At 43.4% G+C, this 119,762-nt stretch overlaps 4 protein-coding genes across 15 annotated transcripts; all 4 read left to right on the forward strand.

Moving 5' to 3' along the window:
- The first annotated feature begins 1,865 nt into the window (after window positions 1–1,865).
- C9H5orf24 (chromosome 9 C5orf24 homolog) lies at window positions 1,866–18,362 on the forward strand. Of its 4 annotated transcripts, XM_059712868.1 has the most exons (4): window positions 1,866–1,976; window positions 13,545–13,974; window positions 15,912–15,991; window positions 18,143–18,362. In XM_059712868.1, exons 2-3 carry the CDS (start codon window positions 13,548–13,550, stop codon window positions 15,950–15,952), a joined length of 468 nt encoding a protein of 155 aa, XP_059568851.1. In that variant the 5' UTR covers window positions 1,866–1,976; window positions 13,545–13,547; the 3' UTR covers window positions 15,953–15,991; window positions 18,143–18,362. The 4 variants fall into 4 exon arrangements, with proteins under 4 accessions (XP_059568851.1, XP_059568852.1, XP_059568849.1 ...); XM_059712869.1 differs by lacking the exon at window positions 15,912–15,991; XM_059712866.1 differs by having other exon boundaries at window positions 13,545–18,362.
- Window positions 18,363–27,028: 8,666 nt separating this feature from the next.
- TXNDC15 (thioredoxin domain containing 15) lies at window positions 27,029–31,812 on the forward strand. Its single transcript, XM_006262179.4, has 4 exons — window positions 27,029–27,440; window positions 29,642–29,805; window positions 29,901–30,031; window positions 30,985–31,812. The coding sequence occupies exons 1-4, from the start codon at window positions 27,063–27,065 to the stop codon at window positions 31,179–31,181; spliced, it is 870 nt and encodes a 289-aa protein (XP_006262241.3). The 5' UTR covers window positions 27,029–27,062; the 3' UTR covers window positions 31,182–31,812.
- A 1,592-nt stretch (window positions 31,813–33,404) lies between these two features.
- Window positions 33,405–63,629, forward strand: PCBD2 (pterin-4 alpha-carbinolamine dehydratase 2). Of its 5 annotated transcripts, XM_019478480.2 has the most exons (5): window positions 34,126–34,227; window positions 38,199–38,330; window positions 38,801–38,847; window positions 59,846–59,926; window positions 61,772–63,629. In XM_019478480.2, exons 4-5 carry the CDS (start codon window positions 59,858–59,860, stop codon window positions 61,865–61,867), a joined length of 165 nt encoding a protein of 54 aa, XP_019334025.1. In that variant the 5' UTR covers window positions 34,126–34,227; window positions 38,199–38,330; window positions 38,801–38,847; window positions 59,846–59,857; the 3' UTR covers window positions 61,868–63,629. The 5 variants fall into 5 exon arrangements, with proteins under 5 accessions (XP_019334023.2, XP_019334022.1, XP_014453032.2 ...); XM_019478478.2 differs by lacking the exons at window positions 34,126–34,227; window positions 59,846–59,926; window positions 61,772–63,629 and adding exons at window positions 33,405–33,595; window positions 40,989–41,889 and having other exon boundaries at window positions 38,199–38,344; XM_019478477.2 differs by lacking the exons at window positions 34,126–34,227; window positions 59,846–59,926; window positions 61,772–63,629 and adding exons at window positions 33,405–33,595; window positions 40,989–41,889.
- A 102-nt stretch (window positions 63,630–63,731) lies between these two features.
- CATSPER3 (cation channel sperm associated 3) lies at window positions 63,732–107,195 on the forward strand. Of its 5 annotated transcripts, XR_009454808.1 has the most exons (10): window positions 63,732–71,473; window positions 72,835–73,028; window positions 74,868–75,021; window positions 76,051–76,290; window positions 81,902–82,084; window positions 82,473–82,613; window positions 84,032–84,151; window positions 86,605–86,762; window positions 105,174–105,446; window positions 106,059–107,191. XR_009454808.1 is itself a non-coding variant. In XM_019478473.2 (9 exons), exons 2-9 carry the CDS (start codon window positions 72,916–72,918, stop codon window positions 105,235–105,237), a joined length of 1,173 nt encoding a protein of 390 aa, XP_019334018.1. In that variant the 5' UTR covers window positions 63,732–71,473; window positions 72,835–72,915; the 3' UTR covers window positions 105,238–107,195. The 5 variants fall into 5 exon arrangements, 4 of the variants coding, with proteins under 4 accessions (XP_019334018.1, XP_006262243.1, XP_059568853.1 ...); XM_019478473.2 differs by having other exon boundaries at window positions 105,174–107,195; XM_006262181.4 differs by lacking the exons at window positions 105,174–105,446; window positions 106,059–107,191 and adding an exon at window positions 90,071–90,247.
- The last annotated feature ends 12,567 nt before the right edge of the window (window positions 107,196–119,762 follow it).

A 119,762-nucleotide genomic window follows, 5' to 3' on the forward strand; every position in this document is an offset into this window, starting at 1 on the left:
TTTTCCTGTGAATTTAGTGGACAACATGGATCATAATGCTGCAAAGGTAGGCTTGCAGCCCTGTGCAAAGTGTATTAGTGATGATTCATGGCGTGATCCTAGGAGGTGCTGAGAAACTTCCGCTCCTCTTGACGTTAGGCCCTAAATTTGCCTTTTAAAACTCCTTCAAAATATCATGTGGAATTCACAGTACCTACTCTAAAGAGGCTGAGATTAATGTGCTGAATCCTGTTTATAGACAGAGTAGCTGCAGGGAAGAGATGCTGCTGGAACGGCGCTCTCAGGCTATACACGATGCAAACACCGATAGAAGAAATATGGTAAATTAAAATTTATCAACTGGCAGTGCTGCAAAACTCTGCTGCCTTTCCTGCGCATGGACCCAGCCATGTATGGAGATAAATGGCAGCCCTGTTGCAAGGGCAGCAGTAATAGAGAAATAGCAGTCCCCTTGCAATGACTTATTTTAACACAGTCTTAAAGCTTGATTCTGCCGTAAGGGACTGCAATACCTTTTGAAGAAGATATTACCAAGCTTCTCAATACTCCATTCCCCCTCCTCCCCATGGCTGCTCTTTTTATTGTCCTTCATTGTAGAGACCTGCTGCATGGACTGTGTGGGAACCGAAGTGGTGGGACAGGAAGGATAACAACACGCGTTTCCCAGAGGATGGGAACTGGAAGAAATGTGTTAAAAAGGCTCGTAGATGCTATGATAATCCAATGACAACATCTGATGAAGTGAGCTCTATTTAAGTTCTAGGTATATTTTCTTAGTCTATAAGGTGCATAACTTAACGTGCCTTCTGCCTGGCTTCACGTGAACGCGGCTAACTACTTCCCTGTGACAATGGGGTTGTGTACAGCCAAAGACAGATGTGGTAGAAAGGCTGGGTGCAAGCATAGTATCAGGGCAGGTGTTTTGGGGGGGACCCACCATGCGCTGGGCTTGGGCCCTCCCTGTTTACTATCTAAAAGGTGGTGCTGGAGGGAGCAAGCCTCTCCCCTTGCTTGATCTGGAGGCTCCAGCCTTGCTCGCACCCCACGTGCTTGGCCTGGCCCGGCCTGGCTCGTGTGTGCCTCAGCCTGCCCAGGAGGCAGCGGCAGGGCCAGGATGGGCACAGGCCCAAACCCGCCGTGGCTTCTAGTCCCCTCTGTCATGAGAATGGGAAATAATATAATGAATATAATGAATATAATAGTAATGCTGCCTCTTTTCTCCTCCCCTTCAGTATAACCATAGTAATAGTGTAACAGCAGCAGCAACAATATAACAAGAACAATTATAATTATTATAATCATTGTATAATGATTATAATAATAATAGTTATTGTAATCATATCATCATTATAAAATGATGCTATCACTTTATGATTGTAATCATAATATCATTTTATAATTTATAATTATTATAGAAACATAATGATATTATGATTACAATCATAAAGTGATATTATTATAATATAATATAACAATTATATAATTTGCATAACAATTATGATTATGATGATAAACTTGTATAATTATAATCTCGTTTTTATTATAATTATATTATACTCATTTTATGATTATACTAATTATAATAATATTACACTTATTTGGATAATAATATCACGATTATTGCTGCTGATCTGTGCACGAAGAGGAGGCAGCTGAGCCGAGAAGCGTCCAGGAGCCCCACCCTCCCTCTGCCCCGCCCCTACCTCTCTGGCCCCGCCTCCTCTGCTCCGCGCATGCCCACGCTGACCCCTCCCCTCTCCGGCCCCACCCCTTCCCTACTCCGCGCATGCCCACTCCGGCCGCGCCCCGCCCCGCGCGCCGCCGCATGCGCAGTACCGCTCCCCGCCGCCCTGCAGCCGCCGCCGGGCCGCTCCGCGCCTAGCGGGAGGAGGCGCCGCCCGCCCCGGCCCCGCCTCGCCCGCCGCCGCCGCCCCCGGCCCCGCATCGGCGACGCCGCGTCCCGGGCAGCCGCGCAGGTGGGTCCCGGCCGGGCCAGGTGCAGCCGAGCCGGGGTCCCTGGCCGCGCCACCTCAGTCCCTGCTCTGCCTCCCTTCCCTCGGGCCCGGCCCGGCCCGGCCGCGGTGGCTGCCCGTTTGCGTGCGGCGGGGCAGCGGGAAGCCGGGGCTGGTCGTGGGGGGCCGCGGGCGAGGCGAGGGGCGCAGCGCTTCTCTTCTCAGCCGGGGTCGCCACACGACAGCGGGTGGCGGGGATGTGCGAGCACACTTGAAACGTGGGTTTCTCCTTCGAAAGGTGGGAAGCGGGGCTTTCCCCGGGCAGGCCCCTGCCCCTCGCGCGCGTGTGGGAGGCGCTGAGCCGGTTTCTGCTCAAACTATGGACCAACAAAGGTTGAGCGCCGCCGCACTGGACCGCCCAGCGTCCCCCGTTGTCCACGATTATTTTGCTTCGCGTCGTTCCTCGGCAAGGGAAGGAGAAGGGCTGGGCGTTCGTCCACGAGGCGTTCAGAAAAACTAGCGCCCGTTAGCGTTGCGCTGCGGGTCACGAAGGTCGGGTGTTTTGCTGTTGCCGGTCTCTTTTTTTTTTTTTTTTGTTGCATTTCAGTTCTGGGCTGTGGTTTTAACACGGGTGGTTTTTGCGTAAGGATCCAAAGCGGTAATCGGACGTGTCTGACGAGTGTGCTCTGAGCTGCTCGACGTCTGACACGCGCTGTTGTAGGTGGACTGCGGTATCCTACAATCGGAGGGACCTGCAAGTCCGGTGCCTTGCCGTGGGTAGGGAGTTGTTGGGCTCAGACGAGCTCGACACGGTGCTTGTCCAGCCTCGTCTCGAACTCCTCCAAGGATGGCGACCGCACCACCTCTGCTGGGAACGCGATCCCCGTTCTGGTGACCCTTACAGAGAAGAAGTTTTTTCCTGTGTTCAGCCTGAATTTACCCTCCATTAGCTTGTTTGGCTCAGTGATGAGTCTCTTTTAGCTTGTGCAGTATCTGTGTTGGGTTCAGTGATCCTACTCTGCAAATTCAGAGACAACAATTTTGTGGAAGTGTGTTTGAAGAGCATAGTGCTCAACTTGGGGTAAGGGCTGAGAATGGGAGGGATGAGTAAGAGTCTCTGGGGAGGGGTGGCTGGGAAATCCCACCCTCTGAGATGAATGGGATGGCTCATACCTCTCCAGCTGTTGTTTCTTCAGCAGAAGGCATCCATCCTCAGGGCAGGCTCTCACTTCAAGAAGCACCTTGACACCCAACTTGCTGGGGTCATCTGACCCTAGCAGTCTTTCCTACCCAGATGTAGGGGCTGGACTCAGTGATCTTGTAAGGTCCCTTCCAGCCCCTAACGACTATGAAACTTAGCTGTGAATTGTGGTGAAGGGTCTTTTTTGCACCTCGCTAAACCTTGACTCTTCTGTGGGAAGTCCCTCTCTGAAAGTTGACTCTTGCATGGGAAGCGCTCTAAAATCTCACATACATGTCACATGCTGGTACAAGATGGCAAGGAGCAACTTTGTGTGCTGGTAGTGTATTGAAGTGGGGGAGTGCATGGGAAGTGGTGGCAGGGTAGGGCTGCCTGTTTTGGGACCAGTGGAAGGAGTGACACACCAGTTTTCTTCCCTTGTGTGTTTAAAACCATTATAACCTATTGTGTAGGAACACTGTCAAGATTTGGGGACATAAACCATATCTGTGATTTCTTTCACTGGCCACGTTTCCAGCTACACAGTCTTAGTTTCTCAAAGCACTACAAGGAAGTGCATAGGAGTCAGGGAAGAGCGGGTGAGATTTGCATAGCTACCTTTACGAAATCATGGTAGTGTCTCAACTGAAACCTACATGACAACTGCTAGTAACTGATCACTGACTCTTACAAGTACACTTCTCTTTCTGTTAGAAAAAAAGGGTGGAGGGGAGGCATAGCATTTAATAACTAGAAGCTTTTATGCTATAGTATACAGGCAAGCTTGACTGGTTCTGTCTTGTGCCATTGCAATCTGGTTAGGTCCCCAAAACAAACTCCCAGAAACTGGGAAATTAAGAATGGGTGTACTATATTTAGATGAGTTGCAAAGGGACAGCAGCTGTTAGGTTCTAACTGTTTTATCTATGAACAAGCTAGGAATGATGCATATGTAATTAAACTGCTTCAGCTTTAACAGTGCTTCACCCAGGGTTAAATTTAGAGTAGTTTTGCTATTCCCAGCATATCCACAAGTAACAATTAGAGGTAATAGTTGCTGCACTTTTGAAACGGCTCCAAATGTACGTGTGTCCATATCCCTCAACTCTGCCCTCTTTGTGTGATGCTCCAAGATGTCTGTAAGATGTGAACTCTCTCTGTACTGTACTGCGCAGGTTCTCCGTACACCTGTCCTGCAGTCAAGCACTTAGTTGGTCCCACAGAAAGAGCACATCTTCTGAATTTTACAACATCTTCAGCCTCTTGCACACTGCCATCGATTATCCATTATTAAATTCACAGTCCATGCTTAGCTTCCACTTGACTGCTGACAGTCTCAACATGGCAAGGAAACCTCTTTGCTTTGCTCTTGATACAGTCTGTATAGTGCTTTGGTGAAATAACGCCTGATGGACCTCTCAAGGCACGTACCCATTTTCTATACACCAGAAGAGCAGGGCTACCTTGTATGCTTGCTCGTATGGACGGCAGCAATGTGGGGGGAGTCCCACAGACCAAAAATGTGTACTGGGGAGGGAGAGAAGGCCTCAGTCTTCCCTTCACCCAAAATAACTAACCTCCCTCCTTGACTTCATAGCCCCCATTATAGCTCCCAGATTAGAGGGGAGAGGCAGAGTTGACATTCATCTACGTAAAGAGGGGACTTATGGGTCATCTGGAGGAGCAAAAGAGGACTCCAGGGACTCTCAGTAAGTAGAGTACCCCTGATGCTAGCACAGAAAAGGGGATGTGGGCCTGATTGTCCTTACTCCCAGCCTCCAGCTCTTCCAGCCACAGCCCCAGAGCTTTCTTATCTCTTCTGCTCCATCCCTTAATACCTCCTGTGTGCACTGCATGTGCAGTTTTTCTTTTTGAAAATAATTTGGGCATCTTCTAACCTTCCTGCTGTATTCAGATAATGCCTTGCCTGCAAAAGCAAAACAACCAACCCTCAACAGAAACAGATTATAATGAGATTTCTTTCCTGTTCTTTATTTTTTTTTAAAGATGTCTATCATGGATCAGATTCAATGTAAATCTTATGTGGGTTAAATTCTGGTTACTGCAAGTCCCACTCAGTTTATTTGAAAGCTTGTAGGACAGAAAGCCTTTTGGCTGTGTTTCTCTGCAGGCACAGTGTAATCTGTTTGGTTTGTGTGAGTTAGGTTTATTGCAGTTTAGAGAGCTCAACTCTTTTCATATAGGTTTTAATATTGCTTCCCCACAGAAGTGGTGCACAGCTTCACCATGGAAGGAAAGAAAGAAATTGGTAGAATGTGTCAACCTTCAGGGAAGTTGTTTTTTGGACATGGTGCCAGCTATCAGAAACACCTGGCTCAAATCTGTTTGATTCTTCTTAGTGCCTCTAAGGTGCACGCCAAATTGCACGGTGATCACATAAGCATGTGGATTTTGGAGCACTTTGTTGATCTTTTAAACTCAAGAACCTTTTCACTTAAACTATAGCAGAGCTGCTACTTTGTTATATTGCGTAGTTCTTCCATTAACTGCAAAGTCAGTGAAAGGACTTGCGTGAAGGTGTTATTCATTCTTGCAGAAGCAGATCTTGTGTCGTTGAACCAGGGACTGCAGTTGTAATTTTGGTGGCACTGTTGACTAGGAGTTCCTGAATTATTTCATAGTGTTTCTTAGCATTCAGCACTGCACATGCTATCCTTTCTTCCCCTGTAAGGGCATCCCTATGGCAGCTACAGCAGTTCCTTACATGGAAAGATAAAATTGAAATTTAATATTTGTTGCTGTTTTTAAGGTAAGTTAGCAGTTTAGATTAAGGAGTAGTGACCATGTGGTGTAACTGTGGGTCCTTTGGAACTGCTTCGTGATCACAGTTTGGAAACTTTTACTTGTCTTCATAAGTAGACCATGTTTAGTGTGTAGGCTTAGATATTCTGGTTTATGTTGTAACAGGCCCATATATACATTTTGCTGAAGGTGGCGGTTGAGATTAGCAGGTAGCTCACGCATAGTATAAATAGAAAATCCTAGGGAGAGAAAGTCCCACTTAATTTATATGAGCACTTAGGATAGGTGATTGTTTCTTTGCATCAAGATGTCCTAGTCAGGGGTTTATTTGTATGTTGCAGATGAAGCAGAAGAGTTCAGAAAACATGGTTAATGTAGACACAGATTTGTACTTAAACAGCTTTTCTAGCAGGGTCCCAGAAAATTCACTGTCTATTCCAAGACCACATTATAAAAATCTCAAATGTTTGTCAGCATGGGTGAAGTTCTGTTTCTGTTTACAGTCTGGAAAGCCATAGGGTAGATGGTCTGCCAGGTATTGTTTTAACTTTTAACTCCTGTTTAGAATGGGTCTTATCAACATTTAAAAACATTGGCTGCAAATCAGCAAAAAGACTTCAAATATTGCTACCGGTAGTAGAAGTGAATTGGCAGTTTCCCAAACCTTGTTATAGTGTGGACAGGACTTAGGGCAGTTCCCTTTCTTGCTTCCTGTATTAATGATTGTCCCGTTGAGCCACATGCATTGTCTAAGAAATGATTAACTACTTATTTTCAGTGAGAAGCAAGAAGAATTTCTTTGGGTGAGTTTGAGATTTCAGATAAGCTTTAGGACACAAGGTGGACCCTTCCTCAGGTTTGGGAAAGAAGCAGATCTGGATTGAGCTAAGTCTTTTCAGTGGTCATTTACAGTTTTCTGTCTCTGGTGTTGAATGTATTTTGGTCTTGCTCCAGCAGCAGTGAAACCTGACTAAGGAAGAAGAGGGCACGGTGTTTTATTACTGTTATCAAACATTTTCCTATGGACCGAGCAGTTTGCCTGTGTTACATGGTCTAGATGGCATTATTCTTAAAACCCCTGTCTGTGCTGAATAGAGGAACTGATTTCAGCATGATTTTTTCAACGTATTTTCAGTCAGTGTGTGGGCTGGGCCATAGTGGTGAAAGGGAGTCCTGAAGTATATTAGTACCTTTAAAGCAATCTTATGCACACAGGTATTTGGGAAGTTAATCTGTTTTACCATTGCTGAGGTTTTTGTTAAGCTTTTACTTTGCCTTGGTAGTTCATATTTTGCCACCTCTAGTTCATAGGTTGGGAACTATTACTATGCCTGCCATTCATAGCTGTCTCTCCCTGTCAGGGAAAGTACACAAGTCTAGGGAAGATGGTCCAGTTCCCTACCTCCCTCATTGACCTTCCCTTTGCCACCAGGGAGGAGGCTTTAGGGCCACCCATTCTCTTTTCCAAACTCCCTACCAAGAAAATCACTTACACTTGATAAACAGGCACATACAACACTTGGTAGTCTTGTAATCTCTAGTGTAAAGTCAGCTGCTGACTCTGACCTTAGTAGAAGTATGATGGAGATTGTTATGACAGAATAATTAAGGTTGAATTAAAGGACTTCAGTAGGAGTTGCAAACTAAAATATAGAATGTAAACTTTGCATACAGCATGCAGTTTTCATAGTGTGATTAAAAAATTGATTGATGCTGTGAGAATAACAAGCATTCAAAAAACATTCCTGTTGGCAGTTTCTCAGTTGATTGTCTAATCTTTTTTGGATCCCCCTTCTGCAAGAAATCTGAAACACTCCGTGAGCTGTGCTTTGCTTCTCACGTACCAGTTGGAACAATATCAGCCGGTGTCAGGTGCAGGCTATACAAATATCAGCCAGGCTTTGTTGTACAGACAGCATTCTCTACAGAACATCTTATCACTTTGCAGTAACGAAGGCAAATATGTAGGAGAAGAAGGAACTGCAGCATTTAGTATATGGTCGTGAGTGAGAACTACCTGTAGTTGTTCCAGAAAGGAGGTGGATGTTGGGATCCATGACAAGACTGACTCTTGTAGACATCCTAGAGGAGGGATGCATGGCAGAGAAGAAAGTGATGCTGGGAATTTGTCATCGACATTTCCCAGGAGATGACCCCCATGAATGACTCCTCAGGCCATCATTCTCCCTGACTGGTTTAATTTCCTGTATGATGTTCCTCAGTGGAGCTGAGCTTTTTGTGTGACCAGAAGCAGGGCCTTTGAGACAGGCAGGAGATCTCTGGGCTCATGCTGCGGGCTGGAGCCTGTACTCTTCAGTGTTTAAATCAAAAATTGAAAGAAATGTTGTTACTCTAAATCTCAGATATCTCCACATATACAAATACATATGCATGTACTACGTTAAACAAGGAAGGAAGGGTTGATGTAGGTATTAGGAAGTAGGAAGTGCCCCAGCTGGAGCTGATTACAGGTACTGTGAATGGATGAAGGACTGCTGGGGAGAGATGGTCCTTGGAGAGAAGACTGTCTGTACTTTTCTGAACTTGCTTGCTGCCAAGGTGGAGAGGCATTCCTGGCCAGCCAAATAGACCCAGTAATCGATTGTATGATTGAAGTTTGGCTGCACTAAGCTGCTTATATTTCTCTTTTGCCTAGGTTTAACATGAAGGAGGACTGGCTTAGTCTGCTGTGCCTTTTCTATACTACAGAAATGTGCTGTATTTAAGATCTATGCCCTTCTTGGCCACATAAAAAGCCAAGTGGGGGGGTGTGTGTGTGGGTGTGTGTGTGTGAGAGACATAAATATCTGACTATATACCTTTATTTTAGCTTTGCCTTTTGTAGGGTGAAATAGTGCCTTGATCTGAGCTGTTTCAGCCTATACAAGCTTAGTGCCGGAGTGGATGGTGCTCAAACAGATGTAGTCACATTGTCTTCCTGCTGCTGTCGTACACTGCACAAATGGCCCTTTCAGATCACTCAAGAATCACTGTACCTGCCAGTGTCTGTGTAGTAGATACCTAGGGGTTATTAAAGCTGAAAAGATTTAGAAAACTGTTAAAGTAGAACTGAGGAAAAATTGCAATAATTCAAAATAGTGTTATGTGGGTAAGGTAAGCAGAGTGGACAGTTTGTGCTGAAATCAGGTATGTCCAGTTAAATTAGAAATAGTTAATTTTTAAACTGTAAACATGGCCTTTAGTAGCTAAGAAACAGATGCTCCATTTGGAACATGAGAGACCAATGCACTGTTTTATGGACATGAATTAGCGTGAACTTCAGTGGCATGCAGACAAAAGTGCTAGTGCATCTTTGGGGATTTTTACCCTTTGCATCTCCCCTAGACTTTGTTTCTACTTTATTACCTTTAATAAACAAGAAAAGAAAAGCTTTGAAAATGTAAGGGCCTTTTTCTTTTAATATGTGAATTATTAATATGAAATCTGAAATTGTTACAGTTCATCATAGAAATACAGGCTATTAGAAGATTATTGACACAAACTACAGTTGTTCTGCAGTATTGATGGGGATTTGTGGTAATATGTACAAATCTGTCAAATTTGTTTTTCTTTGGTTTCATATATTTAAAAACCAATAAAACCAATTTTAAAGGTTAGGCATCAGTTGTCACTCTTTGGTTGCAGTCTTGCATGCCATGTTTGTAGCTGATTTATAAACTGCTGAAAAATGGGTTTTATAATGGAAACAATGAATAATTTATTAAGCAAATATTTTTGCAGCATTCAGCTAGCTGTATAACTGGTTAAATAGTGCACTGCTTAGAATATTTTTAGACTAGCTCTAATGTTATACTTTAATTTTCAAACTACATTCAAAATAAAGTTGATTGTTGTTAGAGTTAAATGCTGTACGGTGTGCACGTTATGTAGAGACAAGGCTGTGGGTTTTGTGATCCAGTAACAGCATAGATATTTTTTACTCTAACTTTTAGACTCATACTTGAGCGTGATAGGTACTGGATAAATTTTTCAAGACCGGTCTACACAACTTGCCATCACAGATTATGCCTTTGAATCTACAAGCATACTGAAATTATTTTTCAGGTGATGATCTCTCCAGGTCAAGGATAAAGTAGTGAAAGGGAAATATGCATTGTGGGAACACATACTGTACCTGCCTTGTTTTCAAAGAGATGGTTTTCAGTGCTGTCAGATGCAGTACTGGAACATAATACGGATATTAAGTAGATGCATGTCTCTGGTAGTTGTGGGTAGGTTAAAAAAAAAAAAAAAAAGCAGTCCATTCCATTATTGTACTCCCAAGTTGAGGCCCAGAGTGTTTACTTTGGGGCATCGGGTTATTAGAAAAATGAGTCCAATTGAATTAAGATGAGATGAAAGCAGTACACATAACAACTGCCTTCAGAAATGAAAACTATGAGATGTGTTCAGTCTAGAGGATGAGGAAACAAGATGGATAACTGTCTACATATACCCAAAGGGATGTCTTAAAGACAGCAGGGGTTAGTTATTCTCATTAGGTAGAACAAGAAGGGATGGGATGCAGCAGGGAATATTTTTAAAAGGATAAATTACCATATACAGCTTTCGGCAGTGGAAGGCTGCCAAAGCAGCATTTGGATTTGGCACCACTAGAGATGGTCAAAGCTAGACCTGGCATTCGTTTAAAAGAAACATCACTCTCTGCTCCTCTACAAAGGAAATGTAAAAGTTCTGTTAAAATCGGTGCTGTTCTCCAAGACTTCTGGGTTCCGTTTGGGTCTTTCGCAGGACCTGGACCTCTGGTAGTACATATTTTCAAAACAATTTATTGGGATCTTATAAAGAAATGATCTTGGACCAGGCCTATGGTTGTAGCTGAAAAAAAATAGTACTGTACAACCTGTATGCAGACATGACCTTTGCAGTTCATCCTTGTCTCCTGATCATGAGACTACTGTGCATTGGTCTGGTCCTTAGTAGAGGTGCACTGATACATCGGTCCTATATCAGATTGGCACCAATATAAGGAAAATTGACAGTATTGGTGAATGGCTTTTTTTGGCTGATGTGGCTGATAAATTCCCCGTGCATGCATCCAGCTGCAGCCCAGCAGCTGGGTCCGGCTGGTAAGTCTGTGAGGGGAAGGTGTGGGGGGAGGGAAGGGGCGTGGGGAGGCAGATCGAAGGGAGGGAGGGAGGGAGCAGGGCTGGGGCAAGGACAGCTGGAGCGGGGCATGGGACAAAGCTGCAAGCAGCTTGTCTAGTGGGAGGGCGGCTCCCACCACTGCACACACCCTGGGAATGAATGGGGCCATGTGCCGCTGGATGAATCTGTGCAAAGGGTGAGGGTGGGCTGCCACTGTGGGCTGGGGCGGCGCCGGGCTCTTCCTCGTTGGGGGCTGGGCCGGGCTGCACTCAGGATGGGCAGCAGTGCTTGGAGGGGAGGCTACAGGGGGACTACAGCAAATTTTGGGGTGGCTGCAGGACCTTCCCATAGCCCCTCCAAGCGCTGCTGCCAGCCCCAAGCACAGCTCAGCTTGGCCTGGCCCAGGCCTGACCGGAAAGAGCCTAGCACTGCCCCAGCCCCAGTTTGCAGAGGCAGCCTGCCCTCGCCTCGTGTGCACATCTGGGGGTACAGGCCTCCCCCCCTCCAGTGCCCTCCTAGGGTGCGCGTAGTGGTGGGAGCCACTCCGCACCCCTCAGATGGCTCCATCCTGTGCCTCACTCCAATTTAGCTGGGCAGCACCTGCCCCAGCCCCACTCCCTACCTCACCGTATGGGCTCCCCCATGCACCTTCCCTTCTCCCATCCCTTCCCCCACAACAGACTTATCTTCCCTTCGCTGCTCTCCTCGCTGCAGGGCTGCATATCGGCAGTTGGATCGATATCGGCTGATATGGCTCGTTAAAAATCAGCCGTATTGGCTCAAAAAATCTCTATCAGTGTACCCCTAGTCCTTAGGCATAATTTTAAAGCCAATGAAGGTTTGCTCACAACAAGTCAAAGTTACAACTGATAATCAGTGAAGAGTAAAGGTGTCCAAGCCGACTCCTGTCAGATTTCAGAGGCGGGTTGGTTGGTGCAGGACCTGCTATTCCTTCTGCACTGTAGTGATGTGATCCTTCTGTGCTAGTTATACTAGCTTTATTTTCACATTTGCTCTTGGTGTGATGCTGGCAGTTCTGATCCTGTGTCTTCAGGTAAAGTACAAAACGTTATTTCACACAAGTGTAATAAGGTATGTGGAAGGATGACACACAAAATAGGATATATCAGTAGGTTCCCTGAGCCATGGACACTTTTTAATTATTATGAAGAATCTTCTCCCTTTGCTGCATACAAATGTTTTAATGTCAGTGCAAGTCCATGCACCTCACACAAATGTGCCTGAGGTGCAATAAGAAAATTACACATTTTAACTCACCACTTTACAGGGCTAAAATGATCATATCTATACCTTTTTCTTAGAAAAAAATCGGTCGGTTTGTTTCTGGGAGTTTTCTGAATCTCCACGTGTTTTGTGTTTCATTTGTTGTGATTCTGAATTTGGGCATGAGAATTTGATGTCTGGTAGTGCATATTTTCCCTCTGCTTAGCTCTGAAAGTGCAAGTTTCATTGATTTCTCATGTGCTGACATTTTTCTTGGTGGTGTGATAAGTAACTTAAGATGTGCTTGTAGGTGGAAAATTTACTGATAGAAACTGATGTGATTCTTTTTGTAAAAGTGCTGAGCACCCATTGCTTTCGCTGCCTTATTGCAAAGAATATCCTAAGAGCATGATCAAAATCTTTTCAAGTAGACTAACATAAACCACAGCTATAAAAAAGCTGTGAGCTCTCCTGATTCAGCAAAAGGTTGTTAGCTTCAGCTAGTGGGTATCTGATAATTTTGAAGTTGAGTCCTGTCACTGAACTGAGAGAAAGCTAGCTTTTTCTTGCTTTGTTTCTTCTTTTCAGTCCTAGTCTGCAACCAGCTTAGGTTTGGGGGAGAGTGTGGGGTGGGGAAGAAATGAAGTAAAATCACTGCTTAATCTTCAGTCTTTGTATTGGGGAAGTCATTCCAGCGAATAGCTTCGGTATCTGCTTGTGCTGAGGTTTCAAAGCTTTGGAGTGGAACTTTGTGGGCTGGCTCTTGACTATTTTCAGCATTGCTCACAAAGCTCTAGGCAGTAGCAATAAACCTGATCAGCTTGTTGATTTTCCTCTGCTGCTGTAGAGAGCTCTCAGCTGAATGGCTCTGCTCTTTCTATCTGCTGAATCAGGAAGATACTACTATGGTGGTTTTTGCTTGGTTTGTGTTGGGTAGCTTACTGTTGTGACCATAATAGCTAGAATTTAGATGAGTTTCCCCCTGGAGAAATATCACAATTACTGTCAGCGTGATATTTCAAGCCCTGATCATTGAACTTCTGCTGTTGAATGCAAAAAAACACATTAAAGAAATGTTTGTTTAAATAAAAGGATTTTTTTCTGGTTTTATTTGAAGTCTGTGCACAGAGGCTGAAATGCAAACTTGTTTGGCACCTTTTGCTTTTTGGAATTTGACAGATGTCTTGTTGTGACTAAATGTTTGGCATTCAAGCCAATTCAGACTAATTTTGGGGAGCCTGCATAGCTGTTGGAAATGGGATTGCTTTCCTGTTGAATGTTATATTTATACATGTTTGTCTCCTTTATTTTGGTAGAAAATGATGCATCCTGTTGCCAGCAGTAATACAGCTTTCTGTGGGACTGGCAAGAGTTCTTGCCTTAATGAAGACAACGTGAGAGCCACTGACCAGTTTGATTTATATTCCACACAGCAAAGCAAATACAGCCATGCAGTCAGCCACAAACCAATTGCATGCCAGAGACAAGACACGTTAAATGAATCGCACTTGCAGACCACAAGTGGCAGGAATATAGAGACAAAAGATGAACTAAAGAAAAAGAAAAACCTCAACCGGTCTGGCAAACGTGGAAGGCCTTCGGGGACCACAAAATCAGCAGGGTACCGAACCAGCACAGGTCGACCCCTTGGGACCACCAAAGCAGCTGGATTTAAGACAAGTCCAGGCAGACCCTTGGGTACAACTAAAGCTGCAGGATACAAAGTCAGCCCAGGGAGACCTCCAGGTAGCATTAAAGCTCTATCACGGCTTGCAAATCTAAGTTATACTTGTGGCAGTGCAGCTTTTCCCTATCCTATGGTGCGTAACATAGGAATGCATGTTGCTGGTGATGAAACTAGCAGCAAAATCAAACAACCCAATGAGTGAAAGAAAGGAGTTAGGTAGCAGTTCCTCATTAACCCATTTCTAAAATGAGTCTTGACATGTTTTTCAATTTTTTTTTTAATGTAATATTTCCATGTCTTTGGCTTTCCAAATTTTATTTTATTTCTGTTCAGTGTCCACAGATGCAAACCAGTAATTTTAAAGGTAACATTGAAAGGGCATTGGTATAATTTTGTGGGGTTTTTTTACATAGGTTTTTAAGAAAACTCCTAAATGATGCCCTTGTGTGTTTATTTAAAGTAATGCTTATGTCCTGAATTTCACCTTTTACTCTCAGACAAATATAATTGTGTGGTTATGCATAAGCAATTGAAATGAGGAGGAAAGCATTATCTGACCCTTGGCTCATGAAGTAAGCCTCGGCCACAGTAAAGAACTTATCCAGAAGAGTTTATAACTGATGAAGCAAAAGAACTTGATTCAGGACTACTTTACCAGTAATGACTGTGGAAGTTTTGCAGTTCCCGCGTGTTTTTTATAGGAAGGAATAGAGAGCAAACTAAATTTTCCACTTTTGCTGGATCTTACACAGACCTCAAATGTTTATAGATATTTCGAAACTTTTAAAAACTATTTTTTTTAAAAGTGCTGATTTCAGGCAGTTTTTATTTGCTGAGTTGTAGCAGTAAGTCCGTTTTCACTAATTTTCCAAAAATGTATTTTGAAAGTACTAAATAACAACACGGAGCATTTATACAGCGCTTTACATCTTTGCAGCGCCTTATGAACATGAAGTAACTTGCCTTTAGGCAATGGCTGATCTTTTAGTTATACTCCTTACAGGATTCCACTGTATAATTTTAAAATGCCTAAGAGTGCATATACCAAAATTCAAATGCTTCAATATAAATCTGTAATATTTTATAAGAAACTACAAAATAAGTACTGTTCATCCTGATAATATACTTAATTACACATTATGTTCTGACATCTGTAAATACCTATTTAATCTGCTTTTTTGCCTTTACAGTATGTCTTAGGTGGCAGCAGTTGATAGATTTTGAAGTATTAATTTAGGATGTTTACAAATTACACTTTTTAAGTAGACGCTGTTGCCAAGTTATCAGATTTAGTGTTGGCAGATATTCCAGGAATATAGCTATCCCATTATTTAACATTTATACTCTATTTAAATTATGGGAGCTTATAATTCTACCAAAGGACACCATTTTCATGATTCATAATAGCCAACTTTATGGTTGGTACAAACAGTACGTAGTTTACTGCATTGCTAGCCCTCAGATGCAAAGCGGTCTGTAGGAATTCATCTATGCATGCAAGCTGAAAAAGTATGTCGTTGGTTAACTATAAATACCTTTCCTGGCACAAGCTGAGACCTTTCCTGCTTCCAAAAGAAATGTTCCATTTTCAGCTGAGTGTCTTTGATTTAAAAAGTGTGCGTGTATGTGTGCACGCGGGTGTGTATTTTTTTATATATATATAATATATATATGCACATACCTGCCTATACTTGGAAAATAACATTCCTCAATATTGCATATTGTCTGGAAGGAAGTTTACATAACATTTCAAATATAGTTTAAATTATAATACATTTTTGGCTTCAAATGCCCGTGGGGGGGAATATGTTATGTTTGCTGATTTGGGGGAACAGAGAGATTTCAGGTTAATTAAAACTTGTGCTGAAATTCTCTACTATTTTAATTTCCTGTTAAGTTAAATGCTATTCTGGCCTGCTGTCATTTTGTTGAAAACTCTGATTTCAGTAATGACAACTTAAGAAACAGATGTCATGTTTCATACCTTTTTCATCAGGAAAAAAGCAGCAAGCCTTCAGGTGTTCCAGTGATGCCTAACACATAATGAGCTGGACTTTATGCTGTACTTTACAATAGGTGTGTTGCATTTTTTGGGGGACTGTGTATGCACTGGCAACTAAGACAATGAACCTCAACAGTACTGGATGGCTCCTTAGTCAATGTGTAAATTAATGGCAGCTAAACTGCTACTAAAATATAGTTTCTCCACGCTGAAGCTATGAAATCAGTTGTACATTCTGTTTCTCAACAAACTCAAAAGTATGAAACTCTTAGTAATTTTTCTGAAAATGGTTTAACTTCTGACACACACAATGCTAACATGAGCTAATCACCCTCAGGATATGTGTTGTATTGGCTGTTTATCAGACGATTTTCTTTTCAACAAAAGGCTGCTTTAAGCCCTTTCCTGAACTCTTCTTGGAAAGCAGTCCTCTTCAGCTGAATGTAATAACTACAGAAGTGTCATGCCACGCTGGCAAGAAACATGTTGCATGTCACTAATGTATCTTCAAGTAACTCCACTACTTACCTTCTGTTTATCCTGTTCACCTGTTTCATTTTGCACTTGTGCATCTACTCAATGGTGCTGTGCTGTGTGTCAGGAGGTAATGCAGATGTATTATTGTTCTCCTAGTATAATGAATTTTGTATTCAAGTATGCTGATGAAATAATGAAATCGTCTAAGCAATTTATGTTCATTACAGTGTTTATTAATTATATCAGATGAAATATAATCCCAGTAAAAATGATGAACGTTGTCAGTTTTCGTGAAAGGATGAACGTAAGCTAGAAAACTGTGTTCACAGAGTCTGGAAAGGGCCTCTTGGCACCCTGGATTTTGAGACCAGAAGTAACACTGCTGGGCATTTCCTGATTCTGGTTTATTTTATATTTGACTATAATTTTTGTGCCATGCTGTGAGGGGAAAAAGAAGTCAAGAAGTCAAAGTGAAATATGAATGGAATCTTCAGATATTTTTGCTTTGCCTATCTATAACTTGTGCTTTTTATTTTTCCTTTTTCCTTTCTTTTAACACTGTCTCTTGTCACGACAAACACTGAAACAGCATGTTTAATGCCTAAATTTTGCTGTTATCAATGGGAAAACTGGCCTTTTTCCCCATACTATGAAAACATTATTTGCAAAGTAAATGGCTAATTTTATACTATGTACCATAATTCTGTTCTTCATAAATTAGAATTACTGTTATGTATTAACACTGTTCAGAAAATGATCTGTACGTCATGTTTGTGTGTTAATGATTTCTTTAAGTATCAAATTTCTATTATGTCTTATTTATACATATGTGAAACCGTTACCATCATTAAGGAGTAGCAGCAAGCTAATACAAAAGCCACTGTTTAAAGTGCATACAGTAACTTCTATTCAATTTCTGATTGCATTTAAACTTTAGAACCAAATAATTTTGCTACTGTTTTTAAGTCTTGCACTGGACATTTTCAGAATACTAGCAGCACGGTTTGGCAGGAAAAAGAAAGATGGCTGCTATCAGAAGGTAGCTAACTTTTAATCCTATGGTGGTATTTTTCAATATCAGCAGTTGGCTTGGTCATTTAAGCAACAGTCTTTACATGTTACATTTACTTCAAATTAATCACAGAAAACATCAAAACCCATTGAACAGCTCTTTTCTGAAGTGTGCTTTCGTTTTGCCAGAAAGATTTTTCTTAAGCGTTCAGTCAAGACCCTACCAAACCAAGTCATTAAGAAGTGATGTGTCTGAGAAAAGAATCACTTTGCTCTAAAATACATAAAGTAATTCTGATCAGAACTTCACTTCTTTCCATTTCGAAGAGCTTTAAAAGGCAGAGCAGTTTAAGGTTATTTGTCTATTGGTTTCATTAGTTTTGACTCTGCTTTTTTGTTACTATATGTACAGTAATGTTTCATACTATCCCTATAGACGATTGCAAATAAAACAATCGCAATTGTAAAGACTTTGAACTGCAAACATTGTTTCTGACCACAAGATTAGTTTGTTCCTCTTTTTTATTATAATGCATATATTTTAACATTGCTTAAATATATTTATGAACTCTAGTTAGAGACTAGAGCTTTTTCTTTGCAATTTTTTCCAAGTAGGTAAATCTTTTTTATGAAAAATATGATGATGGTATGATCATTTTTTAGGAATGTTATGCTCATTGCTTGGTAATTTGGACTACTTTATGATTCTTTATCTTTTACAATTTGCTTTTCCACAGGTTCATTTTGGAGGAAACAATTATCCATTAAGTAACTAATATCAGCACCCTGCCCTCTGCTGTAAAAAGCCTGATTAGATACTGTGTATGTTATTATGTCCATGAACTTGAGCTACTCGTGTGCAATTATGTGTATGGGAATGGAGTAGTGTTCATGATCTGTATTTACATCATCATATGGATGTATATTTATTAATAAAGTCAGTACTTTAAAACCAAACATTTTATTATCTGAACTTGTTTTCCTTTTCAAGATGGAGCAAAAAGATTGTGAATCACTTTTCAACAAGACTTTGCTCTAACTCTCCTGTGAATACAGTGATTTTGCTTGCGTGCCTGCTGCATGACAAAGCATAAATGGATTTATGTATCTGAAATTAAAAACAAAACCAAAAAACCCTCTTAATGACATCTGTTTCTCACCCTCCTTTCCATGTGTGTGGCTGAGGTAGCACCATAGGACTTTTTTTTTTCTCAGTAGAGAATAAGTTAAATGGATTCTTACACTTGTAATTGGTAAATCTCCAGGTATGGGGAATGTTTAGCTTGTTTCATGAGTGCCAGAAGATCCTCAATCTAAAACCCCCCCACTTTTATTGCAAGTCTTCAGCAAATAGAAATATGGTGTAACTCTTTTATCACTGACTTGAAAATATGGCCAGTGGAATTTTCTTGAGGTGTTCTTATGTTGATGGTGAAATTTGCCAACAGTGGATGTCTTATAAATACACTGATGTACCAGAAGCTCCGTTTGTACGGGATGTAAAATCATCTAGTGAACTCCTGGTATCCTTTTTTAATTCCCTTTCCTCCACTGCTGATGGACACTGGCTTGTTTTTGTGGGGTTTGTCATCGGAATGAGGCTGGACGTTTTAGCTTTTTGTGTGTTTGGGGCTTCTGAAACAACTGAAAAAATAACAGCTAAAACCAGAGCACTGAAATGTTTGCCTGCTACTTTAAATAAACAATACATTACATGGTCTTCAAAGATACAAAGGAAGGGGAAGGAATAGCATGTGAAGGGTGAAGCAACCTACCTAGCTTCTCTTTCAGAGTACTGAAAATTTCATTTGAAAGTCAAATGTAAGGAGAAAGACTTGGATTATCTGTAGGCAGGCGATAACTTTCAGTCTGAAGAATAGCTATAGAATTAGATAGGTAAAGGCATCTTCTCTGTGTGAGATGCAACACTTGCATCCTGGGCTTGCCTTCATAAAATCTTATACATGTGTTTCTAGAAGTGCCATGTGCATACCTGTAGCCTGGCTATGTTCCCATCTAATTTCATTGATAGGAAACCTCTAAAAGTATCCTATACCAAATCCCCTTTGTGTTGCCCCTATGATTTTTGTTCATTATGGGGCAAGAGGGTCTGCACTTTGTCATGAAACTGCTGTTTGGACTTCCAAGACCAGAACAGATCTTTTCAGATGCTATAGCCCAAGTTTCTGCGTGAAGAACTGTAACAGCTTTCACTCCATTCCCCCCACCCTCCAAAAAAATAAAAAAAGCCCTTATGCAATGCCAGGTTTTATTGACTTAAACTGGTCTGATCTAGGTGCTCTGGCTTTCAAGGCATTTGGATATATTTAGAACAGGTGAATTAGACTATAGGCTGTCCACCACATATTCTATGGATCTGTTCTCAGATACACTTCTTAGGGGAAAATAGGTTACTCTTCATTTTCCATGAAACCTTTAAGTACTCAATAAGAAGTCATTCATAAATTATATCATATCACAATACTGGCTTTTAAGCTGCACTGGGAGCTACTTTGCTATTTGTGTGGCTATTGTGTTGTCTGTGCCACATAATGAATTGAACAATAAGAATTGCAAAGCAATCTACTCCTTCAGTATGCAGGCAGTGTACAATGCCAGGTGCAGAGCTGCTGATGACAGAATCACACTATGATTTATTCATGGTGAGAGACTCCAGTATTGTCAGCTTTTTGCCACTGCTCAGAGCAATAATGGAATATCTGCGAAGCGATCAGGACATCTTGGGGGAGTTATCTAGGTGGTGATTGTCCCTTTTTCTTTAAGAATGTATTTCGGTGTGTGATGAGCTATCGAAGTTCTCTTTGGGTCAGAGCTTTTTGTTATGCTTCTGGTCAGTACCTAACCCCGATCCCTGTCTGGGGCCACAGCAGTACAAAAATTACAGTGAGTCCATGGAAATCATAAATGTTATCAATGCTTTGATGGCTGGGCAGAGCAGCCATATACACAGACAAACAAATTAAGAATGTTTCGATGGTCAGGATTAAAATTATATTGTTAGAAACAGAGGCATGACTTGGAGGGCTTTCATTGCTTTGTTTGGCATTTCCACTAGGATAGTTGCCTGTGGTTCCATGTATTTGTTTTTTTTCCTATTTGAGAGGGGTGTGTGATTTGACAGGAAACTCCTGACTTCTGGACCTGACTCGCATCTCTTCTGTGGCCTTGAGATAATTCTGCCTCAGTTTTTCCTTCCATAAGTGAGGTAAAAATGTATGTCTGCCTTGCAGGAGTATTGAAAGAACTTTGAAGACTTTTTTAAAAGTTTAACGAGTTTACAGTTTAGAAAATTGTACAAGGTTATGCTGAAATTGTTAAAATGCAGATCTTATGATGCACTCTAAGTTGGTGGTCTCTGCTTCAAGTGTTTTTATTAAGTGTGCGTAGTTCACCTATCCTAAATGAACATGAAGTTTGTGAAGTCAAGCATTCAGGCTGGAGGCCATGCAGACACAGTTGAGTGCCCCTGTGCATGTAAGTCTTTAGTTTCATGATCGTACATTTTTCCCCCCACAGGGGCCCTGGCATCACTTATCATATAGGACTGCCCTGCATTAGAATAAATCTAGGTTCGATAGTATGGAAAGCTGTTGTCTATAGGGGGCCTGCCTCATTTGTGCAGAAGTTGGAGTGTACCTAGTGAAGACTGCAGGAAGGGGTAGGTTAAGGCAATCGAATGCTATCCAGAATAATTGGATTCTGTCCTTCCTCCTGCCACAGTTTTGTTTTGATGCTAGGCAAGTCACTTAGACCACATGCCTCCCTCTCAACCTGTCTCTCTCTTATCTATTTCCCAGTACTGGCTCCTTATCCTAGTCCCATTGTTTTACCTGTCCAGTCCTATTCTTTACCTCTTGACAAATCTGTTGGATGCAGGAAGAGTAAAGATGGGAAGACAGTTGGCCCCTAGTTTCTCATCTCAATCTCCTTCCCTAGCAAGTCCAAGTTTCAGCCCTTTAGAGTCCATGCTAGTGCTAGTTCCTGATTCCTGTCTCCCAGCTTGTCCTCCAATCTCTCTCCTTGCACATGGTCTCCTGTCAACACCACAGGTTCCCATTCCCCACTGCTTTCCAGTCCCCTCCTGAACTCTGTCCAGCCCAGTGACTTCTTCCTGCTGGATTTCCTTGTCCAGTCTGCCTAGGCAATGCCAGGGCACCTAGACTCTTCACTAAACCTGTTTTCTCCACCTCATTTTTCCTCCCTTCTGAGTCCAAGTCCCCGTCTCCTTGCCTAGCTAGCTTCAGTTCCTCCGCTACCTCTGGTCCTTGTCCTATCTCTGTTCCCGTCTCCTTAGTCTACTGGTTCCCCATCTCACTTCCCTTACCCAGACAGTCCCAGACCTACTTTCCTTCCTCTGCTTGCCAAACTCCAGTCCCAGTCTCCTCTTACCAAGGCTCCTTGTCTCTATCTATTCTCCCTTCTGTTCCCTTCTCCATTGCTTGTCCCGTCTATATTTTACTTTCTCCTTTATTTTGGGAAGAGGCACCAAGGCAATGAGACAGCTTGGATCCTGGAACCTGGCATGGCCCACAAGAGCCCAGAGCTGTCATTGCTGGATGAATTCTGCTCGGCCCATGCCAGGAACACGCACACAATCAGCAGAGCCTTGAGGGAGTTTAGCTCTTAAAATGTCAGTAGCATATACATGTGCCAACCGCAATTTTTCCGACTTGCAACTGAGCTACATTTTCACACACATTCAGGGGTGTGGCAAAAGGTTCACCCTTATTTTTCACTTCCTTGTCCTTGTCAGATTTTAAACCCCTTCTCTTAACTACAGGGAAGTAAATACTTCTAAAAGAGAAAGGTCTTTGAGATTTTTACTATGGGCTAAACAAGTTATTTTAGGAAATGGACATGTCTTTTTTTTTTTTTGGCTGAAATGTTCCAAAAATTTCAGCCTCCAACTGACACCACAGATGGAAAATTTCAGGCCAGGTGGCTAAAGTTTGGTAAAGCTATAAACAGCATGAAACAATGGAATGTGAGACAGTCTTTATAATATGCAGTGCTACAAGACTTGCCTATAATATGCCAGCACAGGGACAGTAGATCTCTTCTGACTTGTTTAGATATGCTCTGAGTACCGACAACTTTTGGAATGTGTTGTTTGGTTTCTTAAAGCAGATTCCCTTATGTAATATGAATACATTTAAATTCACATATATGCGTAACCTCTGAGCCTTCCCTTGGGATGGAGGAATATTCAGCTAGGTTAAAGCCCACTAAAATGCCTTTTTGGCAACATGTCAAGGCATCTGTTGTGTTGAGGGATTGAAATATCAGTTCAACACTATGCAGTGCAGCAGTTACTGAAAGAATCTGGTCTCTGGTGGCAAGGCAGCCAGGTACAGGAGGGAAGGAAGTAGCTCTGAGGATGAACACTGTATTCACCTTGTCCAAATTTGCAAAGGTACTAAGGGAAAAAGGATGGCTTCCTGAATAAACCAGGTTCAGGCTGGATTGTTACTTGTGCATCTCTTTCAGCATTGGGGCAAGGAGAGGAAAATTTTCCAAACCCAAGGAGTCTCTCTGGGAGTTGCAAGCTAGGCAAGAGGTTATTTACATTCTTTGCATATATATCCAATGTCTTGCCTGCTTTTCTAGGCTTTACATTGCTTATTTTCTTCTAACTGTATCATGTATGGTCTTTAAAATTACCAAACCTCGTTTATGTGCCTTGTGTATGCTGGTAATGATTTCAAGGAATAATGACAGTGATGATACAAAAGGGAGGTGACCGTAGTCAAAAATGCTTCTCTGCTGTGCAAGAAGTCTGGCATATTTGACCTTTATGCTTTGGTTTCACATTCAAAGGGTTTTTTCTAGGGCAGAAGGAATGCTAACTTATTGGCTAAGAAGAGCAACAAGGTGGTTAGCTTTGTTAGTCTGAAGTCAGTCTGAAGCCAGGTTTACATATGCACCTTTACAGACTACATAAGACGTATCGAGAGAGCACGTGCACACCTGAGGGGGTGGACTGGGGTTCATGAAAGCTTGTCCTCTCTATATATCATATTTAGTATATGAAGGTGCATATCTACCCTGCCTTCTAAGAAAAGCTAAGCCACTAGATTTCTCTTTACTGTCAGGTTGAGGGTCTGCAGCATAGTGGATATGGATTGCCTTGCTGAATTTGGAGAGTGCTTGTCTGTGTCCTTTCATAGAAGTTTAAAAAAATAGGACTCTATATAGTTGGCGCAATGCTTTTAAGCTATTGTTTAGAGATCAGGATGAGACATGAATCTGTGCAGCTGTTCTACTGAAATCAGCATATACCAGAGTTTGAAGACCAGAACCCACAAAGGTTTGAGTCTTTTTAGTTGAAGGGTTTATAACGGGCTGGAAAATTAATAAATGTTTTCCCTAGTATTTAAATACATCACATCTGGAGTCTAGTACTGTGATACTGAGCTGTAATGAAACAGGCTTTTGGAATACATTACATATTACTTGTATTAATTACCACACAATCATGACATCCTGTCATTCTCAGAATGACCTTTCTCTTGGTGCAGGAATTTGGGCCGTATCTAATTAAAGTCAATAGTAAGATGCCTTTTGGCCTCAGAGCAGCAGCAAAGCCACATACAGCAAGTGCTTATACTTCTCATTAGTGTAGCATGTGCTCTGGTACATGCTGTATTCTATGATTGTTGGTGGTTCTGGCCCTTAATTGTGTGTAAACATAATGCAAATAAACTAATGCAACTTCTATTTTTGCATGCTGACATGGAAATTAGGGGATTTTCAAGCTGGATTCAAAGCTACCTCACAGAAAGCTTCAGAACCATGGAACAGATTTTCTGTTATATTTTTGTTCACTTTGCAATGTCTGGGAGCTAAGAACTGAATGCTAGGGGTTGACCTGCTATGCTCTGTGTCGTTAGGCAAGTTGTTATACTTGCCAGGAGGGATTTTATGATACTTTAATATTTGAAAACTAAAATTACAATGGGTGATACAATCTGAGCTAATCAACACATTAATGAAGTTGTTACCTTCCTCTTTCTGCTGTGAAATTATAATCCTGCATCTTGCTGTCGAAATGAAAATTACAAATATAGGGAAGCAGGGCCAGAAGGGATCTCCCAAGGTCACCTATACAACATTCATTTAACATCGTGTATGGATGTGACAAAGATGACTTTGCTTCAAAGAGGGCGCATGTACATGAGATGCTAACTGCAGTAGCTGAATAATATTGTTCAGTAGCGTGTCACAATACTAACATTGCTAATATGCTACTGCGCAGTATTATTAGGCTACTGTGCAGTAGTGTCACTTAAAAGGCATTTGCCGGCACTACTGCGCAGTAACTCCAGTTACTGCATGTTTATTTAGTACTTGATTATGCAAGTACTCAATACAAGCACAGTAACCACTGCGCAGTAGTGTCTTGTGTAGACGCTCCCAGAAAGTGATTCACGTCTAGTCCCTGTTTAGAAACAATACTCCTAGCATGCCTGTGCCCAGTTATCTTAAGGCAATAATACTTAGACCTACAGATTATAGACCAGTATGCTTCTCTGTGCAGCATGTGTTTATAAGAGTTTAAGGCCATCATGTGTTTAAATTAAAATAACATTAGTTTACAAAAGAATTCTGTACGTTCTGAAATGGCCCCTTGCACTTAATTTACAACAGGTGAGATCTTAGTGAAAGTTCAACTAAAATAACGAGGTGTGTGCATGTTATTTAAGTAGTCTTCTGATTTGGTTTATGAGAGAATGCTTGCAGGAATCAAAAGTTCCCCTTAGCCACAGCCTGAGCCCAAGACCACCTCAGTTGTACAGCCCCAAGGTAAGTAATTTGCCTTGCTTTTTCCCCCATCTGTAAAATGGGGTTAATGTGACCTGTTTCTCCGATGCCCGAGAGGATTAATCGGAGAAGTCTCCAAAGTATTGTGATAATAAAAACACTATATTCGAGTAAGAAGATTGACTCCTAGTTCTATGTGGAGTCTGCCACCTGCTGGCTGGAATGGTGTATACGAGCATGGTAAGTGGAGCTGCTGTGGTCTGCAGGCCAAGCCCAGGCCGGGGGTCTTTAAAAGGGACACTTTTTGGAGATGTCACAGCACTCCCTTAGAAAACCTTCTAGTTTATACCGAAGTCTTCAAGACTGTGACAACGACTAGCACAGCTCAGTTGTATCTGACAGCTCTGAGACAGTGGTTTTCAACCTGTGGTCCATGGACCCCTGGGGGCATGCAGACTGTCTAAGGGGTCTGGAAAAGTTGACCATGATCAATCAAAAGTATGTGAATACCCACGCTTGCAAGTCAAAGGGGCCTGCGCCTCCAGTCGAAATTTTTTAGGGGTCCACAAATGAAAAGAAGATTGAAAACCACTGCTCTAAGGAATAGGGTTTACTTTTCTTCCCCGCCCTCAGCCTTCGTGGCCTGCTATTTCATGGGACCCAATCGTAAAACTCCTGCATTGCAAATCTTGTGGTGTATAATGCTTTGACTATAGGGTCACAATGTAATCTGTAGCTGGAAACATTTTTCCTTATTAGACCTTGAAGTTATTTAGGCATTTTTTTTTCTCTTAGCATTGCTGTGTCTGACCTCTACGTGGCCTGGTGCCTAGTGGGAGGCTTGGCCCCGAGTGGTATGCAGGCTTCCTACAATGGGGGTGGAGAATCGGTAGCGGATGGCAGTGATCCTGAGACGCCGGAAAGCCGAGCGGGAAGTCACTTAAGTCAAGGAGGAGCGAAATGCTGGAGCACTTGAGTGTCCATTCAGTTCAGAGACCGGTGCCCTGCCTGGGCTTGGGCTCGTCGGTTGTGACTCTCCTTCCAGAGCTAGGGGACGAAGCTTGGCCATCCGTCTCGGCTGGCGTGTCGGGAGGACCCACCGAGCGCTACGAGAAACTTGTCTATGGCAGTTAAATCTCTTATCCCTGAGGCCAGATCTGTCGGCCTACACGCAATTCATAGCAACATAACGGTGACGGGCCGTCGGGTAAACACTTCGCTCAAGATTCAGCGTTGCCGAGACGGTGCGTCTCGTAAGGTTCGCTACGTCGTTCCAGTGCCACGAAGGTCTCCAGCGAGCTGTGCAAAACGGCGGCTGAAGGGGCTCTGGTCCGGTCCTCCAGGGCGGCAGCTGAGGCCTCCGTGACGGTCTGCGAGAGAAGAAACCAGATGGATGAAAGCTTCAGATGCTGGAACAGGCAACGATGCGTCGACCATGACGTGAAGATGACTGACAATAATGATGACAAAAGGTTGTAAAAAAAATAATCAAATTAATGTTCGGCAGCAGGTTGAAGTAGTCGGTCACGGTTCCCGCACGGTGGAGCAGGTTGCGCTGGGGCCCAGGTGCTCGTCCTGCCCCACGGACGTGTCCTTGGGCTGGATGGCCTTGCTGGCCCAGGTGGTCCATGGCACTGGGCTGCGGCTGCTCCTCCCTTTTGGCCCCATAGCCCGGGGGGGGGGAAGGGTGGGGGGGTGTGCTTCAAGGGGGCGAGTGCGGCTGCGCGGCCCACTCGGGGGCCTACACTCTTCCGCCCGGACCCAAGATGGCGGCAAGAACCGTTGACCGCAGCCCGTGCGGGGTCGCGCCCCGGAAGCGGAAGCGAGCGCGCTGCCCCGGAAGCGGCGGTTGTCCGTGGAGACCAGGCCGCGACGATGCTGCTGTGGGCGGCCTGGCTGAGCTCGGCGCTGCGGCTGCTGCTGGCGGCGGCGGCGGCGGCGGAGGAGCCGCCGCGCTACAAGACGGCGGAGATGGCGGACGCGATGCTGGGCGGCGCCGCGGCCCCCGCGCTGCTCTCGCTGCTCCCCGCCGACACCTGCGACGCGGAGGCGCCGTGCGAGGCCGGAGAGCGCCCGCCGCTGCCCGAGCCCGAGCCCGAGCCCGTCGTGGTGCTGGAGACCGTGCTGCCGCCGCCCGCCGCCGCCGACGACGCCAATGGCACGGACGGCGGCCGGGCGCCCAAGGTGGCCTGCGAGGAGCGCAGCGGCCCCGGCCCGCGGGGCTCCGCGCTGCACGTCCTCAACGTCTCCCAGGTGGGCCGCGGGGCTCCCGCCCCGCCCCTCTTGGGGGGGCACCCGTGAGAGGGTCTCCAGGCCCCGGTTGAGACTGGCCCCGCGGGCTGCGTGTAGCGCTCCACCCCAGTGTGTTGGGGATGCGGGCGGTAGCCGTGTTGGGCTACAGGAAAAAGCAGTGGGGACTCGTAGTAGAGGTGATCTCTTGTATTAGAGCAACAAGATTTTGACAAAAAAAGTCTCTAACTGCAAGCGTTTGGGCACGGACACCCTTCATCAGGCATTGGAGAAAAGGTTGTAGGAGTCGTCGTGAGTAGAAATTTATTCATTCATTCACGTGGACGACTGGTCCCCCCCCAGGTCTGGGTGGGGGGTCCTCCAGCGGCGAAACCAGAAGTGCGTTTCCACTGGCACTTCCGGTCTCGCGGGTGGCGCACCCCCTGCGCGTCGCCAGTGTCCGTTCGCTCGTTCAGGGGTGTAGATTGTAGCAAGGTTGGTCTAAGGACGTGAGCAGACAAGGCTCTTTGGGTGAATCCGATCTCTTTTATTAGAACAATTTCAATAGTTGGAAAAACGTTTTCTTAGCCGAAAGCTTGCTAAGAAACTATTTAACTTGCCAGGTTAAGAAACTTGCTAAGAAATTCTTTAAAAAAAACCCCAAAAGCTTGCTAAGAATTTTTTTTCCCCCAACTATTTAAGTTGGTCTAATAAAAGAGATCGGATTCACCCAGAGCACCTCGTCTGTCATTCATTCGTTCCTTCATTTCTACTCAGGAGAACTTTTACAGTCTTTTCTCTGATGCCTGACAAAGGGTGTTCATGCCTGAAAGCCAAGTTAAAGGCATCTTTTTTGCAAATATCTTGTTGGTCTAATAAAAGATATCACCTCTGTCCACAAGCTCTGATTGCTTGACCCAAATGTGTGACGTTTCCATTCCTTCCAGCTTTTCTGCCCCCCCCCCCCCCCCCCCCCCCCCCGGCTTCCTTAAAACTTTAAAGTTAAAAGAGATTTGTAATGTTAAAGTGTTAGCTGTGGCAGTGGTTGAAATACGAATGATGGATTTGTTTCTGAAAAGCTCTACTAAAATATCAGTGGAATTTGAAACACTAAGCATGAGTGTAGGACATCTCTGAAGCAACCCGGCAAAAAGCTTTTCATCATGGGAGTATCTCCTTAAGCTGTTCCTGTTCCCAGGAGGTTACAGGAGGAATTGTTCCCTTTTTATCACAAGGATGAGTGCTAACAAACTTGTTAAATATTTGGGATGTTAAACCCTCAGCCCACCCCAAAAGTGGTAGAACTCGTTAGGGTTTGTTTCATTCACATTTTATTACCCCAAATGCGAGGGCATGGGATGGACTTGGAAGAGAACATGAACCAGTTCATTTGAATGCCTTTGGTTTACCAAGGTAGACAAGGTTCTTTGGGTGAATTTGATCTCTTTTATTAACACAACTTAAATAGTTGGAATGTTTTTTCTTAGCAAGTTCCGTTTTAAAAACCCTTTGTCAGTCTGAGGAAGCATCCGCAGTTGGTGTGTGCTCTTCCTGGGTGGAAGGTTTACTTTGGTTTACCAAGTACCTCCTTCTTTACTCCCAGCCTGCTTGCCTTCTGCATTGCTCTGTGATTCTCCAGTGAACACCTCCCTGTTCTGCTCTGTCCTCAAACTTCCCCTTTATCTTCTGGCTCTTTTACTTGCCCTGCATTGCACAGGCTTTTGTCATCTTGGAGCTTTTCCTTTTGGTTGTTTCTTCTCCCATTTGTCTATAATACCAACAACTCCACTTCCTTTTCCTCTCCAACATTAGCTCCCTGTCCATGCCAGGGCCTGGATTTCCCCTTCTGGAGAAGGCAAGAGGTAGCTGAGCCCCACTTTGATGAACAAAATTTGGTTTGTTATCAAAAGCCAGCAAGCACAGCCCTTTAGGGAAGAGAGCAAGGAAAATAACTATTGCATTTGTTTTATAATGATAACCCCAAAGTATTACTTGGTTTCCAAGGAGATTCCTAACTGAGAAATAGGGTTAAAAGAAAGGGGACCACATTCTGTTAATTGGAATCATTAAAATGCTACTGAAAAGCCTGTTCAAACTTGCTCCTGGTGGTATTGCCTCATCCTCCTGAATGTTACTAGATTATGCACTGATGGAGAATAAAGTCCTGTTTCACATTTAACTGGCCCTTCTTTTTTCTAATCTGCTTTCTTCTTCTCCTCTCGTAGGACCTGATGGAGTTTTTAAATCCAAACAGCAGTGACTGTACAATGGTCCTGTTCTACACTCCTTGGTGTCGTTTCTCCGCCAACCTGGCTCCTCATTTTAATTCTTTGCCTCGAGCATTTCCAACTCTTCGTTTTGTGGCACTGGATGCATCTCAGCATAGCAGGTAGCTTCATCTAGAGTCTGAATCAAAAGAGGATGAAAACTCTGGTTTTCTCAGGAAGTAAATACTACCTATTGTTACCTATTTCTTTCCTTCAGTTTATCAACCCGATTTGGAACTGTGGCGGTTCCTAATATCCTTCTTTTCCAAGGAGCTAAACCTATGGCCAGATTTAATCATACGGATCGGACCCTGGAAACATTGAAGGCATTTATTTTTAATCAAACAGGTATGTAGAGCTGTGAGGGTGAGGGTCAGCTGTAGCCCCAGACTGAAATTGTATTAGGGGATCCATGAAAATGTCTTAGGAAATTTCTTCTTACCGTGAGGGTGATTTCAGGGAGGGGCAGAAGCTAGGAGCCTGTCTGTCAAAAGCAGTTCTGGTCGGGGCTATTGTGGGTGGGAGTCAGCTGGAGAATTTGAGTAGAGAGTAAGCACCTTTATCCATCAAAGCCCTGAATTTATTGGGAATAAAAGTGGACACACATTAGGAGTATCCTTATTTTAGTTACTATGCCCAGGAGGGGAGAGAGACAGATGTCTTAGGGTCCTTTCCCTGATAGGCAGGAGGTTAGGCACACATTGGTCTCAGTTCTTGTGTTGGGGGCAGTAGGAGGATGAGAACAATGGGCCTTTGGCCCTTTTCCCATTTCATAGTTTCATAGTAGCTAGGGTCAGGAGGGACCTGAACAGATCATCTAGCCTGACCCCCTGACACAGGCAGGAATGAATGCTGGGTTCACAAGACCCCAGACAGGTGATCATCCAACCTCCTCTTGAATTTGCCCAAGGTAGGGGCAAGGACCACTTCCCTGGGAAGTTGGTTCCAGATTTTGGCCACTCTAACTGTAAAATATTGCCTTCTGATCTGTTGTTGGGAAGTGCCTGCCTGGGCTCTGATCTCACTGGGATAAGGCTTCTCTTTTTCTAAGACACGTTGCCCTTCTGAATGTGGAGGATGATGCACTAGTATGACAGACCGATAGTTACTTATTAAAGGAGGGTGGAGGATCTTTGACCCTTGCTAAGGGTCCCGTGGCTATATCGACTAGAACTGTGTTAAATCCAGCAGCATATTTGGGAATCTGAATACAGTCCACCTCCAGCTAACTCATCATAAGATTTAAACTTGGCTAATACTATTGATATTAATCAGTGGATCCTTTTTTCTTGTTCTTTCAGGAATAGAAGCTAAACCTGATGTGGTGGTGACTGAGGAAGACCGAGAGGGCCCCCTACCGAGCATTCTGACAAAAGGAGTAGATTGGCTACTTTTATTTTCCTTACTGTTTCTGGCTAGTTTTATTATGTATGCCACCATTCGGACTGAGAGCATTCGGTGGTTGATACCAGGACAAGAACAGGAGCATCAGGATTAAGTTCTTGAGTTCTCAGAATGAAATGAGGGCACTACTTTGTGCCTGTGGATAAAGCAAGAAATCAGTTGAAATATATTGACACTGTGAATTTGTTCATTATAATTTCATTGATTAACAGAACAGATGTTTTAGCCAATTACTGGGTGTGCAGATGTCAGAAACGGGTGGTAATTATTGGTGCAATAAATAAACAAATGGAGGTTCAGGAGAAGAGTGTATTTGTTAAGCTTGTGTAGTTCCTTTCTTGCTACCTACAAGGAAAAAATGATAAATTTAATATGTTTAAAGCTGGATGAATAATATAACATTTAAGAGTAATTATTCCTCCATTTGATACTGTCATAGTACCTTTAGGAAGGACTGTTTGAGAGAGGTAGAGAGAGAGAGAGTGTGTTGGGGTGTGGGTGTGTGTGTGATGGGGTGTGGGTGGGGAGGACCAGTTGGTGAAGCTTAGCAGCAGTAAACACCTTAAACTTCATTGTGCAGCCAGGGAGAGCAGGTGGTCATGTGTTATATTTGGCCCTGAAGCTAGGTATTATTTACTATTGTGGGCTTACTATTGTCTGTAAGGATCTGCCATTTTGCTCTAAGGATTATATTATATTTACCTGTATTAAATGTCCTAACTGCTTGTTTTTGTAGAAAAGAATTTACACGCGACTAAAATCATTCGTTCTGGCTGGCATGCAATCTTTGAAATATAGCTTCTCACCTAAACTTAGCAGGACTAATCATGAGATGTATTTACATTTCCACAAGCGTTTGTTTTTTATCTTAGTTGGAAAGCCTCAGGTAAATAGGGGATTAGTTTATTGTTGCTATGACCTACCATATTAAATGAGGATCTAGAGTAAGATATGGTTTGTTGCATGTTCTCTACTTGTCTGCCTGAGAATAGCTATTATGTACAGCAGACGTTTATGATAAAAGGCTGAAATGAAGCTAGGAGAGAAGATGGATAACCATAACTTGTGTTGCCTCTCATGAAGCTTGATATTGCCAGTATGAATTTCCTTATAGTTATGGAGAGTTCAATTAATACTCCTTCTGTACGGGTTTTAAAGAGAGCTGAAATGGGATGTGTCTGAGCTAAAATAACTGAATCTATGACAGAATTGGCAGTTTTGCACAGAAGCTTCTACAGAGCCATTTTTTCCTACGTGAATGATGATACTTGGTTAGTTTTCCAACTGAAGTAGATCTGTGTAGCTATATTGACTTCGGAGCAATGCTGTTTTACATCAGGTAAGGATTTAATAATAAAAGCATAAGAATTGTGATCTACCAGGTCAGACCATAGGTCTACCTTGCCTCAGTATTTAGTCTGTTTACATCTCTGGGCAGAGTTTCACTGGGTAGTGTCTACCTGTTGGAGGGCCAGTGGGCACTGCCCAGCGGGCTTCACCCAGTGATCCCTCTCAGTGCACTTGTTCTGAACCTCTGACCTTTACTCCTGTCTCTGTCTTGTCATTTATTTGTCCTAAGCAATCAGCAATGTGTCCTTAGTCACCCCCCTCATCAAGGTGGGCTGGAATGGCACAAAGGACCTGCAGTGTGCAGGGGGCAGGCTTAACACATTTTCAGTTGCCTTTGCACTATTCCTTTATAAGGGGTGGCAAACCTCCAGCCTGCAGAGCCTGCAACTTTGGTGGGGGACTCTGGCCCGGTGAGACCTGTGGCGTTGGAGCCCCAGCAGCACCACGGGAAGATGCTGGCATTGCTGGTACTTGGCTGTGGTGGTGGGAACAAGCTGGGGTGCAGGTGTTGGCTGCAGCCGACGGTGGGGGGAGGGGGGGGAAGGGTTCCGTCAGCCCAGTGTGCTGTGCGTCACTCGTCTGGGCGGGTTAGGCACCCCTGGAATAAAGCCTGCGTGGGACTCTGCTTGCAGCCCCTGTGCTTCTCGGTGCTCCTGAGCGAGGGAGGGTGGTTCCGTGCTGCACCAGCTGGGATAAAGCCTGGGTTGGGCTCTGCTTGCAGGTCCTGAGCGGCGGCAGGTGGTTCCGCGCTGCACCCGCCCGGACAGCTGTCAGGCCGCAGCATCAGACCGGCAGCCGCGGTGCCCCTCCCACGTGGCGGCCCCTAGCGCACGCCCTTTCCGACTTCCGGCTTCCCCGGCACCCGCGCGCATCCTATTGGCCGAGCCGGGGGGGCGGGCCGCTACCACTCCCAGGCAGGGGGGCGGGGCCGTACCACTCCTTCACAGGCTGTGGGCGTGGTTCGGCCAGTACCATTCCACCCCCGTGGCGCGGCGGGGGGGGGAACGCGGCTCCCACTCCCGGCAGCGCAGGCCCTAGCTGGGCCCGTTCCCCCCCGCGCTGTCCGCGCGTGGTCGCGCCGGGATGCCGGGCGTGGGGTTCGCGCTGCGCCGGGCGCTGCTGGCGGCGGGACGGGGCCGCGGGAGCCGGGCTGCCATGGTGAGCGCGGGCGGGACCGGGCCGGGGCGGTCGAGGCGCATGTGAGGGGAGATGTCCGCCCCAGGGCCCATGTCACAGATTTCCAGGCGGGTCTCGAGCACCGGGGGCTGCCAGAGGAAGCCGCGCGGGCTCTGCATGGGCCGAGTCGCCCTCACGCGACGGCCCTTTCTATCCCCCACAGTGGCTGCGCGCGCCGTCACGCGGCGGTGCGGTGCGGTGCGGTGGCAGCGTGCCGTCAGGTGCCCGGCGCGGTGCATTGTGGGAGCGGGGCGCCCCGCACCTCGCTCGGTGTCCTGTGGTCGCCTCCCCGTGAGGGCGGGCGGTGTCTGCGCGTGCGCGCTGGTGCTCTCGGTGAGCCCAAAACGGTCCTGTCCATGGGGCCGTGCAGTCGAGGCCTTGCCCTGTCCTTGACATTGTAAAGCGGGTTCCCTTCGCACAAGTTCAAGTGACGCCCGCTTTCCAGGCACGCGCGTGCAGCATAAAGCGAGGGAAACCGGTGGTGTCAAAACCATCCTGACCTGTTCGGGTCTTTCACATCTCTGCAACTGAAGAATGGCGCTATTATTTTTCACGGTCAAGAAACGACTGAACGCTAAGCGCTGGCGTTTTCCGAGGGATCGAAGGAGGCGTAGGTGCGTGATGGGGAAGCCCCTCTCTCTCTCAGACACCCCCAACCCCTCCTCGCAGCCTTGAAACGCGGAGAGCTCCCAGGCTGAATCGCTTACACCTACGGTCCGGTTAGGTGCAGAAGAGAGGAAGGGTTGCCGTGCACGTGTGCGATAGGTGCAGGTCGCTCGTGTTTGCACAAGGCAGTCCGTTGGGACTGTTATCTCATTATGCAGCTTTACACTTACCCGCTATAAAAGCACACATGGAGTCGCTTCTCCCTTGCTTCACTTTGCGTTGGGGTTCCTGTCCGTCGGGACCGGCCTCCCCGGGGCATGGGCAGTTTCAGTTGTATTGGCAGCCTTGCACTGGATGGCTCTAAAGAAGTAAGCATCGGCCTCTTGGGCGAGTTGCCCGAGCTTGCTTTTCATGAGCCAGCCTCATTCTGAGCAAACCATGCCTGAGTTTGATTTTCATGAGGAAACTTCACAAGAGGAAGTGTTCTGGCTGCGCCCAGCTTTGGTTGCGTGGGGAACTTCCCGGATAGGCCGTCTCCTCGCCTGGAAGCAGGGAGATGCCCGAGGCTGCACGTGGAGCTGGCCACGTTGCTTCTGGTTGAGGAGCTGGTGTCGCTTGCAAGAGCACACACCATCTACAGATGCTTCCTCAGCCTGGCGAAGGGTTTCTAAACCTAAAAGCTTGCTAAGAAAAACTTTTCCAACTATTTCAGTTGGTCTAATAAAAGAGATTGGATTCACTCAAAGAAACCTTGTCAACCAGGAAAGTAAGTTTACTGAACAGACTTAGCCTTTTCCCTGTTATCCTTTGCACAGGTGCCCTTCACACCCAAGCCGGCTGTTCCATCCCCTCGATCCCAAAATGCTTATTTGAATGCAGAGTCCTCTTCAAGATGCTGCCTTGAAAAATACATTGGGAGTGTATTTGGCAGAGTAGTAAACCCCAAGTGGATATCAGTGCGGGTATCACGTGGGCCCTGAACAGGCATCTCAAGCGATCAGTCTTTGAGTTGGCTGTTTAACTTGTACGTCTCAGCTTGGGTCCCTGTTCTGTTCTCCCAGGAGGCAAAAGTACCTGGCAGTTCAGGTTTTGTAGAGCATAGCAATTCTGATTTTTATATCAAGGAGTAGATAATCATATATGCAAGATGAGACCTTAACTCTCTCCACACCCACAAAAAATTTTTTTGTAATATATGAGTCTGTTACAGGAGGTGAATGCTTTTAACTCGGATCCCTCTCTACCTTCCTTAGACTGCTTTCAAATAAATCTGCTGCTATTTATTAATAGCTTCAGGGCCCATCTTACGTAATCAGTAAATCATGGGTCACTTGTCATCATTTTGTAGGCCAAGTCTTATATTTACAGTTTAGTGTCCATGCTGTGTTTGTTTTTGGTGAACTTTTCCACATTTTCAGTGAGGTTGAGCTGTGCTCCATTGATATGACAGGTGTGTGTGCCTGGAGCCTTGTGCTTCTCTCTTTTGCTTTAAAAATAGGTTAATGTATGCTGCATATGCTTTTTCTGCTGAACTTCTTCAGTCAGTGGCAGTTTTGTGTTGGCATGCACATCTACAGAACGTGGCCTTTACAACTATTATTTATAAACAAACTTTATTCAGTGTCAAATGTGGTATTGCTCAGTGAGGACCAAGTTTGTGGCTAACAAAAATCTAGGGCTTTTTTTTTAAACCTGAATACCAAGGGGCTAATCTGAAGTCATTGGATAGACTCTTTGACTTCAGTGGGGTTTAGATCAGGCCGCAAGAAAGCAACTGACATGTCTTAACTGGTTTAAGAATGACAATTTCCTCAACAACAACAGAGGGCGAACTCCATTGTACCCCCAGATCCCCGTTTTGTGGTTTGTTGCTTTGAAAACCACTGAACAGAACTTTCTCAAGCTCCTCTTGGGGGAGGACATGCATGGCTAATTTCAGGCCAAAGACTAACTTTTGAGTACATTTATGTGTGTTTTAAAATCAGGTATAAAATACATTCTAATCCAGAAAAGTTGCTATGGCAGCACTAATACGATACTGGGACATTTAATTTTTATATTAAAGCAGAGGAAACAGATTGGAGAGACAAAATTAAATTGAAACATTATTTTTTTGGTATTTAAAACTGCTCTGTTTAAAAAAAGGACAAATCTAACCAAATCAAAATAGTTCTACATATAGATCTAGTTAGTACAACTGATTAAACTGCTCTTGTTCCCTTGCTGTCAGTTAAAATGTTTTTCTGCGTGGAGTTAAATAGCAGGTGCTGCGTTGATGCCTATACCTATATCTGTGTCTTTTTTAAGTGATGCACATATTTATTGTAGTTTTCTGTCATAAGATCATTTAGTAATAAAGAGCAGGCTTTAAACCTCTTTTGTTTCTTAACCAGAATTAATTGAATTACTTTTTGTTCTGATTTAATATATAGCACCATCTAGTGGTGAAGAGCTAACTTTTTATACCTGAACCAACATACGGCATACACATGTATGTATTGGACTGAATTTGCAAAACATTGTTTATTGGTTTTACCTATCAGCTTTGCCAAATGAGTCGCAAATTCAGTGCGAGATCAGAGCAACTGAAGTCTACGTAGGCTGGCATTGCCAGAGTGTTATTACTGCACATTTTAAAATTGTCAAAATAAATAGTTGTGCAAATGCACACACACGCGCACACACACACACATACACACATATTTGTGTGGCTCTCCCAACATAAATGTTCTCTTGCAATGTATGATCAAAAATATTTCATCTAATGTTAGTAATTTTTCACAAAATTATGTTGTTTTAATAATATGACAGCATAAAGGCCACTTGAAGTTTATAACTGGGAGTTTCTCCCCGATCTACCATTATGTTTCTAATATGAGTTTAGGACGAACCAGGGGTCAGAAACAGAGGCTTGGGTGTCTTTGGATCAAGTATAGTATCACATTAATAGCTCAGACCTTCTGGAAGGCAGGGTATTTTATATTTTTATGAAGAAAGTTAGGAAACATTTAAAACAGTCAGCTATCCTTCAGGTCTGATTCTAACCTCATGGTAACTTAGGATTTGTATTAGCAAGAAACTCAGGTTTCTAATATGAATGCATTAAGCATCTGGGTAGTCTCATTGGCTTCAATAGGACTTCTCATTAGCTCAAAGTTAAATGTGCTCAAGTACATTTCCAAATATGAGACTTTTTCTGAAAACAGGTAACCCTGTTTAATTTAGCTACTCTAGATTTATAGTGGTGTGAGAGCACTTACCCTAATGCAGAACTTGTCAGTACTATCAGTGGAGTTTTTAGTGCAGATTTGAGATACAATGGGGTATATTTTATTTGGGAGAAATCTTTTTAAAAACAATTAGTTTAAATTCTTTTCTTCCTAATTTTTTAATTCTTTTTGGGCTTCTTAGGAACTGTAAGATACAATGCTGATAATACATGGCAGGTTCTGGTTGCCTTTGTGCTTTCTAATTTAAAATTGATTTATGCTTGCTAACTTTCATTCAGTTTCATGTTTTTTGTAAATTTAATTTAGCTTAGTATTTAAATGAGAGAAAATATCAGAACTGAGTTGTCAGGAATTATTTCAAGCTTTACATCCTGCGCATAATTCTCATAGGCCAAGTACACATGAGACTAAATCATGCTACCTATCACACGTATGCCTGTGATCAGTAGTGCATACTTTATCACAGTGCTAGAGTAAAGCGCTGTCTCAGAGTTAGGTCTGAGTAGATAACTGAATTTACCAAACAGGTAGGTTTCTTGACTCCATTACCTGGGGAGTTATGCTATTCTATACAACTATAAAGTGCAAGGAAGCCCTATAATAAATTTTCTGCTGCTGGTAGCCTGAAGGATTACATTTCTATAATGCATAGCCACAATTTAAGCACATGTTTGTTTTTTTGTATTGTATAAGGAAAAGAGATGACATTAACCTTGGTTCTGGAATTTCTTTTCTTTCCCCCTTGATAGTCTTCGCAGTCACACTGGCTGACCACAGAGGAAAGGAATCAAGTTTTACTTGACCTCAAATCTTCGGGATGGTCTGAGTTAGGTGAAAGAGATGCCATCTACAAAGAGTTCAATTTCAAAAATTTTAATCAGGTAACTATTCAAAGGTAAATTGATTGTTTTGCTTTGCATTATGATCTTAGTGGGGAAATATTCATATCCACGAACTTGGGAGTGTTTGCTTGAAGAAAAATCCTTTATCAATAGGAATAGTTTAGATGAAGATTATTGCCAATGCCTATTTTATTTTTGAAAGACTTCCCCTTTCCCAGGGGAGGGGGATATTTTTGCAAAAGTGACTTGTTTCTAGCAAGATGCTCTTTTTCTTCTCCGCCACAACGCCTGAGGATGCTGGGTTGTGCCTACTGGACTTTTAGCATAAGGTATCTATTTATGTTTGTTGACAGTAACTTTGAAGGGCTGCCTAGCATGCTGTTTAGTTCTGTGGCTATGGTATAATCCAGACACAAGTCTGTAAGGGACCTTGGTGGTGAAATGTGACAATGATGGTGTGCAATGCTAGCTAATTTTTTGTTTTGTTTCAAATACTTTTTGTCATAAAGGGGACACAAAGGAAACTGGCAGCATCATTCCATGTCATACAGAACAGGTAAGGCAGCACTGCCATAAGGGTGTGTGCATGAAGACATGACTCCATTTTTCCTGAGTTGCACTTTCAGTCTGAAAGTTAATAATGGAGCAAAACAGCTTCAGACCAAGCAAACTATGGGGCAACAAAGGAGGGAAAAAAACCAGGCCAGAGTGCACGTGAGACCTCGATGAGCTTCCGGGGAAGGGTGGGAGAACTAGAGAGCCAAAGGCAGCGAGACATCGGCTCAGGGACAAGCTGTGCTGCAGGTTTCGAAGTCTGAGTATTTGTGTTTGGAGCATTTCAGACCCCAGTGTAATTAGAGAGCCTGTTGGCTGAGCACAAGTGGGAGTGCTTTTATTAAAGTTAGTATAAAATAGCCTTTGTAGACTGTAAGTAAGTTTAAATAAATCATTTCAATCAGACAGCTTTAAGGAACAGACCTGAAAAAATATGGACCAGAGAGACTGGAACACACACAGTCCAACAACAGAAATCTGGAAAAGCCACCCTATTAGATCAGTGAAGGACACCAGAAGGGATTAAATTATAGACTTTTTTTTTATAGGATTTATCCTCAGAATGTTACAGGGTAAAAGTTAGCTATTCATAAAGCTGCAATTTGGAGAAATTAATGTACCAGGGTGGGGATTCAGAATATATATGTAATAGAGTACATTAAGCCTAAGACTGGGAGCAGTGTGGAGCAGAATAGCCTGTTAGGTGCCCCTTCCTATGTATCATCTTAAATATGGTCCTTTTTTGGAATCAACTGCTCCAGGTGGCTGGAAGGGGATGATTGGAGTTCTTGCCATTTTTGTAGTCCTTACAAATATTAGGTCTATATAAAACTGAATGCTGTTATCGTTGGGAGAAGGGTTGAAAATTGACTTCAGGATTCAGAACTTCCAGGTGGTGACACATGGCACTTTCAGCTATGCCTTCCACTGAAGAAACACACAGGGGCCAAATTCTTTCTCCAGCTCTTATTGCAGTTCAGGGGGTTATGTGCTTGTATCTGAGGGCTGAATTTCACCCATGAACATCTAAAAAAAATTGAGGCAGCTGCAGGGTACAACACCTTCCATTTGAAATTCCAAACTGGAGAAGCTGGTGATCTCCCAGCCATGGGGAATGACTTAGTGTGGGATTTCTGGCTAGAACACGCATGAATGTTTGCAGCTGGATTTAGAGAGCAAATGTTTATCTCCTGGGAAGTTGGTACAGAGGACGGATTAAAAGTGTACCTGTTTAGTCCAGGACCTATATTTACTAATGTCCTCACGCAGCACTTAGCAGGACTTCTCCAAAGCACTAAATTCATATCACAGCTCTGGGAAACAAAGTGCTAAAATGGAGCTATATGCCTGCTTTGTAGTATGAGAGTTTTTCAGGCCTTTAATAAAAATGGACTTCTAGGTACAAGTTCTTTTATTTCTTGTAATAAATCTTCTGTTTACAGTACTTAAAGTATGAGTATTTAGTAAAAGTCAGAGAGCTGAGAAATATAATTTCCTCAGTGATCTTCATCTTGCCCTTTTACAGATGGCTTAAAATCAGGTGTGTAAAAAATCGAGTAGTTGAGCTGACATGAAAGGTATTTCAGATTTATGTTTTGCAGATGATATTGGTATGATTAATGTATTCATTGCCTTTTTTTATTGCTTCTCACAGATAATGCGCACAATGAATGGAAAATTTTGTGGCTTTAAAATCTCTGCCAGGTTTACAAAGTCTATGTATGTCAACAGATGTTAAAAATATAAACACAACTTTTATTATAAAGTCGTGCAAATGTGTAGACATGAACTTGGTTTATGTATATTATTTTCAGCATGAGCATGAAATGAAACTTCTGTGAAATGAGAGTTATTTAGATTCCTGAAGCTTTCAGACTGAGATTAACTTGGTTAAAAGCTATCAGAAATAGGCTGCCTTTTAAGTAACTGACAAACTAATGACACTTCTGGCTTGTAGAATTCTTTTATAACACAAGGCTTCATTTTAAACCCCTTATGGTGTTTGTTGTTTTGAAGTTATATTTTCTAAAAATGGGCCTTTGGATTTTCTTTTTTCCTCAAATGAGTTGGAAAATGCTAGAAATATTCATAAAGTATGCTAATGAACATACTTTGTTTTGCCAACTATTTTCTCTTTTGTAGTTGCTCAGTGCACCCTAGATGCCCATATCCTGGTTTGGACAGTGTTGATGTTCATAGTGTTCTAGACTTCTTCATCCAATCCTGAAGGAAAAGCACGTCCAGCACGGCTTGTTCCTCAGTCCTCAGCTGAGTAGCAGCTTTATCTTAAATGTCAGTTCCTCACCCTGCCTTTGATTGTGCTCACTTACTGCCCAAGTTATAAAAACCACCAGCCAGATGCAGACAGCCACATTTCTTCTTTAGTCTGTAGGGTGATGGTGAGATGCTTTAAAAGTCCTGTAGACTTTCCCGGACCATACACCTCAATATAGCTGCTCTCAAATGGTGATTGTGCTCTATCACCAGCACCTTTCAATTGATCCTTGGTTGTAACACTCACCCAACAAATACTATAATGAAATTTCAGTTCTGTATGTCTGCGCTGCCACCTAACCTAGAATTTGTGAGCTTCTGTCTTCAGATATGCAGGCCTCCGTGTGCTGAGTTGAAGGACTTCTACTGACCAATTTAGTGGAGGAATTGAGACCACATTTTGCTATGCATTGCCCAGTCACGGGCAAAGATGTCCCTCTCTGGGGAGCTGGAACCTCAAAACCTGACTCCTACCACTTTGATTTGCATGCACAAATCCTTCTATCCATACTGAGATCCTTCTCGACTTATTTGTGGATCCTTCCTAGCGAAAGATGCTGACTCTGGGACTGAAATATAAGAAATTTTAGTACCAAACTATTTAACAGTGACTCCTGTAACAGCTCCAGAAGCAGATTGCCTACCATGTGCCCTCACATGAATGAAATAACAGCAGCAGTGCAGCCTGATGCTGATGTTTCTTATTGGGTTCACAGATATATTTTCTACAAATAAAGTTCTTTATTAGCTGACAAGACAACAAACCCAAGGTTGTGACTCCTTGTCTGCCTGTGGCATCGCTCTGTTCTACCTATGCCCTCTTTGTGTGAATTGACAGGGTACAGACGGTAGTAAGAACCTTACCTAAGAGGGGTGAATAGAGGCATGTTAGAGAGAACGAATAAAGAAGAAATGAAGTCATGTGGCTTTCAATGCATTCTGTATTACGAAAAGGAAGTGTGGCTCAAAACTTGTTAATGAGTCAGAAATTTCTGTGCAACAGATACTGAAACAAAATGTTCCTCGCTCTCATATAGAGCAGCCAACCTGTTTCCACTCGCCAAAGCAAAACCTGGAGTCACGGAGAGTTATGGAAGTAGGCTCAATGTTGCAGGGGCTCAGTGGTGATGTTAGCTAATAAGCATTTCATTTGCAGAAATTTCTGGCAATAATTTTGAAAAGTTGGTGGTCTAGAGAAGGTAATATCTGTCAGTTCTCTTGGAATTCCTGTCCTCTGAAGTGTTTGAGGAACTAATCGCACAAAACAGTGGCTACATAACTGCAGTCTTCCTGAGAAATATGTAACCTACTGTTTTTATGAACAACATCTAGAATTAGTAAGAATTAAAAGAGAATTGAGGGGATATGTTTAGGTTTGTTTTGTGTACACCCATTTTCACTCATTTCTTGTTTATTTGGTCTATTTTCTTTTTTTGTGGTTTCACTGAATAGCAAAATTGGGGTGGGAGAGAGGTGAGATTTAGAAGGATGTGGTTGAAAACCACCAGGGTTGTCATGGCCACTCTGGTGTCAGGTTTAATGCTTATAGCTACTTTTTTTTATTCTCATTTTTAAAATGTCTTTCTATTTTAATTTCCAGATGATGGTGTTCCTTAAACTTGATAGGACAGTTTTTAATCCAGTATATTGTTTCTGCAGAGGTGAAGTATATGCTTCTGCTCATAAGAAGACATTGACAGTAGATTTATGTGCTTTACAAGAGGCTTTTTTTTAATAATCATGTCTTAAATACAGAGCACTCTATTAAAAAAAAAAATTAAGTCTGATGGAAGAAGACATGCCTAACAGCACTTTGGGGCTCATGGATAGCAAGAAATTAGCAAATGTGTTTTGCTGATAGTGCAAAATCTTGTCTTTTTGAGCAGTTGTTTAAAGGAGACTTGCAGAGCTTCTGAAGAGTTATTTCATAGGAAATTAAATCATTCAAGTTCTTACACTACAGTTTTCTACTTGCCAACTCTCCTTCTCCAGACCTGTAATAACATGACAGAAATCTCAGAGAGTGTCTACTGGAGCAGACTGTTTTTTCGGTTACATATGTCCCATATGAATTTCCAGTTACTTTGCTTTAGCTATGGTACAACATATTCACTTTAGTCTTTTATAACTGATTGTCCCTGTTATAAGTGGAGTATCAGTGGCTTATATATCAAAACTAACTTACTAGGATTTGTGGTGAATGGTCTTTATTTGTTTTAATCTTCTTACTTGGTGACAATCCCTTGGCATGAATCCTTTTTTTTAGGTGCGTTCACCTTGATTAATGACCATGAAGAACTTCACAAACTTTTCAAATCCCTTGAAACTGGGATAGGTGGGACACACTCTTTGTGAATTAGTGCTGTTTTGGTTGTTGCAGTCACTTCAGCTTAGTTTAACTCATTGCATAGCAGGACCAAATGCTCCTGAACTTAATTCGTGTCAATGCTTCCTTCCCCCCCACAATTTCTCGGCACATCATTTTGTCTTCTGTATTGATCAAAGGTTGGGAAATTTGTTTTTATGTTCATTGCCAGAGTCTTTCATAGCTGTTTTACGTACTTAATCTTTTGGCTGTTTGGTTGAAATACGTCCACGCCTTTTATGTATTGAAAACATAATATCCTTTAACTTACAATCTGTAGGGTTAAAATGAATTTTACGTAAAATATTCAGTTGCGGACCACATCTCCAGCTTTTTATATGCCACAATGGTCTTGTTTTTTTCCCCCTCCATTGTCTGATAGTGAGGTCATTTTCAGTCCTCTGAGAAACTTTATTCCCAGCCAGATGCGGCCCATATATTAAAAGTAGCACCTGTGGCTAATATCACAGCAGCTTACCATAAATTTACATGGTAACTAGGATTATATCTGTCAAGACTGTTAAAAAATGTCTAGATTTAATTTGATTTCCAGTATTGAAGGAGCTCTCCAACATTTTGCTTCATAACTATATTTTAAAAGTTAAAATCACTCCATTGTTAAGTTTTATAGCACTCCCAGTGCCCATTAAGTTGATTTGTTAAATGGAGGTCAGAGTAAAGCAACTTGGCTACATTAGGATCGGAAACCAACCCATTTGTGACAAATTTAGTCCTCGCGTGTGAATCTTCTCAAAGCCTCAGCACTGATTGGTTTCAGGTGTAGCTCATGTCAGTTGTGTTTAACCTCAAAGAATGAGCAATGTGAGTCCATTATTGTCAGTTTTGCTAATCAGAAGACAAACCAATTTTCATTTATTTGGCGGGTTAGCTATTTTAATGCATAACTCTTGACTGCTTGCCTCTCTGTTGGACTTTTGCTTTCGATTGCCTCTTGAAAGAGAAGAATGGGTTTTATATCCACCTAGGTAGGTGCTGTTTTTCATATAGTCTTTCCCAAACCGCTTCATTTCCCATTATCCTTTTGAGTCCTCTCCCATATGCTATGATTTGTGCACCTGCAAAGTTATGAAAGTATTTCTTTTGGTAGTTACGTTGTTCACTAACTTCCCTGCATTTATGAATACAATAGCTGATTTACTATAAATCAGAATTATTTATGAGCAGGTTTACAGAGTTGAGAAAAATCTTTGTATTTGAAAATAAAGCGTGGATATTAAATTGCGGGTCTATCTGCCTGTTGACATTTTTCTTTATTAGAAACTGATAGTAACATTTTCAGGACTTGCGGAGATTAATTCACAGGCCAAAATTGTTTGAGTGAACTGATTCAACGGTTTCAAAACTTAGCATAGTAAAAATATATTATTCCTGTATGATCACACCTTCCTTAAGTTTATGCTCCTGATTGACTTAGTAAATAACACTCTTGCCTCTGAGTCAGGAGGTCGTAGGGTCAAGTTCCAGCTGTGGGACCTGGACACATTCCATCTACCCACATCCTACTATGGCATTAGGTCTGGAAAGCTGGAGCGCCGAACTTTTGGATGAAAATTAAATGGTGGTTCTCAGGAGATTATTCATCTGAAAGTTTAAGATTTGCCTCCCTGACTTTTAAAAACGGAAGAGATGACAATAGTGTCCTGGTCAGAATATTCTGTTTCCAATAACACTGCCATTCAACTGGCAGTAGTAGTATCCTTCTGATGAGAAATATTGCAAAGTTGTACAGGGGCTGTTGTGCTGGCAGCTTTCCATCGGTTTTCTGCCAGACAAAATTTAACCCTTTCGTGTTGGTCGGTGACAAGTACTTTTATTTATTATTTACCGGTGGCCGATGCAATCGGTTCCTGTGTAACACACACAGTGAAGACCATCTCTTCCAAAATGTTTTCAGTTTAACTTTTTAAACTTCTTTCTCCTTCCTTTTAAATAATCATATATGAACAACTTCCTGTCTTTCCTTTACTCTTCAACCTCCTGGAATTCCATCCCCAAAACTCAAGCCCTTGTAACAGACAGAAAACCACAACTGGGTTTTGGCCAGGCAGATGGTGGGTTGTGATTGCTGCTACCAAACAGCTAAGAACTATGTCTTCCAACCCAACTCATTTATTTGTCTCATCCACTTGAAACGTCTTATATTTTAGATTGCTGGCACTCTGTACAGCATCCAGCACTGGTTTGTCAACTTTGGGTCCTCCTGCAATAATAGTAATAGTGCAATATAAACACATGTTAAAAATGATGCTACAGCAGTTATATTAAAATGAAGCATATACATTGAAGATTCGGGACAGACTTCTGCATTTCACTTTCCTTGGGTAGGAATGTTACATGCTGGTAAATTCTGCTTATTAATTTAAAATAATATAGGCTTTTCTTTTTTAAAAAGTATGTTTTGTAAGTGTTGGGAAAGGCTTGCCTGACCACCACACTTGGCAGGTAAAGTGTAGGAGGTAAAAGTTTTGATTTTTCAGTTACTCTAAGCACAAGTTCATCTCAGTTTGGTTTTGCTTAAGATTCAGTGGTGATTTAGAGCTTAGATTATGACAGATATAGGAGTTCTTTGCTGCTTCCTTTTCTTCTCTTCCAGGGTCAGAGGATTATTACATAAATAACAAAAGAATAGTGTGACATTTCTGTGCATGCTACAGCAGAGTTAAACCTGTGTTATCCAGAGTAAAGAGACCAAGAAACTGTCTGAGTGACTGTTTGTCTGTTTTCCAGTTGCACAAATACATGTCTTGGATGGTTAGTGTAGAGCTATTATCACTTACGTAAACATTATTATATGAGCATCTATCTAGGACTGTGTTAATCTATTAATCTCGAAGGATTGTCTCCAGTGGTTTAATTTGAAGTAGTAAAATAGGCCTGTAAGGATGCTTTTAATTCCTCACAGGGGTTTATTAGATTTAAAAAAAAAAAAGTGGAAGTGCCCCATGTCTTGAAACTGTATATATTCTGTACATGCATTTTAATGATGTGTCACTGCATATGATATAAAGGTGTTTTATAAGGGAAATGGTTACAGAGGCAAGACTACCATTTAATCCTATCATTAGTTTCCAGATATCTTCATGCTGTTCATAATTTTAACTAATATTTAGCACCCTCCTGTGTTTGTTAAACCAGTATTGACAAATACTGGGACAGTGTTTCATTCAGTTGGACTGTTTCAATGCGGGAGGTTTATTCAGCCCATGCCCTTTATCTTTATTCAGAATCATTTTTAAACTTCCTTGAATTACTAGGTAGCATTATAGGAGTAGGAAGATACTAATTTCATTGCAGATAGGCAGTTTTCTCTAGCTTGATTGCATTTAATCTCTTGCATGCCCTTGCTTTTGGAATGGTGAACGTGATCAAATTTTTAAAAACTGTAAATAGCATTTTACACTTGTAGCTTCCTCCCTGCCCCCAGAGCATAAGGAAAAGCCATGTTAAGGGATATTATACTCTGCAATTGTAATTAAACATGGATTCTGGCTAGTAAAAAGTACAAAATTTAAAAAAAAATTACAATGCACCTATTTAAAAATTAACCATTACTTGCCAAAAGCACATCAAACCCACTTAGCGGACATCCGTTAATCCAGCGGTTAGCTGTTTCAGGCTTTAATGCACACTGTTTTACACGTTAACGGTTTTGAAGTTCCAGGCCAAGGCTGACCTTTCACATCTGCTCCTTTCACAGTAGGAATCTCCACTTACTGCTTCCTGTCAGAATGGATTAGAGTGACAAAGTGCAGGGCTTGCGCTGGCTGCAGTTTCGTTTTTGATCAGAATTATTTCTTTCACAAACAATCACATTTGCTAAAATGTTACATCTGCTCTGAAAAACCACTGGCAGACCCACAGTTTATCAGTGTGATGTGAGTATAATTTTTCATTCGTCTTTCATAAAGCTGTAAACCAGCTTTAAATGTGTTTGGGGGACTTTCACTCCCCCCTCCTCTCCATTTGCCATTTTCTTCTTTTAATTTTGTTGGGTTCAGATGCAAACTTGCTTATGTCTCGTAATAACATGAAACTGACTGTGAAGCCTTTGAGGGATTTGCATGAAATTTGCTTTGGGGAAGGGCGGACTGGTCAGTTAGGAACATTGTTCTAATTTTTGGCCCTGTCCTCTGAGGTGCTGAGTACCCTCAACTTAACATTAACTTCAGCAAGAGTTGAAGGCATTTTGCCCCTTGCACTTATTTATTTATTTTATGCTTCATGCAGAAGTGTTCTTGTCCTTGGATTTGGAGGGGTGTGATTGAATCTTGACTGGTAGTAGTTTAAAAAAATAGTTTTTATTTTATCAGGATGTAGAGGAATTCCTGTCACCTGGTGGAAGTGGACAGTTGGAGGTAGCAGGCAAAAACATTACTTGCTTTACAAGCCTACATTGTTAGTTATGCAGACTTCTTTTAAGTATCCACTCTAATAAAAATAATAGCCATATATAAAAGTTAATCTTTGGTACAAAGGATTGTATTTTATCTCATGTATTTTGTACATGTGGATTTTTTTAATACACAGTTTGAGATCCACTGCAAAATGAAAATCAGTATTCACTGTTTGTGCACAGCACCCATTTCAGGCATGAATCTGTTTGTAAAATGGTGTATTTGTGTGAGAAGACAGGCGAAAAAGATACTTGCAAAAAAAAAAAAAAGAGGAAAAATATATATATTCTCCTGATGAACAATGTATATATTTCAAATGGGCTGACTATCCCCCAGAATATTATATGTTACATCTGCTCTTTGGCACTTAGTCATAGACCTTGAGCACACCAAGAGCTTTTTGAGGCAGCTTAAAATGTTAAGTATAGGTCATGTACCATTATCCCAAGCATTACTTAATAAAATTAATCTATTTTTCTTTTTAATAATGTGCTTAACGTAGCACTCTTGCTGCTCATTTCTCTGTTGCTAGCCTCATTTGAGCAATTACTCTAAATATGAAGATTAGCAAATAAATTACCTGGAATTATATTTAATACTGATTGCATAATTTGCTGCATAAAGCAAATTGGAACTTGCTTTTAAGAGATGTGGACTGCCTAAACATTACAGGGGTTTTTTAAAAGTCTTTTTCTTTCTCTGCTTCCTCCATGCTTTCTAGGAAGATGGGCCTTGTCTCCCTATTCTGCTTTGAAAGGATTCAGTGGAACCTTCAAATAAGAAATCTATTATAGTAAATGCTTTATCTTGAAACTTTCTATTTTTATCCTTGGATACAGGTCATGGACATTAATAACTCTGGCTCAGACCAAACTGACCTTAAAATGATGATGGTCCTCTGTAACATTTTTTCTTAAATGGTATTAATATTTCAGAAACAATAATTCTATATAAATCTGCTCAGGTCTCAGTATGAAAGTGTGTACAGATTAACCACACTTGGTGGGGAAAAAAGTTCTCCCTAACTGGATCTGCAGTTCTTGTTCCTCTCCCCTGACCATTTTATAATTTCTAACCCTTTCCTCTGTGACATATTTGAATGATGGATTATGAGTTGTGTCTTGTTAGTTTGCTCGCTCTTGTTTTAAAAGCAATCAAAGAAAAAAGTGATGGTAAGAAGATCCCTGATGATGATGATGGTGATAAATGTCTACTGCTGCTGCTTTTGATCTATCATAAGGTGATGGTTTTCTTTTTACCCTTTGATATCTTGTTAGGATCATAGATGGCAGAGACTTAAAAGATCATCAAAGGCAAGGTATAATTTCTTCTTTAGGAAAGAATATTTTGGATATTAAACTGGTATCACATGTAATCTTGCCAAAAGAAGAGTTTTGTATTGGTGTTGCTTATGTCATCAATTAATTATATGGCAGGTTCAGTTCATTTTCATAGTTAAAGAATGAAATCCACTCTGTGCTCTGCAAATGAAAAAAAAAATTTAGAAAGAAGCAGAATTTTATTTTTTGCCCCTAAGTTGGTTTTGGGGGTGGGGGTGGGCATTTGTCAGAGATGGCATAAGATAACTAATGCATTTCTCAGGGTTTTCGCTGTTTAATTTAGGGGCCAGTTTAGAAAAGATGCCTATTCAGAAAACACCGTTTAAGTTCTATTAAAGATTTTGAGTGTATGCCTGGAGTTAAGCATTTGCTTAAGTGCTTTTCTGAACTGGTTCATTACGGAGTACTTAATGTAGCCCTGTGCTAGGATATAGCTATACGTGCTCAAGGGCATTTAACATCCAGAACACTATACAGTACAAAGCATCAAGGTGAGTACAGTAAGTTAATGGAGGATTCAGGTGTATAAAACTGAAAAAAGTTGGAACAGGGCCAAAATGCATTTTATGACTAGTTTTATTTTCTATAGTTTTTTGTTTGAGAGTTTATTACCCTATGTCCAGTGTTTTGATTTGCTGGACTCTGCATTTATTTTAACAAGTCAAATTATCATTGTCCTTTCAGTTGCACAGCAAAGAGAGTTTATTATTTTAAGTGACTGATTGCTTTAACAGGTGCTCAGTTAATGAGGGCTTCATTGTATTATTTAATGTTTTTTGGTTGGGTGCAAAAAGCCTATTTACAAAAAAAAGTTCCATTTCTTTAAATGGGTATTTTATCTGGCCTAAACTTTCTGTGTGAAGCCCTTGTTTTTTCATTTTTGAGCACAAAGTGCATTAAAAAATATGCTTAGGAGGTAGAAGGGGAAAGTCCATTTCCTGTCGTAGCTGGGACAATTTCCTCTATGTCTCTGTTCAGATATGGAACCTCTTCATTCTTTTTTCCATTTTTTTCTTTATGGCGTGCATGTTATAAAAATATTAGTAACAGAAAAATGCAGCTTCGTACAAATATTGTACAAATCTTTGAAGGCTTCAAATACTTTAAAGTTTGACTAACCCTCATTTTGAAAAAAAATTGCATAGAAATGGTACTGTTCTGTTGTGCATTTAGACCGTTGGGCAAGGGTTGCTTTCTAAATATTAGTACCTATATCTATGTGAAATTATCAATTGCAGATAATACTTGTGGGAATACTTTCTAAGCTCGCATACGTTTACCATTCTGAAGTTTGTTACTAAGACTGCTTGCATGGGATTCAGTAATCAATCTCTTAGTATAATACTGTTCAATCAGAACTTTCTCTTTTTCTTCAATTAACTCTTTGCTTTAGACAAAGTGATTCTTCTAATTCAATGTGCTGTATTACTGAGCCCTAGGTTACAGCGCAAAGCTGAATGTTCCTTTTTTAGGAGTTTTTTTGTAGGGCCATTAGTAAAAGCAGCAAAGTGAAGATGGCTACACGCAGCATTTTTGTCAATTCTTAAGATTTGTCTGGGGAGATTAGAGCAGACTACAAAGCATATGGCACAATTGCAGGGATGACATTGTAGAGCAGCGTCATTTTGTTTTGTGGGGTTGTGTTGTGATTTTTGTGATTCCACTCTGTTTCAGGGATCTTACATATTTTTCAGTAGTCTTCATGGTAAAAGTAAGTAGTCTAGTCTGCCTGTGTAAGCAAACCAATATGCTCTCTAGAAAAGTGTATTGGAGCAGTTAGTTGGCAGGGACAAAAGCTTGTAAAGCAAAGCACTTCCTAGCGGAGCATGAAGAACTTTAAAATGTCTTGGCAACAGCAGAAAGTAGTTTTCCTTGTTTTTTTCTTTCCTTTCTTTTTTTTTTCATGTCAGTCTAAAACAATGGTTTGGTCTTCTCGTTTCTATCCAGGTATATAAAAAAGATGGGACAGGTGTTTTGTTTGGATGCAATACCCTTTTGTTGAATGATGTGGATGTTACCTGCTGCCTGCATGTGACTTTTAGTTGTATTCTCACTGCAGTAAAAAACAAATGGGAAGAGGATCCTCGAGTAACATTGTGGTTTGGAAGGTGACAAAGGATGGTACAACTGATGTCCTGCATCCCACCGCATGACCATGTGCAGCATCAGTTCCAAGGAAAAATATATGTTTGTAGGGCCAAATCCAGAAGTCTGAGAAAGTGTAAGTGGGCAGCAAGTCCAGATGTGAGGTCAGCGATAGTGCAAATTGCCCATGTTTGAATTTCTGGAAGGGTGCAAAAGAGGAATATAATTTATAACTGAGGAAATAGTAGGAGGGAGGTGCAAGTAGCAAAACAACTAAGAGAAGAGTCTCCTCCTTCTTGCATCCTGTCACCATGTTCAAATATGGGTCCAGAAATGGGCACGTACTATTATTGCTTGCTTAGCAAAGTCCTTGTTGGTGCATGGTTCCTTTAAGGTGGGCAGGCAGTAGGTATTCTGTAGTCTGAAAGTTTCCTTCATATTCACACATGGTGTTCACATTGATAGAGCATCCCTACAGTTGCACATTAATTTTAGTCTTACTGACCACTGTTCAGCATCTGTTCAAATTTCTCTATGTTGGCCAGTCAATCTGCATGCCTGCAGGTAGATATTTTGCTGTTTTGCTGTGCATCCTAATTCCCTCCTGCATCATCTCTAGTTGCGATTGCCACATTTTTATACGTGTAGCTGTCAGTGTTTCAGTCGGTGGCTGTGCTATAGAAAGCTTTTCCGTGACTTTAATCTTCTAGAAGCTGCAGCGTGGCCATGCAGTGGGTGCCTCTTGTCTCTGATCTGCAGGGTACGTTCTATTTTGCTTGCTACTGCTCTCCTGATATATATGTGTTGGTGCAGTTCTGGGAAGTAGAAGAGGGAAGAGTGAAATGCAGCTTTATCTGTGCACCTTTGTTAGCTGTTTTTTCTACAACATCCCTTTACTGCTCGTGATGACTTCCTTGGCACAACTGTTCGTGATTTCAGGTTTCACTGGATGCCAAATGGAGCAAACTCTATTTGCACCTGTTTTCTGGCAACTTACCCCACAGTTTAGATTTGTGCTAAACTTGGCAGGCAATGCCTTTGATTCTAACATATCTCAGAAAATTGCATTTTCAGTAACTTTAGAAATACATAGCTTCTAACACTCACCTGGTTCATACTGGACTTCATGAATCCAATCTTTCTTCACTTTATTTTTTTTTTCCCAAGGTCAGAATTCTTTAAATTGCCTTCAGTCTGCTGCAACTCCTGACATTAGACTGGTACCTGTGTGTGAAAACTTCCCAGTGTAAGAAAGGCCATACCTCTAAGCTGCAATTCTGTTTGCCTGCATTTATTCTTCGTGTTCTTAAAATTGGTAAATCATATGACAATAAACAGAAATACCCTCGGTGAAGAGGGAAGGGGAAACTGTTGTTTATCTGGTCAGGTGGTTTAGATTAGCGGTGATGCTGGTCTGTATTATGTTACTTTAAATCATAGTGTCCCAACAGGACATAAATTATGAAGATTGTTACAGTATGTTTCATCCAATGTAAGATCAACAAATTGGAATAATTTTTTATAGGAAAATCACAGTGCGTTGGCAAGGTTATTGTTGAAGAATTTAATTTAACTTGAGCTTTGCTCACACTATTTCTTAATACATAAAAACTATTTGCATAATGTATGAAGTATAAACATTTTGAGACTCAAAGGCAAGAATGCCTTTTCCAAGATTACATAGAGTGGCAAACGACTTAGAATAGATCAGTGTTTGTGCTTTTGCTGTCAAAATGTTTGATATAGAACTGGCTAGCTAGTTTCTTCACTGACATAATTGTAAACAAGTGTTGCAAGACAGAGACAGCCTCTTGTGGAATAAAGCATAGAGGTTTTCACATGCTCTGGAAGCTCTAACATACAACGTGGAGTGGCGCATTTACTGCTGTAATGTGAATTAATGAGTAACTTTCAGACCAAACAAGAGACTTCAAATTATGTGCAAGTGGGATGAGAAGATCAGGGTGGAAAAATCTTAGCAGCTAGTTCATATTTGCTTTGTAATGGAATATTCTGAATTTGGATGAACATAAGACAAGCAATTGCGGTTAAGGTTGTATTCGTGTTTCTTTAGATAGTCTAATAAAAACAAACATTGCCTCTTAGTGTTGATTTTATGGAATACCCCATCAGTTTCCTTTCTCAGGACTTTTTTGGAGTTATGAACATCATTTTCCAAAGCACTGAGCAAAGCTTGGCAGATGGCGAGTTGAGGATGGTTAGCATTTTGCTGATTCAAGCCCTAAGTATCAAGGTTGTAGAAACAGTCTGCAGTTGTTAGGAGCTGCAGAGGTTCTGGCCTCTGTGATCCCATTGATTAGTCACTTCCAGGGATTATTATTGTTCCCAGGTCTGGGCCAGAATATGGAAGCAGGCAGAGGCTCCAGCTTCTGTAGCTTGGTCTTCATGGACCACTTGCAGTGAGTGAGTGCGTTCGCTCCACATACAGTGCTCCTTCTGTATCTGCTGTTGCCAGTCTGACAGTATTCTCCTTATCTTCATATAGGTCAAGTCATCAGCAACTGCATTTCCATCTAGAATGCCCCAAGGCAGATGAGATTTCCTGCGTAGCGTAGCCTTACAAAGCCAGGAGAGAGTGAGTTTGCTGCTTGAGGTATTTCACTTCATGAGCAGGCTTCCAGGAAGGAGTCAACTCAGTGGCTAGCTGCACGGTGGCCTGCCTTGGTCATCTTTCCAGAGAGCTTTCCCACCGTTCTTGGAAAGATTGTAAAAAGCAAAACAGGAAACTATTTTTCATGGCTAATATATAAACTCAAATAAATGTCAGGAAAGGAGACTGAAAACTGCTCTCTAGTGCCACATCTGTCTAATATACATGGGAGACTGATAATGTAGTAATGGGTGCAAGAGAGACTCTGAAGAGAGAGGAGTAGAGTTGATAATGAATACCTCACAGAGAATCTTTTCTTTACCATTATGAACATTGGTTGAGTTCTTAGATTTTTTTTTTTTAATTAACTTAGCTTTTAGGGTTAAATGCGATGAAGTTCTGCAGCTTGGAACTAAGGTCTGATGATATGGAATTGGCTTTATAATTGTAGTAACATAAGAGTTCAAACTGCGTGAAAGATAAAGGGGAAAAATGCAACGTACAGTAAGTACATCATGATGCTATTTTATTGTTGGATGTGAATGCGAATGTGCTAAGCCCTATATATCCTAAAGCGTAACTTCAGGTATTGGCTACTGAAGTGCCTCCCACCAGTAATGGTACGCAGTGTTTTTCATTGCGTAGTAATGCTACAAAGACAGGTAGCCTCTATACTGCATAAGGTCAAAGTTAATACTGTCTCTAGTATTATAATGACAGATTGGAAACAAAATCCTTAATATACTTGTGATTAGCATATGTTTTCATTGGATAAATGTCTGAAGGATTTAAAACGCTCTGGAGTTCATAACCTGTGCATTTTAAAACAAATAAATAAAATGCTTGTTAAGTTTCTGGGCCTTGGGGCCATTTTTCTTGAGGATCCCTATCTTTGGAGTAAAGTACTGTCAGATGCTTTGTTCTTGAGATATATTATGATCATCCATCACTGGGGACTCACCCTGCAGTGATATATTAGTGCAACACTTGAACCTGCACTGCTTTGATGTATTACTCATCAAGATGATGTTGGCAAGCGTTGCACAAAGGGAGCATGTTTAAAAAGTATTAAGATGAATTGATTCGTTGCTTAAGATGTGTGAAAGGAAGAATAATAGCAGATTAGCTGAGGGCCTCTGCAAGCCTCCTCAAGCTGTTAAGTGTTGTATGGTGCAAAGAGATGGATGGAATTTCATCTTTCCATACCTTTTTGAAAGCTAAGCACATCGGCCTGTTTTTACCATTCTCAAGAAACACAAATTGCATCGAGTTGTGTTTAGTGATGGCAAGTTGTGCTGCTTTAAAAGCGCAGCCTCTGAGCACTAGCTGAGCTAGGTATGCCAGGTGAGCTTTCATAAGTCCCCCCTCACCCTTATTTCCCCCTTTTTTACCTTTCAGTATAACTACATCTTCTAGGAGTAGCTTTACAGAAGAATTCTTTTCCCCATGACAGACATGACAAAGCTGGCAGCACCAAGGAAATGAATCTTTACTTTAGAAATTGCAGCTGAGCTATAACTGCAGCATCAGTAGGTTTAGTTCTTTCTTTTCGGACTCTTAAAAGATAGAAATGGAAAAGGTCTTTCCGGCCATCCAGCCCAGCTCCTTGCTCAGGCAGGACTGTTCTGTCCAGTCTGTTTCCTTGTGGTGTTTCCACCATGTTTTAGGTAATAGGGTTTCCATTGGCTCACTGGGGGGTTTTTTCCGATGACTTAAGAATGTGATTAAATATTTCAAGGAGTTTATTTCTAAATTTTTGTTTTAGTCAAAAAGATTGAAATAGAATTTATTTTACTACAGAGAATTAGTTTTTAATCTAAAATACATTCAGAGTTTCCAGTAGAAAAGGAGCAGACTGTTTTGGAGTCTTTAATATATTTCTCTTCAAAACATCCCATGTGAGGGAGTGAAGTGTTGCTTATCTACCTTGCCTTTAAAATAGCAGTATATGGTTTCTAAAATGCCTAGAGTGTTTTATTTTTCTTTTGCAAATTAAGAACTGAAAGTGCTCTCTTTTGTGGCTAAAGCTGTTACAAACAATACTATTAAGGTCAAGGCCATGTTCAAACTTACTGGCATAAGAAAAACACGTGTGCCCTGCACTGGGGAATGTTTGGCTGTCAGATAAACTATATCCACCAATACCCAGTGACAGTGCTATCATGTGACATATGCTTGACAATGATCTTGCACTGCAGACCGTTTAATAATTTTCATTATTTTTAATTAAGGTTGAAGAAGTGCAGACTCCAACTCCAATTAAGGTTGGTTGTGTTGCCGGAATGTGGTAATTACTTTAATTGATCACAAGATAGTTTCCTTGATCACCAATTAGATTAAATTACTGATCATGTTTCAAGACGTGAAGAAATGTCCAAACTGATTATGTAATAGTGTTTTCATATCTAATCAAACCTAAATATCTTTTCCTTCTAGAGCCACTTGTGTTTTCTAAGAGTAAGGTTATGGTTCTACAAATATAAAGGTGATTCATAAACAATACAGTTTTAATTCTTTTAATTAACATTGGAAGTATTTAGGGTCTTAATGGAGATTGTGCTGTTGAAATTATTCAGCAGAGATACTGTTCAATTTCTTAGTGGGCAATGTGTTCTTTTTGTTTGTAAGTAAAGTAGGCTACAATTAAAATGCAACTTTTGGCAAAGAAAAATTGCTTGGCGCAAAGCAGGGTTTACATGTCCTCACGTAAATATGCGTAAGTGTATATATTCACAAAGCAGTGCATCTGGGATCCTTTTAGCTGTTAGACCTCTGTATGGTCAGCCAGAAAGCTCTTATTCCCATTTCCAGGCTTGAGCTCATAAGAATGGGCAACGGGACATTTTCCACGGAGGACACTTTGCTTTGGAACCATTCCTCATTATACTTCAAGAAATCCCAAATCTAACTATTTTCAGGCTAACACTCAACCAAAAGGTAACACCCTCTTTTAGGCGTCAGGCAGGCTTGATGCTAACTGTGTGGTGGGAGGGTAGGTCTGGCAAGCTACTTAATTGATGGGGATTTGTCATCAGTAAGTGAGAGAGAGTGAGCCTAACGAATGGTTTGATTTAACGGTTCTGAAGTTTGGTTATTGGGTTTTTTGTTTTTTCCTACTTGAGTCTGGAGTGAATGGGGCTGGACCTGCAACAAAATAAACATTCGGACCAGAATATAAACTGTATGCATGTACCGACTATCCATACTGGTAGTGCATATTTAGGATTGGTTGGATTTTTCCCTCCAGTTTCCCCTGCCCTGTATGTTGATCCTTTCTGGACTGAAACACTAGGTTTTTAAGTTACCCTTTTTCGGCAATTCTTTAACTTGGCATGTTCATGTAAGTAAGATTGATGTTACGGTGATGGGCACTCCAAAACAACTTTAAATAAAACATATACCTTAGAACTATTAATAAATGTGTATATTCCAAGGTACCCTTAATATCTGGTGTGCAGCTTACTGCTTTATGTTTTGAAGCATTTTACTGCAGTGTTTGAAATTTTTTAAACATAATTCTTCACTCCAAGTGAAATTATCTAGAGCTTCAAGGGAAGTTAGAGTTCCCGATTTTTGGAAATGCTCTTGGGTCAAAGAAAAAAGCTTTTTAATTGCTGACAGTTTGGTGATTTCCAAATGACAAACCTCGTTAGAATAATTTGCTCTGATTATAATGTTTGCATTCATCTGACTGGCAAAGTGACTTACAAAGTCATACTTCATCCAGGCACTGATCCTTTTGCTTAAAAGGTTTGTAATTTGTGAGAGGAAAAAAGGCTGAAACTATTATCAACCATTATATGTTATTTATTGACCACATGTTTGTTTGAAATGGCTGTTGCTTGATGGAAGGTGGATCATATACAGCCTCTTTTATAAATTAGCACTAAAAACTACCTAAGCAGGTAGGTTTCATGTTGAGATACTAACTTTAGGCAAGTATTTTAATACAAACCAGATTATATATGGGAAGAGGAGTCTTGTTCTACAGTGTTTATTTCAGTCCTGATCCTTCCTGCATGGACCCTTATGTTTACCAACCCCGTTGACTTCCCCAGGGCTTTGTGCAGGTCTGTATTGGCCCATTGTATGATTGCGCTCTCAATGTACATGGACACCCTAGGTTTCTTTATATAATGTGACTATTTGCTGCACATTTTTGCCAAAGACCTCTTACAGTTTTTCCTTTAACCTATGTCCTGAAGGAGTGTGCAGTGCAGAGCGTTAGAGTGGGGAAATGGGAGATGTATTATTTTCTCATTTAAATCCAACACTTATGAAGAGTAGAAGCAACACCACCATCTCTTCACCCCAGCCCTCTCCCAAAAATAGGTTCACTTGGACATGATACTGGAAGTGGTCTATGTTCCTGGGAAACACCCTCGCTCAATTGATAGTAAAGCACAATGAATACTTTGCATCATTTGAAATGGCTGGTGGCAGGGAGGTCGGAGACCTGGTAGGGGTTAGGACTGTCTGGTGAATGCTTGAGATGTCTTTCGCATGCTAACGGTGAAATAATTGCTCATCAGCTGTGTCCAAGGATAAGTCATTTTAGGTGGGATAATTTGCCGGTATCCACCGAGGCACAGAGCTCTCGCAGCAGCAGGAAAGCCATCACAACCCCTTCAGGAAGGCAGTCAGGTTTGAAAAAGGGATTGCTAGCGGCCTCTTCCCACACTTTGCTGTTTTGGTGTTGTGAGCTCTAGACATTGGCAGCTATCTTTTCCCTGGTTATTGTAATTCCAGAACAACAAACAAGCTAATGCCTTCTGCTTTGGCCCTCCAGCTTGTGCCAACTCCCCCGTGATAGTGACATCTGAACACACACTGCCTGGGAATCCAGGTCCTGTTCAGGCCAGGCCGCCTTTCCCAGTTCTCACTATGCAAGGCTGTACAAGCTTGGTGCTGTGATATATTGGCTTGTGCTGTGGCATAATGCTGTATCTTTTGGCAGAAACCTGCAAGGGGGAAGGGGGGATACTTTTTCACGCAAACATGTAATTCATTACAAAAGCCATTACAAAAGATTTCACAACAGACTGTTGTGAAATCTGTGACTGGGAGGTTTTATGTTGTATCTCTCAAGTTGCCAGCTTGGTTTAAACCTGGTAGTTACCTTCCTTTTGAACTTTTTTTGCCCACTAATCTCTGCCCTTAATCTAAAACGTTGTGAGTGCTTCTTGTTCCATGGGGCTCCTGGCTCCCTCTTCAAGGGTTTCATTCCCTTTCTAAGATATAGTCTACTGGTCCCTTCTTCTCTCTTGCTAGTCCTGATTACAGGGGTTCCCATGCAGGAGCAGTAGATTAAAAGTGCATGGACTGCCACTGTTCAAGAAATGCCCTGGGTTGCAGAGATACCAGTACCCCCTGGGGAGTTGAGCAGTTGGGCAGGGTGGGATGGAAGGAGGAAGGGTAATATGATTTTTGCTAGATTAATTTTACAGCCTGTGCATCTGAATGTGATTCTTATTCAAGAGAATATTTTGTTTGTTCTTAAGATTTGCTTAGGTAATGCTGGTTAGAGGGAACCAACCTTGGAATAAGTGTCACAGTGTTGATAGGACTGTGACCCTTGGCAGGAGGAAGCTGTGGTGCTATGGGTGTGCGTTCCTGGAGCATGGACTGCAAAAGGAAACCAGGAGACATGTCTCTGCCATAGCAAGGAAGAGCTGAAGAGGGCAGTCCAGAGAAAGGAATTGCTTTGGCAGGGAAGCACCAAAAGATGACCCATTTCTTCAGCTCAAAGGGATGGAGATAAAGCACTGGGGGAGTAGTTTGTGCCCACCCTGGTCATTAAAATCCTTGGGGTGTTGGAACACATTTATTCAGACTCATGACAGTAACCTCAGCCCAATCTGAACACTGACAGATGAAGAATCACTCTCTTTTTGTTCTTTTTATCCTAGGCTTTTGGATTTATGACACGAGTTGCTCTGCAGGCAGAAAAGATGAATCATCATCCTGAATGGTTTAATGTGTACAGCAAGGTAGTACAGCGAATCATTTCAGTTACCTTTGTAAATTTACTAGACTAGTTCATCCTACAGAACAGCCCTTTCTGTCTTGCCATTTATGCTGTGCAGCTTCTGTACAGCAGAGGAGAATAGGTCCTGGAGACTGTAAAAAAATGCTTGCAGCAAAGACACAGCCCCAGGGAGGGGCAAAATAAATCAGCAGCTTGATTGTATTCTATAAGCACAGCCAGCCAGTGATAACTGCTGTTTCCATTATGATAATGGAATTAACATTAAACCTGTGGGCAGTGTGTCCAAACTCCATGTGCTTCCTACCTTTAAAGTTGTGGGTTCTATAGCATGAAGAGATTCTCTGTCAGTTAGAAGTGGGCAATGAGGGCTGGGACACCAGGGTTCCTCTCTCAGATCCTTTATTCCTGGCCATGTGGCTTGGAGAAGTCTCTGAATCTCTCTGATCAAGATGTTTAGAAGCAGGATCTTAAAGTTAGGCTGCAAATCCATGTTTTGGCCATTTAAATAAATGCTCTGACTTTCAAGACTACTGAACACTCTCTTGCTGGGTGCATGGGGCTTCGGAAAATCAGGCCATTTAGGTGTCTAAGTACAAGCCTGGCAACTTGCCTTGACACTTACGTTTTGAATACTGTGGTCCCTGTCATTCACCATGGCAACTGACAAAAATGGTTTTTAATGTATACCTAATTGACAGGGGCGTCATGAGACCAAATGTGAGGGAACACAGAGACCCTCAAAAAACACTGCATTAGAGGAAATGATCGCCTTTCCTTTATTTTCCAGTAACTGTGGTTAATTAAGCCCTTTTTTAATTTCCCTCATTGATAAATATGTTGTAAGCACACTTAAATAGAAAGAGGGAGGACTTCTATAACTATACATAGACAGCATTGCTTGTTTCCAGCTAGGACAGAGTACTGTAGTTGTGCTTTAAGGTGAGACTGACCAGCATTGGTGTGGTCTGATCTCAAAAAAAAAAAAAGGTAGAATTAAGTAAATTTCTAATGACTTCCAGCCCATTATGGGTTAATCTGTGCATCCCCCCACCCCCCAGGCTCCCATCTGGCCACCACTCCCCACAGTTCTCTTGCTGCTGTGACAGCCAGCAGTCTCCAGGCTTCCTCTCCTTTCTCCAGCTTTCGCTTTCTGCCCTGACCTCTGGCGGCTGCCTGGCACAACCTGCAGTGCTAGGGGAGCCTGTGGCCAGGGAGCTGGGGGGAGAGGAGGGAAGCTGCCTGCGTGGCAACCCATAGGGCTTGTGCAGGTGCGGCCCCTGCTGCATGGTATGTGGCCCCTGGCCACTTAGTGGTTGGACAGTCCTGTGTTAAGAGCTGATTGCACAAAGTGCTCACATCCTACTTGTGAAGACTTCCCAGGCTTCCAAGACTGCCAAGAGCTCACCAGTTGCTTCACCTTTAGGAGCATGCTTTTTAACATAACACTCAAGTCACTGAATTGACTGTTTTGCAACTTGGTTGTTGGCCCAAATTCTTTGTGAAACCAATACGTGGAATTTAAATGTGAAGAGTGAGTAATTTAATCAGACACTTCTCCTTGGATGAAACCCAAGAATGCAAAGCCTAAATTACTTCTCTACTCTGTGAAGGGGCTCTCTTTGGTTACTCTCCAGATTTGGCTAAGTCTGCTCACCTAGGATGTCTCAGTCCCTGGACAACCTGAGAGATTCGCAGTCTACTCGGAGGATTTTTTCTAGCCTAATTCATTACAGAGGCACCCCCACCCCTTGAGGCATAGACAGCATTTCCCACTGAATTCTGATCAGTCTGCAGAGAGGAGATTGGAATGTGAATAGTAATCCCTTTCCTTTCCTCTTTTTTACAGGTTCAGATAACTCTCATTTCCCATGACTGTGGGGGACTGACCAAAAGAGATGTGAAGCTGGCACAGTTCATTGACAAGGCGGCTGCTTCTGTGTAGTAACTGAATATGGAAAACCTTGTAAAAATGCTATTGCTTTGAAAACACTTGATAGCTAAACAATATTGCTTGGTCAGTGCGGTGATCTACATTCTCCACTGAGTCCGTCCCTTGTGCCTCTTGAGATCCAAATCCCCGTGTTGGTTACACGTCCCATGTAGCTGATAAACAGCCAGCTTTATTTTGAACAGCCCCTTCTTAGAAATTAAAAGAGTGTTTTAACATTAAACACCAAACCCAAGAATGCGAGTCACCATTATCCTACAAGACATGAAAGCCAGAAGGAAACTTGGAGCCTGGCCAGAATTATGAGTATTCCCCAAGTCCACAGTAATCTCACCTAGTAATGCAGCAGCTCTACCAGAGTGAGCCTGGGGTTGCTGCCAAGTGAATGGATCCTGTTCCTGGTGCCCAGCCAAGCAGGGCATTTGGGTGACTTATTTCCTCCCCTGTCCCTATACTTTTGCATGCAGAGAACCACAGCAGTGAGATGCTTTTGAGAACCGACCCCCTTCTTAGCTGTACACACGGGGCTTGATCCTGTGAATGGCTCGGTCACCTTGGCCCTGATCCAGCAAACTGTAAGCACATAAGTCACTTAACATATATGCTCTGGGAGCATCCCTGTACTTATGGTAAGTATGGGTTTCAGTGCGTTGCTGCACTGGAGGGTCAGGTGCTCAGCATTTTACAGGATTGTGCCCTTACCTTGTTATGACATTTTCATGTTTCATTAGAGCCTGCAGGAGTAGTGAGCGGCTTCTGTAACACCAGTCAGTCCTGTCAGCAGCAGAGGCCACATTAGATTCTTTTATGAAGCCGTATTAGTGTGCAAGTTCTGGTTACCCATTTTCTTACAGTCACAGTAATTTGTTTTTTCATCTAATTCCAAGGCCTCCATGACTTGCCAAGTGGGTAGAAAACCATTCCTTACAATGACCCCAGATTGTAAAGACTTGGTCTTTTTCTGTGATACTGGCTCAGTTTGGATTCCCATGGACAGCGGTGGGATTTCTGCCCAAGCAAATACTGCAGGGACAGGCCCCTTCTTTGTAGTCCTGTTAGTATGTATACCTAGTCTGTAGCATCAAACCTGTGAGATAATACCTAAAGAAAGATTGGCATCTTCCACCCCTGCATCTAGGCATTTATTATGATGACACCAGAGGCACAGTTTATAACTAGGAAACTAGATCTATGCTGAATGATTGCTAAAGCAATATTTGGTGTACTTGTTGGATTTTTGGTCTTTCTGATAATTTTGGAGGCACTGCCAGTAGCTAATACAGAAATATTCCAATCATTAAACTTTTAAGAAATGAATAATGCATCCTTAACTAATTGTGTCATACACTGATAGACAGCAGTAATTAATTTTTAATTTGTAGGATGTTAAGGCTAAGAGTTATTTTTAGTGACCATCCCTGGGATATAGGGTTAAAACTTAGAAGCAAGTCAATTCAAGTTTTATGTGCTCAAATACCAATCTCTCTACAAACGGTCTGACTTGGCCTGTAGGAAGCAAAGGATTTTTTGGACATGATTTTTAAATGATCATTGCAAAAAGAATTAATCAAGCCCCCTTTTCCCCCAAAGCCCCCAAACCCTAATTGGTGTATTGTGTCAACCATGGATAAATGAACAGTCAAGCCTAAAAGTTTGAGTCTCTCTAATGGGCTCTGAAAAGAGATGGGGGGAGGGGGCTGTTTAGAAAATGATCTATTATGCAAATGCTTTGAATAAAAACAAGACAATCAAAATACCTCTCTAATTTGTTTCTGCATAGTTGTGTATATACATGTATGTGACAAAATTCTTTGGCTTTGGCCTAAATTGTATTTAGGGTCTTGTGTTTAAAACATTAATTTCTACATCATGTTAGGAAAAAATTCGCCACAATGTTATCCCTTGGGATATTGGTTAGTTGTATCATGCTGTACTATGTTGTTATTTTTGAGGTCTGTTGCATAGTAATAGAAACCAGGGAAAATAAATTGTCATGAAAGGTGAGTATTACATTGGAAATGTTTTTAATTCAGTGCAACTTTTTGACAGAGGTTTTTCTTCGCTGCCTGTTAACTTTCTGCATATATCAAAGTGCTGTGAGATGCCCTCAGCAAGGAGAGCTGTAACAAATACTTTATTAAGCTATCGTTGAACTAGCAGTGGAAATCATTTCCCTTTTTTATGTAAAAACTTTTGACTTCAGAGGCAGAATCTTAGGGTGAAATCCTGGCTGCACTGAAGTTATGAGGAATTTTATCATTGACTTCAATGGGGCCAAGATTTCACCTCTGACTCAGAGGCAATACTCTTTCCTCCAGCCTGCTATATATATATATATATATATATATTTTTTTTTTTTTTTAATTAAGTTGCTATTGGCTGCTTCCCTTTCCTGCTTTTGCTGGATACCTGCATTGTTCAGCACAAAAAGCAATGACATTCTCCTGGGGTTTGGTTTACTTTTTCATTAGAGAAGGACCATTTTTAGGCTTTGACAGAATTCTTAGCATTTTTGAATTGCATCCCAAACCTGTCGAACCCCTCACACTCCCTTCACCAATACTGTTAGTTTTTATAATGAACTAGCTGCGTTCTGCAAAGCAAGTGGCAATGGAATCTTGGCCGTGTCCTAACTGCTGAAAAGGCTTTGATTTCTCCTTGGTTATCTTTATAACTCCAAGACATTTAGCTAAATCGGAGCCATCTAGCTGTAGTCCACCATGTGTGCAGGTTCTGTCTGTCTCTCTTAAAACCTTCCTCTGTGTGTGTGTGTGTGTGTGTGTGTGTGTGTGTGTGTGTGTGTGTGTGTGTGTGCATGCACATGTACGTGCTATTTGCATACTGAGAGAATGTGTGTTGGTACTGAAAGAGGGAGAAGCAGTCACTTTGCTCATTCCTAAATTCTTGGTTGGAGAATTGCAACTGAGTACAGAGTACAGCAGCACTACCTAAGCATATGAGCAGTACCGAGTTCCATTAAATCTACATGGGAAATTCATATGGACAGAATTTCATTACATGTGTTGGTTACAGGCCAGCAGACATGGTCTGATGCTTCTTCTCTTGTGAAAAATAGTATCGGATCCTTGATGATTGAAGCGGCCAAGGCCACAGTTTTAAGTCTCATCGAAAAGACATCTCTACAGCCATAATCACACCTAGTTGCGTGGTGCTGATGAGTCGAAAGAGGCAAGCAAATAAAAGATACCCTCTGTGCAGTGTCCTAATTTTATGTTTATGGTTTGACAAACCAGCACTGATCAGTACTTTCTCTGCTTAGCTTTTAGGATCACAGCCCAATTTAGAATGGCACTCCTTTCTCTTCCTACGTATTACACAGTTCAGCTCATGACCAGCAGCTACCAGGATAAATACTTTATTAGAGTGTTTGTTATTGATTCCAGGTTCATTATGGTGTAGTGTTTGGATAACCTGTCACTAAGCAGCTGTATTGCTTGAAGATAACTCCCTGGCATATGGATTAATTTAAACCTGATCTCAATTACCAGTGAAATCTCTGGTTTGGACAGGACAGTCAGAAATAAGTTTTTGACTATTGCAAAAGATGAAAGCCCTTGGCGAACTGTTCAGGAAACAGTGCAAAAATTGCACTGAATCTGGAAAAGTAATTAAAGGAGAATTAAAGTCACTGGACTGTCTGCGGGAGTGCTGGCTTCTGCCACTACAGTGTTACCCTCATGGTAGCCAACAGGGCTAATAGCAGTCAGTATTTCCCACTTGCTCTGCACGTGTGAATGTTTCCTCCCACACTGCATAATATTGCATTCAGGTAAACCATAAAAGGGAAGCGACAGAAACAAATTCTCATTACAGAATCTGTGCAAAAAAAAACAGCTTTGTAACAAAAGACCAAGTAGAATGAGAGGGACAAAACGGAGGAAAGAAGTGAATTTGAAGGGATGTGACCAGATTTGGGCAAGTCCTTTACCATGGAAGCATGACATGTATGTGTTAAAGTCCAAGCTTTTCATACGTGGGTGGCGAGGTGTTGTCCAACACAATCTTGGCAGAGTTCTCGCCATCTTTTTCCTTCATAATCTTCACTGTTACTTGGCTGCAGCGTAGGCAGAATGTAGGTATCAACTTTGAAAAGTTGGTGTTTTTCTTGAGTGAATCTGGGTGGGAGCAGCACCGGATGGAAGAACTATGCTAGAATTTCCATATCCATCTCCAGCACCAAACTTTTCTAGCCCTAAGTGATTTTACTTACATTAGGGGAAAAAGCCCCTCCTAATTCTAGTAAGCAACCATGCATTCTCTGGGTCATGGTGCATGCTGTAAGAGGTCTAGTCGGATGCCGGATGCATCCTCTTGTGGCTAACAAGCCCAACTTGAGAGCGACACTGCTTCCTATAAGTCTCAGATCCATAACTTGTCCAACTTTACAACACATTGTTTTCTTTCTCGCTTTGCTTCCATCCTCTGGATCAGAGCTGCTTTATGTTGAGCTGTACCCAGTGCCATGCGTTCCTTCCAGATCGGATGGGATTCTGTGCGCACCTCTTGACTTTCTATGTTGATGCTGAATAACCTCATATCATTTTTGTACACATGGTACCACCACAGAGGGTGACCCCGCTTTCTAGAGCTATCTCAAATCTCACTATACAAGGGATACGGTCTCTTCCCAGTCTCCTGATATGGCTGGTCCATTGCAACCTTTTCTTCTTGACAGTGGTTTCTAAGTGTGTCAGTTCTGTGCTGTCCAGCAGGCCGGATAGTCCTGCCAGATACAAGTGGTATCTGGCAGCACAGTAAATTACCATGCTTAAATGCATGTGTAGATGGTGACATTGCGATCAGTTTACTCTGGCTCAAATTGAGCCAGAGTATATTCAGTCACATTAACTGCATGTGTAGATGTGCCCAGTGATGCCTAAAGCATCTTAACTGATTCCAAGTGGCAGAGATGAAGCTATTGTAGCTGACACTATTCAAAATATCTTCAGAATATAGATCTATGGTTTTCTGAGGCAAGAAAGGGACCACTGTGAGCATGTAGTCTTATGTCCTGCACAGCCCAGGCCAAGGAATCTCACCAGGTGATTTCAGGGTCAAGCTCATCATCCTCATTGGCAGTCCCTTGATACAAGGATGACAGTTCTCCAGTGTATGGGGATGTCATCATTGAGTCTGGAGATGACTGAGGAGGCTGATCCAAGATTCTTATGCTGCATATTTGACTGTGCAGATGTGGAAAATAGCTGCAGAAGGAAGGAGTGGATCTCAGTCATGTTGAGTTAAAGCTCTTTCCCTTTGTGTCTCTCCTCTATCTGCTTCCATAATGAGGTGAGTGTGCATGAAGTGATTGATGCTTTGTTGTACATCATGCCATTGGGGATGATTCAGTGCTTGAGTCTTTCAGGTATTGATATTAATATCACATTGTTTCAGATTGGCCTTCAGGGTGTTCTTGAATCTCTTCTTTTGCCCACCTCTAGAGAGGTGACCATTGGTGAAGTAGGAGTATAGTCTTGGGAGCTGGCAACCTTATGACATGTCCTGTCCAATGGAGCTGGTACCCTATCAACATGGCTTCAATGCTGTTGGTGTTTGCTTGAGCCAGAACACTGGCATTCGTTCTTCTGTCCGTCCAATGGAGGATTTTCCAAAGATATTGCTGATGGTAATGTTCCAAAGCTTTCACATCTGTCTTCCACATTTCATGCCCACATAAGCTAGGGATGATAAGCTTGATTTGGGTCCTGATGTTATGATCATCAAAGCCACAATTTTAGAGAAGTCCAAAGGCAGCACTCATAGATTTTATCCAGTGTTATGTCTTGTGGTGTGTCGGGGCTGATGGTACTTTTACTAAGAGGTTAGAGATTATGGATTTGTATAGGATGGTTTGGTTAGGGATGATCCTGTCTCAGGCAGGAAGCTGAACTAGATGACCTATAGAAGTCCTTTCCAGCCTTCTCTATGATTTCTTTGAGTGTAGTCTCTTTACTTTTTGGGGAAAGGTGGCTACTCATGTAGGGGAAATGCTCAACATCCTCCAAGGATTGCCCTCTAATTGTAATATGAGGAGGGGCAACTAGTTGGTTTGGAGTGAGTTAGTAAAGTATCTTTTGTTGTGAAGTTGGCAGAAAGTCCAAGCATTTTATATAAATCAAGAAATACCTGGAACTCTTCAGTTGAGTGGGAACATATGACACAGTCATTAGTGTATTGAAAATAAGTAACGGAGGTGTTGGTTATCTTGGATTTGAAACATAACTGGTTGATGTTAGAGATTCCTGTCCATGCAATACTGGATGTGACTCCAGATAGAAATCTATCAGCAATGAAATGTGGAATAGCTGTGATATAGATGGAAAAGAGTATTGGTGCAGTTGCACATTCTTGTTTGACTTCAATTTCAATGGCAAAAGGGCCTGTTTCTAAGCCACTGCTTAGGATGGTTGTCTTGTCCCTGTGAAGAAGACTGATGATGGGACAAATTTTGGCAGGCATCCAAATTTCATCAGGATCTTCCATAGGGCCTTTCTGTTGATTGAATCAAAGGCCATCGTCAATGAAAGCCATGTAAAGATCTTAGTGTCACTTGCAACACTCATTTTGTAGCTGTCTATTAGCAAATATTGTATGTATTGTACCTTTGAATGGACTGAAACCATATTGGTATTTGGTAGTATCTTCACAGCAAGGAAAGTGGGTTTATTGAGGAGAATTCAGGTGAGGCTCCTCCCAGCTATGGGCAGGATGCAATATCATAATTACTGCTGCAATTTGATCTTCCTCCTTACTTGAATACAGTAATTATTCTGGCATCTTTCAGATCACTGGGAATCTGCTCATGTTTCCAAATTTTCATAATAATGATGTGTAGTCGGTAAGAGAGCTTTTTTTTTTTTTAACTTGCTTATAAATTTCAGCTGGTATTCCATGTGTTTGTTGTTCTTCATCTGCTTAATGGCTTTCAAGGCTTTCAGGCATCTTGGTAAGTTTGCAGGTCTGCAAGGTAGTCCATAAAGGAGTGTTGTGGAACAACATTGATGGTATTGTCTTTGAATAGATTAAAATTTTGGGTCAGGAGCTCTTGAAAGTGCTGCTTTCACAGTGTGTTGATGGTGGAGCTGCTTTTAAAGAATGCTGTTGCATTCTTGGACCTCAGAGCGTGGCTTCTTGTGTGGTGGCCCATAGATAGCTGTGGTTGTGCTGGAGAAACTATGCATGCCGTGGCTGTCTGCAAAAATGTGAATCTCTCTTGCACAAAGAGATTCAACATTTTGCAGACAGCCACAGCATGCATAGTTTCTTCAGTGGTGTCCTCTCACCCCTTGTTCTTTCATTTTTAAATTACCCTCTGGTTTTCAGCTTTAATGCAATGCTAAATGTCTTGCTTCAGAGAAGAATTCCACCTTTCCTCACTCCATCCCTTCCAAGTCTTTCTTTCCATAGCTCAGGGTCTCTACTCACTCTAGCACCAGAAAGAATGATCTTACCTTCCTTGGGGAGAGATGACGAGAGCTGGTTGAATTTAGAATAACCTTCTTCTGTTTGGGCATTGTATCAAGGGTTGGGGTGTATGCACTGATGGCTGTTGCATTTTGTCTGTCGGTCAGTTGAAGAGGAAAGGTCATGAGATGCTCAAAGATGCCATACAGATGTTTTGGCATCTTGGACTTGATAGCAAAATGAATGCTGTGATGATTTCTAATTGAATCAAGTATCTGTCCTGGAGAAGCTTCAGCTAAAGATCCCAAGTAACTTAAGAATCTGCTATAACCCATTGTAGGTTGTTCTAGTGGACTTAAAGGCCTCATTGCTAAAACTATACATCCTATGTCTTCCCTTCAGTGTTGAGCAATTGTGGCTTATTATACGTTTGTCTGCTAAACTGAGGAGCCATCTGTTGTATGAAGCAGGGTTGAATTAGGAAAGTGAATTTTACAAACAAAACCATCTCTAATAGCCTCCATAATACTTGAAAAATCTATAGAATAAGGATGTCTTAAGTTTTCATTGCCTCTATATTCAGTCATATTCAGAAAGCCTCCATATTTTGGTGACTAAACATAATTCCTTTTAATTAAGACTCCTGTTTAAGTGTAGGTACTCTAACTTTGCATCTGTGTTGGGTAATCTGCCTGTTCATTTCCTCCTGCCAACATTTTCTGCTGTTGAAATTTGCCTTTCCAGAGCACGAATTTTAATTAAACCAAACATAATTAGGTTCAAAGTTTGATTCTTTCAAAATTCCACAGCCTTGGCTTAGTTTATGCATCTGTGCTGTCATTTTTAAGCTTGAGCTAAAGGATTGCAAACTGACTCCATTTAGTTAGCACTTTGTACATGCTGGATTTAACATGCCGCAGTTGTTTGTTCTAGGACACAAACATATGCGGTTTACTCTAAGCTGCATTTTAAAGGCAGCCAAAACTACCTTTCTCCTGGAACAAATATTTATGGAGGGTCCAAATTAGTATGTATCAACATATTGACTGAGTTAATTGCTGATTACTTAACCCTAGGTTAAAAACCAAAACAAGACTAATGTAACTGTATCTGTAAATGTAACTGAGTTGCATTTATACCGCTGACATGTATTCCTTGCTTCTAATCAGTGCTACTAGGAGGAAATACCCTGCAGAATTGGGCCCTTTAATTTATAGGATTTGAACAGTGATAAAGTTAGTTTCTAAATGAAACTTGGCAGCAACCCCATAATGCCTGCCCGCAGTTATTTGATAAGGGCTAAATCTACTGAAAAGCTGTAGTGTCTGTGAAGATCATGAGATTGGGTGATAACAGGGCACGTGCTGTATTGCAGTAACAGCAGCAGAAACACATTGTCATTAGTAGGGACCTACTGAAATCACGTTTTTGTGATTTTCGCAGAAACCGTGATTTCAGGCATGTTCTGTGAAAAAGTGTGGGTGCCGTGCTTTGGGTGGGCGGGCTCCCTGAGAAAAAAAGAAAACAAAACTTAATGAAAATAAAATGCTGGCTCCCTCTGGGTAGCCCTCTGGGCAGCCCTCGTGCCTCAATTGTGCAGCCCGCTAGGGGGGTGGTGGGGCGGGTAGAGACGAGGGGGGCTGCTGCCCCCTCCACTGCTATTTGGCTGTAACGGCTGTCCATCTTATGGCCCTTCCTCCTCGTCATCAATTGGTGGTAAGGCATGGGGCCATGTGACAGATGGTCCTTGCGGCCAATCAGCAATGAGGAGCAAGGCTACTGGGGCCTGTTGGCCAATCAGAGGTGTGTGTGGGGTGGGGGCAGTCGCACTCCACCCATAAAAATGGCTGCCCACCCTGCGATTTGCACGTGAAATCTGTTGGGAGCTGCCTCGAGTTCAGTAGACTGCTAGTTATTAGTTCTGCCCTTTTGCCTTTTCCAGGAACAGGAATAAAGAAGCTGCCTTTAAAGCTTGAATACGTATAAATGCAAGTACGCTCTCGTCTAGCGCGGTTTCCGTGTGTAGAGATGAAGGTTGCTTTTTTAAGAGACAGGATGATGAAAAATGAAGCCAACTGAGCAGATAGGAGAATGTTCCTGGCCATCTTCAGCATTGCACAGTCCGATTCAGCAAGGTGTTCAGCTTGAGTTGGACCACTCTTGTACTGGATGTGGGTACGCGCTTTGCTGTCCTACTAACACCACCCCCCCCCCCCCCCCCCCCGGCAACACACACATATCTTTTTGCATATACAAAGAGGTTTTCCTTATTTCTCAATAACGAATGTTTCGACAAAACTTGTTGCTCTGTGGCTTGTAGAGAGGGCCTGGGAGGTGTCCAGCAGTAAAATTGCCTTTCTTCTGCTTTCATGGCACACTACAAAATATAAACAGTAAAAATGAATGTAATTTCACTGCCCCCTACAAACGCTTGTGACTTTGAAAGGCATGTGGTCAGGGTGAAAATAATACGTGACAGCAGAATGAAGAGCAAAGTGTCTGGTCTGCGTTGCTCATGTTATTTGACATGATTAAGGGTTACTGTCTGCTTTCCTCTTTCTGCTGGGGGTTTGCCTTTTTCCTCTCGACTGGGTCAGTGAAACTGGATTAGGTAACAGCCCATGTGCTTCTGGTCACTTCTGCCTTCTGGTTCTCCATGGTATTGGTAGAGCCATAGGGAAAAATGGTTCAGGGGCCTGTGCACATCACAACACATGGCTCTATCCAATAGCATCGATGTGGTTGTGGGCAGAGTGATTGCCTAGGTAAGAAGGGGGGCCTCCTCTCAGGGATGGCTGCAGACGTGCCCTTCCCTCCTAGAGAGTAACAGGCAGCAACAGGCATGCCAGGGTACATCCTTCAGCTCGACTTACCTCTGCTTGGGTATATGGACCGTCAGTGCCCTTTTTAATCCCTGCCTCATGTTGAACAGTTCTGTGCTGGGGGAGGTATCGATTCGGTCTTGCCATGCAGCAGGTCTTTGGAGCTAACACCCTATTAAGATGCCTGGGCAAGTTTGTATCTCAGAGAGTGATTATTTCAGGTTGCCTGAAGGGTTACTGGGCTCACTTTTTGCTATGCCCATGGGGTTATGTGCTTTTTTTCTTTATTACACCAAAATTTCAGTCTTCCTTAAAAAATCACATGAACTTAAGAGACCGGACCCGAGGCACAAAACTGCGATGCCTCCGGCTTAACTTGCCCTTGGGTAAATCTCTTTAAATTCAAACAAGAGCATTTTGCTGGCTGAAAAACATTTCTATTAATGTTTAGGTTTGTATATACCTTTCAACGAAAGCCACATTTTGTACCTAGGCCACTTGGCAATGTTAATCCAGTTCGGTATATTTGGTGAATAATAAATGATGATTGCTACCTAGCTGTAATGGCTTTTTCCTTGTCAAGCGCTTTGTCCCAGCTGCTTATGGGTACCGCATCCACACCTGGCTGTGTCCTCCGAAGTGGTGATGTCACAATAAAGCAATCCTTTCCATTCCAATCAACCGAGCGTTCTCTTTCCACTTCCTCCATCTCAGGTTCTCGAAGTTGCTTAAGAGGAAACTGGACGACCACCTAGGCGGCTTAACTTGAGAAAACAAAAATCTACAAGTCTGACCATGGAGATTACAGAATCGTTTCATAAGAGGGGACTTGCCCTCAGGTTGCCTGTTGAAACTTTTAAGTCCACATCTGAGGTCAAAGTGAAACACTCGCTGTTTGCACTATTTAAGTAAGTGCCAGTATCAGTAATGGATGATTTAAGTTTTAATTAAGGCAGCCACATTTATCTTGTAGGTAATGCTGATGTCACTGGAGCAATGAATGTGGTCAATGTTTGTTTTAAATTGAAGGGTGAGGATTTTTATACTGTATGTTTAGATCACTTCCAATGATGACTGCTGCAAAATTTTAACAAGATAAACTGTCCTTGAATATGCATTTAAATGAAGTACTGGATGCTTTTTGCCTTATTTGCCTTTCCAATGATTTCCTCAACTCAGCGCTTAGGACAGTGCAAGTACTAATGGGGAAAACTGTAAAATAAAAATATTGGTTTCTTTCTCTGAGGACATTCCTCTTTGAAAGTTATTTGGCTTCTCCTGTTTGACTGGAATCAGTCAAATACTCGTATCTGGTTTGAGTTGTATATCCGTCCTTGAACTATTTAATCTACTTAAAATGGACCCGATCCAGGGATCACTGGAGTTGTTGGGTTTCCCTCCATAGAATTCAATGGGATTTGGATTGGACTCAATGAACTTATTGGAATTTAAAGACAAAACCAAACCTGCAATAATGTACTACTGTATTTACTAAAATACAGGATGAGGTTTTCCCCCCCAGTCGACATGGGGGAGGGGGAACTCCTCACTTTAAATTTGCATACATGGAAACCTCATTAAATACATTGTCTGTCTTTGAACTGCTGCTAAAAGCAGTATGTGCTTAGTAATGGAAACCAACTAGAAAGTTCATTAAATGTAGCCAATACTGAACATGGCTATAAAGTACATGGCACATATGGGGCAAACATACTGATGGGAACTTTGTTCTTTCTTTTTTTGTGTGGCCCTTAAAAAAAACAGGCTGCTTTTCCCGCAGGAGTGAGCAAGCACTGTACTGCAATACCAGGCCGGCACTGGGAGAGGTTGGAGCAAGCTCCAACACCCTCCCGTGGTGCCAGAAATGTTAATGGGAACCTTTTACAAATGTTTTTAAAACACATGCTTATCCTACCCACACTCCTACCCACACTTACAAAGCTTCACATATTGAGCATCCTTGATTTACCAAACTTTCATATTGCAAAAACAACTATGTACCCAAAAACATACTGTGCCCATTAAACCCTTAAACAGCATATAACAACTTGCCACAAAAGAAATCTTTACAGAACTCTCTTTCTTCATGCAGAAACCCATGAAAACGTATTACTTCAGTAACTATCTGAAACTCTCTGCCCCTCCCATCAGTCCTTTCTGTTAGTTCAGTGAAACAAGTGTGGCCAGGCCTTTTTCCTCTACTTCTGTTCTGCCGCCTCTTCTCTGATTTCTTCCTTGTCCCAAATGATGTAGTATTTCAGTTCAGGCAGCCCCAGTTTCAGACACTTTCAGTGAGAGCCAACCCCTTGAAAAAACAGAGGTTTCTTACTTTAATTGCATGTTTTAAAACTAGCTTATGGAAAGTCCTTAATAAAACACATGGAAATGGCTATATAGACACCAGTGGTTGCACGATTTCATTACATAAAAGTTACCCCTATTGTCATGAAAAGTCTGAGATGTGGTCTTGAGCAGCAACATTTAGCTCTTCCCCTGTGTAGGAGTGTTTGAATCAGATGCACCATTTGGGCTCATTTTTACCCAATCTGCAGAGTTTTGCCATGGCCTATTCAGAATGCAGGATTTGCTCATTCCAGTCAATGATGGGACTTTGAAAGGTGGCTGAATCCACCAGGTGCTGGTCCTGCTCTTCTGAAGGCAGAACTGCCCCACCATTTGCTAAGCTCCTGATGGGCCTAGAAATCATTGTCATTTCTATTGTCTTTTATTGCCTCTTTTTTTGGTAGGAGACAAGATACAGAATTTTGTGCATATTTATCCAAATTGCTGCAGAATCCCATGCTGAGAGTCATCATGATTAGCACCGTCTTGGTCAATGCACTGTTCATAACTATGGAGACTGATTATAATATTAGGTTTCAATCTCATACATTTCTGGAGGTAAGGAACTGGTGAATATAAGGGCGGTTACATGTCCCCACTTGTGAGAATGGGGAGATCTTCATGGGCTACAGAACCAGGGCTACAGAAATATTTACTGGACTTTAGCATTTGCTGCTCGCTCCAGTTGCAGTGGTAATTGTAACTGTGGCAAATGTGCATTTCCTTATTGTCCTGGAAAGGTGGAAGTGTTAGTCATGGGAACCGTTATCTAGTGGGGCACATAGTGTAAAGAATGATTTAGGGCGGTCTCTGGCAATGTGTAACAGTCTTTTGGGATGGGATTAAGGGACTATGCTCCCCCCCATTTCCATGATGACAAGCTTTCAGATTTGAATGAATGTCACAATGCTACAAAGCACAGCGGTACTTACCAGCATTAGTCTGAAGTCAGGCAGAAGGCGGGCAAGATGGCACCTTAGGGACTCACTGATTCAGAGAGGCTTTTGCTTACGAACCAGGCTGTCTGTAAGTGCCACCCTGCCCTGCCAATGTTACAGGACAACTCCTCATGGTGCATTTGCTCAGTGGCAGGAAGGACTAAGGGCCAATTCCAACTTTACTTTGTAGGTACCTCTATGTAGGTGTTGCAATGCCTAACGTTTAGCCACCCAGGCTTTCTATGCCACAAATGAGGAGACCACCCAAAATTGAGCAGGGGGTGAGGATCCAGGACATTCATTGTGAGATGAGAGCAGAAGTTGGGTGGCTGACCCTACAGCAAGCCCCAGGGTTGGGTGGCTGACCCCACCCTATATTTCCGGGCTTGAGGCACGCAGAATGGGCATGCATTGGTAAGGCTTATTTTTCACGAGCAGCCTTGAGTGCAACACAGCCCCAGAAGATGCACCTCACATTTACTTAGGTGTCTGTAAGGTTAATGGGGATCCGGTCTGAAGTGACCAGATATTATTTACACTCCTGAGAAGAGCATCGCACCTTAGGTGGTTCTTACACAAGAGATACAGGACCAGCCTTCCCAAAAGCCAAGCAAAGACATGCTCTGAATGTGTACTGTTTCCTTTTCAGCTGGCAGATGTGATCATTCTGGCCATCTATACCACAGAGTTTTTGATCCTGTTTTATGTGGACCCCTTGAATTTCTGGAGGAGCGGCTACAACATACTCAATGCTGTCATTCTCCTCTTTGCTTACCTCCCGTATACCATCGACAAAAATAACACCAAATACTACTGGTCCTGGAGCACGCTCAAAGGTTTCCAGGTGCTCCGGATTCTGAAGCTCATCGACTACAGCCGAGGAATGAGGGTAATGGTGAAAACGCTCAGGTTCTTATGTCTAGGCTGCTGCAATGTACTTCTCCTTCTTTCCAGTAAGCTTCTGTTTTCCAACCCTTTGGTCCCACTTGGGTGACTTTAATCATTTTACCAAGCATATCCGATGAGGGGACGGCATAGGAAGAGCTCTCTGTTTTGTCATGCTCTAAACTTTACCCCTTTTAATTCCTGCTTCTGACCCATCTCTGAACATGGATAAGCACAGGGTATCATCTTGGGCTACTCACACTGTTCAACTGTGTTCAGCATCAGTTGAGTGGCCACCCTCACTGATTGGTACCTGTTGCCAAACCAGGATGTTTTCCCAGTGCAGGAACAACTCTGGTGCCTGGCCTGGTAGGGTGCAGTGCTGCGAATGTCTAAGAGCAAGGCCCAGAGCAGTACTGGAGGTCACTGTGATATGTAATGATACCCCAGTTCTCTTTGCTGGCATAGTCATGTTGGCAAAGCCCTCAGCATCTGCTGAGAGGACCTTTTGGTAGGGGTAGCTGCATCACCTCCCTGACTGATACAGGCTTTGGGGAATGGGTATATGCCTGGATTGCTGTGTGGTGAGCTGGACTGCAGCCATCTATGCTACATGCTCTATTATACCCACTCATCCTGCTGTAACTGAGGCCGCTTCGCCCAGAGGCATAGTGATCTCCTGCAGTGCCCTGGGTGCATCGCAACCGCTGGAGGTTGCCTGCCCCAGCTCTCGCCACACTGGTGGCAGCTGCTGGTGCAGCTCAGGAACAAACCTAGTGCTCCCCCCCCGCTGTCGCAGGGGGCACCCGAATGACCTCCCTGCAGGAGTCTTTGTTACAGCAGGTGCAGCCCAGCACAGACATAGGAGCCAGGCTGCTCTGTGCTAGGAGGCTATTGCAGGCAGGGATTGAGCAGACTGGACCAGATGGGAGTTTTGCTGCAGGAGGTGCAGCTCCTCACCCAGTAGCATATTATGGTGGTGTTTGGGGGCATGGAGGGCAAACAAGCACTGGGGCAGCCCCTTGGAAACCGGCACATCTGAACACCACTGCCCATGCACACCATGACAGTCATAGGACCACGTCTGGGTTGTCGCTTTGTGTACGGGCAAGGCCTCTGTGACATGCCCATTGCATGTCCTGGCTTGTGGTACCGCCGAATTATTGGGCAGAAGTTTCCAACTCCTGGACTGAGGCTGTTTCCAAAGAAAACAGCATGGGCCTGGCTGCCATTTGCATGCTGCCCACCGGAGAAGACATGCTCCTTTGATTCTCTGCCGAGGCAGCGGGGTGGAGCGATGAATCGGGATGGTCAGGGAAACTGTAGCGACGCCTGGCCGGACCACCCTTATGCGGTAGCCACCTGTCTAAAGAAGCCACCCAGCATGGCTCCATGAGAACTGAGCACGATTCTCCCCTCAATTTATTAGGAAACTGCCTATGTAAAGCAAGCAGGTTTTGTTAGTCCCTTGAGCGATCACAGGTTGCGTTGTATTTTTTGCAAATATAAGTCACCTCTTTAGGGGTGACGATTTGTGCCAGGCCACAGAGATAGCAGGGGTCTTTGCAGTGTGCAAGATGTGGCAAGAGGCCGTCTGTTGTGATCTCAGGGGTTGTCGAAAATAGTGAGGGCTTGAGAAATGTGGTTGAGTTTTGAGTTTTAAAAGGCCTCACAGCCTGAGCATTGTTTGCTTTCTGCTTCTCCTGTGTCCAGGGGAGATTTCCTTTGACTTCATTCATTTTACCACAGTGGTGTGGATGGAAAAAAAAAAAAATCTAGCTATAAAAAAAATAGGTCACACGTACTATTTTAGTCTGTGTGTGTTTTTCTCCCACACGCACCGTCTCTGATTTAGTTTTCTTCTGACAACCCTGGAGGTTTATTTTTTAAGCAGGGAACTAATGTGGGCAGTGAATGCTCAGCCTGGGTTTCTGCATGTAATTAATTGGTTGGGTAGCTTACCAGAAGTGGGATGTTTATAGGCACAAGGCTCTTATAATGTTCACTTCTGAGGCTTCGTTCCTCTAGTTGCGATCGTAAAGTTCACTTATCACCAGACTTTATATGTTAATTATTCAGTGTAGCCGGAAGCGGGGATACAATAGAGGTAGATACATTAATGAACAGTTTAGGGAAGTCAGGTCACATTATTTCGTCCATGCTCTATGATGCTAATAAAGTAGGGGCGCACAACAATATGGGCTGTCACTTATCTATGATAAAAGGATTTTTAAAACCACACTGAACCGATAGATTATCTTCCCCAAGGAGCTTGGACAATCCCACTAGCCACCTCTGCAGCTTCAGGAGGAGAAAATCTGACCGTGTCAAATGTTTATGGGACTTTGTGCCAAAAAGATTTAGGTGACTTCGGATAGGGTTAGTCTTGGATATTAGGATCCAGAGTTATATCGGATAGGCTGGAGATAGATGAGGGCTATATAGTCTCATGTTTCTGAGCATAGATTGACCAGTCCTATTCCAAAGCAGTCAGAAATGTCTTACATGAAGTGATTAGCCTGCAGTCATCTTTTGGGATTTTTCTTTCATCCTCCTCTGAAGCACTTGGTACCAGCCATAGTGGGGACAGAACATGAGTTTCAGTGGACAGTCGCTATGAGCCAGCTCTGCTGGTCTCGTGTGCGTAGCAAAAGCAACTCTTTGATAAAACTCACCTTTGGAAACCATGCTGCAAGCTGCCCAGCGGAGCTTCACTAAAGGTGCAGGGGTTTGTTTATACCTGGACATGTATTATAATTTATTAATTGAAGTCTCAATTAGCCCTTAACAGGTTAGCTGTATTTAACACTGAAAGCTCAAGCATGCAACACATTCTTGGCACACTTCCCTTTATTAATTAAAAAACTCTTTAAAACACTCTTGCCTTCCACCTTGGTGCAATAAATTTCCACCTTGAGGAAATAATTTCCTTGTTGTATTCCATACAGAGAAGTTCTGTTAGCTGGGATCCTAGCTTTAGTGTAGGCTCCATTCATCTTTATTTCAATTTGAAAATAAACGTTAAAAATGCCAGGTTGTTCTAAAAATCAACTTTTCTGCTTTTTTTTAAAATGTATTTGGGATTAATTTCGACATAGTTTACAGCCTATGAAGACCATAAGCCACAAAGCTCCTTCTTAATAGAAGCACATAGGACCTGCTCTAGCTTTCTGAAAGTGTACAGGAATGTCAAGATGTGCCGTGGAAACTCAAAATGATTTGATGCTACTATACAAAGGGCACTTGCTGGGCTGCAGTGACTCTGAGCACTTTATAGCTCTCCTGTTGCCTTCAGCTCTGGGTGGTTGTTTGCCTTTATGAGCATGTGCATGACCCACATTTGCTGAGGACCATTACATAACTTGGCAAAAATGTCACGTGGTTTTTGTATAAATGGCTTTTGTTCTCCATGTCCAGTCCTAGGCATGGTCTGCAGAATAAAAGGTGGTTGATAAGATTGCATAGTCCAAAGGTGAAGGTCACGGTGTGGTTGCTTTAAAAGCACTGTACCTGTCTCTGAAATGTCATTTATTTTTGTTATCATCAGCTCTATGAAGCTTTCATGCTTGTAGTGAAGGGCTCACAGCTTCTAGGTAGTGTCGCACCTGGATGTTATGCGATCAGATGCATTTAAGAGGGCGGATGCTTCACCCAGTAGAGAGCAATGAGTCACAGACATGCAAGGGAAGAAGCCCAGTGTTTGCATGGGCAGGGTCTGCGGAGCTGCCACAGTTGGAAATGTTAGGGTAAAATGGCGAGTGTGGACACTGCCCTATTGTGGGATGAGGAAGGTAGTAGAAACTCCAGCATCTGACCTTGATGGAGGCTTGCTGCCTGCAACTCAATCCAGATAAGGTGGAGATGAGGCTTAGTGGCTAATGGGAACACCTGGAGAAATTGGCCAAGGTTCCTGACGTGGGTGTGTTTCCTAGAGTAGACGAGAGTTTAGAAAGCAGGGAACTAGAGTATTCACGTGATTGCCGGGGGAATCTTTAATCCACCATAACAAGATCAACTTCTTGGCAAGCAGGAGAGATTGGAAAGTGTCTTATGTAAGCTCTGCACAAGCCTCTTAACCAGGAAGCGCCATCGGAAAAGATCAACTGGGTGGTTTCTGGAGCTTGAAGTTGAGATGCTGTTGACAGTTGGAGACCTTATCCAAAGGGGAAATGATACATGGATAGTCCCTGAACTGGTGTGCTGCATAAGAGACCCTCTGGCATTAGCGCACTTATTGTAATCAGGAGAAGGCAGCCAGCCCATTCTTTAGCCAGTCCCTGGAGTAATATAACATTGATGCAAAGGCTGTATGCAGTCTTCTATAATTTGGAGTTAATAGAAATGTTTGCAATTTGGCGGAGATCCATTACCAATGGTCCGACTTAAGCTCTATTCCCAAACCAGTACTCCCATCAAGTCCTAAGGGTGTCTTATGTACTGATGCTGTATTTCGGACTCTGGAAGGATTCATTTGGTCTCTGAGGTTGGCTTGAGTTCCTTCCTAGTGAACCCATGCTTTATGGTGCTTTTTCTCAGTATGCAATGCAGAGTTACCTTGGTGGAAAAGAAAGATAATGCCTCATCCCACATCCTGTCTCTTATTAAACAATATTGGATGTGTCTAGACAACCGTCCAACAGTGATGGGGGTAGAAATTTCTTCCTGACTCCAGCTCATGATTAGACCCTGCAATTGAAACACAAGGATTGATAGCTTGTGTAATTTGTATCCAGCTAATTTAATACAAAAGGTCATCTTCTGAAGCACTTTATCCTTTATGAGCAGAATCCCTTGCTCCATATCCTGCAGCTGTGAGCTCCCAAGGTAATTAAAATGGATGTGAATAATAATGACCTGTTTTAAAGGTGCTCCTTTTAAACGGATGGAGTGGACTTGGTGGTTTTACAAAGCCACAGCTCCTTAACTTCTCATCTTTCCAACTGTTCACAGATCTATCCTGTCTCACAGGATAAGTCCTCTTGATTAACAATGGCAATGTTAAGGCTGACAGTCAATGCATTTTGAGATGTACTGCCATCAGCTAGAAGACCAGCTTCAGCTTAGGAAGAAGAGTCATGTCATATTGATGCAATAGCATCCAGAGTCTTGAGATAATTGTGAATGTTGCTCTTCCCTCCTCTAGTTCCTCGCATCCCAGGGCCACTTTTAAACTTGGATAAATACAGATCTCGAATGCCTTGTTTTCATGCGTAGTGGGGAAAATGAAGCAGAGTCTGTTACGCAGTCCGTGTCGAGTGGGGAGCAGAACGGATAACCCTAGAGTTGTAGCCCTGTACTCTTATCACTAGACAAAGCTTCCCAACTGCTGATGGGGAGAGAGGACCGTCTTGTCAGCTGAGAGGAAGATCTGCACTTGCCATTATCTTGAGTGGCCCCGCACGATCTGGGCTTACCATCTTCCAGTTGGCAGAGCCAGGGCCGTCCCCGAGTGCAGCACTCGCAGCTGGTTCAGACGTGCTCAGCGGGAAGAGAGCCACCTGCTGAACCAGCCACCCCATTGCCTGCCGCGGCTTGAATTCCAGTGAGTATTTTCTTTTACTTGGGGCTGCTTGTCTCCAGTCTAAACTGCGCACACTTGTTTTTCTGTCTTGCAGAATTTGATGACAGCTCTAGGCCAGACTATGAAGACTGTGATCTATGTCCTTATTCTGCTGTTCCTGCTAATGTTTATCTTTGCCATTTTGGGCCACGGTTTGTATGGAGACCCTGACACTGGAGACAGAGGAAATTGGGGCAACCTTGCATCTGCACTTTTCACGCTCTTCAGTTTAGTCACGGTAATTTCTGCAGGGCTTCCTCTTCTCTGCCCACCGGTAACATCGTAGCCATTGCCCCTGATTTTGAGAGGGGGCAGTTAAAAAGCCAGTTAATTAAACTGTGATTATTCCCAGCATTAAAGACCATGCAAGCTGCTCTCTGGTTTTATTTAATTTTAGAGAGTTGAGAAAATTCAGTTTGATGGGGGTTTTTTTTTTTCCTGGCATTGAAAATTCAGAGGGGAAAAATCTCCTGAGCAATGGGCTCCTTAGCAGAGGATTTAAGCCGGGAACTGCAGGCAACTGAGGAAACTGTTCAGTTAAAAAAAAGAGAAAGGGATTTACTGCAGTCTCTGAGTAATACTGTGGTTTGGAACTCGCTGTTTGATCTGCTTAAATACATTTGCAGGTCGACGGCTGGACGGACTTGCAGAGCAGCTTGGAGGATCACGGTTTTACTGCCAGCCGAGCGTTCACCATAGTCTTCATCTTGCTGGGCTTCTTTGTGTTTTTCAATATGTTTATTGGTGTTGTCATTATCAATATCCAGGTAAGCTGGAGGTTTCTTACTTTCTTTAAAACAAACCTCTCACTGCAGGCCCTTTAACCTGAAAACTCGCCTTTAGTTGCTTGCCCAAAGTGACTTTATAGATATTGGATCCTTACTGTATTTTTGGGTGCATAAGAAGAACCCTCAAAAAGGAAAAAAAAAAAAAGGGTTGAGTTGTTGAGGGGAGGGGTGTCCCAGACCGTTAACATCAATTTGATTGTGTTTCTGTGCAGTGATTTCCAGTATTTTGGTATGCACCTTCATTATAGATCTCCTTTTTCAGGAGGAAGAAAACATGTTTTATACCCTGGAAAATATGATCGTTTACTAGAGACTGAAGCCCTTTGGCTGCTGAATGTAAATGGTTTATGTTCCTCACAGCCCTGCTAAGTTTCCTCAAAGCTGAAGGGAGCAAACCTAGAAGGGGAAAAGTGAGGAAGTTGTCCTGTCCATGTATGCAATACCCTTCACTTCTGGCCCTGATCTGTCACACGTGGGTAGATGGAGCCATCCAGAAGGTGTCTGCCTTCCCCCAGCTGTTACGACTCTCCTGTTCGGTACAATCAGCTGCCAGCCCCTGCCATTTTGAAGAGTAAAGCAGGTTTGCCTGAAGACTTATGTGTTACATTTTACAATGCGGCCCCTCAAGTGGGGTCTGCACTGCTATTTGGGATGTCCACAAGGGTCACCCTATTCTGAACCAGGCTTGGCCATCCATCCCATCCATGCTTTACCTTACGGCAGCTGAATGCCAGACACAGAGCAAAGTTTCATAGTTTCATAGTTTATAGTTGCTGTTCATCAAGCAGAGTCATTCCAAGGAATCAGTCTGCCTACTACTTGCCTCTATGAGAAGTAGAGACCAGAAGTGGGGGACAGGAAGGCCAAATGTTATGTGCTGGCTGACTCCCAGGTTTGTGACCTACAGCAAGCAGGTGAGTTGTGAACACTTGCTGCACATAGCGGGATGCTAGGAGGAAGGGCAGCCTTGGGCTGTGATACTAAAGAGAGCTTCTGGGGACAGGTAAGGGACTTTTTGTGTGGATGGTTGGCAGGTTTGGGTCATAGCTGGATGTAGCAGTGTAGACTGAATCTGGGCCAGCCCACAGCAAGGCTTTGAGCTGCTTCGGGACTATCTGTTACAGAGTCACTGCTGGAGACAGGATACTAAGCTAGACATCGTTGCTCCAGTGTGTTATTCCTACAGCCTCCCTGGTGGGACTGCTAGTAAGGGCCCCATCTCTGGGGTGAAAATCTTACTGGGCTCTGTCTGTCCAACTCATCACAAGTAACAGCTTTGTTGCTACCAGTATGGGCTGCATTTAAATGGACATAGAGGACAAAGTGTCTTGGACTAAACTCTTGAGTTGTGCCATTGTGTTCCTCTGCCCTTAAACCATTTGGCCTTCATTTTATAGGACTCGACTCAAAATTACAAGTGGGAGCGTAAAGCAGAAACGCAGGCTGCTCTTCAGGCCAAAAAACAGGCCATATTAAAGAGACAACAAGAAGAAGTGAGCAAGTTAATGCACCAGCAGGTAGATGCACAGAATCCCATTTCTAGAAGCTTGCCTGTTATCATGAGTATTTCGAACATATGTAAGGTGTAGTTTCCTTTGCAATCACTTGCATCATAGCATGCTATGTTTCTTTTAATTATACAGACTAATCTCAAGCTTTTTCCCCTTTTGAAGTCATCCAAGCTAAGGCTCCTTATCGTCATTGCTTATAGCAGAGGTCCCCAGGTTGCCTTGGAGACCTTCTAAAGTTGCCTGTGGCCATTGGAAATTAATACGTTAAAGTGGAAGTTGACAAGGAGTGTAACAGATGATGTCGCTGGCAGGGTGTTATTTACTCGGTATTGTTGTCTATTCTTGTTGGGGACCACTGCTTAATTAGAGCTATTCTTTCATTTTATATATAGGAATGATTCTAATTAATGATGTCTGCACGTGCATGTTTATGATGCATATTCCAGTTCGAATCTTCTATTTCAAACAACAGTTTAAAAGTGGACACATTCTGAATAATAACACTTTCCCTAAAAGATTTCTATTTCTCTTTTTTGGTTTTTGTAAAAAGTCTGCATCCCTGTATTCTTAAATGTAACTCAGCATTGTATTATGGAGGCATCTCAGTGCAGCACATATATTCTGCAGTAACCTATATGTCTTTGAATTTGCTGTTAACTTCCATGGGAAGTATTTCAAAATCTATTAAAGTAGTCAGGGGCACCTTCCAAAAAGGACTGACTTGAGATCTGCTTTCTTCCAGTTCCTTAAGCAGATTGCTGCCCTTTTCCAAATTGAATATTCAGTTATTGAGCAATATCTAACGATAATGTGATAGACTTGAATTCTATTTCACGGATTTAGAGTTTTTTTAACCTGACAAATTTTCATAATGGACTCCTATGAAGCTCATTTGAAATGTAGTGCAGTCAATACCACTTAAATATAAATGTTTCGTAGAATCATAGAAAATGAGGGTAGGAAGGGGTCTCAGGAGGTCACATCTAGTCCAACCCCCTGCTCAAAGCAGGACCAGCCCCAACTACATCATCCCAGCCAACGCTTTGTCTACCTGGGTCTTAACAACCTCCAAGGATGGAGCTTCCACCACCTCTCTGAGTGACCTGTTCCAGTGCTTTACTACCCTTGTCATGGGACTTTTTTTTCCCTAATACCTAACCTAAACCTCCTTTGCTGCAACTTGAAACTGTTGCTCCTTGTTCTGTCATCCGCCACCATGAGAACACTCTACCTCCATCCTGCTTATAACCACTTTGCAGTTAAGGCTGCTATTAAACCCCTCCGCAGACTAAATAAGCCCATTTCCCTCAGCCTCTCCTAATAAGTCATGTGCCCCAGCCCCTGAACCATTTTTGTTGCCTTGTACTGGACTCTCCCCAAGTTGTCCACATCCTTTCTGTAGTGGGAGACCCAAAACTGGACATAGTACTCCAGATGTGGCCGCACCAGTGCTGAATAGAGGGGAATAATCACTTCCCTCAATCTGCTAGCAACCCTCTTACTAAAGCAGCCCAGTATGCTGTTAGCTTTCTTCTCAACAAGGGCACACAGTTGGCTCATACTCAACTTATTGTCCACTGTAACCCTCAGGTCCTTTTCTGCAGAGCTGCTGCCCAGCCAGTCAGTCCCCAGCCTGTACCGGTGCATGGGATTCTTCTGTCCTAAGTGCAGGACTTTGCACTTGACCTTACTGAACCTCCTGAGTTTTCTTTTGGTCCAGTCCTCCAATTTGTCAAGGTCTCTTTGAAGACCTTGATCAACACTGTCTGAAGGTTTGGAATAATGTTCCTCCTTTCTCTTTCATCCCTTCCGCTTACTCTTTTATCAACTGTGATTTAAAAGTAATTAGGTCTGTGTGGCTCAGTTTGAAGCGCTCTTGCCTTTGAGCCAGGAATTTGTTGATTGAAGTACTGTTTTTGGTGCTGACTTACAATTTAGTGTCCACTGCCTTTACTAGTAGGGTTGATATCTATGCAATTATGGGCATTGTCTCTTAGGAAGAGCCCTGAAAGGAGTCCCTTTTGTGTCTGAATCTGGTGGTCGTTCAAATCCTAATTAAATATCCTATGATGTTTCTGAATGAAGTGCCACTTTACCATTCTAGCCAGCATTCTCTTTTACAGTTTATAAAGCAAAAGTTTCCAGGCCCTCCTCTAGTTTTGCCCTCTGTTAGTGCTCCCAGAACCATGCATTCCTCCAAACCATGCAAAATAACTTACAGTTGCCACAGCAATTGGCTGTGTGGGTGTGCAAAGATGGGTCTGCAAAACTGGAGACCAGGGAGGGAGGCTGTATGCGAGTTACTGCTGAGGCCTAATGAATGTTCCAGCTGTCTCCATAGTCCCTGCACAACCATCATCTTTTACAAAGCTCTTTGAGATAGCTAAAGAATGAAAGTTACTACTTAAAACCTATTCCACGCTAACAGTGTTTTCTCCTGGGATCTCTCTTTACACCAGAAAACCAGCGAGTATAAAGCTTTCAGTGAATTGGTGGACGACTTTAAAAAGACGTTACAGCATTCTGATACTGTGGTCTTAGAAGATTTTTGTGCCAGTATCGCATTTATTGATCTGTATTTGACATCCCTGGATCTTCAGGATGATACAATATATAGGTGGGTAGTCCAAGTGTGATAAACAGACATAGAGACTGCAATGGTAGAAATCTTCAAACTGTACCTTAGTGTGGTAGTTTTGTTTCTTTGATATAAAGGATGGACAGCCCTTGGGGGCACCTGCAACCCATCAGCTCTACCCTGCTGGTCTCAAAATATGGGCTGCAAGAATACAATTAAAGGCACTTGATCTCATGCAAGTTGGTTTATAGGCTAAAGCACAGAGAAGCTGTGATAGGTCAGCATTAATGTCCATTGATTTTGGAAGTTCCTGGTATGGAACTAATGCTAAGTGTCACATTTAATGAAAACAGTGACTCTTTCCTTACATTTGAAGGTTTCTTGTTCTCTGGGTTGAAAGGTCCCTAGATGAGAGTGCTTCTCCATCCCATGCAAACAGGCTCATTTTTTGAGTGGTAGACTATTACAAGAGAGAGCCGACTGAGGCCAGCACAGCGCTTGCTGTGCTGGGGGTTTGAGCTTGGGTCCAGACATGTAGCAACAAAGCAGCAGCACTATGTTCAGGTGTTGTGGCATTTGGTTCAGAGTGCAAGAAGTGGAATTCAGCACACTTACACTCCAAAACTATATGGGTTAAAGGGAGAATCTCTTTGAGCTGTGAGTAGCACAAAGGCTTGCATGCTCTTTCTAAGCCAGCCATCACACTGTGAAATGATCTGACAAGCACTGACATCCCACTCAGGAGAGAGCAATAGAGCCAAATACATGCACATGTTCTCCCCAAAGGGTTGACCATAAGGAGGAGTGTACTGCATGGAACTGCAGCCTCCCATGGTAGAAGCCTCTAGTTGTATTGAGGTCCAACACTACCCCTCCAGGCCTGGGAGAGCTATTGTAATATGGATTCTCCAAGGGATGGAGAGAGTGGAATATGGGAATATTCAGGACCTGGCATCTATTAGAGAGGAGAAAGAGAAACCATCGTTGAAGTAATGCTAAAACCTAGAGAAATCCACCAGAAAAGTGGGCTGCGGTGGCGCCTGGTTTGTCATCTTTTACTGCCGCAGGATCTTGATCTATTTAGCAATCAACTAACTTATCATTTTTATATCATAGTACATGTACAAAACCCAAATAGCAGATTGTTGAAACTTTTGAAGAATGGGCCAAACCTTCCTTGTATTGTGTAAATCATCCTAGTCCTTTGACAGCACACTGGGACAGCCTGACCACTCCAGGAGCCTGGGCATTGGTGTTGGGCTCCGGTGTTTCTTCTCCTTTCCCACTGAACTCTGAGGTTCCCTGCACATTTGGAAGTCTTCTCACTGAAACACAAATCTGATTGCCATTTGCTCAATGTTAGATCTTGTTCAAAATATACATTTCAGACCGAGTTTGGTGAAAGGATATTTTCATCCAGGATAGACAAGTGATTCTCAACTGGGGTGTCATGGGGTCCTCTTAAGAGTGCCAGGGGGTGCCACACAATATTAACACTGTAAGGTGTGCAAACACCTACATATATTTAAGAAGATAAACCCAGACATCTCAAATAGGAATCCATGGTGTTGCAGACATTGTGCTCTGGTGCTGCCTTTCTGAATTCTTTGCAGCAGAAGCATTGCTCTGTGATTTTTCTGTAGTCAAAAAATGACTGAAAGCTAAGGGATGGCACTTTCTGAGGAATACCTTGAGTCTCAAAAGGTTGAGAACCACTGGGATAGATCAACTAGCCTGTGAAATTCAACAGAAAATGCTATCTTACAGTTGGGTTGAGCCGTCTCATAGTAATACAGGATTTTACTCCAGCTATGTATTAGTTTATAGAAAGGGAATCTGATGGGGAGTTTGGGCTTCCAGGCTCCCAGCTTTGCAGCCGCCAAAGCTCACAGCTTCCTGGGTCTCTGGCTCTGGGATGCTAAGCAGCTGGATTGCTTTGGACCCAGGACAGCCAGGCTATCTGGCAAACTGTCCCAGAACCAGGCTCCCCATATCGCTGGATGAAGAATAGTTATTCCATTGCACGAATATGGGAAATTTCCGAAGTGTTGTTGCCAAACTGGAATGAAATCAAATCTTCCTGAAATGGACTTTCCATTCTCTACCTGGCTGTAGCACTTATCCTCACGCCAGCCCTGTGAGGTAAGGAAATGCTATTATCCCCATTTCACAGATAGGGGAGGGAGTGACTTGGTTTAGCTGAGTGGCTAAATGACTTGTGAGGCCACATCAGGTGTTTGAAGTAGGGAAGGGCATTGCACCCAGCTCTCCCCAGTCCAAGACCAGGGCCCAATTGCTGGGGCATCCCTCATCCCCAGTAACATATAACAACTTCTGCTTAAATGGATATTTCCCAGTTGTTCTCTAAATCTGGGCTCCATTTGGAGTCTATAGGCCTTCTTGGATTTATACTCTTGAGAAAAAAATTATGAGTGGTTCTATTTCTTTCAGCCCCAAATCAGGCAAAGCTGCCAAGCTTCAGGTGAATGCCACTTTGAGGTGTTTGGGGTTTTTTGGGGGACAAATCTGGAACTCAGCAGCATGAGAAATGGCCACAGTGGCCTGGAGCAGTGGCTCAACCCAAGCAGCATCCCTGATGATGGCCATTTACAACCCTGTCCAAGGGGAACGTGACCCTTCCTGATGTCAAAGCAAACCCCGCTCCCACAAATCCCAAGGGAACTGAGCCTGCTGAGTTTTGCATAAGTCTGCTTAACCGTAATGCAGAGCTGGTATCTGATCCAGGCTTGGTCTTTGCTCTGTTTAAAGGACTCTGGATCAGGAATCCTGCAATGTTTTCACCCGGTCTGTGAGAGTGACGCCCAAAAGGGTTTATGCTCTTTCTAAGTACCCAACAACTCAGATTCGACGTACCACCGGAGGAGCCCTGCAGAAGCGGGGGGATCCGGTGACCGTTGTCCTACTAGTATTGTTTTGAAAACTGGTTTGTGGGCAGTTCCCCAAAGGACCTGGTCTGGTTTCATTAGTCCTGTCCTATTATTCGTCTTCCCGGGCACCGGTACGTCATGTGCTAAGAACGTTGCTGGGTGAATGGATCTGTTCCAGCACTGTGGCTTGTACGTGGAACAGCGCGTTGAGCCGGTCCATTGAGCCTTGTCATTTTTGTTTTTTAGGGAAAAATACTACAAATGACTTAAAGCAAAATCTGCACAGAAGGGGGACCCAGTCTCATACAAAATAGCTGACGTTCATCACTCTTTGTCTTGTTAAATGAGCAGTGAGATTGCTTGGGGAGGCTGGAGCTCTGCATACACGTCTTTCATCGTTTTGGGCATACCTGGGTGGTAGCGGGGTATTTACGCTATGCTGTCTCCTTCCCGTTGTAGGCTGCAAGGACTCTATTACGAACTCGTTAACACGTTGAACACGATGTTGGTAGACATGAAAGAAACATCTGAGGCCCCTCCTGAGAACCAGAAGGAAAGCTGACTGGGGTAGTGCAGCAAATGTGACTTGTCACTATTGGAAAAAAAAAAGCATTGATTAAAATAACTCAGAACAAATTCACTTTCAGTCTGATAACTTCATAGTTTCTATCAGCGGGCAAGCTAATGGATTGGGGAAACTGGGTTTTTCTGTTTTCTGTTTCTTTTGAGGTCTCCCACCTTTGTGATGCTGGCAATGGTGGGGACTTCGGCATCCATCTGGCATTTCAGCCACTGGGTTGCACAGGCAGAGGATTAAGCAAATCACATGGAAGCAGTTAATCAACATCAGCTAATTTCTAATCATTGTAGGGCTGCTCAGTCAGTCTGAGCGAGCTAGGAACGGGCTTAAGAGTTTCTAACTTGTACTGTTTGTGCCCCAACTGCTGCACACAGTTCCACTGCAAAGGATTGTGATCCTGGAGCTAGTTATATCGCCCTCCCTTGTACTGCCCACAGCCCAGGGCCTTGAGTCCATAGTTAGGTTTATACACTTACCAATTTTTTGGGCACTGCACACATGATTAGCTGAACAGCTTCAGGGACACCAAATATCTTTGTGCAAAAATTCAGAGCATTAATCAGTGACATAAGCCATTGGTTTCAGAGGGGCCACAACCTCGTTGCAGGGGATATTGGCTAATGTCGATTTTATTCCACTTACGTTGTATTCCCCAGCAGAGATCTGAATGGAGGTGAATACCTTTGACTAGGAAATTTAATATGGCTGATCTGCTAAATGCACCTTTGTGGGGCACTGTACCTTCCTATGTCTCTGCTCCTTGTTCTCTAATTTCAGGGAATAGGCAGGATATGATCTCTAGAGTGTAGAAGCGGCATCAGATATGATGCCAACATCGTATTTGCTGTTGGCCAAACTGCTTGAGAAGCAGCAAAAAAACACACCCAGCACTGGTGACTGGAAAATTCTTCAGCTGTTGAAGTATTTGGAGACAGTTTTGTGGATTGACTCTCCCCAAAAAGATCTAATGTTTGGTGCTGAGTTTTGTGAATCATGTATAATTTTTATATTATAGCTGTGAAGCACTTTATGATTATATGTAGTCAATAGGTGTATAACGTTACTTGAAGAACCACTTGAAAAATGTCCTTAGTAATACCGAGCGGCTATTCTGGATTGCTCCATGGCTTTCAGTAGTAAAATAAATTAGAACCAGACGCGTACAGTATCTAATTCTAGGCTTTAGGGCTGTGTGAAAAACTGTTCCCATAAAGAAAAATTACTGACACTTTCTCACAGAGATGGAAGAATGATTTTTTTTTTTAATAACGATCTCTCCCTGGCTGGACGGTTCGCCTTTGCTTCTTCAGTGCAGTATAACCAGACCGATCCTTCTCACTGCTCTTCACAAAAATCCCTGGTGTCCCAGTCTAGATGCTGGCCTGCTTAACCTGAGCTAGCATAGTAATCGCTGTATTCCTGCAGACTGCATAGGTGATTTGTACTGTATCTATTGGCCTTGTGGTGTCAGGCATCCTTGTAACATTGAAAATGCTCTTGCAATTGCCTCAGAATATTATTTAGACAAGATTTGATAAAGTGGCAGAGATGCTGTAGCTCAGATCCAGCCTCACTGCTCTGTTTTTTATTCTGGATTAGATCTTCAAAATCATTCAACTTTAAAGGCCCGGGTATGGCCCAGTACTGCTAACAGAAGCTCCTCATAAAAGGAGTAGAAAAAAACCGATGACACAAGTTACTACTAAATTTGTATTTCATGTTCTCATTTGTAATAATTTCATATTTTATGAGGGATGCTTCCTAAAACTTGTACAACATGCTGGAAACATATGTGGCTCTAGTGCGCATTAGGTGACCATTTTGATAGAAAGACTAGATCAAAACCTGCTTTTCTCTGGCTGTTATATATAGGGGCTACATTTCAGTAAGGTAGCCGAGCAAATGGAGGAAGACTGTTATCAAACGTGCTTTCAGCATGCTCCTGCTGTTCACACTTCCATAAATATGGTCATTTTCTCAGCCAGCCTGCAGATGGATATCTTGGTGTCTGGAACATAATTATTTAAGTTCCTTGTAATTAAAAGCTGAATTTCCATTGTTGTGCTGCTCACCCTGGATATACCATTAAGTGAGATGAAAAATGTCAATGGTTGAGATTTTATTCAAAGCGCTCATCTCCTCTTTGTTTTCAGTTTGAAGGTAGAGTCAGACTTTGTATGGTCCCTAGGAGGTTTTTTTAAGACTATTAATAATCACCTGGAGCTAAAGGAGGTTTGTCCGTCTTGAATTAATCTGCATCCCTAGATAAAAGATACAAGGTGCACATGCCAGTGAAACAGGGGCATCTGGGTACAGAAAGACCTGATCCAGCCACCTTGATATTAGGAGAAGACTCTCAGAGATTTTAACAGGCTTTGGATTGGTCCTGGTTGTGATGCATCACATTGCCTGTAACCCTGGTTTTCTTTACTGCCACGGTGACCGCACAGACTGTGATAAGTGAAAACCCGCCATGCTTATCGGACAGTCTTGCAGCCTGCTTGTCTGTAGATCCACAGAGCCTGGCACGCGTTGGTGGGCTGGGTGCAAGAGAGATCTCTGCTGTCACGTGCAGGTAAAATGATAGCGACTCACTCCAAGGGCAGCATCGACCTGCAGGTGAGCGTCTTGCTGGGGAGTTTCTGTGTTCAGGCGGTTTCATCTGAATGGTGGTAAACTTTGCACCATGGGGAGATGCCAGATGTCTGAAGGCACACATTGTATTGCTCATATCACAAAGAAGGCAGCATTGAAAGGTTTCCATCTAATCACCTTAAGGTCTTAATACCAGTAACGTCTGACTTTGAAATGCAGGCAATCACGTACTACAGGAAGGAAGAATGGTCCAGTGATTCGGCACCAGTTTGGGCTTAGGGGAACTTCGCTCTGCCATATGCTTCCTGGATGACCTTAGGGGGACTCTCTAAGTCTCACTTCCACCTCTGTGATGGGAGAGGATGCTTCACAGGGGTGTTATGCATTAAAGCCTGTGAGGTGTTCAGACATTGTAAAGTACTAGGGGATCATATAAGTACCCAAGTGCCCAAGATGCACACCATAAAGCATGTAAAACCTATAAAACATGCTGCCAGCTCCAGCTGTGATTTGGTACCTCATGAAAGCAGACACCATAGATGGGAGCTATTTGTTGGCAAATACTTTGCATTTATCACTGATCAGCTGTGCTCCACTGTCAGTGCAGCAAGACAAGTATTGGCCTTGGCAGCCAGCTGGCCATCTGTTGAAGGGAGGCTGGCCTGCTGCTCCATCAGCCATGCTCGTACAAGCCTGAGCCTCTCTCTTCTTGTGTTGGAGTATGCTGCATGGATATGCGTCCGCACGCCACAGGGAGGGGAAACACAGATAAGCTCTTGGGATAAAGTGTTTTATGTCAGCAGGCCTGTGATCAAAGCCTCGGGTGTTGGGGTGCCCCCAGAGATGCACCGTAGCTTTTTGTGAGCTTATCAGTCCCCCACTCTGCTGAATGGGTATGTCCGGTTATTAATGTGCCCAGAAATCATGATTTACCACAGGCAGTTCAGTAAAGTCACAGAAAAACAGGAGGGTTCATTACAAGGGAGAACAAATGGTATGAAAAAGAAAAAGGGATCATGCGCTTTGAAAACAAAGTTGACCAAATCCGTACCCTAGTTCAGCCTCCCGCCCATCCCCCGTACAAATTCCCACGGCAATCTCCTGCGATCAAGCTCCCCGGGCACAGCCTGCTCCCTCCACCGGGGACGTTGCCTCATAGGGAGCCTCCTCTCTCGCCAGCCCCTGATGGCCGCTGTCTCCAGACCTTCACACCGCTTCCCCGCACTGACCGACAGGGAAGCCAGAGGCACTTCTGGAGTGTTTCTACCCGTGCATCTGTGCCAAGGCCTCAGCCCGGTCTTGAGGGAGGGAGGTGTTTTTGCACTCTGCAAGGGTGTGCCAGGTAAGGATGAGACCCACTGGTCTAGACTTCACCCTGGCTGTATGTCTTTGGTGGACCTGGCCGTGGGCTTCTTTTGGCATCTCCCTGTCTGACAAACACTTCAGACAACTTCATTCCATGTACAGTTTTGCATGGGCACAGATAGGGTCAGGATCTGGGCTCTAAGGTCCCTGTTTTTCAGCCTCTGGATGTCTTGGAGCCATCTAGGTCATCTAAAAGGAGACCAGTCCAAGTTTTCATCCAGACTTTGATCCACACCTCCAGAGAGGTCCCAGTAACACATTTCCTCCTCCGGCATTTTTCATTCTTGTTCCTTCTACTTATGTCTGGGACTGTGAAGGACCCTGGGAAAAGCTGTTACCAGAGTAGGCCAAATCCAGGCACTCGCTCTGGCTGCTTTGGGTGGCTTTGGGGATGAAAAGTGGTTAGGGAACCTTTAGGGGGAACCCTGGGATGGCATCAAGACTGAGGAGCGGCTCTCTTGTCCGCTTAAGTGCCAGCAGTGAGTGCAGGGGGTACGGCGTGGGAGGAAGGGCATCTGGTGGTATGTCTAGACCCTGCTAACATCCGGCTGCTGGCATGGCTCTCGGAGACAACCAGCAGATGCTGCAAAGCAAAACCACTGTCGTCTCTCCGACTCCCGGAGCTGTGCCATGAGCTTCCTCTAGCCCCAGCCAGGGCTGCTGCTTCTGAATCATTCTCCTTTAGGCAGCAGGAGGAAAAGGCCAAACTTTGAATACACTGCTCTAGGAAGGTCAGACTGGAGAGGGAGGAGACCGGCTCTGAAGAGTAGCTGGATTGTGCCCAGTTTCTCCATTTTGTGCTGTTTGGAATCATTTTTTTCACTGTGCAGCTGCTCGGAGGCCCCAGCTGTTACCATACGATCAGTCCCGTGATGAGCGAGGAGAACGCGGTGCCTTGTCAGCCTCACCACCAGGCGCGCAGCTCCTTCCACACGTCATCGGGTCACTCCACAACGTGCAGGTATTAAAAAGTCATCTCCAATGCACACCCCACTGAACCACTTGGTAGGCATGGAGCAGAGCAGCAACCCATGCTGCAGGGCTGCTGGGCCAGATACTGCAAACCTAGTCACGTGAGGAAGGGTGGCAGGACTGGGCCCAAGGACATAAGAGGAAAAGGCAAGGACTGTATGGGGGGGATGGCAAAATTGCATCCCCACTACTCTTTCATTGTATTATTATTCTGGAAGGTGTTAACAGCTGCCTTGAAGTATGTCTTTGATCTGCAGACCGATTGCAGCTGTGGGTAAAGGCAGTGTGTGTGTTCAGCACTCTTCATTCAGGCCTGGTGCAAAATGCAATCAAATGACCTTCTGCATAGTGATAGCTGGAAAAATAGAAGCCATCACCCAATGCACGTGCCTCATGAGAAGGCCTGAGCAGAAGCTAAGCCAAGGGGGCTTTGTGCCCACCCCTGGCTTTGTGCAGGCCACATTTTGCCCACCCCTGACTTAAGAGTATGGGATCAGATCTGCAAAGGATGGCTTTGGCCTTGTGAAACCCTTCCCTGACTAGCAAAGTGTTGCCTAGGTTTCAGCAATTCTTGTTTTTCTTTATTAGAACGGGACCCCAAACAAAGTCCTGACCCTGGTGTTCAGATCTGGGATCCAAAACGTGGGCCCATTTCTCACCCTAGCACCCAGCAAGACTTTTTCAGCCAGTTTTGACCTGATGAAACTCGGTCAGTGATAGAAAAATAGGATGTGCTCAGCAGAGCGGTCTGCAGATGTTTATCAAATGTCAGTGTATGAAACCCCATTTGGATTGGGGTAAATCCAAACTAGCTTGAGACAAGTCAGTGGGGGCATGCCGTTGTAAAACCAGGCAGAAGAAGAGGACAACGAGACCCCTTTTCTGTCAGCTTACGCTTATGAATTTTACTCGGCAGCGAAACCATACCTAGCATTCATATAGCGCTTTGCAACTTCAAAGCCCAGGATGGACATGGGTGGTTCCAGGTTTGTTCTATGAAATAAGTGAGCTAGATCCATTGTAAAGACAGGCATGGACGTGGGCCTTGCTTGAGGTTACACCGCAGGTCAGGGGCAGAGCAAGTGTAAGGACAGGAGTCCTTGTTTTGATTTGCTCTACTGTGCTGCCTGGCTAAATATAAAGCCCTTCTGATAAATGTGAAAATCAGCTGTGCATCTATAAACCCAGTTACATTAAACCCAATTTAAGTGAAAGCTGTTTATGTCTCAGACTCAAACTGAAGGTCAAAGCAGAACTTCACTAACCTAATACCGTGCGCGTTCCAAGCCTCTGAAGCCACAGTTGTGACCATCTAGAGAGTGAAGTAGAAAGTGCTCACTTCAGATATGGCCCTTCTCCAGACAGTCATTGCAGACTCTCGCTCTCTTTGTAGCTCAGCCGTTTAGAAAAACATTGCAGAATTTAAACAGTACGAGGAAAAATCATTTTAATTCACTGCTGTTTACATAGCAATGGGAGCATGTAAGGTTTTGCATGACTATTATGAAGACTTTGAGCTGGCATGTTACAATTATGGCCTCGTCCTGAGAACATAAAACTAATTCTGGAGCACCCAGGGCTGGTGAACCAAATGTCGGCCTCAACTCTCTATTTTTAGGGAGCGATGATCTAATGGGGAGGGTCAAGTCCGTTGCTCTCTGTGTTATACACTGTGGGCATATAGCAGCATCATTCATCAGCATGTTGCTTGCCCATTGCTGCTGAAGCTTTCACAACTGCCTGGTGGTTTCAGATGCCTCTGGTTCAGGGTGCCCAACCTGCGAGGTTGCAGTGGCGCCTGAGTTGCAGTAAGTGCTGAGCACCTACTCTGTGGCAATCGGTTCCTTGTGAGGTATGTCTGGACGAGAGCCCAATATCACCCGCCCGTGTTGCAGATCTTGGCCAACATGTTTAGAGGGCCTGCTGATCCTGTGGTTTATGCTCATGTAAATCAGACCTTGCCCCACTGAAGTGAAGGTGATAGCAGCACATGTTAGAAGAGGATCAGGCTTTGGGTAATAAGCACGTAGCCTATGCAAATGTCTGGCTTACTTTTTAACTAGGGGAGGAAATGAGGACGAGCGCTTCCAAGCAGCACGTTCAGCAGGTATTAACGTGCCGTGCGGTGTCTGGCCACCTGCGACAAGCATCCTTGCACACCTCAATGCGAAGACTCCAACGCTGTTTTATTAGTGTATCGCACAGCGGGGACTTCTACCTATAAAACTGCTCTTAATTACTTCCTAAGTTACTAAGTGAGGTGATGCTGATTTTATTCTATAACCCACTAGGGTTTTCTTCTTTTCCTACAATGCTCTGCTCCAAACCTCCCTCTATCCACGCACGCACATGCAAAGCTTGGAGCTTGCTGTGGGGCAGATTCACTTCAACACCACAATGTGACTCCTACAACTGCAAGAGCCATTTCACAGGCCCATGAGTTTTGCATGTGCACTATTTCCTACCTGGGCACGCAGAGACTCAGTTTTGCTTCTATGCATGTCAGCTGGGTAGTGAGATACTCATGCAAAAGTAGCCAAGCAAAATAGCTGCTTGGGAACTGAGTCCAAGGAGCCAGGTTTTAAAAAGAAGTCATCTCCCATTTAGTTTGGGCCTAAACGAAGGGGTCAGCACCCACCAGCTCCCTACCTCATCCTATCAATATTGTTTGTAGTACTTCTGATCCTGCCAAGCCCTGGTTTGGTTGGTACATTTGAAGGCTGACACTGGAGCTACAAGTGTTTGTAAGAACATGAATAAAATGAGAGCTGATCCCTGCTGAACACCAGCACAAGTTGTGGATGCTTTGAAGGTTTCCCTTGAAGCTTGCATGTTCTTATAGCTCTGATGAGAATAGTCCCCACACCTCTCTGCACGTAGAATCGGATCCACGGAAACCACAACACCGCATGGCACAACGCAAAGCGCTGATGTTACAGTTGCCATAAACACATACAAACTGAAATACTGTTTCCGTCTACTCTTCAAGCTACACCTTTCACCCCAGATGATAAAGAAAAATAAAACCATGCTACTGGGTGACCAACCTTCTTAGTGGATCCAATTTGAAGAAAGAGGCTGCTAATCTGATCTCCTAAATTGAAACAAAAAACCTCCAAACTTGCAATAGCTGGAAGTCAACATTTAAGAAAAGTTGACTTGGGAGAATAAAGAGGTCATGAAAACATATCTCTGAAGGGATGCCATGTTTCGGGCTCTTTAGCGGCCTCTGGAGATATCCCGATACCAAGTCTTCCAGAAAGTGATGGGTGTGCAGCACCACGGTTTATGACAACTTTATCATGTGATAGTGGCTGCGGAGAAAGTAGTTTGAAGTGTTTACTTCCACTCTCTGCATCAGTGGCTCCATCTTAAATGGCTGGGCAAGATAATAATAGGCATTTGCAGCAAAACCCAGCAATTATCCTCAGTAGCCCTGGTTTGCTTCTGGCCATTGTTTTTTTATGGGCATGTCATTGAGATGGAAGATGAAAGAATTAAACAGCCTATTTACCAAGGAATGCAGTTTGGTGAGCATGTGGTTGCTGACCACGAACCATTATAGGATGACTAACAGCAGATGTAGACAGTTCATCTAGCCAGTCATCATAAGGACCTACCTGGAGATTCATTCAGGTGACATTTAAGTGGCAAGGAGCCCAGATCCTGGTGGGATTTGCCTGGACGATGAGGCAAGTGACACCAAATCTAGCACAGAAATTTGACGTTGCAAAGACCTGTTGGATCATCTAGTCCAGCCTCCATTCCAGCGCAGGCTGTAGCCCTTAGTGAGATGCAGCAGTCGAGCTAAAACTAAGAACAGAGTACTTTCAAGGTCACCATCCTGTGACCTTGAACCGTTTTCTTTCTGACAGTTTTACTGACAACTTCAGCTATAATTAACATGAAGAGGGAAGAAACCTCAGTAGGAAAATTCACTCATTGACAAGGCCTGCAGAGGCAAGTTGGAAGGAGATTAAAAAACCAACAAATGTATGTGTGTATGTGTATGACGGGTTGCAGGTGAACCAGGAGTAATTCCACTTGATGCAGTTTTCATAGATTTCCTAGACATCAGGGCTGGAAGGGACCTTGCGTGCTCATCCGGTCCATCCCCCCGCCCCAGGGGCAGGAAGTCAGCTGGGGTCAGATGATCCCAGCAAGACAAGCATCCAAGCAGTTCTTAAAGGTACCCAGAGTAGGTGCTTGCATCACTTCTGTGGGGAGTCTATCCCAGGCTCTGGAGACTCAGACGGTAAAGTAGTTTTTTCTAATGTCCAGTCTAAAATGGTCTTCTAGCAGTTTGTGACCATTAGACCTCGTCTTCCCTTGGGGTGTCGGGTGAACAGATGTTCTCCCAGTGCACACCCCTGATATAGGCTGCCACCAAGTCCCCCCTGAGCCTGCGCTTCTCCAGGCTGAACAGTCCCATGCCTCTCAGCCTTTCCTCATAAAGCCTGTTCTCCTGACCTCTAATCATACACGTCGCTCTCCTCTGGACTCTCTCAAGCTTCTCCATTTCTTTTCTAAAGTGTGAAGCCCAGAACTGGACGCAGTCCTCCAGCTGTGGCCTCACCAAGCCCGAGTAAAGTTATATTATCCAGATGTAAAGCCAGCATGTGAGGAGACCCAATCCTAGAGTCCTGAGATCTGATAATCAGGTTAACAAGTGGTGATTTTTTTTAATGCAAAAGCTTTGCAGACAATCACCTTTTTCTTTGCTCTAGGGACAGCAACAAGTTCCACAGCCTGAGTCTCTGCTCCACGCCACGCAGCATGCAACAGTCCTTTGGAGAGCTGGGTTGTTACAAAGCTGCGTTATTGCTATGAAGCGAGGTTAAAAACCCACCTTAAAATCAATGCAACCAGCAACAGAATCTATTCCCACTTCTGCCCATAGTAATAGGCAGTGATTTCAGGAGGAGTTTTATTGACTTAGCTCATTGGGGGTGGAATTGTTTTTCCTCTGTGTGTTTGATTTTAAAACCCAGCCTTCTATTTTGCATCCAAAATTTGGCACCTGAAAGTTGGGTCCTGTGAATCTTTGCTTAAACACTACAAAGAAGTAAATGCTAAAGCCTTTGGAAACTTCCTGTACAAGATCAGTTGGGATCACAACCACCAATAAATGAAGTGGAAAGGATTTTCCTAGTGATGTGGAGAAATGCATCATCCTGGAGAACTCTGCGACAGGTGGACGCAAGAGGAACTGATTGTCAGCTGTTTTAGGAGCGGGGTGATGAGGGGGGGCATGGAAAAGTATTTGCAAATGTTCCATGTTTCTCTGAGTTCCCATTCAGATGGAAGTTTGTGAAATGCTGCAAAAATATCACTGGGCAAAACACCGGGCTTGGAGAAGGGAATGTTTATAGGTCACCTTTCAGGCAAGCACTGCCCTGTTTCTTGGGTGCTGGGCTTGAGAGAAAAATCATCCCACAGTGCAAAGAGAAGGGGATGGTAGGAATGGTTAGGTGGCTAGGCGATCAGAGTGGTGGTGGTGCGGCAGGGAAGGGACCTCTGGGGATGAAGTCCGGTGACTTCCTGCTTGCTCACAGACACTTTTCTAGTCTCAGAAAATTGCTATATCCCAGCAGGGCTGGGCCAGAGTTCTGCTAAGCTGGTCTACTCCAGAGGCCAGTGTGGCAGGGAGCAACATCTTGCCCAGGAGAGGGACAGTGCCAAATGCAGTTGTGATATGTATTGCGATATGTATTACAGAGTAGGAAACATTTGGCGGTAACAGAGATGTCTTTCTGTGCAGTGAGAATCCAGTTTGCTTCACAAATGCATGCTTCAGTTCTGGGGACACTGACTGTTGTCCCCTGGCTGCCCCTGGGACCCTGAGCCAAGCTGGGTGGGGAAAGTCTCTCCGAGACTTTTGGGTCGTGGAGCCCAGGTCCTACCCAACGGCTCCCACAGAAGGAGACTCCAGAGTTGTGCAGACCTGCCCATGAGTCTGACTGGAGGTTCGGCGATCGTGGCATGGCTTTTAATGGCCAAGGCAACATTGGGAGCTGGTTAAAAAGATGCTGATTTCCTTGAGGGCCAGTCTGAAAAGCATTAGCGAGATAGAGAGACTCTTCCAGCCTGTATTTCTGGCTCGACCCTTTGGAGATGTCACCGGGACCTGCCTAGGAAGGCTCAGGCAATGGCTGTTCGCCCTAAGCTCCAGGGTGGATCTGGGAGCGGATGTGACCCGGAGTCAGCGCCTGGCTGGAGCATGGAGGGAAATAAGCAGAGGTGGCAGAAAATTAAACAGCAACCTGCTGGGTGAAAGCCAGAGGCCTGGCAGTGGGAAACACTTACAAGGTGGGAGTCAGTTAATCTGCTCCCAGTGATGCTGATCCACAGGCTGTAAAAGCAGCTGCACAATAAATGGGCAGCAGCAGGTGGAGTGGGTGAACCCAAGGCCACGGTAACGTGTCCAGTGAGCCATTAAACGCAGCCAGGGGCCTTTGTTATAGAGGCAGAGCTGCATCTTGCAGAGGTGTTTGTCTGGCTGAGCATCCAGATCACCCCCTCTGCAGATGGCTCTTGAAAGCTAGACCCAAGTGGACCGCAGGACAGCGTTTGGGGGGTGCTACAGAACAAAAGCTGAGCTGAAAGGACTCAGGGGAACAGATTCTTCTGGGGAGTGTTTGTGCCAAATTGAAACCCTTGAATTGTTTGTTCTCAGCTGGGATGGTTGTCAGGTGAGGGGAGCCAACAAGGTGAGACCAGCATTACCTGTATTACTCTAGCGCCTGGAAGGTCCTAGCTCCATTGCGCTAGGTGCTGTATGTACATTTAAAACAGAACGGCTTCTGTTCCCAGAGTTTGCATCTGAGGATTAGACAAGGGAAAAAAAAGTGAGCGGCGGCAGCAGGGGAGCAGTGAAATCACTACGATCAGCATACAAGTGGTCCCGGCACATCAGCTACACACTCACTGCTAAGCTTTCTGTGGGTATCACTATGGAGCAGAGTGCTAAGCACGGCCAAGTGCTCTCTGGGGTTGTTATTGGGGTCTCTTCCCATGCAGCAGGGTGCCTGGGGCAAATGTGTGAAGCTGATTCTGGAGGTAGGAATGTGCCTGTTTATTAATAATGCTGCAGGATCAGGTTCATCACTGCCGTAGCAATGGCAGCTGATGTCTTATACAGCTGGATAGGCAGGCACCATTCTCCTCAGTGGAGAGAGTGGGACAGCTGAGCCTCAGTGCAGGTGAATAACTGAGACAGACAGGTGTCTGTCATCCCAGTCAGCAGCTAGGCTTGACCTTAAGGGTATTTTGGTACCCAAGGAGGCTGGCTGGTGCCTAGTCAAACCTCACAGGAGCTTAACTCCTGTTAAAATGGTTTAGTAAGGGAGCCTTTCTCTGAGAGTGGACAGTGCCAGCTACTGCAGAAGCAGGTGCATGAGCAGTGGGCTTTGGATGCCTTTGCTGTTACAGACTTCATTGCATATATGTTGACTGCTATTCCCATTGCAATAAATGGGTGTGAGATTGTAAAGTCATTGGAGCTACACTAGGGATGACGGGAGGAGTGGGTAAGGAAGGCAGGAGTACATGGGAGCGGGTCTTGCCTGGGAAGGAAGATGGCACTGGATTGGGAGAAGGCTTAGGAGTGACCTGGAGGAAATTGGTTTCTGATGTTTTCAGGAGTGTCTGCGGAGCAGGACATTAGCATGGGGAGTTCAGTGCTCACCTCAGCCGTATGTTTCTTGAGCCTTAAAGCATGTTTGTGTTCAGCTGAAGTGGGGTGCTTTTCATGTTGACCTTAGCCATCCCTGATGCAGAACCTCCTCAACAGCATGCAGTGTGGTACAGGAGAGGGGAATCTGCATGAACAAAGGTCCCAGCATCATCTGTGTCCCTGGGTAAGGGAGACAGTTGTTTTATTCATATAGTCACCATCACCGGGGCCTTGGTACTTTATAGACAAACAGCAAAATACAAACCTTGCCCAGGGGATCCTGCAGATCAACCTCTCCAGAAGCAGATGTTGGGGATGGACAGTGGCAATACGGGGCGAGCATTGCAAGAACATGGGTTACCTCTGATGGCTCTTCTGGATTAGGTTGTTTCCTTTGCAAACCATGTCCAACTTCCAGAGCAGGGGGAGAGAGACCATGATAGGAGCTTGTGGTGAAAGATGGTTGAAAGGACTGAGTCTGGAGGAGGTGATGGAGGTTGTTTGGCCTGCAGGACAAGAGACTCACCTGGCTGTCGGGGATGACACAGTAAAAGGCGAGGAGATGAATGGCGCGCTCGGGGTAGCAGAGCTGGTTTTGAGAGGGTACAAGAAAGCCAGTACTCGGATACAAGCCAAGGCAGGGTCATGTAGAGCCTTGAAAGGAAGGGTGAGAGGAGCCTAAACCAGACTCTCAGTTCAGGGCTCACAGTCACCTCTTATTTTTCCCAGTGAATTCCAGTCCCCCAGAAGCCCCCTTCACTTAGTCTTTTGGAGGCATCCAGGGCTCAAACTGAGCTGGAGCTCAGGGAAACTGTTTCCCTTGTTAAAATAAATGTATGAGTTTAATACATACCAGGAAAGGATAGGGAGTTCTCCTTGTTAAATATTTACTGGTCAAACCCTGCTGAGGACTCACCTGGAGGAATTCAGCCGTAGCTCGCTCTTTCCCTCCTGAATGACATCTCCAGCACGCTTTTAATGCTGTAGAGAAACTGCACGGCTGAGTCAGAGCAAGATGAAGGTGCAGAACTGGGTATCTTCTGCCCCCCCAAACCAGGGCAAAGCTGTGTAATGATGCTGAATAATAATAGGTGCTAATTGGGAGCTTGCCTGAGGAAAGTCTGCAGATGTAGAAGTTTGCCCTCATAGATCGGCAGACTCAGACAGGGACAGGATAACTGTAAGCAAACAGGGCAAGCCACTTCAGCGAGCCAAAAGGAAAATAAAAAATATCATTCATTTATGTAAAGTGTCATGGAAAAGACAGGCAGGGACACTTTACCCTCACTGCTGTCTTTTATAATGTACTGGTGGCCTTTTGGAGGCACATACGTGGCTAATTGTAATGAGTGGTATCTTTTCCATTGTGGTTTACTCCATTTGGTAGTGGTATTTACAGTAATTTTACACATGGAAATGGGAGATTATCTCCATTTCAGCTGGCTGTCCCTTCCACCTCCTGATGGGGTTTTAAGCTAGGTAATCTTGCATCAAGTAACCTTTTTGGACACAGCAAGTGCATGTTTCTTAAGAGAATTAGGGATTATGTTGAGTCAATCTGTATTGTTTTGTGATCTTATTATTTTTTCTAAAGCATTCTTAAGAGAAAAGCATAATATTGGACGTGTAACATGTGCACGCATGCCACACAAGTCCCCTACTGACCAGATGTTTCGAGAAACATGCATGAGTTGTAGGCTACTGGGATGCATTAATTGTGGATTTTGCAAGATCATTCAATGATGTACATAATGCCATGGATACTATTTACAAGCGAAAATAGATATATGAAGTTTAAACTCAATCCGGCTATTCCAGAGCACACCAATTGTTAGGAATAAACAACAGCCAGGGCACTTAAGCTGACACTTAACTTTAAGCATGTACTTAGCACTGAGTTCAATAGAGCATTAACACACTTCTTGCTGAGTAAAGATGATCTTAAGTATATCCTAATATCCAAGCATATGCCTAAGTGCTTGGTTGAATCTGGGCCAACATTTCACTTCTCCTCGGACACCTTAACGTATTTTTAGTTGTAGTTGCCATCTAGTAGAATAAATGAAATGGTGTCTCTCCTTCCTTACTGGGGTCTCTTTGGATAAGCAACACACATCTTTAATGATTGCTTTTCCTGAATCTCCATAATTTTAACATGTAAGGAATGAAAATGAATGTAAAGATCACACTTTTAACCAAGCGGGGATCCTGCAGCTCTCATTAGTCTTTTGCTGCTTGATTATACGTTGATTTTAGGATCAGAACAGGTTACTAGTTGTCTGTCTCTCTATTGTTATAAATCTAGTTTTCCATAATATTTTACTTGTTGGTCCATGGGGAAAATGTTCCTTTATTGTGTTTCTTCTTTTCAACAGGGCATCACCTGTGTTGGGGGCATCAGGCACAGGCATGTTAGGAGAGAGCACTTTCCACAGCTAACAGCATCCTTTATAAAACATTTTGCTGCAAGAAGAGGAAGCATAGAAGATGGGCTTGAGCTAGCAGGTCCCCCAAGTGCCCCTTGTCCCTCAGCTGGAGCTCTGCACTGAGTCTAGGCAGTTTCTAAAGTGGGAGTCTGGCTCCACGGTGCGTCCCGTCACCTGGCAGTCATGCCCCTCACCGGAAGAACATACATGGAAAAAGCTGAGGTAACCTCCTGTATTATTGGGCATTGCCCTTTCTATCCTACAAAGCCCTTTTAGATGTCCTCCACCTGGTAACTCTGAGCATGTCCTGCCAGGGCACTGGCTCCCCACAACTCAGCCTCAAGTTAATGGGAATTGAAGGTGCTCCAATCCAGGCTTGACAAGGCCCATAAACTATCCAAGAAAGTCCTTCATTTCCACCCTCTGTATTTTCCATGGGCAGGGATCAACTGTTTTCTTAGGTGTGGCATTTTTGGAGGAGTTGGATTTGAGAATAGCTTCATGTAGCACAGGTCATGAGCAAGGAGCTGAGAGTTCATGAACTGGGGAAGCCAAAGGTAGATCTGGAGCTGAGAGGAGTTCATGAACTGGGGAAGCCAAAGGTAGATCTGGGCCCCAGCTGCAGACAGGGGAGCCAGGACCACGAGTGTCTGAAGTTCAATGATTCTGACTGGGGTTGAAATCCCAGCCCCATTGAAATGAGGGGGGATTTTGTCAGGCTTGCTTTCCCCTTCAGGTTTAGCTTGGGATCCTTTCTTGGGTAGAGAGAGGATGGAGGTACTAACCGAATGGAAGCAGCTTGGTTTTACAGGACATCTTCCCTCCCGTTTCCAGTGCTGCAGTTTGGTTTGCATATCCATTTTGAGCATGCCTTGACCTGGAGAGATGTAGATAGACGGTGGCAGGCACTGGAAAATACCTGCACTCAGAGAAGATCTACTGCTACCGGGGCCACAAAACGAGCATAATAGACCAAAACTCCAACAAAACCAAATGCAGGCACAGGTCAAGCATGTCCTTGTGAAGTCCCTGATTGAATAAAAAAACCCCAAACCAGTAAAGGCCTCAGGGCCTGGACTTTTGTGCTTGTTTTCTTGCAAGTTACTGTTTCTTGGGGGAAAAAAGAAAAGTCCCCAGCAGACCCCAGTACCTGGGGGAGTCCCGGCTTTGGTGTACGCTTGTGATTTATGGGGTACTTGTTAAAACCACTTGTTCTTGTCAAAACAAAACAGATTGAAGGGAGTTTGGGAGACGGTCTCCTTCTAGTTGGCACTTCATCATGGCTTCTTATTCTTTCCTAGGTTCTGGAAGTTTACAGTTATATAAAACTTAATGAATCAGTATACTTTAGATTTCCGTCCTAATACATATGGGTTCAATTAACTGCGCCGTTTGCTTATTTAAGCGTTTTCATTAAATTGCTTTACTATATTTTCCCGCAATTGAAAGGGAGCATGGTGAAGATTATGCCATCTGCCACCATCAGTTCTGCAGGGCTTTTTTCTTTGTCCAAACCCACTTTTGTTAGTATAAAAGACCCTTCCCCCCATTGTTTCGCTGCATGCCATGCATTTATTGCATTCTCTTCTACTCCAGATCTATAAATAAAAGGCCTGTGTGGGGGAACCTGTTGCAGTGTCTTTTGTAAACAGCCTTTTAGAGAAGTTGTGCTTTGTGCCCCCCTTCCTCAGCCTGCGCCCACGGTTCCTCCTTGCTCTAGCTCTACTGCCTGTATTGCACCTTTGAAAGTCCTGCTGCTGAGTTTGTGAGTCTTGTCAAATCCCAGCAAAACCCTTTGCCTTTTCTTCAGACCCTACAGGGTTTTTTTTAGAGGAGCTACAAGCATAGCATTGTGAAGTGAGATTCCCGCTACTTCTGAGTCATCACTTCTGGTCTGATGTCCACGTCTGACCTAGCATTTCCCAATCCCTCTCTCCTACTCAGCTGCTGATACCAGTTGACTTCTGTCCCCTCTGGCTGGTCTAATTGTTCATTTAAAGTTGCTGAATAGCACCAGTTTTACCAATAGACCCTAATGGGACTACTCCAAGAGTGGGAGTCTACTAACTTGGGGAAAGTTGGAATAACGGGGTGGGATCCTGTTCTCTGTTTTCTCTGAAATGCCCAGTTGATATAAATTAATGAATGATAATAAATTAGGCCCATTTGACATATGGGAAAGCTCGTCCTTCTGAAAAAGTCTTATGGATTTCATCCCTATGAAATTCTGTAGGTTACTGTAGGAATGTAGTTAGGTTTTTATGGAAATGACTTAAAAACCCTATAAAATGGAACAGTGCATGAGTTTCACTATTTATTTGTTTTAAACTCTCATATAGTTTTATTACAGGGATACAACTGTCTGTCAGCTTCTCTAAGACAAAATGGACAAAAACGTTATGAAAGTGAGTCATCTATGTTAGATCCCATTGGCTTTTCCCTTAAGAGGAGGTCGGGAGAGAGTAAGTGACTTGCCCGGAGTCACATGGCAAGTCTGTAGCGGAGCCTGGAGGAGACTGTTGTCCCTCGGCGTCGTGCCCTCAGGCCTCTGATCACCAGTGGGGCATGGGGATGCAGTCACTAGTGGTCCGTCACCCACTGGTGATTGAAATAACCAGAAAACTGAAATTTGTAGCGAGAAACCCACCTATAATCAAACAACCAAACAGCCTTCCCCCCCGCGTGTCCTTTCTTTTGACTGACACATTTAGTGCAAATGGAACTGAAATGTTTTATTTCGATTTTATGCATTTTTAGCCAATGTCGCATGTGATGGAAGGGGAGTTCAAAGCTCAAAGCCAAGGCAGATCTGCCTATTTCATTTTGATAATGGCAAAAGAAAAGGGCTAGACTTCAGGCTATTCCTCCCTTCCCCCCCAAATATAAAAAGTAGTGAAGCTGCTACAGATTCACAAGACATTTCAGTGCCCAGCCTGCCTTTGGTGACCAATGCCCCCCTTCATTTTTCCAAAAAAATCCCCCCATGTTTGCTAGTAACTAACCTCACTGTCCTTCCCTGCTCAGCTCCCTTTACTCTGCGCACCAGCCTAGCAAGAACAACCCACAGTGACGGCTGCTGCATCGCTTACAGCGCTGGGATCCTGCTCCGCAGCGAGCAGTCCTGATCCTGCTCCTGCTCCACAGTGAGCAATCCTGCAGGATCAGGCTCCAGAGTCATTTAAAAGCTACCTTAGCATCAGTGAAGAGCACAGGCTGCGGGAGTCTCCCTCTGAGCAAGGGGTTCTTGGCAGACCTGCCCTCTCAAGCCCATCTTCAGTGGGGGGGGGGTTTCTTCTTCCAGCAAGGCATAAAATAAATGGAGGCCAGGAGCTGTGGAAAATGTTCCCTGCAAACATGCCTGTTCCTGATGCCCCCAAAATGTAGAAATTCAGTTGTGTATTAAAAAAAAAAAAAAGAAAAGAAAAGCCCCAACCCTTCCAAGACACTAAAAATAGACTCTGATCACTTACCAAATGGTAAAATGAAAATGATTTGCTTTGAATAGTCTCCAGAAAGGCTCAGATACAATGTCTTGTGGAGCAAAATTGAATCAGTTGAAAGTGCAGACGCCAGCTCAGCCTAATCCCTCCCAGCTGCTTTGCTTTGCTTTTTTTCCAACAAGCAGCCCCTAAAAGTCTTCTCCCTAATCCTGCAAACTGAAATTCAATCTTCTATTTTTTTTTAAATCAAGTTTCAAGCCTGGGGCTTGGAGGGGGGCATGGGTGGGGGGAGAGTGGGGGGACGGGACTTCAGTTCAGTAAACAAAGCCTTGAATTCAAGGAAAGCGTTTAAAATACAATCTGCTTGGCCTGAGCCTAGCACACAAATCTGGTGTCTTTAAAGCCCCTGGAAACAGACAGTAGATGACTTTGAGATTCTCCCTAAGTGACTGTCTGGTTGCTGCCTTTATGCTGTCACTGTTGATTGTGGGGCCTAATAGACTTTGTATCTGCCTTTTTGTGCCTGCTTTTATCGGGGAATTTTGGTGGAGCATTTACCTAACGCAAAGCCCAAGATAAACAATTCCCAATGCGCGACTGGGACTGGGAACCCAAATATAACTGCATGTCAGAGCTGCTATCTAGGAGAACACCCGGAGGAATTTATGACACTTTCCTAAGAGTATCCTGGATGATTCTCCACTGATTTTTCCTCCCCCCGCCTCCACCCCGAGCCCTGGCTCCGCTGGCAAGTTACAAGGACGCAGCAAACATTCCTTGATCTCTTTGTTCTTCTCTGCCCATGTTGCAAAAGTACCAGCAAGGTGATGTGCCTACCTGGTAATCCATTGATCCTAAGGCTTGCAGCAGCAGGTCTCTTTCCCTTGGAATTTTCCCTTGGAGGATTATTGAAAAACAAGAAAAAATACCCAGAACATCGTTATATTGGGGTGACCCAGACCCTTGGCTCTGAAGCCTCCCAGACCCAGAGGTTCAAAGTTAGAAGCACTGGAAACTGTATCATTTGAACCCAGGCCAGGATCCAGAATTACAGCTGAGAAAGCTAAGTAAGAAGGGTTTCATCATCGCTGACTGGTAACGCCCTTAAAAATCAGGCTCTGGAGCTCGTGGTATTGTCTAGTTATGGAGGGATGTTAAGGCACGAGCCAGAAGAATAGGAAAATGAAAGATAGGAGGAGAATGGAAAGTTCACAAAACGTTTCTTTTAGACGCTCTCCATACATCGCTCTTGCCTTGATAGAGACTATGATGGAAGACGTGGCGTGTAACAGTTGTTCACTAGCCCTATGTAACAAATATGCCCCTGCCAATCAAAAACTTTTCAGTTATTACTATTTGGCCCATTTTATAGTGGGAAATGGGATTCTGCTAGTCTATGTGGCTTGCCAGTGTACGAAGACCCGATGGTTGTCTGTTTGCACCCAACTTGTGACTGCCCTGGGACTCATTGACTTAAATATAATTAAAAGAAAAGGGTGTGGGGGGGAGAGGGTTGTGGGTTTTTTTCAATCAGTGAAATTTGGCCTTCAGTTCTCTTGGTGCGTGTCTAGGGAAGGAAATGGGGTGATACTGCTATAATTCAATGTGTACTTAATTAATGTGTTGTCTTTTACATCAGAAAGTCATATTCTTAATAATGCTATTTACCTGGACATTGCTGAGTATAGCCATGGTAGGAAGCAATGCCAAGCTACAGGGGTGGAGCACTGCAAGTCCTACCGAAAGGCCAGACTGTGCGGAGAGCCAAGAGTGCTTTGAGATCCAGTTAAACCAGGATGAGCCCAGAGACAGAGCTAGTGAGGAGGAGGAAGCAGTGCTGGAACATATCACTGCAGGCTTTTACCAGTACATATTAATTTTCTTGTTTTTGGACCCTGAAACCAAGTCCAGCGGATGCTTGAGAAGCACCTCCTCCCCTTTTGCTGAAAGGCTGACCTTCACCAGGTAGAGAGAAGAACGTGTCTTCTGATCCACTCAAGGGCTCCAAGTGCAGAGCTCAAGGGGCAAGGGCCTGGAGGGGAGGTCTTCTGGTGGAAAGGCAGGAGGACCAAGAGGTGCCTGAGAAAATCATGATAAAAGCTGTGTTTTGGACTCTATAAAACAAAATGTGCACAGAGGAAAAAGATGTTAGAGCATTTTGCAAATGTTAAGCATCCACGACTTTGAACTGAACCTTCAGGTGTTCCTGCTTAAAGGGAGTAACTGATTTTGTTGAAAGAGCTGACACAAGTGCCATGGTGCATTGTGTACTGAAACACACAAGTATACCCTGGCATGAACAATTCAATTTGAGGCAGGGGAGGGGTGCAGGTGGGGAAGGAGCCTGTACTATGAGTACCCTCCACCCACCCCTTACTAAAGTGTCAGGCTAGCACAGGGGTTGGCAATGTTTTGGGGCAGAGTGCCAAAAACACCCACAACCTTGACTTGTAAGATGTTGGTGTGCCAGGGGCAGACAGTGGGAGAGCCATGAGGGTCCCAATTCTTGTTATGGCAGCACAGCCCTGACCCCTTCCCTGCCATCCAACCCAAAGCACAAGTGCCAAGCAAAGTGCCAGTACCATGCTCTGGCACCCGTACTGGGGGTTGCCTAATCCTGGGCTAGCATGTCATGGTACCCATCCACTCTGCTCCAGTGGAAAATGGACTTTCTCCTGAGTCTTCTTGGACTCTCTCCATGTGGCCTGCTCTGTGCTTTATGCAGCAGAAGTCAGAGCAGCTCCTTCTGGCTTTAAATGGCTTAGAATTATTTTGGTTTTGTCACCGCTCAGCAATAAACTTTCTTCAAAGGGCTTTGAATGTCAAGGGTAGGAGGGAAGGGCCTCAAGGAACTAGGTATGTCTAGTGTGGAAAAAAAGTGATTAAGCTGAGGGTCAGGATAGCAGCTTTCAAATGTTTGGGTGCCTGCCACAAGGAAGATGGAAGAGATGGTTCTCTCCTCTGCACTGAAACTGTGGCAAAGCCCATTTAGATCAAATCTTAGGGAAAACTCCCTAATTGTAAGAAGAGCAGAACAAGGGAATTAGCTGTCTTGTGAAGTCGTGGTACCTCCTTCAGTGGGATTTTCAATAAGAGGCTGTATCATCTGAGATACAGGACAAGACAGCCCTAGGAACCCACCCACCAGCACCTAGTCAGAAACCATGGTGACAGTTCATTTAAAAATCACATCTAATCCAAATGTGGTTTATCCACAAAGTTGCACAAATAAATGCAGAGCAACACACTGCCCAACTTAAAGGCTCACTATCAAACCATGATCTGATGGCCAACAACACCTTTGTGGTATCTTTGCTGCCCTTGTGCTGCATTGTGCTGTGTTGTGTATTGTGCTGTGTATTGGATTGAGTTGTGTTGGTCCTGGTGGAAGGATCAGACCTGGAATTACACACATTATCATCCCCGCACAATGCAAGAAGCCCATTGCGCTGGATTCCTGGGGCATTTTCTGAATGTTGCCCAGAGCCACAATCCCGTGTGGCTGGACACGCCTAATGATCACTTCTACCATGGATTTGCCACCACCAATATGACTGCCACTGCTTAATAGCAACTGGTGCTTGTGACTGTTCAGAATGCAATCATCACCCATTTCTTCGTTTTCAAAGGCCCTCTCATTTTGCGGTGGCTGTACAGAAGGACAGGGACACACTCAGCATACAACCCTTTTCATGTGGTTTCGGTACCCCACTGTCACGACGGGTGATTCCAGATGTGTCTAGATCAATCTCCCCCACTTCACATTTGTTTCTTATAGGCCCAGACATACTGCTCCACAATGTGCAACTGGTCAGGCTGCCTGCAGCATCTGCATCATTCATTGCACCTCAGTTTTCCTATTTCCAACCCTGCATGACTGGTTGCTGTGGCAGATGCTTCAAATTCTGCAAATGTCCTCTGCAAACGCAGAGGAACAAGGAACCCTGTCTCTGAAACCCTCATGAGAAATCCCCTGGGCTTTCATCCGTCCTTGTAATGCAGAAATGATGGAGAGGGAGAAAAGTGGCAGGAAAAAGAGGAAATTATGGTGTGGACCAGATGGAGATAATTTTTTTTTAAAAGAAATGGCACAGAAATAGAAGATTGTGGGGGTAAAGCAGAAGTGTTAGACTCTGATGCCTGATCCCTCTTAATTTCCCGAGAGAGAGGTTGTCTCACAGTGTGCTAAAAACCTGTCCTAGGGAGGCACTGGACAGTGGCGCAAGGGACACCAAGATGCCTGCTCAGTGCTCACTTTATTGCTGGTGCAGCCTTTCACTGCGTGTGCAGAGGAGACATGTCGGTGTGCTCTAGCAAGCTGCAGTGTCATGGGCCCAACATTTTAGGCTGGATGTGGTCAGAGCGAAGGTTACAGGAACTTTTTCAGATAGGTTGGAAGTACATCAGTTATGAATAACTGAGAAATAACTAAGATGTGTATAGCCTTGTGAGATGGAGTCAGCAGCACCCTGATCTCAAGGCAACTCCTTTTTGCACAGACAACTCTGGCACTATATTTAGAGAGAGAGCGAGTGGCAACCGTTGATCCTTTTGGATCATGGTGTATGCGTGAGAGGTCACCCAGACCTTCGACACATCTGCCTAGCAGAAGTATAGAGGAGTGGAGGCTGCTCAGACCTTCCACCCCCACTTTAGGTCACTGAGACAGAATCCAAAAGCAAGACAGGGTCCAGACATTTGGTGCCTTGATGGCTGTACTTGCATGAACATCCAGGAATCGAATTGGGGTCTCTTGTATGGCAGGAAAAGAGTCTACCAAACCAGAGGAGACTCCAGCCCTGTATTTAGTCCTGATACAATAGGACAACACTTCTCAGCCAGGATGCCATGGCTGTGAGATCCTTTAAAGGTGCTATGGGGTGTCATGCAAATATTAGCACTGTTAGGTGTGCAACTACCTACACAGGATGCAAAAGCAAAACCCAGAGATTTCAGCTAGGAACCCACAGTGTCATCCTGACCTGTTGTTGTCTCCCTGAGTTCTTTGCAACAGAAGAATTGCGCCATTATTTTTCCATAATAAAAAATGAGTGAAAGCTAAGAAATGGCATGGTTTCAAGGGGGGGGAGGGTCCCCTGGGGCTAACAAGGGTTGCCTTGAGTCTGAAAAGGTTGAAAGCCACTGCAGGAGGACGTTACATGTCACTGCTAATGCTCCAAATGAAGTTGGCAGAATATTACGTCAGCACAACTGAGGAAATTGCATATTGATGTTAGACTGTCTTTGTGCTGGATCATATTGGTGGCATCCAGTGAAAGGCTAGCCATGTCATCATACCCACCAGTGACTTTGGCCCCACAGTCACCACCTCCTTTAAAATACTTCAAATGGACAGACTGCTACCTGATATGTTTTGTCACATGTATTTCTGATTTAATGCAGCTCGCCATCCAGGTAAATATAAACATAACCCTGCAATGCTAATGTAACTTTGCAAGTTCAGGCAGTGAAAAATAAAACTGGTCTTGCTTGAAGCTCTGGAAAGACTTGTTTACTGAGCGTGAAGATAGATGGGCCTGAAGCACGGACAGGACTTTATGCTTCAGATCCTGCCATCCTTGTGTAATAAATATACATAATGAAATGCTAATGGGATGTGTTGTACCTGCTTCCTCTTGCTGCATGCATTTTTATTAATGGAGAAACCATCTCAATCTCCTGAGCCTTCCTCATTACGAGGCAGCTTTGGTGATCAGTCCTGTGAAGAATTCGCTCTGCAGTTTTCTATTTCTTCACCCCAGCTTTATTCTAGGTTTAGGTACCAAGGCTGGGGGCAAATAAAAAGGGAAGCTCATCCTCAAAAATGTCACAGATGAGCAAGTCAGTAAGGAAGCCTGGCTTTTATGGAATAAGGTTTCTGACAGCGGTGGTGTGAATAAACCCTGCAATTCCCTGGATTTCAAAGGGAAAATAATGTCGCTGTTGATATATAGGGAGGTAACATGTTTACTCTTGCTATCCCTATAAAAATGTGAACTCTTTGATTTCATCATCACACTCTTTTCAGGGCTGGGACTTCACTCAGCTAATTAAATTTGGATTAGACATTAAATAGATGAGACTCTCATATGAGAATATAGATAAAAACACTTATTAAATCAGTAGATAAGCTATATGTGATGCAGAGAGGCATTAAATAGACAAGTATGTATGATAGGGGGAGAGTAAATAGGTGAGTGTGTAGACATTGATCATCTAGATCAGTATGTATAAAGCAAGTAGGTAAATATGTGCAGAGCTAGATGAACATGCATAAGATATACAGAGACTTAAAATGTGTGATAAATATGAGTGTATATAAATGGCAGAAAAATGTAGAGAAAGTAAAGTGGGGGTAAATAGATATGAATGTGATTGATGAATCATGCATGGATAGCTTTGTACATGATAGAGAGATACATTAGACAAATAGCACGTATAAAACAAATAGAAATATATAGGATAGATTAAATGTTTGAGATGTAAATGAGATGAGTGTATATGAGATAGGTTAGCCAGAGAACCATGCAGTGGGGAGGTTGGCATATTGCACTGATAATAAATAAGTTTGGGATATAGTCAATAGATCGGATAGGTAAATTAGAGTGTATAGAGAGGTAAAGCAGATATTGGGTAGGTACATTAATCTGGTGGACAGAGTTGGTAGGCAGACAAAATGGATAGCTAGCTGCAAGAAGACAGGTGTATGGAGAAGACAGGTGTGTAACTAAATATGGGTAACAGCTGTATGAGTAGGTATTTGGAACAGATAAAGATAGGCTATACAAATAGAAAAGTATGTATAACACATGTGGGGTGGATAGAAAATTTAGATATGGGGTAAGTGCCAGGTCTTATATATGTACCAGGTAGACAGGTAGCTGAATATTTGTGGAATAAAGAGAGAGCCACCTAAATGTATAGGTACGGAGACAGCAGCTACCTGAGGACCAAGCAGTGCTCAGCTTTGACTAGGGAGTGAGGAGCTGTGTTCACGAGCAAAAGTCAAAAATGCCAAGAGAACCATAAACGAAAACTTTTGAATGTGCACAAACCCGAGATGTCCCAGCAGATCATGCTCATGCCTACCCCGACCCTTAGTCCCTGACTATTGCTGCTTCGTTACCTGCTGGTGTCCTTCCCTCCTTCATCCTGTGATTCTGCAGTGCCCTATGGCTGTATTCCTCCCCTCACTGCAATACGGGATTTTGACAGGAACATCTTGTTAATTTATTTGTGTTTCCAAAGCACTCATGTTTCCCCGAGTGCACCTTGGAGCTCTGTGGTCCTGAAGCCCTTTGGAGTGGTGAGCTCTTCATGTTCACCTGTTGGAGAGCTCCAGATGGCCAGAAAGGCCTCTCTGAGCGGTCCAAGCCTTATTCGTGCTTCAGGTATATGACAGCTTTGGTTTAAAGCACCTGCATTTTGAGTCATGGGGGCTGCTTGTACAGCTTGGTCTAGGGCTTCACGGAGTGCAGAATAAGCTGTGGGCCCTAGGATAAGATCCCAGTGACAAACGCTCAGGGACTGTCAGCATCACCTCTGACCCTTTCAAACTGTCTAGTTTCCTTAATTCCTGGGCTTGAGTGGAGTTTGGGGTGAGTAGCTTGAGGCATGTTTCATGGGGGTGGTCCTGGGCTTGGCTTGGAAGAGGCATAGCAAGGCTGAAATCTCCAGCTCCTGCCTCACGCAGTCACCTTTGAACATCTCCCCCCTGAACTGATCCCCTTCATTTTTGTTTCTAAAAACCTGCTCCTAACTCATTTATGGGCTCTTGAAAATCCTGACATTAATCTCCCCTACTCAGACAGGTGTCACTTTGAAGCCTGCAAACTAAATTCCTTTGTGCTTCTAAAGGACATTTCTTGTTTCATATGAGGATTGACTTTTGTTTCTTGTCTGTTAGCATGCGGATTTTCCAGAACCTCTTAAACTGCCATGTGTGAGTTGGGCTGACACCCAGGAGCAAAAATGTCTTTACACCAAGTTTTGTTGCACCAAGTTACACCTGGCTGTGGGCCCTGCTGCCAGGAGAAGATGGCTCTGCGTTTGTTTAAATAAATTGGGCTCAGCTGTGCAATCTCTGCTCACATGGTGAGCATTTAAACCCATAAGTAGCTCTGCTGATCTCCACAGGAGGATTTGTGGGGAAGAGTCTCTTCAGGAGAACTTTTTGCAGGAAATGAAAAAAAAAGTCCATTTTCTTTTCTAATTTAATGTTCCTAGAGCCGTTGTGGAATCTCTGTCCTTGGGAGGTTTCAAGAGGAGGCCAGACAAACACTTGGATGAGATAATTCTGCCTTGAGCACGGGTTTGCACCAGATGACCTCCTGCAGTCCCTTCCAGCCCTGTTTTTCTACAAGTCTATGATTTTTTTTTTCAAAGCAAATGGACCACTTTCTAAACTGCTTTTTTTTTTTTTAATTGGAAAAAGTGGGAACTTTGGAAGAAATGGCATTTTTACAAAATTCCAATGAGGGGGGAAAAAGGCTATTTTTCCTTTGGAAAGAAATGTTTATGTTTAACAGTTCCACTATTCGAAGCATGTTCAGAGCGGAATGTGGCCGCTCGTTTGTTAATAAGAGTGCAGCTCGCTGAAGCCATTCTCACAATATTGAGTTGCAAAAGGAGATTTTATTTGTGGCTGTAGATGCTTTATGTATGAGCTGCAGATTTACCAAAGTTTACTTAAAATGGTTTATTTCAAGCTAAATTTGAGGGGGTTCTTTCATATCTTCTGGGTGTATGAAAAGGAAAATATTTTGAAACAACCAGCATAAAAGATGCTTATGTTCAAACAAATCTATGAAGCGGGTGTAGGCAGTGCTGTTCTTAATGCCGTTTGATAAACAAATTCTTACTTTGCAGAATCGCTGTGTATTTTTTTTTGCAATTCTTGTATAAACCCTTTTTATGAGCTTTAATATCTTGGCTGTTTGATGGGATTGAGTAAAATTTTCACATGCAAGTTGCCAGTTTGGATCAAACTGTTGTCCCAAAATCTTGTTTTAAGCCGCAAAGTCATTTTATTTTTATATACAATGGTGAAATAAAATAATAGGGCCTGAATCTGTGCCTATTGCAAAAAATGGCAAAATCCTCATACACAGACTCGATGTGATGGCTATCTGTTTGCCAGGTTCCAGGGGCTTTTATTGCGAGTTTGGTATGTTATCTTAGGGCATGTCCGAGTGTTATTTTTCCTATACAGATTCAGTGTTGAAACATCCTTTTAATTTAAATGGGACTGACTGTATGTCATTTGCTGAGTTCCAGGCAGCAGATAATGACAAACATGTAGCCTGGTGTTAAAATGACTAGAGCTTTCTTTAGGAACCACTGAAACCCAAACAAACAGGTTGTCCTTGAAGACCGGACCCGACTGTTTTGCACTGGAGCCCTTTGCAGGTATGGGAACCCATGGCCCTATCCGCTGAGTAAAGACACAGCTGGACCTGGACTGTTTTACACTGGAGCCCTTTGCTGGTATGCGAATGCATGGTCCCATCAGCTGAGTAAAGACACAGCTGCTGATGCCTGGTACATGGCAATACTTCCCTTGAAGATACTAACGGAGTTAAACCTTAACTCAGTATCTCACTAGATTGGGTTTATGCCCGTTCACGGGGGACAGCAGAGGCACCCTGCACTGTCAGCCCTTCACCTCCCTGCACCAGTAGTGCTGCTAGTCGCAGCAAGGAGCCACACTTAGACACAGAGCTGAAACCTGCCTGCACCTAGGAGCTCTGGGGGACAGTGAAAGGGGACCAGCTGACCTGTACTTGAGCTACTGCCAGGCGGTAGGACACAGGGAGTCTGTTGCCATGGCTGCTCGCAGAGCGCTGGCCTGACAACCTGATGCCCCAACAGCTATATTATTCTTGCTATTCCATGTGGCAATATTACCTCCTCTGTAAAGTGCCCTGAGAACTACTGATGGAAAGTATTAGCAACAGTAGCATATTACTTTACTGTAAAGTGCTTGGGAAATCGGTGGAACAGGCAGGTACTTTATTCCCTTGAAAAATCAGTGAGCCAGCCACTAGAGAGGATCAACTCTGCTCTGCAAAGAGCCTGGTTGCTGATGTCATTTCAAAACTCTTTCAAGCCAGTTCCCAGATTGACACTGTGGTGATAAGAACCACTTTTCAGGGCCCAAAGTCATTTTTTTTCCATTGGCCACTGGTCCAGTTTTCTCCAGAATGACCAGACCTCAGGATGCTTGTCCTGATAAGCACAGCCTGGAAATCTAAGCGCAGAGAAAGGATCTAGCCCTGGTGTCCAGCTGTTGTGTGCAAAGTCTTGGAGCTGACAGGCCCTTTACCACAATACCACAGTTTAAACCAGCCTCAAGCTTTGGTTAGGCACAATGCTTTGAAAATAGCAAGGCTTCCTCCTAGGGTATGAAACCAGGGACCATGAGAAAACATATTAAAAATAACACAGAAGTGCTAAAGAAAATTAACAAAAAGGAAACTCAGGGTTAAGGACAGGCATTCTCTTGCCCTGATGTATGGTTATTAATGCATATGTGGTAGCACAGAGGAGCCGGGTCTGTCTCCCTGTGCATGGAAGGTTATTAGTGCCCACGGGTCCAATATGTAGCTTGTGCATGAGAATATATATATATTATGAATATATTAAGAAATTACAAAGCAAAGGAGGAAAAATAATCCTCCCCTGATGGCAGGAGATGTTTCCTTGTGGTGTTGGCATCTGAATCATGCCCTATAGCAAAATGGCATGAGGACCAGGAAAACGTGGCTGCCAAGACTAGTAAGCTGCCTGGCAGGCTTCAAGCCCAGAGAAGAGCAAGGGGTAAACGGCTTTGAAGGTAAATAGGTCTTTGCATGTTTTTATTTAGTTATTTTTTCTCAGCACCAGGTATTGCTGCTGCGGGGGATGTGCTCCGAGAGCTGAGAGAAGCTCCCATCTTTTGGCAGGAGCAAGAAGGAAGGATGAAGGGATCTAGCAGAGACTTTAATAGTCGCTGCTAACAAGAGGCCTATCTGGGGGTTGGGGACAGTTTGAAGGCTTCTTCTATGGAAATACGTGTGTGTGTTGTGTTCTCCTATGGAAATAGGTGTGTGTGTTTACA

The sequence above is a fragment of the Alligator mississippiensis genome, chromosome 9 (assembly GCF_030867095.1).
Source record: "Alligator mississippiensis isolate rAllMis1 chromosome 9, rAllMis1, whole genome shotgun sequence".
NCBI classification, from domain to species: domain Eukaryota; kingdom Metazoa; phylum Chordata; order Crocodylia; family Alligatoridae; genus Alligator; species Alligator mississippiensis.

Excerpts from the sequence above, each read along its gene's own strand:
- C9H5orf24 (XM_059712866.1), top strand. The coding sequence starts at position 13,548 with ATGATGCATCCTGTTGCCAGCAGTAATACAGCTTTCTGTGGGACTGGC.
- TXNDC15 (XM_006262179.4), top strand. The coding sequence starts at position 27,063 with ATGCTGCTGTGGGCGGCCTGGCTGAGCTCGGCGCTGCGGCTGCTGCTG. Across the intron at positions 27,441-29,641 it reads ACGTCCTCAACGTCTCCCAG|GACCTGATGGAGTTTTTAAA; the intron begins GTGGGCCGCGGG and ends CTCCTCTCGTAG. Across the intron at positions 29,806-29,900 it reads GATGCATCTCAGCATAGCAG|TTTATCAACCCGATTTGGAA; the intron begins GTAGCTTCATCT and ends TCTTTCCTTCAG.
- PCBD2 (XM_014597546.3), top strand. The coding sequence starts at position 33,521 with ATGCCGGGCGTGGGGTTCGCGCTGCGCCGGGCGCTGCTGGCGGCGGGA. Across the intron at positions 33,596-38,198 it reads GCGGGAGCCGGGCTGCCATG|TCTTCGCAGTCACACTGGCT; the intron begins GTGAGCGCGGGC and ends CCCCCTTGATAG. Across the intron at positions 59,927-61,771 it reads GGTTTAATGTGTACAGCAAG|GTTCAGATAACTCTCATTTC; the intron begins GTAGTACAGCGA and ends TCTTTTTTACAG.
- CATSPER3 (XM_006262181.4), top strand. The coding sequence starts at position 72,916 with ATGGAGATTACAGAATCGTTTCATAAGAGGGGACTTGCCCTCAGGTTG. Across the intron at positions 82,085-82,472 it reads CGCTCTTCAGTTTAGTCACG|GTCGACGGCTGGACGGACTT; the intron begins GTAATTTCTGCA and ends ATACATTTGCAG. Across the intron at positions 82,614-84,031 it reads TTGTCATTATCAATATCCAG|GACTCGACTCAAAATTACAA; the intron begins GTAAGCTGGAGG and ends TTCATTTTATAG.